This window comes from Lonchura striata, chromosome 35 (assembly GCF_046129695.1).
Source record: "Lonchura striata isolate bLonStr1 chromosome 35, bLonStr1.mat, whole genome shotgun sequence".
In the NCBI taxonomy this organism is placed as follows: Eukaryota; Metazoa; Chordata; class Aves; order Passeriformes; family Estrildidae; genus Lonchura; species Lonchura striata.
The window spans coordinates 4,046,188-4,171,118 of NC_134637.1; the positions used below are offsets into that span (position 1 = coordinate 4,046,188).

General features: G+C 47.3%; 2 protein-coding genes and 4 long non-coding RNA genes across 7 annotated transcripts; 3 read left to right on the forward strand and 3 right to left on the reverse strand.

The window, feature by feature from the left end:
- Window positions 1-23,392: 23,392 nt before the first annotated feature.
- LOC116183127 (uncharacterized) lies at window positions 23,393-26,688 on the reverse strand. Its single transcript, XM_077789588.1, has 2 exons — window positions 26,466-26,688; window positions 23,393-25,828 (listed from the first exon to the last, which is right to left on the reverse strand). The coding sequence occupies exons 1-2, from the start codon at window positions 26,633-26,635 to the stop codon at window positions 24,415-24,417; spliced, it is 1,584 nt and encodes a 527-aa protein (XP_077645714.1). The 5' UTR covers window positions 26,636-26,688; the 3' UTR covers window positions 23,393-24,414.
- A 16,547-nt stretch (window positions 26,689-43,235) lies between these two features.
- Window positions 43,236-43,808, forward strand: LOC116184724 (uncharacterized). The gene is made up of 2 exons (XR_004149439.2): window positions 43,236-43,357; window positions 43,589-43,808. It is a non-coding gene; the product is annotated as an uncharacterized LOC116184724 (long non-coding RNA).
- An 848-nt stretch (window positions 43,809-44,656) lies between these two features.
- LOC110482560 (uncharacterized) lies at window positions 44,657-96,491 on the reverse strand. Its single transcript, XM_077789589.1, is given in 6 exon segments — window positions 44,657-54,036; window positions 60,492-61,424; window positions 80,959-82,127; window positions 82,314-82,392; window positions 95,916-95,982; window positions 96,365-96,491. Coding segments are annotated over 6 exon segments (2,418 nt in total). The 5' UTR covers window positions 96,463-96,491; the 3' UTR covers window positions 44,657-53,964.
- Window positions 63,105-75,710, reverse strand: LOC144247902 (uncharacterized). The gene is made up of 3 exons (XR_013341366.1): window positions 75,628-75,710; window positions 75,179-75,245; window positions 63,105-63,216 (listed from the first exon to the last, which is right to left on the reverse strand). It is a non-coding gene; the product is annotated as an uncharacterized LOC144247902 (long non-coding RNA).
- On the forward strand, window positions 75,955-87,118 carry LOC144247901 (uncharacterized). 2 transcript variants are annotated; one of them, XR_013341365.1, is made up of 3 exons: window positions 75,955-76,053; window positions 79,064-79,158; window positions 83,233-87,118. It is a non-coding gene; the product is annotated as an uncharacterized LOC144247901 (long non-coding RNA). The 2 variants fall into 2 exon arrangements; XR_013341364.1 differs by lacking the exon at window positions 75,955-76,053 and having other exon boundaries at window positions 78,874-79,158.
- A 200-nt stretch (window positions 96,492-96,691) lies between the features above and the next one.
- Window positions 96,692-99,881, forward strand: LOC144247903 (uncharacterized). The gene is made up of 2 exons (XR_013341367.1): window positions 96,692-96,790; window positions 99,806-99,881. It is a non-coding gene; the product is annotated as an uncharacterized LOC144247903 (long non-coding RNA).
- The last annotated feature ends 25,050 nt before the right edge of the window (window positions 99,882-124,931 follow it).

Consider the following 124,931-nt stretch of genomic DNA (forward strand, 5'->3'; position numbering starts at 1 on the left):
CCATAACAGAGCCCTCAGTCCCCAAAGGTGCTGGCCCTGGTGTCCAGCCAGGGCAGGAGGTGCAGCCCTCCTGCCAGGGTAGGGCCTGACTCCAGCAGCATCTTTGGGCTTCAGCTCTGGTCCCTGGCTGCTACCACCAGCACTGGCAGAGCTGCTTGTCTGGGCACAGCCAGTGCTGAGCAGGCAGCAGCTGGGCTTCGGGCTACTGAGACCAGCAGCTACTGTGTTTAGTTTTCATTTTGCAAAATTTAGGAATATTTTTCATAGAAAATTCTCCAAATATTTTGTTCTTATTCCCACAGCAGTTCTATATTTTTCAATGTAGTTTTAGAATTCAGAAAAACTTGGAATATTTTTACACTTCTCGAATAAAAATTAAAATTGTGTTTAATTGCTAATCTATGCTCTTCTTGAAACTAAAACACCCTATGACTCACAGCCTGCTTCAGAGGCTCTTTTCCCACTGGACACTTGTGCCTGATCACAACTAACCTAAAAGCTTTTACCTGATGTTTTTTGGGATTCCTAACAAGCTCAACTCTCAGTCTTCAGAGGCAAACTTTGAGCACAGCAGGAATCTCTTCAAGTCACCATCTTTGTTTGCTTCTGCACAAAGTGCCTCAGTCACAGAGCAGGGGCTTTGCTCAGCTTCCTGCTGCCCCACTCCCCCCAAACCTGTCCTGAGCCCTCTCCTGCAGCTGCTGCTCTGCCATGGAGCTGCTGTAAAACACAACAGCTCTGCCACAGCCACTCAGCAGGACTGGAGAAGCTTTCTGGCCTTGCCTACATTAGGCTGGTGGCTTCTCTAGACACAAGCTGAGCTTTTGAATGCTATGTCTCACCTGGCACAGGAATTGATGCTGCCCTTCTCATGGAGGCTAAACTCCCATGGGCTTTAAAAGCTTTCTGGCCAGCATAAGGCCTGGAAAACCATTTAATGCAGCCATTTAGCATTGAAAATGTCCGAGTCTATGTATCCAAGTAGCTTGTTTAAATGCTGGAGCCCACCAGAGCATCCCACCAAGGGCATATCTGTTTCTCCTCAACCTCTGCCTCCATGACTGCCAAACTGCACCTTTGAGAGTTCTTTTCTCCAGAAGCCGAATGGCACCATTTTATTTGGGGGATGAAAAACAAAAGTAAATGCTCTATGGTACTATCATCATCATGACCACAATGAGCTGCAAATTAGTTAAATGACATCAACAACTCCGATTGTGGACTTACTTCTCAGAGTGCAGCATTGGCTTTACTATCCTTTGAAACTGCAGATGTGCTACAGTCTTTAAAGTCCATTCTATGCTTACCTAATTTGGAGTCAAGCACAGCTCTGTGAGAGCTTTAGGGATTGGGCCTACCCTGGCACTCTCGTGTGTCTGGAGTGACCTGCCCAAGGCATCTGCCACCTGAAGAGCAAAGCAGGGTACAGAAAAGCACAGGCTGCAGAACAGCTCAAACTGCAGGGAGCCCATTCCTGTCAGGAGTAACACGACCATCCCACCTTAGGACTGGGTTTTGTGAGAAACAACAGTGCACATAAAAATTTTGAAAACATTTATTAAACATTTACAAAAACATAAGAGAAGGACTAATAAGGAAGAACAGGCCTGGGAAGGCCCCCTGTCCCATGGCTGCCTGCCAGGTGGCTGCCTCATCTTCAAGATTGATGCTTCACCTTTCACACTCCTGGAGGGTGCATCAGCCACCCCTGGCCCCTCCCAAAGTCTGTCAGTCAACCCTTCTTTGCCCTTTATTGGTGGGATTTATTTATTGTAGCTGCATTTGAAGGTCAGGTGTTGTCATGCTGTGTCCCCACAGCAACAAGCTGTTCCATTCCTAACTCTCCCATGCAAGGGGTATATGTCAACACCTATTTTGGTGGGCCCCCACTGCAGGGAATGACGTGCATTGACTCCATGTTTGCAGAAGGCTGAGCAAAAGCTTTATTAAGCTGTCCTATATTACACGATACTAGAAACTATACTACTGCTGTACTGAAGAAAAACCCGTGACCTTTAGAGACAGTCCAACACAGAGTGGCTCCAGTTGGTCAAATTAAATCAAAACACCATCACCAGAGTCCAAGGAAGAAATCCCTCTTTGCTAAACAATCTCCATAATACATTCCACATGTGCCAAACAACAGATGCAGCAAATGAAGATAATTGGTTTTCTTCTTTCTCTGAGCTTGCTCACAGCCTTCCCCAGGATTTTCTTGGGAAAGTCTGTGTCTCTCACTGTTCAAAGGATATGTGAATACTACACACACCTTCTTTCTACCTGTCCTGTACAGCCCAGGCTGTCTGATGGGAACAGTAGGGAGTGGAGGGGGGGGGGGGGGCGGGGGGGGGGGGGCGGAAAGGGGAATGTGGGGAGAACAGAGAACATCTAAACAACAAATCACAATAACATAACTCTACATCAATAAAGCTTCTCTTAAGATTCACACAATATTCATCCCTTAATTGCAAGAGCAAATCATCTCATTATCTATCTATTACAGTTTGGATGGAGACCAGAACTAATACCTTGCAAAAGGAAAAGAGGGTACAAAGGTCCCTGCAGTCTCCTGGCCTGGTACCCCAGCCAGTGGGGAAAGGAAGGGGGCAGCATGTGGCCAGGAGTTTAAAAGGGGGCTGTGTCCTCCAAAACTTTGAGAGAGAAAACCCCAGCAGCAGATGTCCCCATGGACTCTCTCCCTTTATTCAAATAAAGATGCAGGGCTCCTCTGGCTCCCTTATGGACACTGCCTTTTCACAGCCTGGTTTGTATGCACACCCATTTCCTTGTATTAGAGTATCACCAGCCTGCAGGGACTCCCTGCCACTCTGGTCTGCAGGAGAAATGGAACTAATTTCCATTAAGGCCCTCCCAGAGGGGAGGAAGAATACACCCAGAGGAGACAAGCAACCCCTGCAGGCATCCAAACTTCAGCACCAGATGCCGAGGGAGTGGCAGAGGGGACGTAGTGGGTGCATTTCCCTCAGCCTTCTCCTGAGACTCAGCAGCCGGGAGCTTGCACTGCACTTGTGTGTTGGATAATATACCAACTTTATTTTTTTTTCATTTCTCTAGTCAGGCGTGTTATGGACAAATTCAATTGGGGATGCTAATCATAGATAAATCAATTAACATGAATTTATTAAGCAAGCATTATTAAGCAAAAGCACAGTGCTGGGCGGCCAGGCAGTCTCTGCTCTGCCACAGCGCACCTTCCCCCTGCGGTTGTCATGCTGGCATGGTAGCGTGGAGGAAGGTTTTAGAAAGGCCTTGGGAATGGTAAACTGAGGAAAAGGATACATTCATGTATGCCCCATTGTTTTAGAAAGGCCTTGGGAATGGTAAACTGAGGTAAAAGATACATTTATGTATGCTCCACTATTTCGAGAAAATCCCGCTTCAGCATTCCTCTGTAGACCCCCTTCTGCCCACCCCTGAGCAGTTCCTATTGGACCTGACCCCTGGGGTGGTTCTGATGTGCCTTAGCTGAACACTGTCTCTATTGTTTAAGACCTTATCACTTAATTTTGCTGTATAAAACTGTATCTGGGCAATAGCCCAAGGCCTTTGGTCCCTGCAATGCTTCAGGCAATAAAATCTCCCTGGACAACCATACCATTGGTCTCTCTTGGTCTCTTTATCTCGAATCCTAGCGGTGACTGAGGCAACGCCACAGCTCAGACCGTGCTAACCCAGACGCTGCCTGGTAAGCCCAGGGCAGTGGGACCGCGGAAAATCCCGGCCCCGGAAAGGGACAGCTAGCCGGAGGGTCCTGGGGGGCCAGGGAGGGCCAGGGGACAGCAGCAAGTGACCCCCGAGAGCAAAGTGGCGGTCGAAAGAGAAGCAACAATCGTGATGTCGCACTAACATCTCTGTGATGTCACATTGACTTTGTGAGGTCACACAGCTGTCTATGATGTCACTCGGACATCTCTGTGATGTCACAAAACCTCCTCTGACATCACAATGACATCTCTATGATGTCACACTGACACCTCTGTGACATCACACTTAGATGGCTGTGATGTCGCACAGACCATCTGAGGTCACAAATCTTTTTGTGTTGTCACAATGACATCTCTGTGATGTTACAGAGACCCTTCGAAGTCACACAGCTTTTTCTGATGTCACAAAGATATCTCTGTGACATCACACAGCTCTCTGTGATGCCACACTGACATCACTGTGATGTCACACAATTCTCTTTGATGTCACACTGACTCCTCTGTGATTGCACAGATCCTCCTTTGATGTTACAATGACATCTCTCTGATGCCACACTGACACATCTGTGACGTCACACAGATCACACTGATATCACATGGACATCTCTGTGATGTCACACAGCTCTTTGTGATGTCACATTGACATTTCTGTGAGGTCACAGGTCTTTTAGTGATGTGACACAGACATCTCTGTGATGTCACAGAACTTCCTGTGATGTCACAGAGCTACCTCAGTGACGTCACACTGACATCTCTGTGATGTCACATTGACCTTGTCAGGTCACACAGTTGTCTATGATGTCACATGGACATCTTTGTGATGTCACACAACCTCCTCTGATGCCACAATGACATCACTATGATGTCACACTGACACCTCTGTGACGTCACACTTAGATGGCTGTGATGTCGCACAGACCCTCTGAGGTCACAGATCTTTTTGTGATGTCACAATGACATCTATGTGATGTCACTCTGACACCTCTGTGATGTCACAGTGACCCTGTGAGGTCACACATCTTTTTGAGATGCCACACTGACATCTCTGTGATGTCACACAGCTCTCTGAGATGTCACATGGACATCCCTGTGATGTTGCACCAATATCTGTGATGTCACAGAGCTCTCTGTGATATCACACTGACTTCTCTGTCATGTCACACTGACACCTCCATAACGTCACACAGCTCTCTGTGATGCCAGACTGACATCACTTTGATGTCACACAATTCTCTTCGATGTCACACTGACTCCTCTGTGATTGCACAGATCCTCCTTTGATGTCACAATGACATCTCTCTGATGCCACGCTGACACATCTGTGACATCACACAGCTCACAGTGGTATCACATGGACATCTCTGTGATGTCACACAGCTTATTGTGATGTCGCATTGGCATTTCTGTGAGGTCACAGGGCTTTTAGTGATGTCGCACAGACATCTCTGTGATGTCACAGAACTTCCTGTGATATCATAGTCACAACTCTGTGACATCACACAGCTATCTGTGATCCGTTTGACATCACAGAGGGCTGTGTGACCTCACAAGGTCAATGTGATATCACAGAGATGTCAGTGTGACATCACAGAGATATCTATGTGACATCACAGGAGGTTGTATGACATCACAGAGGTGTCTGTGTGACTTCACAGAGAGATGTTTGATGTCACAGAGATGTCACTGTGACATCATAAAAAGCTTTGTGACCTCACAGTGCACTATGATGTCACAGATGTGTTAGAGTGATGTGGAGAGTTTTGTGGAGGAATGGCTTAATGCGAAAGGACATGACTACATGCAGTTAGTGAAGCAGTAGTTGAAAATTGCGTAGTGCAGCAATAGCAGATGTAGCAATAATATCTTATGTCCTTGGGTAAGCTGGTTCCCAAGAGTGGAATGGTCAGCGAAAAGAGAAATGTAAGGGAAAACAAAGCAAGCTTAGAAAGCTCCAAAGGTGAGGTTGACCTGTTTTTAATACACCAGTGATGAGCCTAAGTTTTGCAATATGCATGAGCTTCATTATAACGGGTATAACTGTACATGCGTGCTTGGAATAAACTGAGACTTGTTGACATTATAGAATGGACTTGTCTCCTGTCATGTATTCCACAAAATGGTGACCTGATCGACGTGATAGGCGCCACAGTGGAGTGATGAGAAAGGGTTCGCGTCCTGATGCAGCCAGGACGGCAAAAGTGCTGAATTGAAATAGAGTGCACCGTGCCCCAGGTGACTGCACAGGCAAGCCTGGCTGATATGTGCTGCCGACGACCTCGGAGGGCTGCAACAGCGCTGACAATATAGGTATGGAGAGGCAAGCAGCATATGATTTATTTACTGCATTCTTGCAGAGAAGGCAGATTAAAGGCATTGATTTGCAAAAAGATCTGCCAGGGTTATTAACATATGGGTATTCTAAGGGGCTCTTTGTAAATCCTCATACAGTACATGAGTTGTCTGAGTGGGGATAAACTGTGGGAGGAAGTTTTAGCTGATGATAAGACAGCTAAAAAGTTGGGAAAGTGGTGGAAGGTAGTTCAAAATGAATTATTACAACATCAGGCAGAAAAGAAAGCTGCTGCACAGAGAACTTCAGCACTAGAGAAAAATAGAGGTTATAGCGGGGAGGATTGGTTGCCTGGTGTTTCCATGCCACCTGCTGTATCTACAGTGGAGTTACCTCCATTGCGACCCGTGCCTGAGGACACGGAAACGGAGTCGCGTTGTGAGCCCACGGCTCCTCCAGCCCCCCCAGAACAGAGATCGCCAGTTTGTCGAGGTTTGTCTGTCAGTAAGCCGATCCCTAGGACAGAGTATGACCTCACGGAGGCTCTGGCCAGGGAATGGAGGGAAGTTTGGGTGACTCTGGCAAGAGAGGATCTGGACAAAGGAGATGGGCAGGCTTTGGAACTAGCAGCAGAACTGGCTTGTCCTGTAATTTTTCAGCAGCAGGCAGGCGGAGGGTTAACAGCTCAGATTACACTGTTAGATTGGAAGTTGTTGTCACAGTTGTGAGCTACAGTGAGTCAATTTGGAGTTACTAGTGAACCAGCTAGGCAGATATTGGATTATGTTTGGAGTACTAATATATTGCTACCAGGAGATTGTAGAAGTCTTGCTAAGCTTATTTTCTTGCCGCATCAGAGGCTTTTGTTTGGTGCACACTGGCAGACAGAGGTTAATGAAGCTGTAGCTATACAAAGGCAGCCTGGAGATCCTCTTCATGGAGTAACTGTAGATGAATTGATGGGCTTAGGACCATATTTTTGCACTGAGGCACAAGCTATGCTAGGACCTGAGAAGTGTCGAGAGGCAATGCGACTAGCTCAAAGGGCTATAGATAAGGTGAAAGACCCAGGAGGTTTGCCAGCGTATATGGGAATTAAACAAGGAAGGGATGAGACTTTTGGAGCGTTTATTGATAAGGCAGCGGCAGCAATAGAGAGAGGTGGAGTGCCTGAGTTTATGCGTGGATCATTGTTGAAGCAGTGTGCTTTGCAAAATTGTAATGCTTCTACAAGGAGTGTGCTAAACACATTAGGAGCTAATTGGACTATAGAAGATGCATTAGAGAGGATGGCTACTATACCAACGGGGCAGCAGGCATTTTTAGTTGAGGCTATTAAGAAGCTGGGGGAGGGTTTAAAAGAGCAGGCAAAAGCTTCACAGACACAGGTGTTAGCTGCTCTTGCACCCCTCCAAGCGTCAGTAGCAACCCAGGGAAGTCTTTACGGTGGCCGTATGAGATGTTTCCGATGTGGAGGGACAGGACACGTTCGGCGAGAATGCTCTGCTGCTGGAGTATGGTGTCCTAAGTGCAAATCGGATACTCATAACATTGCTGCCTGTAAGAGGAGACCGGGAAACGCCTGAAACAGCGGGAACAAGAGCAGCCGCGCTGCGACACAAATACCTGCTCCAGTTTGTCCAACAATGACACCTTGCGTCCAGCCACAAGAGAGAGCCTCGGGATGGACTTGGCAGCCGCAGTAGAAGTGACTTTAATGACACCACAGCCGCAGAAGGTCCCCACTGGAGTTAATGGACCTATTATAATAGAGGGCAGGACAATGGGAGCTTTGTTATTGGGAAGATCGTTGGCCTCTATGCTTGGATTATTTGTGCTGCTTGGTGTCATTGATGCAGACTATACTGGTGAAATCATGATTATGGTTCATACTCCATTTCCTCCTATTCGGATTAATAAAGGACAAAGGATTGCTCAATTAGTTCCTCTGGAGCAAGTTACTAAAGCTGTATCCTCACGGAAGGCTGTGAGCCGTGGGGGAGATGGATTTGGATCTACAGGAGGCCTGACTCTATTAACTTTGGATCTGAATGACAGGCCAAGAAAAGAGGTTTTGTTGGAGTATAAGGGATAAAAATGCATGCTTACAGGTTTGCTGGATACGGGGGCGGATTCAAGTATTATTGCACCACAGTGTTGGCCTGCACATTGGCCTTTACAGCCAGCTGCTACAGCAGTAACAGGAGTTGGAGGTTTAACTCTTGCAAGTCGCTCGCCACCTCTTACTGTCTCAATAGATGGTAAAGTCATAAAGGCAATATTTTCTGTTGTTCAATTGCCACCTACAGTGCAATGCCTAATTGGGCGAGACATTTTGGCACAGCTAGGGGTTGTCCTGACAAATGAGCACCCTTTGGGATAATAGCCATTGCTTGGACTTTCCCAATTCCCATAATTTGGAAAAGTGATGAGCCTATATGGGTAAAGCAATGGCCTTTGAAAAGGGAAAGTCTGCAACGTGCTCATGCCTTGGTCACTGAGCAATATCAACAAGGGCATCTGCAATTGTCTACAAGTCCTTGGAATACCCCTATCTTTGTGATAAAGAAAAAGTCAGGGAAATATCGCTTGCTACATGACTTGCGGGAGGTTAATAAACAGATGGAGCCAATGGGTGCACTACAGCCAGGTCTGCCTAATCCAGCAATGCTACCTGAAGGATGGCCTCTATTGATAATAGACCTCAAAGATTCCTTTTTTACAATAGCTTTGCATGACAGGGATACAAAGCGCTTTGCATTTACCTTGCCAGCTCTGAACAGAGAAGGTCCAGATCAACAATTTCAATGGACGGTTTTGCCTCAGGGTATGCGTAACAGCCCTACTTTATGTCAACTTTACGTAGATTCTGCATTACAACCATTGAGGCAACAGTGGCCACAAGCTATTATTTATCACTATATGGATGGTATTTTGATTGCTCAACCTAAGTCATTTACGAGTCAACAGGTTAAGCATGTACAAAATTTGCTGGGATGTTTTAAGCTTGTTGTGGCCCCAGAGAAAATACAGTTAACTCCTCCTTGGAAATACTTGAGATGGACATTGTCTCAAAGCTTGGTAACGCCTCAGAAATTAGAACTGAAAACAAAGTGTCTTGGTTTGACAAGACAGGAGTCTGTGAAGGAGGGGAAAAGCCTCCTGTGCAATGGAGAAGGTAAACACCCTCCCTCCGAATTACCAGGATTTTTAAATTAAAGGCTCTCAGGCAAAGATATGGGAATGGGAGTAACACTTCTTTACTAGGAGAAAACTAGATAAAAATTTTAAAAAAGCAAATGCAATCAGTACAAACAAAACTAGTGATAAAGTCCACAACCTGAGGATTCGGGTGTTGCTAGCAATCCGGTTGAAATGACAGCTGCTCCTCTTGCAGTGGCTGATGAATTTCAGCTGAAGTGGTGATCTTTAGAAAGGGTATAGTTTTCTCTGAAGATCTGGTGGCAGTTGGGCCGGTCTTCCTCTGCGCCGGGGTTGCCTCCGAGCTCCGCCGCCGCCGCCTCACCGCGCTCCAGCCGCTTCCCTGGGAATCCCACCGAAGGAGCTGCTTCTCAGGGAAATCTTGCAAAGAGAGAGCTGCTCTGTCCCCCAAAAGGTACTCCTTTTATCCAATAAAAGAGTGCTTGGCTTCCCCCTCTGGGTGGAGCATCTCACAATGGGATGGTATTACGTTACCAGCCCTGCATTGAATCAGTCAATGGCCCATTAACAAACCATTACCTCTTCGAAGCAAACCATTGTTCTTGGAAAAGATAACAACCTGCCCAACCTTCAACAGATGGCAAATAGAATATCTTACAAACCAGGACATTATCCACCCCTTATTCTATTTCCATCTGCACACCATGAAATCTTACACCCAGTTCTCACTTAAGACCAAGTTTCCCTGTGGTACACAGTGGGTCTCCCCATCTTTCTGCATTACCCACCAAGTGTAAACAGGTCCTTGAGCAAAGACAATCCCATGAATGGGTTGGTCTTTGCCTGAGGTGGGATTAATCTAAACAGTTTTTCCTAAAATACCTTTCATATGTACTACAGGGACCTTATCTCCATCTACTGTGTGTAAGGGTTCTGACTGGGCAGGGCCAGTTCGATTGACAGACCCTCGGGTGTTGACCATCCAGGTTGCTGTTGCCAGGTTAATTTCCCAGTTTCTAAATGTTCTCCCACCAAGTGCCTTTAGGGTAGTCTTAAGGAGTCCGTTGTACCGTTCAGCTTTGCCGGCAGCTGGAGCATGATAGGGAATATGATATATCCATTCGATACCATGTTCTATGGCCCAGGTGTTGATACGGCTGTTCTTGAAATGGGTGCCGTTGTCAGACTCAATTCTCTCAGGTGTGCCGTGTCTCCACAGGACTTGCTTTTCCAAGCCTAAGATGGTGTTCCGGGCAGTGGCATGAGGTACAGGGAAAGTCTCCAGCCATCCAGTGGTGGCTTCTACCATGGTCAGCACGTAGCGCTTGCCTTGGCGTGTCTGGGGCAGTGTGATGTACTCAATCTGCCAGGCCTCCCCATACTTGTACTTGGACCACCGCCCACCATACCATAGGGGTTTCACTCTCTTGGCCTGTTTGATGGCAGCACACGTCTCACAGTCATGGATAACCTGGGAAACACTGTCCATGGTTAGATCCACCCCTCGGTCTCGTGCCCACTTGTAGGTGGCATCTCTGTCCTGATGACCTGAGGCATCATGAGCCCATCGAGCCAGGAACAACTCCCCCTTATGGTGCCAATCTAAGTCTATCTTTGACACCTCTATTTTTGCTGCCTGATCTACCTGCTCGTTGTTTCGGTGCTCCTCATTAGCCTGACTTTTGGGGACATGGGCATCTACATGACGGACTTTCACCGTTAGCTTTTCCACTCGAGAGGCAATGTCTTTCCATATATCAGCAGCCCAGATTGGCTTTCCTCTACATTGCCAGTTGGCCTTCCTCCACCTTCCCAGCCAGCCCCACAGAGCATTGGCTACCATCCATGAATCAGTATAAAGGTAGAGCTTTGGCCACTTCTCCCTTTCAGCAATGTCCAGAGCCAGCTGAACGGCCTTGAGCTCAGCGAGTTGGCTTGATCCACCTTCTCCTTCTGTAGCTTGTGCAACTTGGCGTGTGGGGCTCCATACGGCTGCTTTCCACTTCCGGTTCATCCCTACAATGCGACAGGAGCCGTCAGTGAAAAGAGCGTAGCAGGTCTCCTCTGCTGGTAGTTGGTTGTATGGTGGAGCCTCTTCAGCCCTTGTCACTTGTACCTGCTCCTCATCATCAGTGAGACCAAAGTTTTCACCTTCTGGCCAGTTCGTAATTATCTCCAAAATCCCAGGGCGATTCAGGTTTCCAATACGGGCGCGTTGAGTGATGAGGGAAATCCATTTGCTCCATGTGGCGTCAGTGGCATGGTGGGTAGAGGGAACCTTTCCTTTAAACATCCACCCCAGCACCGGTAGTTGGGGTGCCAGAAGGAGTTGTGCTTCTGTGCCAATTACCTCCGAGGCGGCTTGAACTCCTTCAAAGGCAGCCAAGATTTCCTTCTCTGTGGGAGTGTAGTTGGCTTCAGACCCTCTGTAACTTTGGCTCCAGAATCCCAGTGGTCGGCCTCGAGTCTCCCCAGGCACTTTCTGCCAAAGGCTCCAGGACAACCCATGGTTCCCGGCTGCAGAGTAGAGCACATTCTTGACCTCTGGTCCCATCCTGACTGGGCCAAGGGCTACCGCATGAGCGATCTCCTGCTTGATCTGGGTGAAGGCTTGTTGCTGCTCAGGGCCCCAGTGGAAATCATTCTTCTTTCGGGTAACCAGATAAAGAGGGCTCACAATCTGGCTATACTCGGGAATGTGCATTCTCCAGAAACCTATGGCACCTAGGAAAGCTTGTGTTTCCTTTTTGCTGGTTGGTGGGGACATAGCTGTGATCTTGTTGATGACCTCAGTGGGAATCTGGCGCCGTCCATCCTGCCATTTCACTCCCAGGAACTGGATCTCTCAGGCAGGTCCCTTGACTTTGCTCTTCTTGATGGCGAAGCCAGCTTCTAGTAGTATCTGGATGATCCTCTCACCTTTCTCAAACACTTCTGCCACTGTGCTCCCCCACACAATGATGTCATCAATGTATTGCAGGTGTTCTGGAGCCTCACCTTTTTCTAGTGCAGTCTGGATCAGTCCATGGCAGATGGTGGGGCTTTGTTTCCACTCCTGGGGCAGTCGGTTCCAGGTGTACTGCACGCCCCTCCAGGTGAAAGCAAACTGAGGCCTGCATTCTGCTGACAGAGGAATGGAGAAAAACGCATTAGCAATATCAATGGTGGCATACCACTTTGCTGCCTTGGACTCCAGCTCGTACTGGAGTTCCAGCATGTCCGGTACAGCAGCGCTCAGCAGTGGAGTCACTTCATTTAAGCCACGATAGTCCACAGTCAATCTCCATTCTTTGTCAGATTTGCGCATAGGCCAGATGGGGCTGTTGAAGGGCAAGTGGGTTTTGCTGACCACCCCTTGGCTCTCCAGCTCCCGAATCATTTTGTGGATGGGGATCACGGCATCTTGATCTGTCTGATACTGCTGGCGGTGCACTGTTGAGGTTGCAATTGGCACGCGTTGTTCTTCCACCCTTAGGAGTCCTACTGCAGAGGGGTTTTCTGACAGTCCAGGCAAGGTGTTCAATTGCTTAATGTCTTCTGCTTCTACAGCGGCTATTCCAAAAGCCCACCTGAGTCCCTTTGGGTCTTTGTAATAGCCGTTCCGGAGGAAGTCTATGCCTAGGATACACGGAGCATCTGGGCCAGTCACTATAGGATGTTTCTTCCACTCCTTCCCAGTCAGGCTCACCTCGGCTTCCACCAGAGTCAATTGTTGTGATCCCCCTGTCACACCAGCAATGGAAACAGGCTCTGCCCCCACATGTCCCGATGGTATCAGAGTACACTGTGCACCAGTATCAACTAAAGCATCATATTTTTGTGGCTATGATGTGCCAGGCCATCGGATCCACACTGTCCAGAAGATCCGGTTTTCCCGTGCCTCTCCCTGGCTAGAGACAGGGCCCCTCTAACACTGGTTATCATTCCTTTCCTGGGCATACATACTAGAGGTCCCTTCAAGGGGGTCTGACAGATCGTACCCACAAGCTTGGTCACAGGAGGTTGAGGCTACCTTCACTTTGGTGGAACTCCCCCGGTTAGAGTTTCCCTCCTTGAGTTGATGGACCCATGCTGCCAGGACAGAAGTGGGTTTCCCATCCCACCTCCCCATGTCTTCCCCATGGTCACGCAGGAAGAACCACAGATTAGCCCTTGGGGTGTACCCTCTCTCTCTAGCTGGGGATTGTTGGGCGCTGATTCTGGGGCCTGTGACTCTCACGGGTGCTGTATTAACCTTCCTTATCTCCTCCCTCATCTCCCCTTTAAACTCCTTAATCACAGCTGAGATATGAGCCTGCATTGGGCCATTAATCATACTCTCATCATTCCTAAGTTTGTTGGCAACAGAGCCCACTGTCTCTCGGTGAGCATCAGCATTGATTGTTGCAATGAAAGTGGTGTATTGAGATGGCCCAAGATTTGCTACACTCCACAGCATTTGTCCTGTACACCTGACCTTGTCGGGAGTCATTATTGTGTCGTCCATCCCTCCCAAAGAGTACCTCCAATACTGCCACTTCCCTCAGCTGTTGGATCCCTTCCTCGAGGGTCTTCCAGCGCATTCTATGATGGTGCTCCTGCATTCTCTCTCTGTGGACAAACCTCTCCCTGATACTCATTAAGAGCCACTCCCAGAGAGAAAGGGACCCTGGTTCCCTTACAAAAGTCTGATTTATACCCAAGTCCTGGGTCAAGGGTCCCAAGTTCCTTGCCTCACCACCGTCCCGCTGCACGCCTGTACCCATAAGATCCCAAACCTGGAGTAACCAAGTAGTATAAGCCTCACGCCCTCGTCTCACAATGTCTTTATGCAGATTACGAAGACTTTCATACGTCAGGGACTTGGTGATGATAGCAATCTCTGGCTCCCCTGTGGGTTGTGAGTTTCCTCCATTCCTGTCCCTATCTGCAGGGTGCTCTGCTTTCATCTTAGACTTCCTTGTTTCTACCGGGGAAACTGCTGCTGGCCGTGACTGCCTTTGTGGTTCAGCTGGAACCTGGACAGTTGTAACATTTGTGGGTTCCACAGCTGTACTATTAGATTGTCCCTCCTCAAGGCAAAGGGCCGGTTTCTCACCAGCTGGGGAAATGCACTCCTTCAGCATCTCTCGTATCTCCTTAACCAGAACCCTCACCCAATCTGGGTGGTTCATTTCTGAGGTGGGCTGTGGGGTAGGGTCAGGCTCTGGAGCAGCAGCATCTCGAGTCTCTGGGGCAGTGTCAGGTTCTGCAGGAGCATACCTAGCCTCTGGTGTAGGTGTGAGGGTAGTTATTCAGGTTAATCTTCCCTTATCTCTGAGTGCTAAATATAACAGGACTATCAGCAACACCACCCATTGTATGGTATCATTAGCACTTAGAGAGGATCTTAACCCTTTGAGAACTGGTGGAGCAGACCCAAAAAGATAGATTTGGTTGGGGACTGAGGATTTAGGAAGGAACTGGGGCTGGAGTTGGGGCTGAGATTTGGATTAGAGCTGAGATTGGGGTTAAGGCTAGACATAGGATTGGCTTTAGGGCTGGGGTTAGGATTGGGTCTGGGCATAGACAAATCTGCCACTGGGATGAGATTAAACACAGAACTGTGAGTGTGTCCAAACATGGAGTGAGATTGAGACCAGGATGAGGGTCAGGTTTGGGACTGAGCACATGCAGAGTGGGATGGGGGAATGTCACTGCAGGATGTCCCTGCCAGTGTCCCAGCCCTCCTCAGGCACCTCTAAACATGGGGGCAGCTGGGTGCTCCAAGATCCAGGTGCTCTCACTCTGCCCCTCAATACCAGGAGAGCATTTGCTGAGGACAGCCTGGACTGTAATCCTTGGGAGTCAGGGATCAGCCTTCACATCCCTGTGGGAGCATCTACAGATGTGAGAAGAGATTTTTTTTCCCCCTCCTCTGTGGAAAGGTGAAGCCCAGCTGCCCTTTTCTTCTGGTGCCTCGTCCTCTCCTCAGCTGAGGATGTCAAACTCCCCAGGAGCAGGAGAATCCCCATTCCCTGTTTCCTTGTGGCTGCAGCCTGCAACATCCACTCAGAATGAAGAACTTTCTGACAGCCCTGCTGAATGACACCAGGAGGAGGTTTGTGAGAAAGGGAGGAAATTGTATTTTGATAGGAAATACAAGTTGCAAAATTATTTCTTTCCATCCCATTGATTTTCAGTCAGTTGTGGTTCTGATTTTCAGAGTGCCATCTTCTCAGCTGATTGTGTTTGTGTCCTCCTTTCTCTCCTGCCTCTCTTTGCCTGCTATATTTCTCTCTCCGTGTCTCCCTTGAGCCAGGGCAGCTGCCACAAAAGACCCACCCTGACTAAATACCCAGTGCAGGAGCTACAACAACCATGGGGGAAGTTAGGAAGGCTGGCAGTGAAATGTCACTGTAGGATCTTGCTGCACTTGGCTTTTGGCTCCTTCTCAAGAGCTTTGCCTTCATGGGCAGGAACATCTTTTCCTTGCTGGGAATTGGAATTCCAGCCCCTGTGAGTGTGTGCCATGGATCCCAGATGGGCATTTCTGCAGCTCCCAGGGTGCTGCTCCTGCCGTGCCTCCCAAGGAGCTGTGCAGGGCCAGACAAGGTCCAGCAGCTGTGTGGGTCCCAGAGCATGCAGCAAAGGTGGCTTTGCTGGACATTTTCCAGCACATTCCCAGCTGGAAGCAGAGAGAAGAAGGAAAGGGAAGTGTGCTGGTTTTGCACTGGAGCCACCCATGGAAGTGATTTTTCTGAGAGGAGCTGCTGAGAACTTCCTCTGTGCCTAACAAAACCAATTGCTGGCTAGCTTTGAGAATAGGCATGTTAATAAGCCAATTAAAAGCTAGATCTGCCTTTGTGAAATTCACATTTTAAAACTAAAAACTACAGGAATTCTCTCTTTTTCTTCTGGCCTTGAACAGGCAAGGAGACGTGGCCCAGGCCAGGCCCGCTCTGCCACGCCATCATGGTCTGGTGGGGAGTCTGGGGCGGGCAGTGGCTGCAGGGTGGTGAAGGGGAGGCCATTGGCTGCTGAGTCCTAGCCCGGCTGCTGAGATCCTGGCCCTCCACCCAGTGCGGCCACCAAAAGAAACCCTAAGGCGGCCCTGCAGTCTGTGAAGAAAACAGCCCCATGGTTGGAATTAAACACAGCAGGGCTGGAGACCAGCCATGCGGCCAGAGTGCCGCTGCTGTTCTAGCTGGGCCCCCTGAGATCCTGACACAGCCCCCAGTGTGGTCTGAAAAGCCACCATTGTGACTGCTTTGGCCACTGCCCAGCAGAGATCATGTGAACATCTGCAGGCCCCAGGCAAGATATTGACTCTTTCAGCACACAGATGAGACTTGCAGACCTTCAATGCTCCCTTGGGTGAGAGAAAAGGACAGAGTGAAGACACGTAGAAGAATAATAGGAACGCACCAAGGTCAGTAAAGAAACAATCAAGTCCCAGATGAAAGGGGAATGAGGAGATGCCTTAGGTTTTGGGTTGAAATCCTCTTGTAAAGCTATGGAGAAGATATAATTGATACATCAGACTCTTTTTCCCTGTAACTCATTGAAAAGTATGAAGTGTTCAAATTGTAGATATGAACAAACGCATCTATGTTAAAGCAAGCAGACATTGAAGTAGCTGTGATCACATGATAAGTTTGAACAGAGAGAAGAGAGATGGAGACCCTTTGCCCACAGGGAAAGAAGAAGACCTCTGTTCCAGAGATGATCTGAGAGACAGATAAAGGGAACTTTGCTCTTGAACAGCTCATCTTTAAAATAGTACCCCATAAGTTGACATGGCCCAAACACAGCTGTGGAAAGGCTATTAAAGATGGGAGGGACTTCATGAGTGCAGATTCCTGGGCAGCTGCTATTTGTGGAAATGAAAAGCCACTAGAGAACTGTTTTCTTGTGGAGACATCTCCATAAAACAAGGGGGACTCCTCTCCCTGTGTGAAATGAACAAAGACTTTGTGTGCAATTGTGGGCATGGTTATGCAAATGTTTTTAATGGGAATTTTGAAATCCTGTTGTCAGGGTTTGAAGATAGCCTGACAGAGGAATGGTTGAACGACAAGGGACATGATACTGTAAAATTAATCCAAATAGGGAGGGCTACGTGGCTGCTGCAAAGTTCGCATGGCCCTGAAGAGTAGATGGTGTGCAGAAAGCAGGATATTGAAACTGCTTGGTATGTAGAAGTAGATAGAGAAGAACAAAGGGGTACTAAGCTGTTCTAACTGCAAGGCCAGCTGGACAGGCATGTATCGATCATAAAGATACTTTTAAGATAATAGTACAAGTCACATAGCAACCAATCATGAGCTTGGCTTTTGCAATATGTATGAGCTAATTAACAAACATATATAAACTGTGTAATCTGTCACAATAAACTGAGACTTGATGATCATGATATCATGAGTCTTGTCTCCCGCAGCATTTCCCTCTAACAACTGGTGCCCGAAAGCAGGGACCTGATCCGAGCCTAAGGCGAGAGGGGTGCTGCGTTGGGGTTCGGGTCCTGCAGCTGGAAGGACGGCGAAAGAGCCGAAACGCGTTGCTCCGCGCCCTGAGTGACCGCAGCGGCGAGCTCAGCCGATACGTGCTGCCGAAGCCTGAAGGAGCCAGCAACGGTACCGACGTAATCACGGAAAGGCAAGCAGCATATGATTTATTTAGTGCTTCTCTTAGAAAAAGGCAGATTAGGGGGATTGACTTAGATAAGGATCTCCCTTCACTATTGCATCATGCTGAGTCTTACGGCTTTTTCATTAACCCCCATAGTGTTCATAAACTTTCAGAATGGAGAAGATATAGGGATAAATTGTGGGAATTAGTGTTAGATGAGGATAAACCGGACAAGAAAATGAGTAAACTTTGGAGAGTGGTTGATAACGAATTGCTAATGTGTCAGGCAGAAAAGAGGGCAGTGGAAGTGATACGGACAGCTCTGGAGAAAAATAAGGAATGTAAACCCTCGCTTCTCTCCAGTGAGCCAAACCCTCCGGTTCTCACAAATTTTCCCATTCCCATCTCTGCTTCTGAAATGCCTGTACCTCCCATAGACACTAGTAGCATTGAGGTGCTGGAAATTGAGATCCAAATTGCTTTATGGCAACGGGACTGGGATCCCAAATTCACTTTTTGTGAACGGGAATCAGGTAGAACGGAGCGGGCGCGGGGCCAGACAGAGCGGGGCCGGTCAGCACCGAGCCGGAGGCGAGCCCGGGGCGGAGCGGACATCAGCCGAGAGACGGAAGGCTCCTTGTTGCCGAGCAACAGCGCAAGGGGGGAGAGGGGCGTTCCTGGGGCTCAGCCGCGCTGGAGTCGGAGCAGGCGGGGCGCGGCCGTGGCGGTGGTGTCTCTTCTCCCATCCAGAAGGTGACACAACAAGGACGGGAGCGAGGCGGCGCCGCCCCTCATCTCCCCGCAGTGCCCAGCAATGGCGGCGGAGATGGCGGCACAGTCCTGGTTGCCATGGCAGCGACAACGCCGAGAGCAGCAGCGCCACCGATGGCGGGATCGCAACACTACAGCAAAAATTTCAACAGCATCTTCCCAATTTCTTACAAGAGTCAGAAGACGTAATGAAAAAGTACAGCAGTACCGAGTGTTTTCCAAGATACCAAGAAGGATGAACATTATGTAAATCAATGTTATTTCAAATATGATATAGATAAAAATCACTATATAAAGATAGAAATGTTAGTAATGATGTAATTACCAAAAATGTCTCTGAAAACAAAGAGTTGAGAAAATGTCATCTGATGGAATTTTAGTATTGAGTTTGTAATCTCTGTCTTTGGGTTTTTATAGATAATAATATAAGTAATAGTGATTTTTAAGTTTTATAGATAATACGATAAATAGTGATTGTTAAGTTTTTGTAAGTAATGATAAGTAGTGATTGTTACTAATGTTATATGAGTGCTTTAAAAGGATTGTCTTAAACTATTTTAAACATTTCTTGTTAATAGGTTGATCATAAAATGTGAGTTGTCTGATTTTTGTGATAAGAATTATTATTAAGGTATTAAGGTGTTGTTATAGTATTTACAGTCAGTTTTCATATGTTTTATTATCTCTTTAGGTGATTGATTACAAGATGTTTTTTCAGGATCCTGTGTTTTTGATTTTTTAACTACTCATGTGTTTTCTTTATCCAATCTTTTATGCAGCTGCAATTCATCTTCCTTTAAAAATTCATTATCCAAATTTTAGTTCAAGATTTCAGACTTCAAATTTTCAGATTTCTAAAGAAAAGGTTTGTTGCATTTAGAGAATTTTTATCTTAAAAGAGATTTTAGACCGGTTCAATTATTTGATAGTTTGATAAATTTTTAATAATAAGGTTTTTTACTTATAACTGTTATTTCTAGGACTTTTGTTTTATAATGTGTTAAAATATATCCTCCAATTAGAGTCTGAGCTCTGGCCAAGCTCTGGCTCTACGTGGATGGTGTGATTGACCCAGGTGTTTTCTGCATCAAAAAGTATTCAAGTCCTTTTGGCTTAACAATTTGACCATGTAAGGCAGCTGAGCCTCAAAAGGAGTTTTGGAGAAACATGATCCGGACATGTTTTATCCAGATCTCTGTTGTTTTAAGGTTTATCAGCTGCTGCAGACTCTGGGATGACAATTTGATAGTGTAGCACTTGGTAACTGTGATTTTATATGTAATATTAATTGTGTATTAACTGATTGATTTTTATTTGTTGTTAGTTTCTTTACTATATACATTGTTTTGTTCTTGATGTTTTTTCATGTTTATAACAAAGATGTTAATATTTCCATTTCTTCATGCAAATTTTAAGAAGCAGAATTGAGCTCCCTCCAGTCCCTGTGGGGAGTGTTGAGTTTGTTTGTGTTTTAGCAGGTGCAAAATCTAGATAGATTTCAGTGAAGAATGTTAAACTTATCAATTTCAAGAGAACACTAATCTCTCCACAAGTAAATCAGAGGATGCACAGCAAAAGTGGATTGTGCAAAGATTTGTGTTTCACCCACAGAAGATTGTAGACTTTGGGTTTTTTCATAAGTGTGTTTTTAATTATGTTATAGACTTTTTTACTAAGTTTTAATGAGTTTTAGTAATGCCTGTGATTTTTCTGTTCATTTTACCATTGCTTTTCAATGGCAAAAGAAAAAGAGGGACAATCAATTAGATAATCAAAAGCATAACATTAAGTTTATCATAAATATAGTTTGTATTTAGAATTAAGTTTGTTCCTTTCATGTTAAACAGAACAATCAAAAACATGAGAAATATGAAGTGGGGTGCACTTCTGTAATATAACCTCATTTTTCACCCCACGAGTTGCTTCAGTGCAAGCTCTCACACAATTGAAAATCCTAGCCTACTGGACAGAAAAAGTAAATTAGTATTCCATCTAAAATGTTGAGTGAGCTTGCCACAAATATAAGTAGTATCTGTCATGCAGTTCTGCAAAACAGAGCAGCTGCCACTAATTTACTTCTTCTAGCCCAAGGTCATAGTTGTGAAGAATTTAAAGGAATGTGCTGTATGAACTTATCTGATCATTCTACATCTATCCATAAGCAAATACGAAAATTGACCAAGCTAACTCAACAGTTGAAGGTAGAAGATAGATTAAGTTTAAAAAGATAGCGAAAAGGATTAGAGATCAGACCATAGTTAAGAGACATTATCAAATACAGCATAATAGTTCTAAGCATAATTGTGATACTTTTGCTTGTTTTGCCCTGTGTGTTTGCTTGCTTACAAGGCTTGATGCAGCAGCTTTTGCAAAAAATGTTGAATGCACACCTTCTTATACAAAAGGAAAACGGGGGAGATGAAGAGAGCCTGACAGAGGAATGGTTGAACGACAAGGGACATGACACTGTAAAATTAATCCAAATAGGGAGGGCTACGTGACTGCTGCAAAGGTCGCATGGCCCTGAAGAGTAGATGGTGTGCAGAAAGCAGGATATTGAAACTGCTTGGTATGTAGAAGTAGATAGAGAAGAACAAAGGGGTACTAAGCTGTTCTAACTGCAAGGCCAGCTGGACAGGCATGTATCGATCATAAAGATACTTTTAAGATAATAGTACAAGTCACATAGCAACCAATCATGAGCTTGGCTTTTGCAATATGTATGAGCTAATTAACAAACATATATAAACTGTGTAATCTGTCACAATAAACTGAGACTTGATGATCATGATATCATGAGTCTTGTCTCCCGCGGCATTCCCTCTAACAAGGGTTATGCAAATAAAATTCCATTCTATGCTGTGATTTATTGGAGGGGTGGGTGGGGTTATGAAAAAAACAAGGGGGACTCCTCTCCCTGTGTGAAATGAACAAAGACTTTGTGTGCAATTGTGGGCATGGTTATGCAAATGTTTTTAATGGGAATTTTGAAATCCTGTTGTCAGGGTTATGCAAATAAAATTCCATTCTATGCTGTGATTTATTGGAGGGGTGGGTGGGGTTATGAAAATAATAGAGTGGTTCTTGCACAGTGATTTTTGGGAAGCCCCTTGAACCGCCCATGGTTGGGCCGGGGGCTTGGGGACACCCCCCAGTTTTCAGATCTCCCCCAAAGCTTCAGGGAATTGCTCCAGGGATCAATTGCTCACCTGGCATTTGGAGACACCCCTGAAGTTTTGAGGACTCACCTGAAGGTTTGGGATCCCACCCCCAAAAACCCTCAGGACCCTTGAAATCCACCCAGGACCCCCTAGTTGACCTTTGCCAGGGGTCTCTAGGGACCCCAAACCTTCCCCTTTCCACCCTGAAAGGATCTCTGGGGATGCCAAATTCCCCTCCCTGGGGATGACTTCTGGATTGTGGGTGTGAGTGGAGACTCTTCCACAGGGTTCGGAACCATGGCATGGAGCCCAGGGCCTCAGGAGGCACATCCCAGGGCCATGGAAGGAGTCCTGGGGGGATCTCGGGGGTCTTCAGTGCTCAACACTGGAGCAGAAAGCCTGGGTCAGGGTTCCCTGGTGAGTCTGGGATCTGGTGTTGGTGCTTGGAGGGAAGCCCAAGGGATCTCCAGGAGGTCCGGGGTGGGGGTCCCAGGCACTTGGTGCCAGAGCTTAGAGCCCTTTCTCGGGGTCCTTGGTGGGTTCCTGGTGCTCAGTCACAGAACTTGGAGCCCGGTCCCGGGGGTTCCAATGCCTGGTGTCCAGTCCGGGAGCTCGCTCTGGCTGCTTGGGGAGGGGAAGATTTGATGTCCCCACAGTTCCCTGGAGTGGGGAAGGGGCAGATTTGGGATCCTCACATGAGGAGGGGGTGAAATTTAGGGTCCCCAAAATCCCCTGGAAATGTCAGGGGTGGAGGAATTTAGGATCCTCAGGTGAGGGGGGGGTCAAATTTTGGGGTCCCCAAAGTCCCCTGAGATGGGAAGGGGGGGCTTCCAGGTGAAGGGGAGGGGGATCAACCACATACTTTGTGCTGTCCCCAGGAATGCCCCCAACTTTCCACCACCTCCCCAGGCAGCTGAAGGTGGGTTCCCCCTTGTCCCCCCTGCTTTGGGGACATCCCAGGGTGTGCCCCCACTTTTTCCACCCCATCATGACCCCAGTCCCAGTGCTCCCAGTGCCATGTGAGTGCTGATCCCATTAAAAGCCTTTGCCCGAGAAGTGGAAGTGACACCATGGCCACCCCCTGGCCCACACTGCTCCTCAGGCATCAGCCTGGCCATGGCTGTGCAGCTTGCCAGGGACCCCCAGAAGCGATACCTCGGTGAGAGGGTGGGAGGGGACACGAAAAATACCAGGAGGAGAGGGGGGTGGGACATCCTGGGATTGTCCCCAACACAGGATTTTGGGATCCCTGATGTATTTTAGGGTTTTTGGGATCTTCAGTCCTGGCCACCAAGCAGGACCTGTCGCAGGGGATTCCCATGGGGTTTTTGGAATCTGTGATGAACTTTTGGGATCCCTAAAGAATTTCTGGGGTTGCAGTCATGGCCACCATGCAGGACCTGTCATGGCAGGGGCTACTGGAGGCAGCAGCTGGGGACACCCTCCAGATCCTGCAGCTTGATGCCACCAGAGACAGCTCTATGGCCAAGTGCCAGGGGGGCCTTGGGGCAGAGGAGGGGAAAAGGAGTGGGCATCATGGGTGAGGAATTTTGGGGTATTTTGGGTTGTTTGATGTGGGACTCAAAACAGGGTGAATGGACCCAAAATGGAGGGTGAGGGACTCAAAATGACAGGACAAAGAATGCTGTGGGATGTTGTGGTGTTGGTGTTCAGGAACACATATAATCACAGAATATGATTATATGCAGGTGCTTTTATTGAAGAGCTCTGGGAATCAGGGGTACAGACCCAAATCTAACTCTGACATGGCTTTCAAGCTGAACATATTTTATATTCTATCGTTATATAGCTTACATATTAATTATTAAACTTATATTGTTCTATTGTATACTTTGATATTATTCAAGCATGAATTTCCTGTGATCTTTCTTAGGCCCCTGACCACAGTTTTTCATGATTCTTCTTACGAATAAACAGTAATTATATTTAATTACTAAACAATCATCGCATCTAACAATTGTATCATTTATCATACTCTAGCTATGCAGGTGCAGTTCTAGCAAGTACAAGGCCTATACTTTCCCAGGGCCTACTAAGCCTAACTTTCCTTCTAACTCCCCAAATCCCCATTATTTTAAAACCCTTTTACTATCACAGGGACCCCCCAGGATATTTGGGCTGAGCTCCCCCTCCCTGGGCACCTGTGGGATGGGGGGCAATGGTCCTGGGGCTGCAGTGACTTCAGGCAGCGCCAGGGCCACGTGATTCCTGCTCTCCTCTTCTCCTGCAGAAAGTTTTATTTGCTATCAAATACATCCCACCCAGCCGGCCCCACAACATCCTCATCCCACCACTCCTAACTGGGATCCCACTTCTCCCAATCTCCTCCCATCCCCATCTCATCCAGCAACTGTGAAATCAAGTGAGTTTAGCATGGGATTGAGTTTTTTTGAGAGGGAACAAGCAATGTGAGGTGGGATTGAGCCCTTATGTTAAAAGTCATTTGTTTTCAGTGGGATTTGAGTGGTTTTAAACTGGCAGATTGATCCCTCTTGGCTTTTGGAGTGCAGAGGGATTGAGAAGAGAAAAAAATTAAGGTCAAACCAAATGGATAAGTAGCCAGGTGTCTTCCCAACATGGATCACAAGGAATGTGGGTCACCAGGGCTCTGCCCAATGTGGGTCCTCCAGTGGGGGATGGAATTGGAGCAGCGCACGAAGTTCTTCCCGCACTTGGGGCACTTGCAGGGCTTCCCTTACTGGTGACTCTGTTGGTGTTGGGTCAAGTGAGAGCTGCTGGAGAACCTCTTCCTGCACTGGGGACACTCATAGGGCTTCTCCCCAGTGTGGATGCGCCGGTGCCTGACAAGGGTGGAGTTGAACTTGAATCCCTTCCCACAGTCAGGGCAGCAGAAGGGCCTCTCATCCGTGTGACCCCGATAGTGAAGGATGAGATGGGAGCTGGTCCTAAACCCCTTCCCACACTCGGAACACTCATAGGGTGTCTCCCCAGTGTGGATCATTTGGTGTCTGATCAGGGTGGAATTGTGGCTGAAGCTCTTCCCACATTCTCCACACTCGTAGGGTCTCTCACCAGTGTGGGTCCTCTGGTGCTGGATTAGGCTGGAGCTCAGTTTGAAGCTCTTCCCACATTGCCCACATTGGTAGGGCCTCTCCTTAGTGTGAATCATCTGGTGGCTGACCAGGTGGGAGCTCCGTGTGAAGCTCTTCCCACATTCCCCACACTCGTAGGGCCTCTCCTTGGCGTGGATGCGCCGATGCTGGATGAGGATGGAGTTGTCTGTGAATCCCTTCCCGCAGTCGGGGCAGCAGAAGGGCCTCTCCTCTGTGTGAATCCGATAGTGCAGGAGGAGATTGGAGCTGGTCTTAAACCCCTTCCCACACTCGGAACACTGATAGGGCCTCTCTCCAGTGTGGATCATTTGGTGTTTGATCAGGGTGGAATTGTAGCTAAAGCTCTTCCCACATTCCCCACACTTGTAGGGTCTCTCACCAGTGTGGCTCCTCTGGTGCTGGTTCAGGTTGAAGGTCTGGCTGAAGCTTTTCCCACACTCCCCACACTCATAGGGCCTCTCCCCAGTGTGTGTCACCTGGTGCCTGATCAGGTTGGAGCGCCGTCTGAAGCTCATCCCACACTCCCCACACTCATAGGGCCTCTCCCCAGTGTGGATTCTCTCGTGCAGGGTCAGCGCGGAGCTCCACCGGAAGCTCTTCCCACACTCCCCACAGTTGTAGGGCCGCTCCCCAGTGTGGGTCCTTTGGTGGCTGATCAGGTGGGAGCTTGACCTGAAGCTCTTCCCACACTCCGAGCACTTGTGGGGCTTCTCCCCATCATGAGCCTGCTCATGGACTACCAGCTGTGAGCTCTGGCTTGATCTCTGGCTGCCTTCCCAGCCCAGGGTGGATGGTTCTTCCTCAGATCCCCGCAATCTGAGTTTGCAGCCCCTCCTCATGTGGGATCTCTGGGGTTTTTCCTCCCTTTTGGATTCCTGCACCGTGGAGCCGCTCAGAACGGCCTCTTCCACGAGGTTCTGCCAAGGGGATTTGTCCTCCATGCTCTCCATCCTCAGATCCTTCCCTGGGGGAGGAAGGACAAGGAGAGGCTCTTCCTCTTCCTCGCAGCCTCCCAGGGGCTGGGAAAGGGAAATGCTGGTTTTAGGGGAAAACAAGGGATGAGCACATTGAAGGTTCCTCTGTCCAAGCCCATCTCTAGAAGTCACCAGCCACCTGGACTCCATAAAAACCTCCCAAACACCAAGATTCAGCCCTGAAAATGCCTCCCAGGAGTTCTCCATCCCTGCTCCCTCCCCTTTGCTGTTCGGGGCTCCCCCCTGTCCCAGCTGCGGGGGTCACACTTGGATTGGGGGTCCCCCTTCTCCTCGCTGCCCGCCCTCCCCAGGCTGCCAGGAGTCCCAGCAATCCCAAAAGCTCTCCCCTCTTGGCTCTCCCCATTGAGGGCTGCCGGGGCTTTTGGGCTCCCGGGCTCCCTTCTCCCCTTCTTCTCTGCTCTGGGCTGCAGGGGCTCCAAGGAGTCCCCCGTGCCCCTCTCCAGGCTCTTGGGGGTCCCGCCAATGGCTCTTGGCTCCCCACTTTGGGCTCCTGGGAAACACAGGGCTCTGCTCCTCCAGGCTGCCTCTGCCGGCAGCCGCCACCGGGACCCCCCAGTGTCCCCCCGAGGGGCCTTTTCCGCTCAGCTTTGCAGTTCTTCCTTCTCCAAACATCCCCCCAAAAAACCCAACCCAGGGACCCCCTGGATATCTGGGCTGAGCTCCCGCTTCCAGCTCACCTGCGGGATAGGGGGGCGATGATCCCACAGGTGGGGGCTGCGAATTCACGGAGGACACGACTGCGCACTTCCTTCTCCTTTCCTTCATCCGCCTTTGTCCCTCCTCTTCCTCTTCCACTTCTTCCCTTCCCCCTCCTCCTCCTCTCTAAGCCTCTCTCTTCTGCTTCCATCCCTCCCCTTCCATCCCTCCTTCTCCTCCTCCACTCCTCCCCTTCTATCCGTCCTCCTCTTTCTCTTCCTCCGCCCTAACCCCACCTGCTTTTCCGCCTTCATCTCTCACCTCCCCTTCCCTCCCTCCTCCTCCTCCCTAAGCCCATCTCCCGCTCCTCCTTCATCCCTGCCCTTCCCTCCCTCCTCCTCCTCCCCCAGCAGCAGCGGCGCCCTCGGTTCCCGTTCCCGCAGCCCCGGCAGCCCGCGGCAGGAGCGGGGATGGAGCCGGGACAGGTCGGGATGGGCAGCGCGGGGCTCTCGGCTGCTCCCAGCCGCTGTTCCAGGGAGGAACCCGGCCCGGACCAAAGGAGAGGCAAACTGGGAAAACTGGGGGCTGCACATCCAAACTGGGGCTGGCTGGGGACCCTGCCTGGGCACTGCTGGCCCTTGGGGCTCCTCTGGGACAGCCAGGAGGGGGGAACACACAGAGGGCTGGGGGATGCCAGGAGTGGCAGCACTGGGAGGGACTGGGCTCTACTGGGATTACACTGGGTGTGAGTAGGAGCCTGCAGGGGGTAATTGAGACCATGTCAGCAGCAAATGGGATACACTGAGAGTGACTGGGATTATGCTGAGGGTGACTGGGAGCAGCTGTGAGAAACTGGGATCATGCCAGGACCAACTAGGAGGAGCTGGGTGTGACTGTCTGTATGCCAGGGTGATTGGAAACCACAGGGCTTTTACTGGGACGAACTGGGATCCTGCTGGGATCATACTGGCAATGAGTGCAAATACACTGAGGCTGACTGGGAATGGCTGTGAACAAATGCGATCATACTGGAAGGAACTGGGAGTGACTGGGAACATGCTGGAGGGAAATGGGGTACACTGGGAGATACTGGGAGTGACTGCAACAAAAGCGAGGGTGAAAGAGAGCAACTGGACACGTGGAGCACAACTGGTTCATACTGGCAATGACTGGGTGTTGGAGAAGATGAAATAGGAAAGTCTTATAAATATGATTGCCTGGCAAGAGATTTAGAAAATACAGAGATTGAGACGGTAACAAGTTTGAGAGACCAAACCTTAGTTACTGAACAACTAGAAAACAATAGTACAGCCAGTTGAAGGCAATCTCCCCTTCTGATTAAACAATGCCCCTTACCTACAGGTAGGTCCAAAGGTCAAATGGACTGTTCGATCTCACCCCAATGTATGGGTCATCCCACATCTGTAACTCTTCCCCTGAAGCATCAGGTGTCTGTGACCCCATTGGCCTAAGTCTTGTTCCAGCCCACCTTGAAGCTCCCTGATAAGGAGTGTCCAAGGGACCAGACACTCTCTTAGAACTTCCTCTTGGGACCCTCTCCTAGCACCCTCTACCCCTTGCCTCTCCCCGCCCCCACTCCCTAGGGCCTGCCACGAGTTGCACCTGGTAACTCCAAGCAGGGTACTTCACCCGTTGTAATAAGCCACATATGCTAAGACCAGACTTCAGAGATCTCGTCTCCGTCCATCCAAACTGTCCTGGAGTCCAGTGCTCCTCACAACTGGGAGCACACTGGGGTCATATTTGGGTCATACTGGGAGTGATTGCAGTAATACCAGGAGTATCTGAGGGCAACAGGGAATACACCCTGTACATCATCCCCCATGCTGGGGGTGACTGGGAGCAACTGGGAGCATGCTGGGAGCAAAACGTATTTACTGGGGCTGACTGGCTTGATCTGGGAAGCAACTGGAACCATACTGGAGGCAGTTGGGACCATACTGGGAGAGACTGGAAGTAACTGGGATTATACTGGCACCACACTGGGAGTGCTGGCATGTGTCTAGGATCAAACTGGAGCTTACTGGGATCATATTGGGGTTGAAAGGAAGCAACTGGGATCACACCTTGGGCTACTGGGAGCAACTGAGTGAAACTGGGATCATGCTGCAAGCAAATTGGAAGAACTGGGAAGGTATGGATGCATGCTGGAGGCAACTGGGATATACTGGGCATGACTAGGGGATCATAATGGGATAACTAATACCTTCCTGGTGTTAGAGGGAAATGCCGCGGGAGACAAGACTCATGATATCATGATCATCAAGTCTCAGTTTATTGTAACAGATTTCACAGTTTATATATGTTCGTTAGTTAGCTCATACATATTGCAAAAGCCAAGCTCATGATTGGTTGCTATGTGACTTGTACTATTATCTTAAAAGTATCTTTATGATCGATACATGCCTGTCCGGCTGGCCTTGCAGTTAGAACAGCTTAGTACCCCCTTTGTTCTTCTCTATCTACTTCTACATACTAAGCAATTTCAATATCCTGCTTTCTGCACATCATCTATTCTTCAGGGCCATGCGAACTTTGCAGCAGTCACGTAGCCCTCCCTATTTGGATTAATTTTACAGTATCATGTCCCTTGTCGTTCAACCATTCCTCTATCAGGCTCTCTTCATCCTGGGGCCACTGGCACTGTCTGGAAATGACTACAGACATGCTGGGGGCAACTGGGATATACTAGGACGGTCTGTAACTGTTGTGGTGTGCTAGTCTGTCATTTTATGGTATGTCCCAGTGTCCCTCAAATTATTTCAGCTGGTTTCTCCCTTCCTTCTAGATCTTTCCCTGCCTGTCAAAGCAACCCAGCCCCTTTGCCCTTGCTGTCAGCCCGGACCCTGCCTTTTGTTCCAGAATGTTCCCTGCCCCTCAACCTCAGAGCCAATCCTCAGCCAGAGCCTCTTTTTTCCCCTTGCTCTGATTTATTTTAGTCCCAAAAGCCACACCCTGGAAGTTACTCAGTGGTTGCATTGTTGTGTCCACCCCCTATTTAGCAAAACTTTAGAAACCCATTCACAGGGGTGCTCATGCTCTTTTTCTTTTGCACTCTTTGAGCATTCTTCTCCTGTGTACCCTTCCCTCATCTCTCCCAAAAAATTTGCTGGACTTTGCACCTCAGAAGAGCCTCCCCTGCCTCCTTACCCGGTCCTAAGCGACCCTCCAGGGGTCTCTGCTGCTTGGCATCTGGCTCAGAGGTTCTGGCTCAGGCAGAACCCCAGCCTGGCCAGTTCCCCACTCTTACCACTGGCCCCGGAACATTGCAGAGCTACTCAGGCCTCCAGAGGACTGTGGCATGTAACCATACTGGGGGGACTGGAACCACACTGGGAAAAACTGGGACCATGTTGGGGAGAACTGGGACCATGCTGGGGGCAACTGGGAGTGAGTGGGATCATACTGGGAGAGACTGGGATCATATGGGGAGTGTCTGGGACTATAGCAGGGGCAACTGGGTTCAACTGGGACCATACTGGGAGTGTCTGTAACCATAGTGGAGTTATGGAACCACACTGGGAACAGCAAAGCCCATGCTGGGAGCAACTGGGATCACTCTGAGGTGTCTCTGGGTCCCCACGTGGTTCTCCAGTGGATGGAGATTTCTCGGGGCAGAGACGGTGGAATAAAGAGGTCTCCAGCTGAAGGCGGGTTGACTCCGAAGTAGCTTTATTCTCTGAGGGCTAAGTGTCAGGGACTGAGTGAAGGGGTACAGGTAGACAGCCTCACAGAAAGGGAGCTTGCTTCAAGAGCCCCGCGCAGGGGGTGGGCTGAAACATATAACTGGTCCAGGGTAGGAGGGTCAGGGTATGAACTGTCCAATGGGGGAAGGGCTTGGGAGTGGGGTGGACGAAGGTAGACAGGGGGAACATCCAATGGGTGTAAGGGGAAGGAGTGGCAGCTGGGGAAAAACCAATGGGGTTACATAGAACAAAGAACTTTCCAGAACAAAAGGGGGATACAGATAATGATTGATACTGCGAAAAGGGGCGGTAACACATGACTGACAGTTTGGGGGGCAAGGACTTAAACTACTTCCCATGGCATTATTGGGGGGCTACTTTCCACACCCCCTCCCACACTGAGGGTGACTGGAATCCTCCTGGGATTGACTGGGAACACCTGGAATGGTGCTGAAAGCAACTGGGAAGAAGTGGGAGAGACAGGGAGTTACTGAGATCGTACTGGGACTACTGGAGTAATGTTGGCATTGACAGGGAGCAACTGGGATCACACTGGGGGCACTGGCATCAGACTGGGAGTGCCTGGGAGTAACTGAGATTATACTGCAAGTGACTGGGGTCCTACTGGGACTGGCTACAATCATACTGGGATTAGAGTGGGTGTGATTGAACACTAGCTGGGGGTTACTGGGAGCTACCAGGCCCATGCTGGGAGCCAATTGGGGACATAATCAGAGGAACTGGGAGCAACTGGTAGAAAACTGGGAGCAGGTGAACCATGCTGAGGTAACTGGGAGTGCCTGGCAATGACTGCCAGAATATCCAGGGCAATTGGGCACTCCACTGAAGAAAATAACATACTCCAGCATGGTGTTGATGAATGGAGGCAGAGATCTCTGAAGTTTGCTCTTGGGGAAAGAGGTTTATTAGGGGTGCAGGAAGGTCCTGCCTCGTGCTCTCAGGCGTAGCACGTGGCTGGGCCTGAGAGGGTGGGGGAGGGGAGAGACAAAAGGAGGGTTTAGGAGAGGGGAAGCTCCAAGGGAGGGGATGAGGTTCCAGGAGGGAAGGAAGTTCCAAGAGGGGGGAAAAGGTTCCAAGAGACCGCGTGGCCCCTTGAAGCCCCCTTATCAGGGGCTCCTAGGTGGGTTGGGATAAGGCTCGGGCCAATGGGGTTACAGACATTTGATGTTTGAAAGGAGGGATAGAGGTGTGGGGTGAACCATACATATTTTGGGGGGTGGGATGGAACAGTCCACTTGACCCCAGGATTCATCCGAAGGCAGGGGTGTCATCCGGCTAGCTGGGAGGACTGTTCTCATCCTAGCTGTATTATTTATGAACAATCATATTTATCTATAATCTGCAACACTCCACAATGAATGTGTCCCCAAATCCTAAATTTCCCCTCAAACACCTATGAAATGGTGGGACTTCAGATATTTTTGATCAATTTCATTCATTTAACCCTGTTTTGGTGTTTTTTAAGGGATAAAGATGAAGCAGAAGAAAAGTAGGGCCAAACCAGAAGGATAAGCAGCCAGGTGTCTTCCCAACAGGGATCACAGGGAATGTGGGTCACCAGGGCTCTGCCCAACGTGGGTCCTCCAGTGGGGGATGGAGCTGGAACAGTGCACAAAGCACTTCCCACACTTGGGGCACTTGCAGGGCTTCCCTTACCGGTGCCTCCGTTGGTGTCTGGTCAAGTGAGAGCTCTGGGTGAAGCTCTTCCCACACTGTGGACACTTGTAGGGCCTCTCCCCAGTGTGAAGCGCTGGTGCCTGACAAGATGGGAGTTGTGCCTGAATCCCTCCCCTCAGTCAGATCAGCAGAAGGGCCTCTCCTCTGTGTAAATCCAGTAGTGCAGGAGGAGATGGGAGGTCATGAGAAACCTCTTCCCACACTCAGAACTCATGGGGTCTCTGCCCAGTGTGAATGTTTTGGTGGATGATCAGGGTGGCAGGCCACCTGATGTCCTTCCCACATTCCCCACACTCGTAGGGCCTGTTAGCAGCATGGATCATCTGGTGGCTGATTAGGTAGGAGCTCCAGCTGAAGCTCTTCCCACATTCCAAGCACTTGTAGGGCTTCTCCCCATCATGAACCTGCTCATGGTCCACTAGCTCCGAGCTCTGGCTTGATCTCTGGCTGCCTTCCCAGCCCAGGGTGGGTCTTTCCTCCTCAGATCCCCCACAATCTATGTTTGTAGCCCCTTCTTGTGTGGGATCTCTGGGGGTCTTTCCTCCCCATTGGATCCCTGCACCTTGGAGCCACTCAAAACAGCCTTTTCCATGAGGTTCTGCCATGGGGATTTGTCCTCTCTAGTCTCCATCCTCAGCTCCTTCCCTGGGGGAGGAAGAGACAAGGAGAGGATGGGATTTGCCTCTGTGCTAGAGGGAAGGGGAAGGAGATCCCCCAGTGTGTCCCAGGCAGGAGGGCACCGGCAGCGGGGCTGTCCTGCAGCCGGGGGCCAGGCTGGGCTGGGAGATGGAGCAGGAGAGACGGGGAAAGGGGCACTGACTTCCTCCTCACCTGCCTGGGGGTCCCGGGACATCTTCACCTTTCTTGCAGCCTTCTCCTCCATCCGGCTGAGGGTTGGGAAAGGGAAATGCTGGTTTTCGGGAAAAACAAGAGATGAACACATTGAGTTTGAAGATTCCTCTGCCCAAGTCCATCTCTAGAAGTCACCGCCCACCTGGTCTCCATAAAAACCTCCCAAACACCAAGATTCAGCCCTGAAAATGCCTCCCAGGAGTTCTCCATCCCTGCTCCCTCCCCTTTGCTGTTCGGGGCTCCCCCCTGTTCCAGCTGCAGGGGTCACACTTGGATTGGGGGTCCCCCTTCTCCTCACTGCCCGCCCTCCCCAGGCTGCCGGGCGTCCCAGCAATCCCAAAGGCTCCCCTTTCTTGGCTCTCCCCATTGAGGGCTGCCGGGGCTTTTGGGCTCCTGGGCTCCCTTCTCCCCTTCTTCTCTGCTCTGGGCTGCAGGGGCTCCAAGGAGCCCCCCTGCCCCTCTCCAGGCTCTTGAGGGTCCCGCCAATGGTGGCACTCCCTCCTCTCTTGGGCTGTAAGTTTGGGCTCCTAGGGGACTGTCACAATCTGCTAGGGCAAGTGTGGTCGTGATGGTTCATTTACCAATCCCAAAAGTGCAAAAGACAAACAGCAGGACACCATCAGTTTAATCACAACAAATGCATCTTTTATTGAGTGCCCACAGAAATTGCAATAGAGGGAATCAGAAAGGAGATAAAGGATAGAGAGAGGGAGAGAAAGAGGGGAAAGGGGATATAGCTACTAGCGGAAACTAAATCCTCATGGTCCAACCAATAGATCCATTGCTATCTGTGGGGATTCACCGAAGTCTTGGTTAACTTAGGGGTCTTTTATAGTCCTCCATCGAGTGGGGGGACCAGGTAAAGGCAATGGAGAAATTAGTCTCTTGAAAAATGGGTACAGACAGTCCATGTTCCAAAGCAGGGTGTCTTGGTTTGACAAGACAGGAGTCTGTGAAGGAGGGGAAAAGCCTCCTGTGCAATGGAGAAGGTAAACACCCTCCCTCCGAATTACCAGGATTTTTAAATTAAAAGGCTCTTAGGCAAAGATATGGGAATGGGAGTAACAATTCTTTACTAGGAGAAAACTAGATAACAATTTAAAACGGCAAATGCAATTGGTACAAACAAAACTAGTGATAAAGTCCACAACCTGACACCCTGAGGAGTCAGGGTGTTGGTAACAGTCCGGTTGAAATGATAGCTGCTCCTCTTGCAGTGGCTGATGAATTGCAGCTGAAGTGGTGATCTTTAGAAGGGTATAGTTTTCTCTGAAGACCTGGTGGCAGTTGGACCGGTCTTCCTCTGCGCCGGGGCTGCCTCTGAGCTCCGCCCCCGCCACTGCCTCACTGCGCTCCGGCCGCTTCTCTCAGGAGTCCTGCCGAAGGAGCTGCTTCTCTGGGAAATCCCGCAAAGAGAGAGCTGCCGTGTCTCCCAAAAGGTACCCCTTTATACAATAAAAGAGTGCTTGGCTTCCCCCTCTAGGTGGAGCATCTCACAATGGGATGGTGTTACATTACCAGCCCTGCATTGAATCAGTCAATGGCCCATTAACAAACCATTACCTCTTCGGAGCAAACCATTGTTCTTGGAAGAGATAACAAACCTGCCCAACCTCCAACAGATGGCAAATAGAATACAAGCTTATCTTACAAACCAGGACATTATCCACCCCTTATTCTATTTCCATCTGCACACAACCAGGACACAGGGCAAGACAATTTCAGCAGTGAGTGAGAGCCATCGTTTTCTTGGTCCATTGAACACACCTGCAGGCAACACTTGTCAAATATCTCGCTTCAGTCAGGCCAGCACCCCTGTGTTAGGATTATAGGGGTCTCAGTCCTTGGGAGGGAGCTTCAGTCTCTGTCCATCACAGTTTTGAGGTAGATGAGGGATATTCTGTGGGAGATCACCAAAGTTATCTCAGAAAGTTCATTTGGCCAAGAGGCTTGAAAAATTCATGGGTTATTGTGATGAGTGGGTATCATGAAGCAGATGTAAGCGTATAGAACAACCTGCTCCTTGCCAGTCTCTGCCTGAAGCAGTGTACCATGGCGGGACAGCAAACACACCTGCAAATAATTACTTGGAAAGTGTCCACCTCAATCAGGCCAGAACTGCAATCGGGGTCTTCAGGATCTCAGTCTCTGCCATTGCGATGATCGTGAGGCAAAAATGAGGGGAACTTTGGACCATCTCTTACACATGGTTCCATCAGGCCCCACAGAGTCATAATGGTCTCTGGGTACCATGAAGCCCCACTGTGTCATTATGGTCCCTTGGTTCCATGGGGTCCAGTGGTGCCACAATGATGCCCTTGGTTTCATGAGGTCCCCACAGTGTCCCAGTGATCTCCATAGAGAGGAAAGAGCTGTAGTGTCATGCTACCAAGGCCCTTGGAGTGGTCAGGCACTCACAAGCCCAAAGCTCACTGCTACTTTTAGAAAGAAGACAGGATAGGCAGGATGGGACTTTGTATGATCTCCAGCAAACTGGGTTTATTGGTACTAGAACAGCTTACAGAGCTGAAGAGGGTCCAGGGACAGCATGCAAGCTGAGGGCACAGGGTTTTATACTGGGTAGTGAGGGTGGAGCTGAGGGTCAATGTGCAATGGATATGGTGACAAATGGTGCAAAGGAGAGGTTAAGGGTCAGGTCAGCCAATAGGGAAATGGGTGGAGAAATGCAGTATACTAGGGGCAATGGAGGGACAGAGAGAGGAAAACATTCTAGGGACTAACCAAACATGGGCAATAGGGGTTGAACTAGGGTAATATGGCCAACAGGCTAACGGGGTATCATAACTTTACATAAATCAGCATGTGCCTGCAAAGATCTATGGGAGAAGCAAGCTTCTCACCCTAACCTTAAAATCTATTCTTCTTAATGGGAACAGTCTTTCATGGCTAGGGGATTGAGACTCTGATAGTAGGCTGCTGGGCCTCCACAACTTCACCTTTTTGTTTTATTATGAAAGCTTCTGCCACAGACCTTTGCAGACACTTAATTAAACAAGAAAACATAACTAGTACAATAATAATAAATAAAATCAAAATGATAGTCTTAATCAAAAATGCAAGCTGGCCCTTGAGCCAAAAAGCTGGCCCAGCTTCCAAAAAGTTTGCTTAGCCAGTCATAGTCAGTTTCTTCTTTGATTTTTTGTCTTTTCAGGTACTGTATGCTTTGATGGATAGACTCACTGTGCAATGATAAATTTAAACAGCTCATGCCTTCAAATTCTTAGTAGCCATGTCCATGGGGGAGCAAAAAAAAAGTCTATAACTGCACAGTTTTGCATGTATGTGTGCCTAGTAGTTTCGAAATCAGGAGTAGGTTTCTTAAGGCAGCAGATGGCACAGTGGCCTGTTTGCCAAGCCAACACCCTAGGTGAGAAAGCTTACTGTGAGGGCTTTTGCAGCAGCTACCCATGGTAGAAATACAGACACTACAATTCTCTTCCCTTTGTTCCAATTGGAAATTCAATCATCACAATTTTCATTGAATTGAACATATGATCTCTTTTTGTGGGCCAATTCACTATTCTGTCTCCAATCCTGCATTAATGTGCAGTTTGGGGTGAGGGTGGCAAGCCGGCCAAGGGTATATGGACCTCCTTGGAAGTGTGATGGAATTCTGGACCACACTCAGTCTTCACAGATAAGAAACACTCCCCAGGGGAGTTGCTTGGGATGACATGAGGACAAAGACAGTGTGGCACTGGTGTAATGGCACCAATATACTCAATTGTAAGCTTTTGGGACAGGTGTTACATCTTTCCTATTAATACACTGAGTATAAGTAAATTCAGACCAAAGTTGATGTGCTTGTTTAGAAAAGAAGTAAATGCAGAATGTGGCTTTGGAAGACCCCAGTAAGTCTAATTCCTGAGGTTCCTGTGGTGCATGTGGTAAAGTCTTTGTCCATTCTTCCCAGCTATCCACCGGGACTGGGTCTCTTACCTGTGAAGGGGCAGTCATTCACTGTTAAGGGTATTCCTACTAGGCATGTCAACAGTGGGTTGTCCCCCTGTTCTTTTGAGAGTTTTAAAGTTCTTCTAAAAGTTTTTTATGCCTTCTGACATTTCCATATTTCTACTAGAACTTTCTCACATTGTTCATATAAACAATGATTGGTTGCATTCTTCTTTGTGGGTGGAAGAATTAATGGACTGTCAGTTTGACCAGTGGTTGGAGAGGTGGCAATTTCATCCTCCAATCCACTGTCACTTTTGATATTCTATATATAGTGGAGTCAGAAAATAAAATCTCACTTTTGGTTCTTTTCTTCCCTCTTTTACATAATATGTGTCTGTTAGTTATTTTGTGTCGTATTGTGACAGTGGGTTGTTTATGTTGCCCATGGACAGGCACATATTGTCTTGTTGTAAGATCTTGGTGACCCTACAACCTACAGGGTTGTGTGTCCTGGTTGTGGGATCACCCAGCCAAAGGCATGAGGCATGGTGAATATCATCCATAACATCAATTTGACAGTGATTAATGGCCTTCTCTTTGCAGGTGGCATCATCTTCTTGGGGGCTTGGGCTACCTGCAAATAAAACAAATAACATCTTTGATGCCTGTGTACCTTCATAATATTGTATCTTTTTTGGATGGTATTGAAACAACTAATAACACCTTCATATTTCATTAAGGCTGGTATATACTGTCAACAGTATAGAGCAACATCTCTGGTACAGTTTAACAAGTCACATAAACTCTTCGCAGGAGATTCTGGTAAGTATGTTCAAGTAGAATGCTATGTTGTCTAGATTGGGGGTTGTAGTGTTGTCAGAGAGACTTGTGTCTTTCATTTCCATGCTTCCTTGGTGTTTGTTGTTGGTGATCCTTGTTTGTCTTTTTGCTGTTTCTCAGGAGCCAGTTTCTTCACCTAGATGAAAAGCTTAATGTTTTTAGCTGGGATCCACCTTGGACCTGATCCTGTAGAAATACAAGCATACCCTCTCCCCTACATTATTAAGGAAAAGGGGTCCATAATCTGTTTTGTTTCAGGGATTTTGATCAACACTAGTTGTTTTTCTTTTAACTGAGCTTGGGTCGAATTAGAGAAGTGACGGAGGATCAGGGGAGTAGGCTCCATGAATGAGTTGTTCAAAAAATGGAAAACATCAAGGGCCTTTGCCAGTCTCTCAGCTGGAGATATAGTCTGGACTCCCCCTTTCTGTTGATAAAGGATCTGCTTAATGGAGTGATGTGCCCTCTTGATGATGGACTGTCTGGTGGGGTTATGGGATATGCTTGTGACTTGTTGTACACCCCATTGATCTAAGAATTGTTGAAATTGTTTGGAGGTGTACACAGGACCATTGTCTGTCTTTATTTCTTTTGGAACACCCAAGGTGGAAAAGGCTAACATACCATATTTGGTGACATCTTTGACTTTTTCACCTGAGTGTTCTGAGGCAAAGACTGCTCCTGAAAACATATCTATAGATATGTGAATGTACTTTTTGTTTACCAAAAGAAGCATAGTGTGTCATGTCTGTCTGCCAGAGCTAGAGATTCTGCAATCCTTAGGGGTTGACTCAACTTCTGATAGATGAAAGGGGCTTGGATTGACCATTGGGACAGGTGGTGACAATTGTCCTGGCTTGGTCTCAAGACTTTTTAAACATTTGAACTAGGGCAGGCACATTTTGATGGAAGAATCCATGACTTATTTTTGCTTGTTGAAAAATATTTGCAAGGTGTTCTGTGTTGCAGATGATAGATAGATATGATTGTTCTCTCAGCTAGCCGGATGTCACTTCTGCCCTTAGATGAGTCCTGGAGTGAAATGGACTGTTCCATCCCACCCCCCAAAAGATTGTATGGCTCATCCCACACCTCTGTACCTGCCCCTAAAACATCAATGTCTGTAACCCCATTGGCCCATGCCTTGTCCCGGCCCATCTAGGAGCCCCTGAAAAGGGAGCTCCGAGGGGCCATGCGGTCTCTTGGACTTCCTCCCTCTCTTAGAACCTCTCCCCCATCTTGGACTTCCTCCCCTCTTGGCCCTCTCCTCCCCTCTTGGGACTTCCTCCCCTCTTCCCCTCCTGGGGCTTCCCCTCTCCTACCGTTTGTCTCTCCCCTCCCCCGTCCTCTTAAGCCTGGCCTCGTGCTACAATAGCACGAGGCTCAGACCTTCCTACACCCCCAATAAACCTCTTTCCCCAAGAGCAAGCTTCAGAGATCTCTGCCTCCCTCCACCCCCACCGTGCAGGAGCATAATCTTCCCACAGTTCTGTGCTATCATTGCCAAAGAATCAGCTCACCTATTTCCCTCAGCTATAAAACCAGGGAGATTGGTGTGTGATCAAGTGTGCGTAACATAATAAGGACTACCTCGATGGAATAACATATAAACTAAGTGAGAAAGTACAGTTTGTGGTTGGAATCTTCTTTTAGAACTGAATTTTCTGCCCTCTGAACTACCCCAGCCATTCAACATCAAGGACAATCCCAGAACCCTGTAAGAACTCCAGGAACTTTGTGGGAGCATCAGCTGGGTTTGTTCTCTGCTGGGAATTATAACAGAAGACCTCACATTGCTGTTCCAGCTTCCGAAAGAGGCTTCAGAAGCTGCTGTTCCAGCTTCTAAAAGAGAGCTGCAGGGTGGCACATTGCTCAGTGGCCCCTACTGGAAAACCTGTGGTGACTTAAGGATTTCTAGATGAGTCCCCCACTGGGACAACAGATCCCGCCCCAAAGCGTGACAGGTGCCCCTTTCATGAAAGATCTGATGGTGGCAGTCCTACCTTCTGGGCCTGGAAACAGATGGTATCTCAACACCTGAAACTTCTTGTTGTTCCACCCATAGCTGAAATAACCCCTGAAACTAGAACCACAGGCCATTCTTCTGGCCACTTGGAGTGTGAAGTGATAGTAACCTCTGCCCCGGTATCCAATAGTCCTGATAGATGCTCCCTTAGGCGCACTCTACTACTAGTCTGTCATGGCCCATAAACCTATTCCACATTACAAGAGGACTGGATGGATTTTCCATCCCGATTTGAAGGAGGTGAGCTTGTGCAACCACCATTCCTTTTGGTATAAATATGGGAAGGTTTTTAACACATTACCTGTAATGATGTTACAGTTAAAACTTCAGGTATACTGGTCAGGCCTTCCATGCCCTCTCTAGTGCCCACTAAAATCAAAACGTCTCTGGGCACGTCTTGTGGCCCATACTTGCCCATCAGAATTTTGTGACTGTAGATGTCATCAATTTGAATGGAAAAAACACTTACCAATTGCCTTTGGGTCCCTGGCATGACACAGGCCAAGCTCCTCTGAGGAGATGGGCCAGTCCCAATAGACTGGACAAGCTCTACATGTTGATTTGCTATCACTGATGGAAATGTGGGACAGAACGACCTTGTATTTGGTGTCATTGCACAGGGTTGCTCTGTGCTCTGCTGGGAGTTTCCTGAGGACTGCTGGTGCTGCTGGCTTCAGCAACATTTCAGGCAATTGCTGTGCAATGAAGGCTTGGTGGAAAATGAGAATTGTTGTTATTCTTGTATTTACAGTCTGTTGCCACATGTCCAGCTTCCTGCAGTTAGAACAGTTTCCCCTGCCTTTATTATGTTCTGTATTGTGGGAAAGTGCTTTTGCTGCAAACAGTGCTTCCATTGCACCCCAGCTGGTGCCTTGACTCCTAGGCTGGAGTCACGGTCTGACACTGCTTGGTGGATGCAAGTGTCGACCATCTGAGCGATGGTCAGCTATGGTTCAAGGGGGGGGAGGGTATGCAGAACCTTTTTGCAGTCAATAATGGCATTAGAGAAAGCTAATTTGCGAATAAGTTCATCTCAGACCTTTTGATTGTTTAACTGTTTTTCCAGTGCTTTCATAAGGCAATCTACAAACTTTATATAGTTCTTATCCAGGCCCTGGCAAATGTTGGTGAATTCAATGTGGGGAGTAGAAGGGTCAGGTGTTTGGAGGAGGGTGGATCATGCAGTGGCTTTGAGATCTTCCAGTACTGACCAGGGGAGGACTTCAGCCTGATACTGTGGTCTGGTATAGTCTCCTTCCCCAGTAATGTGGTCCATTGCAAGATGTTGTTGCCCTTCCTCCTTAACATAACCTTTTAGTAACTCATCAAGTTTATTTATCCACAGTCCTTTCCACAAAATAAACTTGGCAGGTGACACTATAATTTTCATACACTGTTTTAAATCATATGGTACAATTGTGTGGGTGGTAAATGTTGCATCCAGCAAATTGTTCAAATAGGGTAAACTCCTCCCATAATCTAATTCCTTTACTAGTAAATCCTTTGTTTCCCTGTGGAGAATAGATTCCCATTTAGGTTTTGTCCCCCGCTTATAGTGCACAGGTGCTACCTGAATCTTGGATACCATCTCCCAGTCCTCCTCCTTTGCGTCTTCTCCACATCCTCTGCCTATAATCCCCAGGCTCATCCTCACTCTCACATAAGCTATCACTCTCTTCCTCAGTGGGTCAAGCAGGTCTACTGGCAGAGGTATGGGCCTTTCTGGCAACCGACAATGCCCGGTGTCAAAGGCCTTTGGTAGCCAAAATGTCTACTTCTGGTCGGTGCCACATTTGGTTCCACTGACATGGGAACTGGAAAAGCCTGGACTGGAGGAGGGACCCAGAAGAGGGAAGGCGAAGCTGGCGTTGGAGAAGAGTTTTCTGATGACAGAAGACAGACCCGACATAGGGGTGGAACTTGATATCAAGGTGGGACCTGTCACAGGGGAGACACCTGGAGTAAAGGCAGGAAATGGAGATGAAGGCAGGAGAGAATCTAAAATGGCGGTCTCTCTCACAGAAGTGCCACCATCTTGTGGTTTTTAGGAAGGGGGATTAGGACTAGGGGATGCAGGAACGTAAGCAAAGGAAGACCTCAGGGCAGCATGGCCACTACCACCCTGAGGAGAGGACAAAAAAGGAGGGGAGATGGCAGGCGGCAAATGGCTCATCTATGCCAAAGTGGAGGCTCCATCTCCCATCCTGTTCTTAGGGAATGTGGGTTTGGGAACGTGGAGGGCAGATTGAACAAACCAGTTCAAAGGGTTGGAAGCAGGAATTCATTAAATGATCCCATAAATTAAATTAAACAATAGACAAAATTTGCAAACTTTCAACATCCCTTCTGTGTGTAAAATATAAAGCTTTTCCCCAACAGCATCCAAAACTAACTGATACACAGAATCAACAGATAGCAGGAAAATACTTAAACAACAAGTGAACAAAACATTCTAAACTCCCCTCAGAAAACTAACTCCTCTCTAATTTTAAAACTTCCCAAATGAAATGAACAGGGTTTATGCCTTTATTAGTGTTCAGCTCTTTATTAAAAAGTCAGCTCGGCAGGGGAGTGTTGTAGCTTCTTCCGGTAGCCGAAGGGTGAGAAGGCTGCAGAGTCTATCTCTGGAGTCTCTGTGGCACGCTGGGAGCCAGAGGTGAAGAGGTGTCCAGTCTGCATCTGAAGTCCCCATCAGCAGACCATCCTCTTTCCCTTCCTCCTGGCACACTGGTAGCCGAAGGGTGGGGGGATGTGCAGAGCCTGATGCCAAAGTCCAGCAGCAGCTATCCCTCTCCTTCCTTCCTGGTAACACCAGGAAGAGTGTCTGATTTCCTTGCGCCTGCTTCCCACATCCCAGTCCAGTCTGTTCCTCAGCAGGTTATGGTGACAGGTCAAACACAGACTAGGGATGGGGTTCCCTTTTCCCCAACCAGCACACCCATCCAGCCCCCTCCACTGTGCCCCTCTTTTTCATTTTGGCGTGTTTTTCATCCCCAAAACCCCCTCCCATGATTCCACTGGCTTATTTTGCATCCCAGTCCTAGTTTGGGTGGGGGTGTAGGTGATTACCAGGAGCAATTATCTAATTAACATTTCAATGTCCGTACTTAGCTTGAGCTAAAGTGTCCCAGCCAGGCTGTTTTGTTCATAACACCAAAACTTAACAAAAACATTCTTTTCAGCTCGGGACTGAATATTTCCCATAGCTGGTCCCAATGGATGCCCGCCCACAGGAACAGAAAATCAAAAGCCCAAACCCCTGGCAGCTCTCTGCCACTCAGTCACTCACTCTCAGTCTCACGGCTGCAATCTTCAGCCAAGGTGATCTTGTGGGGCTGTCATTGAAGTTGGTCACAAAGCCCTTGTGCTGTGTCTGTGCTGCTGAGCTGGGCCGGACTCCTGACACAAAGAACTCCTGGCAAGGACAGCACTGCAGAGAGACAGCTCTGACCAGGAGCAGCTCCTGGGCACAGCCCAGCAGGGCTGGGGCACTGCCTGCAGCCAGCCCGGGCACAGCACAGATGGGTTAAACTAAGCCTGGGCTGGGAGCACACAGCAGAGCTCACTTGTCATAGGTTCATAAGTGAGTTTTCTCGAGAAGTTGTGGTCACACTAATCAGTCGTCAGTTTTGAATACTGACACTTAGTGTAACCACTGAAGACCTGGACACGCCTCTGAAAACACAGGGGGTTAAAAGCAGAGAATGCCCAGGGGAACACTCTCTCTTTTGTTGCAGTTAGTGAAGAGTCCAGACCTCCCCTGCCCAGCAACTGGCTGGGTGGGGGAAGGGAAGTGTCCTAGGGTGATGTTATGGTGATTGTATCCGCAATCATGTGTTCTGTTTATGCTTGATGTTATGTTCTGTGCCTTCAGGACTGGCTTCAAAAAGTGAAGGTTTGTTTTGTCTTGTTATCAGCAGGCTCACCTCCCCCTAAGGTCTGTGTCTAGGAGAGAGGATAGGGCTTGCTTACTTGCTTCCTGGCTTGCTTTTGCTTTGCTCTCACTCCTGCTTTTTTGCTTTTGCCCTTGCTTTGCTTATTAGTTTGTTTAGCTAGGCACTCCATTTTTTTTCCCCTGGGCTGTTTTTTCTTTCCCTTTCCTGAATACCATTTGAACCTGCTCCAGACTGGGACCTGAGAAACACTGAGAAGCACCAAGAACCTGTGTTTTGTGACCTGCAGCAGCCATCCCCAGCACCGGAGACCGAGAACTGGATGACCACTCCCAGGAGAGACTTTCTGAATTTGTCATCTCTTCAGAGTGGTGAAAGAGTTTTTGTCATCTGGTGTTGTTCTTGTGCCAGGGAGTGTTTCTGTCTGTTAAATAAACTGACACTTTTTTTCCACTTCTCTCTAAGTAAATTCTTTCTAGACCAGGTGGGGGAGAGGGGCCATGGGGGTTTGCTGTCTGGTGGGGCTCCTCCTGGAGGTTTTCTCCCAAATTTGCCCTAACCCAGGACAAATATTTTGTGTACAATGTGGGGCTTGAGAAAGTGGAAAAAACTCTGTTTTAATTGTATTTTGATTGCAATTATTTGGTGTTGGTATAGAGCAGTTAGTAGCTATGTTCTCTGAATTCATATTATCTCTTGGGTGGAGGCTTGCATGTGTTTCTGGTCCCTAGTGTTTTTTGAGGTCATCATACCTCTATGGTTCCTAGGTTTCTTTTCTTATCCAGAAATAGCTCTGGTATTGTCCCTAATACACAGTTTTTGCAGCAGAGGGGCACTGACCAGAATATCCATTGGGCTGGGCTTGGGTGTCATGGCTTGCAGGGGGTTTATAAAGGTGCTGGAGTCTGTTCCAGCAATGTATGGTTCATGGTTTTGGTTGTACAGCCAGTTTGTTAGAGGACAAGCAGGGGATGAGGTTTTTCAGCCTTTGCTTTCCTTCTTCTCCTCTGAATTTGTTACCTCCCTATTGGAGAATGTTGTGTTTCCCCTGACTGTTAAAGAAACCATCTTCCTGGTGTTTAATCTGGTAAGCTTTCTCTATACAGTCTGCAGTCTCTCTAGAATGAGGACTGAGATTTCTAGAGGGGCTGAAGAGACCTCTGACCCAGGAGTATACCTAGGTGTGAGAAATCCTGAGTGGTGTGGGAAATGGGAGGATATGGGCCAAATATTAAAGGAATTTTCTGACCCTATAGCCTGTGTTATAAATTGAGGCGAATAATTTGATTCAGCCTGTTAAGATCAGTTAATAATTTTATTAATTACAGCAAGCAATAGCAAGCAAAACAGTGCTGGGTTCAGCTGGGAGCCTGGCTCCGCCAAAAGCTGACAACCTTTCTTCTCTTCAGTCCCTTTTTATCCAGCACAAGTGGGGGTGATGGGTTTCCTTCCACTATGGTTATCAGTCCCAGCAGTAGTTTGTTTGACAAGTGGAGGCGATGGATCTCCTTCCACTGCGGTTATCAGTTCCAGCCAGTCCTGCAAGATCTTTCACAATCTTTGTTTGCGGTTACCAGCCTTGCCCAAGCCTGCAAATTCCATGCCCCAACCCCCCAACCCTTTTATCCTAATTTCATATTTTTGATGAACAAACAATTCAATGCAGTTTCTCACATTCCCCATTTCATCTTTTATCATTTTGTTCATCAAATCGTTTTATTTCTTGGTGGGCTAGAATCAAAGTATCTTCTACCTCAGGATCTCCAGGGAGAGTTTCATATTTGGCTTTGATTAGCATCAGGTGTGCTGCTTCTAATCTTCTTTTTACTATTCCAATTACCTTGTTGAATATACATGGGCCAAATGTTAATCCTAACACTAATAATATTAAAGGACCCGCAATTGTAGATAGCAAGGTAGTTAACCAAGGAGAGTGATTAAACCAGGTCTCATACCAGCTCTGCTGGGTCTCTCTTTCCCTTTTCTCAAGTCCTGCTTTCAGTTTTGTCATGGTGTCTCATAGCACCCCAGTGTGGTCTGCATAGACACAACATTCTTCCCGGAGGGCCACACACAGTCCTCCCTGTTGTAAGAATAACAGATCTAGTCCTCTTCTATTCTGCAGAACTACTTCCGATAAGGACCTTACTGATTTTTCTAATGCTGATATTGATTGTTCTATACGTTACAAATCTTTGTCTACAGCAATCCTCAGGGAATTAAACTCCTTTGTTTGTTTTACTAGGGAGGCTACTCCTGTACCGACACCTGCTCCCCCTGCAAGCATTAAAACTGCCACTGTAAGTGCAGTCAAAGGCTCTCGTTTTTGTATATGGTGTTTTGGGATGTTTTTTACATTATACATATTTTCGTTGGGGTGATAGATAATTTTTGGAATCACAGCTACCTGTATACAATAGTCAGAGGTTTCATTAAATATTTCTAAGGAAATGCAGGGGGTGAATCCTCCTTTTGAGCAGATCCACATGGTGTTTTTAGCGGGAACTAGCCATTTAGCTGGAATATCTTCCTGTTTAGCTTTAGTAACAATCTCACATAAATATTCCAGGTGTGTGGGTATTCTACATCATCCCCTTCCTGTTATTGAAGCCAAAGTCATTCCTTTACCCCGGGAATCTTTCCAATTACATTGCGGGGGATTGCTACCATTAAGACGTCTCGCTTTTTCAGATATCCCTACAGCTTCGTAAAATGGAGGCCTAATATCAAAGCAGAGCCAACAGTGTTCTGTTAATTCTGGCTGAGTAGCATTTAAGACTTTATATACTCCCTCAACTAACTTCCAGAGAGTGTTAAACCGGGAATCCCCACTTGGCGGTGTTGTAGGAGTTGTAGTTTGGCTATCCGTTATCAGGTTCCTAGCTGTTAAATCTCCAGCTATTACAGGATTAGAGCCCACAGCCTGTGTCTCTGCTGGTACAGGCCCCTTCTTTATGATAAATACGCTCCCTCTGTCTTTTCCAGGTTCCAAATATCGAAAGCCCCATGATCTTCCCAACATCTATCCTGGGTCTATGGGCTCAGTTATGTTTAAATGCACAAATTGGCAACTCCCTTTCCACCCGCCCAGGAAGGCACCACTAGAATCCTTTTGTGGAGGTGTACACCCATAGGGTCCCCATGATACTTTAAGAAATTTATCTCCTGCTGCCTGCCAGTCTGAGGCTATTGTTTCACACCCCCAGTACCCACAGAAATATTCTCCAGGGTAATTGCAATACCCCTTTCCTGGGTTCGATGCTGGACACATGTAAAATCCTGCGGTATTAAAACAGGGCTCTACAGGGGCTAGTTCACATATCTGTGGGGTAAAAATAGGGGGTCCAGATGTTATCTGACTCCGAATTACCCTGCCATCTATTCCAGTTAGCGTCCACTTAAAGGGCTGGTGCAGAGCCGGGGAACCCTCCCCTTTATGTATAATACAAAGCATTAAAATACTTATAATCTGCCAATAAGGGTGGGGTCCTGACCTTGTTTTTATGGCATAATATCCTGTTTTCCCTTTTTGGGTTTGTTGCCTTTTTGGTGTTTCAGAGGCAATCAGACGGGTTGTCCAGGGGAACCTAGTACTCGGTTGGCAATAGTTGGAGCATTTCAGCATTATTCCATTGCGGGGGGACCTGGCTTTTTCCCCTCTGCCTCGCTCGCCGACCCGGTTGCTTCAAGCCGCGAGGTGAACTATGGAGAGTTTTGTGGAAGAATGGCTTCGTGAGAAAGGACATGACTACATGCAGTTAGTGAAGTAGTAGCTGAAAATTGCACAGTGCAGCAATAGCAGATGTAGCAATAATATCTTATGTCCTTGGCTAAGCTGGTTCCCAACAGTAGAATGTTCAGCAAAAAGATAAATGTAAGGGAAAACAAAGCAAGCTTAGAAAGCTCCAAAGGCGGGGTTGACCTGTTTTTCATACACCAATGATGAGCTTAAATTTTGCAATATGCATGAGCTTCATTATAACGGGTATAACTATACATGTGTGCTTGAAATAAACTGAGACTTGTTGACATTATAGAATGGACTTGTCTCCCGTCATTTTTTCCACAGTGAACCATCTTCTCGGCAGCAGCGGTACTCGCCTGGGCGTCCCTTCCCCTGCTCCTGCCTAACTTCGCACTGTTCCCTATTTTTATCCTTGACTGGGGGTGGGTCACACGGGACCCCCTTTAGTTCCCTCCGACAACACCCTTTTATAATTTGGGCAACTTTTGTTTCCTGGATGCACTCCTTTTGTGTATATTTTCCACCAATCCTCAGACTCAAAACGAACCCACTGTTTTTCCAATTCCCCTAATTTTAACACAATTTTGGTTAACTTTCGTTCAGCCTTATAGCATTCCGTACAGACCCCAGTTGGCGGCCTCCCCTTTTGGCAATGGACCCACCACCGTTCTTGGCAAACTTTACACGCAAAGCACACAAAAGGATAACAATCACAATCTACCTTATTACAAATTATCAAATAATCACTAACAAGCAGGTAATCATATCCCTTTTGTTCCCCTTTGTGATCAACTTGAATGGTACACACAGAGTTCATCGGTTTTTCTTAATAGTAACCTTCAAATCCCCAGGCAGGCTGGTCACTTTCCACTGGTCATCTGTGGTGATCGGACCTTTAACTCGACTGGCATGTGTCCACCCCTTCTCGGCTGTCCATATCGCAGTTCCTGTGGTAAGCAGAACAACAAAGGGGCCTTCCCAACGTGGGGTTAAAGAATTTTCTTTCCAGGATTTAATAAGCACGTTGTCCCCTGGTTTGATTTTATGTATTGTAATGTCTAAAGGTGGCCTCTGTGTCAACATCCCTTTTTCCCTCAATTCCTGCCTTCGGCTCATAATTTGTATGATATAATGCTTAATCTGGGAATCCTTCAAGCACGGATGGTCTGTAGGGGCTTCCATATCATAAGGCATTCCAAATAGCATTTCAAATGGGGAGATTCCTACATCAGTTCGGGGTTGAGTTCGAATATTTAATAAAGCCTGAGGCAAACATTTGACCCATGACATCTTGGTTTCTAGCATCAATTTTGTCAGTTGTTTTTTTATCTCCCCGTTCATCCTTTCCACTCTCCCCGAGCTCTGTGGATGCCACGAGTGTGATATTTCCACTGGGTTCCTAAGGCCATTAAAACATCTTTTGCGACCTTAGAAGTGAAATGAGGTCCCCTATCTGAGTCTAAATATTCAATTAATCCACATCGGGGAATAATTTGTTCTAGTAACACTTTTACTACGGTGTTTGAGATGGCTCGGGCAGTAGGATAGGCTTCCACGTAATGGGTTAAATGGTCTACCAGTACCAATAGATATTTATATCTCCCCACTTTCGGCAATTCTGTAAAATCTACTTGTATGTGTGAGAAGGGTCTTTGTGCTAGTTCCCTGCCGCCCATTGGTCTTTCTCTCAGTTGTTGTTTATTCACTTTTTGACAAGTTAAACACTGTTGAGTTACCTGTTTTGCAAGGTTATAGACTCCTATACACATATATTTTATAGCAAATTGATCAACCAGAGCTTGTGTACCCCAGTGGGTTTTCTCATGGATTGCTTGTAGGACCCTCATTGCCATCCCTTTTGGGTGTACTTCCCGCCCGTCGGGCAATACCCATTTGCCTTCCTCTTTTTCTCTTATCCCCATCTGGCCTAATTTCTCCTTTTCTTGCACAGTGAAGGCTAGTATGTAATCAATAGGTCCATGACACCAGCAATGTTTCTTTCGAGGGGTATCACAGGCACATTTTATTGAGTCTATCCCATAGTATTTCCAGCAAACCCAACACGGTGGATCTTCTAAGTCAGCAATCCTCTCTCCTTGTGACAAGCCCTGTACATGGCTTTAAATTCATCAGGGCTGCTCGTTTCGCTTCCTGGTCTGCCAAATTGTTTCCTCGTATCAAATTTCCAATCCCTGCTTGATGTCCTTTTACATGGACAATGGCTATTTTCTCTGGCCTCCTCAAGGCTTGTAATACCTGCCAAATCAATTCTTTATGTACCAGCCTCTTTCCCTGTGAGTTAATAAGTCCCCTTTCTTCCCAGATTTTTCCAAAAGTATGAACTACTCCATAGGCATATTTAGAATCAGTGAAAATAGTCCCACTTTTCCCTTCCAATAATTTTAGAGCCCTAAACACCGCATATAATTCACATGCCTGGGCTGACCAGCTGGGGCTAAGGGGACCAGATTCTACTGTCTTAAATGTTTATTATAGCATACCCGGATTTCCTTTTCCCTTCCAGAACTCGAGAGGACCCATCTACATACAATCGAGTCCCTTCCTCTAGCTCTTCTTCCTCAAGATCCGGCCTTATTTTTGTTTGTTCCTCTATTTGTTGAAAGCAATCATGTGTTAGTTCTGTAATTGGTTCTCCATATAAAAACTGGGCTGGGTTTTGCAGGCTTGTTGTTTCTATACTTAACTTAGGAGAGGAGAGTAGGATGCCTTCATACTTTAGGAGTCTGGCAGCCGTTATCCATTTGTCAGCCTTCTGTTGCAAAACTCCACGAATGTTATGGGGAGATAAGACTTTTAGCTCACTTCCAAAGGTTATCTTCCCAGCTTCCTCTACCAGGAGAGCAGCAGCCACTATAGCCTGTAAGCATGTGGGCCACCCCCGACTAACGGGATCCAGGAGTTTGGAGAGATAAGCTACCGGTTTCTTTTTTCCAGCCCAATCCTGAGCTAACACACCATATGCTACTCCCTCATTTGCACAAATAAATAAGTAAAATGATCTCTTTAAATCTGGAATGCTAAGGACTGGGGCATTGACTAGTTCAGTTTTTAATGCTTCTAATTGATCTTCATCATTGGTGCTCCATTTCAATAACCCATCATTAGTTAATTTTTCATATAAAAATTTAACTTTTCCACTAAAATTTTCGATCCATTGTCGGCAATACCCGAAGAGTCCCAGTAACTGTCGGACTTGTCTTTTGTTCTGTGGGGCCTGTAGGGAAAGTATTCCTTGGATTCTATCAGTGTCCAATTTCTTGGTTCCCCTTGTCAACCAATGCCCGAGATATTTGACCTCTTCTTCTACAAACTGCAATTTTGACTTAGAGACTTTAAGTCCCTTAAGGCTTAAATAATTTAGGAGTTTTATACTTTCTTCCCTTACTTTTTTCTCCTCTTTCCCTGCAATTAATAAATCATCCACATATTGTAGTAACACCATCCCTTCCCCTAAAGAATAACCTTCTAGTACTTGTTCCAAAGCTTGTCCAAACAGATTTGGGGATTCTGTAAACCCCTGGGGAAGAACTGTCCACCTCAATTGTTGTTTTCTATGTGTATCTGGATCTTCCCATTCAAAAGCAAAATAATCTCTAGAAGTTTCCTTAAGGGGACAAGCCCAGAAGGCATCTTTGAGATCTATTACACTATACCACTGGTTTTCTGGGCCAAGTTGACTTAAAAGGGTATGTGGGTTAGCTACCATGGGGAACCTTTCAACGGTTCTTTTGTTAATTTCCCGTAAATCATGTACTAACCTATAACTACCATTGGGTTTCTTTACTGGTAAAATGGGGGTATTAAAAGGGGACATACATGGTTCTAAAAGTCCCTTTTCTAAAAGCCTTTCTATTTCTGGTTTCAGTCCTTGCCTCCACTCCTTAGATATAGGATATTGCCTAATTCTGACAGGTATCTCTGGGTTCCTAATAGTTACTTCAAAGGCTTCAATATTTAATTTTCCTACACTATCAGGGGTGTACCAAACCGCTGGATTAATCTTTTTCTCATCCTCAGCCCGGAGAGGACACAATTTTACTGTCAGTTCTCCCTTACTAATCTCTATACCTATCCCCAGTTCAATCATCAAATCCCTTCCCAGTAAATTATAATCTGCTTCTGGTACTAATAAAAATGACCCAATTCCTAATTTGGAGTTACTTTTAAGAGTACATCCTTGATTACAGGTACTCCAAAGGGTTCCCCTTTGGCTCCAATCACCTGTATTATTTCAGATGAAATCTTACACCCCTGGGGAAGGGTCTGGACGGTCGATCTTTCCACCCCTGAGTCCACAAGGAACTCATATTTTTGCTGCTGGGGACCTATTTTTAATTTTACCAGGGGCTCTGTTCTTTCTCTTGTCCCCAGCAGATAGAGCCCCTGACACCCCTAATCTTCCTTAAACTGCTTTCCATCAGCCATCCTTTGTCGGCATTCCCGCTTCATATGTCCCTTTTTCCCACAGTAAAAGCAAACAATCCTATCTCCTCCACCTTGTCTTCCTTCATGCACCTGTCAACCAGCTCCCCTCAAACCTGCTGGGTGACCACCACCCCTTCTTTGGGGAGATTGCCTTTGTCCTTCCCTTACAGCTGCTAACATAATCTTAGACTGCTTCTTGTAGTTCTCATCCTCCCTCCTAACATAAACCTTCTGAGCCCCCTACAGTAACTCATCCAGCCCCCTTGCTTGCCACCCTTCTAACTTTTCCAACTTCTTTCGAATATCCACCCACAAGTTTACCACAAAATGAACTTTCAAAATGAACTTTCAACAGTGTCTCTCCTTCAGGAGTGTTAGGGTCCACCCCTGAATATAACTGAAAAGCTTTTCTCAGCCTCTCCAACCACTCAGTTGGATCTTCATCCTTCTTTTGTTGTTCCTTGAATGCCTTTTGTACATTCTGTCCACGAGGGACAGCCTTCCTTATTCCCTGTATTATTATATTTCGCAAATCGCCCATATGGGTACGGTGTAACGGGTCTTGATTATTCCACTGGGGATTCTGTAGGGGCCATTTAGTATCTGCTAATGGTCCCTGCTGATATTCATCATCCCAGACTCTCATGCCAGTTTCTCTGATAATTCTCCTCTCTTCTGCAGAAAACAAAATCCCTAACATGGATTGCATCTCCTCCCAAGTATAAATATTAGGTCCCAAAAATTGATCCAACCGCTCCGCCACCCCTAAAGGATCTTCTAACAAATGTCCCACTTCCTTTTTAAATTCCCTAACATCCCCCGAGTTTAATGGGACGGATATGTACCCTATTCCTAGAATCTGGGCAGGCTGTCCTGGTTGTGCAGCATTTGGGTTAGGCACCATTCCCATTCCATGCTCTCTAAGGGGAAATATACCCAATTCTTGCTTTCCCTTTTGTTGGGTCTGGCTTCGGGTTACTCGCCGAGGACCCTCAGGGATATTTTCCTCCAACATTTCACCTTCCGGTCCCTCATTCTCCGATAATTCTTGGGTGGGTGCCAAGGGACCCGGGTGGTCGATTAGCGAAGGTTCCGGGAGGGGGCGTATAAAGGTTGTGGCGGTGGAGGTGGCAATGGAAGAGGTGGGGGTGGTGGCGGTATGTAGGGAGGGGGAATGCCTGGAGGTAATTCAATTTCTTTTGACCTCTTTTTCTTCCCCTCGATATTGAGAGCAAATAATTTTGCCCTTGTCTCTCCTCTTATCCAGAGGGCTGCCTATTCACTTTCTTCTAGATTAAAGGGTTCTTTTGAATTAACGTAAATATTTAAGGCCTGACAGATCCAATCCTCAAAAGACCCAAATACTGGCCAATGTAACTGATCCCCTCTTATTTGTTTCCCCCACCAGACTTCCATGCAGTAATGAGCCATTCTTACTTTATCTTTTCCCTTCCTAGAAGGAAAGGTATTCCAATATTTAATCATCAAGCCTAATGGACTATCCTCTGGAATATGGGGAAGTTTTACAGGGATTCCCCCACCCATGGGTTCAGCAGGCTTGCTTTTCCTCTGACCCATCTTCTGGAGTACCTTCTCTCACACACACACTTGCTTCCCTCAATTCATGGCCCAGTCCGTCGCCGGATATGGGAACCGCACTACTATGAGGTCCGCACTTGCTTGGGGAGTCCGAGCTGCTGGCTCCCTCTCATACACCATACTCGTCACACTCCAGGGTCCCCACCCCCGACCAGGCGGTCCCGTTCTCCCAGAACAGGCCTCCTCCGGACACCAGGTCCTTCGGAAAATACTTACACCATCCGGTATCTTCGCCCGGGGCTTCGTGCACAAAGATTAAGGGGGTAGCCGGCAGTTCCTTGCTTGCTATCGGATTTAGGTTTGTCGGTCGGAGTCTGGGGAGGAGTGTCCCCGTAAGGCCACTGTTAAAGCAAAGGCAGTGGGGCGCCTCCTCAGGAGACCTCCTCTCCAGGTGTTCTGATCTGAGTCACGGCACCAAATTTGTTATAAATTGAGGCAAATAATTTGATTCAGCCTTTTAAGATCAATTAATAATTTTGTTAATTACAGCAAGCAATAGCAAGCAAAACAGCGCTGGGTTCAGCTGGGAGCCTGGCTCCGCCAAAAGCTGACAACCTTTCTTCTCTTCAGTCCCTTTTTATCCAGCACAAGTGGGGGTGATGGATCTCCTTCCACTGCGGTTATCAGTCTCAGCAGTAGTTTGTTTGACAAGTGGAGGTGATGGATCTCCTTCCGCTGCGGTTATCAGTTCCAGCCAGTCCTGCAAGATCTTTCACAGTCTTTGTTTGCGGTTACCAGCCTTGCCCAAGCCTGCAAATTCCATGCCCCGACCCCCACCACCCTTTTATCCTAATTTCATATTTTTGATGAACAAACAATTCAATGCAGTTTCTCACAGCCTGGGACTTTCCATGTGAACAAATTCAGAACCCAGCTGAGGTGGCAAAGTACCTGAAAGAGAAGTGCCATGATAAGTCTAAGGAGGAAAAGATCATTGCAGTGGTCTGGGGCCCTGGCATGTGCTTATCGCACCCTGCTAGATACTATAGGGCAGCAGACAGAGGAAGGGGAGCAGGGAGATAAATCAGCAGCTATCCCAGTCACTCAGGCTGCAGCCAACAGCCCAGGCTCGAAGCCAGCAGCTAAACCAGACAGTGAGCCTAAGCCAGCAGCTAAACCAGACTGTAAGCCTCAACCAATGGCTGTTGCTACTAGCACGAGAAGTGGAAAGGGCACAGAAAAGACCAATTGACCAGTGGATGATGATGATGATTATGATGCAGGAGAAGGACCCTCAATGCCTCCTTACATAAAATCAGGAGTCAAAGCAACTGGCACAGATCAGAGGCCAATATTGAGTCCTTTTCCCTAGAGGACCTTCATGGCCTAAGAAAGGATTACACTTGACAACTTGATGAGTCTGTAATTAGTTGGTTGGTGTGTCTTTGGGATGCTGCAGGCAAAGCTATAATTCTGGATAGCACTGAAGCAAGACATTTGGGATCCCTGTCAAATGATCCTGTCATTGGCTAAGGAATGATGAGGGAGGCTAACCCTCACAGCCTCTGGGCACGGGTTCTGGAAAGTAGCACAAAGATACCTGTGTGCAGATGATCTTTATATGCAGCAGACTCAGTGGAAGACTATAGAACAAGGGATCCAATGTCTGAGAGAAACGGCAGTGGCAGAGATTATCTTCTCAGATGACATAACAACTAGGAATCCAGACTTGGTACCATGTATATCTTTGATGTGGTGAAAACTTGTATGGCTTGGGCCACATGAATATGCTTCTGCTCTAGCAATTATGAAGCGGGATGAGAGGGATGAGACCATGCTTGATATGGCAAAGAAGCTCCAAGCATATGCAGATGCTGTACATGGCCCAACACATGCCAGAATTGCAGCAGTGGAAACAAGTCTGCAGAAATTAGAAGACAAGATAAAGGAGCATCATAAGAGACTCAGGGAGGAGATTAAAGAGGACCTTCTCCAAATCTCGGCAGCATAAATTAGAGGCCCTGATATTCAACGCAGACGCCCAGACGGGGAGAGAAGGTACACCCCATGAGCTGAGCTGTGGTTCTTCCTGCATGATTGTGGAGAAGACATGAGGAGGTGGAACGGAAAATCTACTGCTGCTCTGGCACAACGGGTGTATGAATTGAAGGAAGGCAAGACTCAGAGAGGAAATTCCGGCAAAAGGGAAGCAGATCCAGTGGCCCGTAACTGAACTGCCATATATGATGATGATGATGATATTTTTGATTGCCTTGAAGGAACCACTAAGACACGTGCCTAAGGAAAGAATAACCAGGCTCAGAGGGGCCCTGCCTCTGGCCAGGTAGAGGTGAGGGAAAAACGTGGTTTTTGGGCTGTGTGGATTCATTGGTCTGCAACATATGAACCACAAAAATATAAAGATTTGGTTGATGCTGGTGCGCAGTGCACATTAATCCCATCAAGACATGGAGGGGCAGAATCTGTCTCTATCACTGGAGTGACAGGGGGATCACAGGATTTTACCTTGGTGGAAGCTGAAGTGAGCCTGACTGGAAATGAGTGGAAGAAACACTATTGCAACTGGCCCAGAGGCCCCGTGCATTTTGGGCATAGATTACCTCTGAAGCGGGTATTTTAAAGACCCAAAGATACTCAGGTGGGCATTTGGGATAGCTGCTGTAGAGACAGAGGGTGTCCAACAATTGAACACCTTGCCTGGACTATGAGAAAACCCATCTGCAGTAGGACTCTCGAAGGTGGAAGAGCAACGAGTACCAATTCCCACTTCGACAGTGCATTGCTGATAACTCGAGATGTTGTGGTTTCCATCCACAAAATTATCCATGAGCTGGAGAGCCAAGGGACGGTTAGCAAAACCCACTCACCCTTCAACAGCCCCACTTGGCCTGTGCGTAACTGTGGACTATCGTGCATTGAATTAAGTGACTCCACCATTAAGCGCATGCTGGAGCTCCAGTACGAGCTGGAGTCCAAGGCAGCAAAGTGGTATGCCACTATTGATATTGCCAATGTGCTTTTCTCCATTCCTCTGGCAGCAAAAGGCAGGCCTCAGTTTGCTTTCACCTGGAGGGGCGTGCAGTGCACCTGCAACCAACTACCCCAGGGTGGAAGCACAGCCCCACCATCTGCCATGGACTGATCCAAGCTGCACTGGAAAAGGGTGAAGCTCCAGAGCACCTGCAGTACATCGATGGCATCATTGTGTGGGGGAACACAGCAAGGAAAGTATTTGAGAAAGGAGAGAGGATCATCCAGATTCTGCTGGAAGCTGGCTTTGCCATTAAGAAAAGTCAAGGGAGAGAGAATTCCTAGGAATGAAGTGGCAAGATGGATGGTGTCAGATTTCCACAGATGTCATCAACAAGATGACAGCAATGTCTCCATCATCCAACAAGGAGACACAAGCTATTCTAGGCGCCATAGGTTTTTGTAGAATGCACATTCCTGAGTATAGCCAGATTATGAGTCCTCTCTACCTGGTCACCTGCAAGAAGAACACTTTCAACTGGGGCCCTGAACAGCAGCAAGTCTTTGCCCAGATTTAGCAGGAGATCGCTCATGCATTAGACCTTGGCCCAGTCAGGACAGGACCAGATGTGAATAACGTGCTCTGCTCTGCAGCCAGGAGCCATGGTCTGTCCTGGAGCCTTTGGCAGAAGGTGCCTGATGAAACTCGAGGCCAACCACTGGGATTCTGGAGTCAGAGCTACAGAGGGTCTGAAGCCAAATATACTCCAACAGAGAAGGAAATTTTAGCAGCCTATGAAGGAGTTCAAGATTCCTCAGAAGTGATTGGTACAGAAGCACAACTTCTCCTAGCACCTTGACTACCAGTGCTGGAGTGGATGTTCAGAGCAAATGTTCCCTCTACCCACCATACCATCAGTGCTACATGGAGCAAGAGGATTCTTCTCATCAAACAGCATGGCTGTATTGGAAACCTGAATCACCCCAGGATTTTGGAGATAATTACAAACTGGCCTGAAGGTGAAAACTTTGGTCTCACTGATGAAGAGGAACAAGAGACATGTGCTGAAGAAGCGCCACCATATGACCAACTACCAGGGGAAGAAACACATTACACTCTTTTTACTGATGGTTCTTGCTGCACTGTGGGAATGAAGCATGCCGCTGTGCTAATCTCAAGCCCCCTGGCTTCTGCTGCCCAGCAGAGGCATGGTCAACTGCAGGGGTTACTCCCCTGGATCTCGAGGAGAGTCGGGGAGCAGCTAAGGCAGAAAGTTACACTGTCTGCCTTGTTTAGAAGAGAGGTGGCATCTGAGAAGGTAATAAGGGAGTCTACTCAAGGCTGGGAAAACAGTTTCAGTTTTAATCCAGGCTCCGAGGAGCTCCGAATTACAGAGTATCCAGCAGCCAAAAGTGGCCTCGAGGCTTTTGCAACATCTTAAATACTGGGGCGGTAACAAGGGGAAGGGAACGCCCATTGACCAATGGGGGGATTTGGGGGGGGTGGAAGGCGAAAGAATAAACAGATACAAAAAACAATGGGGGAAACCTAAGGGAGGGACCCGGGCCCTCATCCAATTCCTCCATGCCCAGGGTAGAAGATTCGGGAAGAATGGGATGGGGAACTGAGTGGGTACCAGGGAGGGGAGGGCAAAGTGCCTAAGAATTTTCAGGGAGATTGGCACTGAGGGAATGTTGGGAAAACTCAGGGTGGAACCATTGGGAGAAAATGGGGGGTGGAGGAGCAAACCATTACAGAATTGTTACAGAAATAAAAACAATACAGCAGAAGCAGAAGTGGAAAGCAGCTGTATGGAGCCCCATATGACAGGTTACAGAAGCTACTGAAGGAGAGGGTGGATCAAGTCAACTCGCTGAACTCAAAGCCGTTCAACTGGCCCTGGACATTGCTGAAAGGGAGAAGTGGCTAAAGCTCTAGCTCTACACTAATTCATAGATAGTAGTCAATGCTCTGTGGGGGTGGCTGGAGAGATGGAAAGAGGCCAACAGGCAGTGTAGAGGAAAATCAGTTTGGACTGCTGATAAGTGGAAAGACATCGCTACCAGGGTAGGGATACTACCTGTGAAAGTCTGCCATGTAGATGCCCATGTCCCCAAGAGCAGAGCCAATGAGGAACACCAAAAGAATCAGCAGGTATATCAGGCTGCAAAGATAGGGTGTCAAAGATAGACCTAGATTGGGAACACAAGGGAGACTTATTCCTAGCTTGATGGGCCCATGATGCCTCAGGTCATCAGGGCAGAGATGCCACCTACAAGTGGGCACGAGATTGAGGGGTGGATCTAACCATGGACAGTATTTCTCTGGTTATTCATGACTGTGAGATATGTGCTGCCACCAAACAGCCCAAGTGAGTGAAGCCCCTGTGGTACAGTGGGCGACGGTCCAGTACAAGTATGGGGAGGCCTGGCAGGTTGACTACATCACACTGCCCCAGACACGCCAAGACAAGCACTGAGTGCTCACCATGGTAGAAGCCACTGGATGGTTGCCTCACGCTACTGCCTGAAACAGCATCCTGGGCGTGGAAAAGCAAGTCCTATGGAGACATGGAACCCCTGAGAGGATTGAGTTAGACAACAGGATTCATTTCAAGAATGGCCTTATCAACACCTGAGCTAGAGAATATGGCATTTAGTGGTTGTACTGAGACCAGTACTGAGAGCTCTCTGGGACCGAGACTGAGACCAAGGTCAGCACCAGGACTGGCATTGCTCCAAGATCTCTCCAAGACCGGCACGGGGACCTGTACCTGGATGGGTACAGGATGTACCTATGGGACCTCTGTGTTCACTCCAGAGAGCTTTGGCTGCACTGCAGGGTAGGATCGCCTTTTCGCATCATTTCAGTGCAGCCGTCCTAGTTCATATGATCCCAGTTTGTATGACAGTCTGTAGGGCCTTGATCCATATGGTCCGTCTGTGCAATCCCAGTCTGTAGGATTCCAGGCCATATGATCCCAGTCTGTATGGTCCTGCATGGCACACACTCCAAGCATCTGGAATTCCAGTTCCCAGCAAGGAAAAATGTTCCTGCCCTTGAAGGCAAAGCTCTTAAAAAGGGGCTGGAAGGCAAGTGCAGCAAGATCCTACAGTGACATTTCCATTGACAGCCTTCATAACTTCATCCATGGTTGTAGCTCCTGCATTGGGAATGAAATCAGGGCAGGGCCTTTGGTGGCAGCTGACCTGGCTTAAGGGAGACATGGAGAGAGAAACAGAGCAGGCGAAGAGAGGCGGGAGAGAAAGGAGGACACAAACACAATCAACTGAGAAGGTGGCACTCTGAAAACAGAACTGCAACTGACTGAAAATGAATGGGACAGAAATCACTAATTATGAAAGTTTTATTCACTACCAAATACATCCCACCCACTCAATTCCACACTATGGAGGCTGGTGATCCAGAAAGATAATAGCTTACTGCGCTCCCCTTGAGGACCAAGCCCTGAACTAGAAACTCTCTGGTTAGGGTGAGCCCCCAGAAGCCCTTGCAAGGTTGTTAATTCCTCACACCCCATTGGCCTGTCCCCTTTGTCCCACCCCTTGCTTTCCCCATATAAAACAATTTCTCCCAGGCTCCTCAGAGCTCTTGTCCCCGGTCTCCTTTGTAGAGTGCCCCGCTCTTAATCAAGACTTGCTCTCTACGAACTCCATACAAGTTCCCATCTTCATGTTACACATCACTCGCTGGGCTGAAGAATAGGACATGCCTCTGCCTCTGAGCTGTCTTTCCCTGGACTCTTCCTCAGGAAGGTCGCAGCACCCTCACCATCCAACACCACCCCAGCACCTCACAATCCTGATCCCACCACTCCAAATTTGGATCCTAATTCTCCCAATCTTCTTCCAACTCCTGCTCACCCTGGCAGCTGTGAAATCAAGTAAATTTCCCACTTCAAGTAAGTGGGATAGAGTGTTTTTGAGGTGGGAACAAGTGATTTAGAGATGGGATTGAGCCCTTAGGGGTTAAAATTCAGTTGCTTTCACTGAGATTGAGTTGTTTTGAGGAGACAGATCAATCCCTCTTGGCCTTTAGAGAAGAGGGAACAGTGCCTAAAATCCCCCCAGAACCCACAAATCCTCCAGAATCTGTCCCCAGACCTTCAATTCCCTCTCAAACACCTGTGAAATGGTGGGAATTTAGACATCTTTGTTCAATTTATTGCTTTTTAACCCTGTTTTGGCTCTTTTTATGGGATGAAGATGAATTACAAGAAAATTAAGGCCAAACGAAAGGATAAGCATCAGCATCCAGCTATCTTTCCAACATGGATCACAGAAAATTTGGGTCACCACATCTCTTCCCAATGTGGGTTCTCCAGTGGAGGATGGGGTTACAGCAGCATACAAAGCTCTTCCCGCAGTTGGGGCACTGATAGGATTTCCCTTACCGGTGGCTCCATTTGGTGTTGGGTCAAGTGAGAGCTGTTGGAAAAGCTCTTTCCACACTGAGAACACTCGTGGGGCCTCTCCCCAGAGTGAATGCGCCAGTGCCTGATGAGGTTGGAGTTGCACTTGAATCCCTTCCCGCAGTCGGGGCAGCGGAAGGGCTTCTCCTCCATGTGAATCTGCTGATGCTCAAGGAGATGGGAGGTAATCGGAAATCTCTTCCCACACTCACAACACTCTTAAGGTCTCTCCCCAGTGTGGATCTTTTGGTGGATGATCAACTTGGAACGCAGACTGAAGCTCTTCCCACATTCCCTACACTTGTTTGGCCGTTCCCCAGTGTGGGTCCTCTGGTGCTGGATCAGGATGGGCTTCCGACTGAAGCCCTTCCCACATTGCCCACACTTATAGGGCCGTTCCCCAGTGTGGATCAACTGGTGCCTGATCAGGGTGGAGCTCCGTGTGAAGCTCGTCCCACACTGCCCACACTTGTAGGGTTTCTCCCCAGTGTGGATTTTACGGTGCTGGATGAGGGTGGAGTTGTCCTTGAATCCCTTCCCGCAGTTGGGGCAGCAGAAAGGCCTCTCTTCTGCGTGAATCCGATAGTGCAGGAGGAGATTGGAGCGGGTCTGAAATCTCTTCTTGCATTTATCACACTCATAGGGCCTCTCTCCAGTGTGAATCTTTTGGTGGACGATCAGGGCACCCCGCTGCCTGAAGCCCTTCCCACATTCCACACACTCGTATGGCCTCTCCCCAGTGTGGATTGCCTTGTGGCTGATCAGGTGGGAGCTCCTCCTGAAGCTCTTCCCACATTCCCCACACTCGTAGGGCCGTTCCCCAGTGTGGGTCCTCTGGTGGCTGATCAGGTCAGAGCTCCTCTTGAAGCTCTTTCCACACTCCATACACTTGTGGGGTTTCTCCCCATCAGGAAGCTCATGCATCATTAGGTCCGAGGTCTGGCTTGATCTCCAGCCACCTTCCTGGCCCAGGGTGGGTCTTTCCTCCTCAGATCCCCGCAATCTGAATTTGCAGCCCCTCCTTGTGTGCAATTTCCAGGGCTTTTCCTCCCTTTTAGATTCCTGTGCCATGGATCCGCTCAAAATGGACTCTTCCATGAGGTTCTGCCATGGGGATTTGTCCTCTCTAGTCTCCATCCTCAGCTCCTTCCCTGGGGGAGGAAGAGACAAGGAGAGGATGGGATTTGCCTCTGTGCTAGAGGGAAGGGGAAGGAGATCCCCCAGTGTGTCCCAGGCAGGAGGGCACCGGCAGTGGGGCTGTCCTGCAGCCGGGGGCCAGGCTGGGCTGGGAGATGGAGCAGGAGAGACGGGGAAAGGGGCACTGACTTCTTCCTCACCTGCCTGGGGGTCCCGGGACATCTTCGCCTTTCTTGCAGCCTTCTCCTCCATCTGGCCGAGGGTTGGGAAGGGGAAATCCTAGTTTTAGGGGAAAACAAGGGATGAGCACATTGAGTTTGAAGGTTCCTCTGCCCAAGTCCATCTCTAGAAGTCACCGGCCACCTGGGCTCCATAAAAACCTCCCAAACACCAAGATTCAGCTCTGAAAATGCCTCCCAGGAGTTCCCCATCCCTGCTCCCTCCCCTCTGGTGTTCAAGATTTCCCCCTGTCCCAGCTGCTGGGGGTCATGGTTGTATTGGGGGTCCCCCTTCTCCTTGGTGTACGCCCTCCCCAGGCTGCTGGGAGTCCCAGCAATCCCAAAAGCTCCCCCCTTTTGGCTCTCCCCATTTAGGGATGCTGGGGGTTTTTGGGGTCCCGGGATCCCTTTTCCCCTTATTCTCTGCTTTGGGTGCAGGGGGTTCAAGGAGTCCCCTCCACCCCTCTCCAGGCTCTTGAGGGTCCCGCCAATGGTGGCACTCAACCCTCTTTTGTTGAGAGTTTTTTGCAAGACAATGGACATGCAACATATGCACAATCCAGCCAGCCTTTATAGAAACTGAGTAAGGTCACAATGCCCTTGAAGGATACGAAAGAACACGCTCAACTCCAGACACTTTAGGATGTAAAGGCAGACAAGCAAACTGCAGTGAGACACATGAAGAAAAAATAACTGAATTAACTAAAAGCTTAAAATGCATGCACAGAAGGAGTTAACCAATCATATATTAGCTTGAGGCATGTGAACAGTTAAGCCTAAGCAATTATGTATTAGTTTGAGGTGAGAGAATAGAACACAGTATAAATAGAGCTTAGTTTTTTCAATAAATCAGCTTCACTTGATCATCTTGATCATGGCGTGATGTCCCGTTTCTGATCCTCTGCATTTTTTAGCACCCGAACAGGGACCCAAATATGGCTATTTCACTGTTATGCAGAGGTTCAGCTACAGCCTTCAGGAAGCAGAGAAGCTACTTGAAAGTATCCTCGCTGCCCTGGCAAGAAGAAGATAGTTTGGAGCTACAAGTAAAGACAAACTGATGAAGACAAATTGATCTCACCTGGATCGGGTGAGTGGCCGGGGAGGAAATGTGGTCAGACCATGAGAGAGATGGGGTCCAAAAGCTTCTCCAGCATATCCTCTCTAAGAGATGGCAGAAATATAATGCTGCTACTCTGAATGGACTTATTTACTGGGCATGGGATCATAACACCATACCAGGGGTGCATGTCGCTTTTGAGGTATTGACATGGGAGGCTGTGGGCTGCATGATATGGGACTGTATTGCTTCGGGTGGAGGTGAAGCTAAAGAGGCATCTAAATATGCTACCCTGTGGAAAAACATCATAGACGTATTAAGAGTGATGAAAGCAGAAAAGAAAGCGGCTGCAGCAGCCTGTGCTGTGTTTGCCCCAAGCCCAGACTCTGTCACAGGCATTTCCTGCTAGCATGTTATTCTTGACTACATTAAACATTCCTTCATGTGGCCCCCAACCCTCCAGCCTGGTTCCAGTAACCGAAAAGGAACTCAAACCCTCAGACCAGAAACAAGAGTGAGGAAGCTACCTCCCTCAGAGGTTTGAGCTGCTGACCCAAGAATAAAGGTATTCAGGAAAAGGGAGCAGCCAGTGATGAAGTGTTAAAAGTAGTGCATTCATTATCTGAAGATGAGGCTGAAGAAGAAAAGATATATTCAGGATCTGCCTTGGTAGAAGAGGACTTAAAAGCTTTGGTAGACAATTTGTAAAAGTTAGTAATTCAACAAAGTGATCGAGTCACTTCCCAAAAGGACTATTCTTTTGCAAAGAGGGAGCTGCCAACTATTTTAAGCTTTTGAAAGAGTTCTCAACGAATGGAGAGGGAGGTGGATACCCCTCTCGACCACAGAGTATTGTGAGTTAGAGGTAGACCCTGATATAGAACCCACACAAAAAAGGAAGTGGAAAGGAGTTATAACTTAAGCAATAATAGAAGGGTCTTTTTCCCCCAGTACTATAGAAGCCTTCCCTGTGGTAACCTAAGCCACAGGGCAAGGATGGGAGCCATCTGATTGGAAGATATTAGAAAAATTGAAAAGCGCCCTTACACAATACGGCTTGAAGCCTCAATTAGCACAATCATTATTGCAATTCATTTTTACAGCAGATACTTTAATTCCAGCAGATGTTCAAACCTTGGTTATATTAATCATACCCCCGCACCAGCAAATTCAGTTTTAAAAGAATTGGGAATGGGCATGTAAAAAAGAGGAAGTAAGACTTCAGGCTCAAGGGGACCCATTGTTTGGAATCCCAGCACAGCAATTATTAGGAGAAGGCCCCTGGTCCACAGCAACTAGCCAAGCCCGAAGTATCAATGATGTTTTGCATCTAAACCAACAACTTGCATATAACTCGGTCCTTGCATTGCCAGACTGGCTGCATACTCAGGCTTTTACACGGATATGTCAATAAGAAAAAGAGGACTTTGTTAAATGAAGACTGCTCGCAGAGAGCCATCTACAATCACCCCAACCTAGATCTGGATACAAAGCAGAAGCTGTTTAAGATGCTTGCCTCTGACAACACTAATGACAAGACTTGGCAGATTTTCACCACGTTGCAGAAGGGAGCAGAAGTTGTTGACATGCTAGAATTAATGACCAGAACCACACAGAGACAGAAAGCACAGAGACAGAAAGCATCCTGTGGCTGCTGTGGTACAAGGTGCTGTAAAGCCACTACTTTGAAAATTAGAGAAAAAATCAGAAGGAAAAAATATCAAATGTTTTGGATGCGGAAAGATAGATATATACAGTCAATGTTGATCTGCCCCAATGAAGAAGTTTTGCTCCAATTGCAGGAAGGATAATCACAACACGAGTGCAAGTTCCAGCGAAACGGATCACAGAGCATGACCCCACACGCAAAGACACAAATTCAGGGAGCTGCTAGCTCAATCTCCTCTGGAGGACTTTACCCACTTCAATCAGTGCCAGAATGGACGTGGAAACTACAGTAGACTTTACCATCACTGACTCTGCAGTACATCTGATAGAGACTAATAAGGGACCTTTGTGGGATGGGCTTAGTGCTTTCCTGTTAGGGAGATCATCTGCTAGCAAAAGATTAGATGTAATTCCCGCGGTTAGTGATGTGGACTATCAAGGGGTTATCAAAATTATGGTTAGGACATTTTTCTCTCCTGTATCTATTCCTAAGGGATCACGAATTACTCAACTTGTTCCTTTTAAGCCTTGTGCCCCTGTACAGGATTAAAGGAGCAGGAAAACAGGCGGTTTTGGTTCCACAGGTAACCCAGAAGTGTATTGGGCCATGGATATCACGAGAGGTAAACCAGGTAACAGGTAACCTTGATTCATCCCAATGGTAATTCTATTGCTAAGAGGCTCACAATCAATACCGGAGCAGATGTAAAAATAATTTCAAACACTATATGGCCCAGGAACTGGCCAGTAGTCAATCCTGTTTTGGGAATTGCTGGAATTGGTGGAACCCAAGCAACTTGGTTAAGTAGGGAAATAATTATCTTTACTTTTCCAGATAAAGTAAGCATAACAACAAGACCCTATGTCATGCAGACTCCTGGTAATTTGTTAGGTTTAATTGGCAAGGATTTGTTAAGTCAACTAAAGGCCACAGTTGCTACATAACCTTTTTAACAGCAGCCATTGAGGGACCAGCCACGGTGAAATTAATGGGAAGAGGTTACATGTACTTACTTACAGATAAAGGAATTCGCTGGATTCTGGCTCAGTAGGTTAAACCTTACCTGAAGTCACACCTGCCAGCTAATACCCTGTCCAGAAGCAGAACATTGGCAACAACACCGACTTTAGACACAGCTGAACCCAATACTTCAGGCACCTGACGGTTGAACAACAATTGAACTTTTTTCCACAGCCATCAACAGATGTGGACCTGGGGTAATGGTAACCAGTAATGACAGCTTACCACTACTTCCAATACAGGTTTTAAACCAAATTGAACAAGCTTGTCTCATTCACGGCTATTCTTGCAAACCATGGATCAAGGTCCAGTGTGTTAAATGCAAACTGAAGTGGTGGCAACAAGTCTGTCAGGAAAATAACCTTTTTATAGCTCGCAGGAAAAAGAAAAAATTTAGCTCTACTAATTTAGCTTGCAATAGATGTTTTAGTATACCTAATACACTTAATGTTGAGCACACGTTAGCAATATTTTTAGGGCCTAATCATAGAAGACAACCTCCCCCTGCACCCTTTACAAGAATATTTTTACAACATTGGAATTTTAGCCAGGATTTATCCCTTATTGAAACACAGGATCAGCAAGTTTTGCTTTTGATTCAATTTCACTTGGCAAAACAAGCCGTAGCAAATCAAACTATATCATGAGTCAGATTACAGCTACAGAGTGTGGGAGAGGAATAGCAGTACCACAACAGCATCACGTTCCTGACTGTCAGTGGGATGAGGCCAAAGAATATTGGGCAAAGCATAGAGGTGCTCTGCAATGGTGACAATAATGCCAATTGTTCCACAAATAATATTGATGATTGTAGTAGATAGGGACAGGCGAACGGAAGATTTCGGGATGTGACGGAAAGAAAGACCCCTTCCCCCTCTCACCCTGCAACATGTTATCCATTTACCCCAAAGAATGTAACCACACCTAACCCAGTAGTTTTCCACTCCTGACTAACCCTAGAGACCCTACCAACCCCTCCTGACGTAGCAGAGTCCCCCAAGACTATTTAAACCCATGAGATAAGATAATAAATGCTTTCGACCGTCCACCACACTGGTGCCTGCGTGTGTCGTTGGCCCGAGTGGCCCAGGGGAGACTGGGCTGCCGTGCTGTTCCTTGAAACCAGGTCGCCTTGCCTTCCCCTGAAGGCAACAGATGATGATCATTGCAATAATAGAAAAAATGCAGGGATTGCTTAACATCGATCAGCTAACAAACATGCGGATTACATGGGCTAATCAAACAGGGAAGGAGTCAATTTGCTTATCATTAGCTACACCTTCTGATCCTTTTTGTACTTGTTTAATTGGAGTTCCATTAGCTTCTATGGAAGAATTAGGACCTTGGACTAAGGCCACAGTGCACAAAAATTTAAATGAGGCTTGGTCAAGTTGGTGCATGATTTAATGGTGGAATATCCAGAGGGGACCAACCTCTGCAAATTGATGCGACACTTTCGGGATTCCAATGAACACCTTGTCAGCACAAGCTTTTACAATTGCCCAGGGATTGAACATTACTAGCATGGAGCCACATGAGCTAGACAACCTGGGTTCTATGCCAGGCAATTACTGTCTATTGTTTTTGGATATTATTCTACAGGCTCAGATTTGTCTGGTATAAAAGAGGGATGACCAAAAAATGATAGCACTGGGATATCCCCTGGCTCCTCATGGTATTACAATATCGCAGATTATTGCAACAATTGGATAAGACCTTTACCACCAGAGCAAGGTATGGCTAAAATGCAACCTCCTGGGGTTTTCCTCATTTGTGGGGATAGAGCCTGGCCTGCAGTGCCCCAGAAAGCATTGGGAGGATCATTTTATTTTGGCAAACTAACATTATTTACCCTTAACATCCACCAGATGCTTAACATCAGTCACAAGTCCTAGTGCTTGAGACATAGTGTGCATCAGTTGGGCCCTGAATGTAGAGATGAGGTACAATGATGGGACCCACCATCAGTTATATTGGCATCATTTTTCATGCCAGGAGTAGCCTTGGCACAGGCCCTCACGCAATTGAGGCGACGAGCATGTTGGACAGGGAAACAAATTAACATCATGTCCACAGTGCTAGATGAACTCACCACTGATGCTGATAGCATACGCCATGCTGTGTTACAAAATAGGGGTGCCATAGATTTTTTATTGCTAGCAAAAGGACATGGTTGTAGATTTTAAAGGGATGTTTTGCATGAACCTTTCTGATCACTCTGAATCAATTCACAAAAAACTTTTGCAACTTAAAGAAAACATGAAGAAGCGTACAGATGTTGATAATCCTTTTGATGAGTAGTTAAAATCTTGGGGCATTACTGGTTGGCTTAAGGACTTATTACAGTGTGTACAGAGAATAACTGAACATGCCATTAATTCAGTCTGGCTTGTGCAAAAATAAGGGGGAATTGTTGAGAGTTTTTTGCAGGACAATGGACATATGCAACATATGCATAATCCAGCCAGCCTTCATAGAAACTGAGTGAGGTCACAATGCCCTTGAAGGACACGAAAGGAGAACACACTCAACTCCAGACAGCTTAGGATGTAAAGGCAGACAAGCAAACTGCAGCGAGACACATGAAGAAAAAATAACTGAATTATCTAAAAGCTTACAATGCATGCAAAGGAGTTAACCAATCATGTATTAGCTTGAGGCACGTGAACAGGCCTAAGCAACTATGTTTTAGCTTGAGGCGCATGAACAATCGAACACAGTATAAATAGAGCTTAGTTTTTGCAATAAATCAGTTTCACTTGATCATCTTGATCATGGAGTGATGTCCTGTTTCTGATCATCTGCACTCTCTGGGCTCCCCTCTTTGGGCTCCTGAGGGACACAGGGCTCTGCTCCTCCAGGCTGCCTCTGCTGGCAGCTGCCACCAGGGCCTCCCAATGTATCCCCAAAGGGCCTTTTTTGCTCAGCTTTGGAGTTCTTCATTCTCCAAACATCCCCACAAAAAAACCCAACCCAGGGACACCCACGGTATCTGGGCCACGCTCCCCCTCCTCAGATACCTGAGGGATAAGAGGCAATGATCCTACAGGTGTGGGGCTGCAAATTCATGGAGGGCACAACCTCACGGTCCCTTCCCCTTCTTTGATCCTCCTTTGTCCTTCCTCTTCCTCCTGCTCATCCTCTTCCTCACCTCCTTATCCTCCTTCCCTTCCATCCCTCCTTCACCCTAAGCTCACCTCTTTCTCCTACTTCCATCCCTTCTCGCTCCATTCATCCCTCCTCTTCCATTGCTACTCTTCCTCCCCCTGGAGCAGTCACACCCTTGGTGCCCCATTTCCTAAGCCCTCGCAGCCTGCGGGATGAGTGAGGAAGGAGCTGGGACAGGTCGGGATGGGCAGCGCAGGGCTCTCGGCTGTTCCCAGCCGCTGTTCCAGGGAGGAACCCGGCCTGGGCCAAAGGAGAGGCAAACTGGGAAAACTGGGGGCTGCACATCCAAACGGGCTGGCTGGGGACCCTGCCTGGGCACTGCTGGCCCTTGGGGCTCCTCTGGGACAGCCAGGAGGGGGGAACACACAGAGGGCTGGGGGATGCCAGGAGTGGCAGCACTGGGAGGGACTGGGCTCTACTGGGATCACACTGGGTGTGAGTAGGAGCCTGCAGGAGGTAATTGAGACCATGTCATCAGGAAATGGGATACACTGGGAGTGACTGGGATTATGCTGAGGGTGACTGGGAGCAGCTGTGAGAAACAGGGATCATGTCAGAAGCAACGGGGATGAGCTGGGTGTGACTGGCTGTATGCCAGGGTGATTGGAAACCACAGGGCTTTTACTGGGACGAACTGGGATCCTGCTGGGGGTGACTGGGATCATACTGGCAATGAGTGCAAATACACTGAGGCTGACTGGGAATGGCTGTGAACAAATGCGATCATACTGGAAGGAACTGGGAGTGACTGGGAACATGCTGGAGGGAAATGGGGTACACTGGGAGATACTGGGAGTGACTGCAACAAAAGCGAGGGTGAAAGAGAGCAACTGGACACATGTGGAGCACAACTGGTTCATACTGGCAGTGACTGGGAGCGCAGTGGGGTCATATTTGGATCATATTGGGAGTGACTCGACTAAAATGGGAGTATCTGAAAGCAACTGGGAACACACCCTGCACATCATCCCCCATAATGGGGGTAACTGGGAGCAAATGGAATCATACTGGGACTGACTGGCTTGATCTAGGAAGCAACTGGAACCATGCTGGAGGCAGTTGGGACCATACTGGGAGAGACTGGAAGTAACTGGGTGTCGTGGTTTGACACGGAAAGATAATTTTTTCCGGAAGGAAGAGGTCAATTTGGATATTGACCAATTGAAAGTAGACACGCCTCTGAGAACACAGAGGGGTTAAAAGCAGAATTCTCAGGGGAACTTGCTCTCTTTAGTTCCGGTCAGCGTGCAGTGCAGCCTCTCCCCTGCCCGGCCGTGGCTGGGTGGGGGAGGGGAAGTCTCATGGCCTGATGGAGGTAATTCCGAAGGGTGGAAGGACTGGAACCGGGCTGGCCCCTGCAGATAGAAGGGTGGAAGAAATCTAGGATGTTTCCGTTCCCCCCCCCCCCCCGCAGAGTTTCTCTCCCGAGACGGAGAGAGAAAGAGACAGCGGCAGTTCTGTCAGCAATTCTACTGTGAGGAAGGAGGAGCGGGGGGAGCTGCAAGGTGCCCAGTGCGTGGGAGTTGCTGGATGTCCGGGCATTGAGCCATCTTAGGAGTTTGGACTTTTAACCCTTCCTTGAGAAATGAAAGCTTTGTGAATTTTCCTTTCCCCTCCTCGGTTTGAAAGAGAGGAAGAGGGACACTTTAGACCCTGGGATGTTAAAAGGAGGAATTCTAGATGGGAGGGGGATAAGGAGTGACTTTTAGCTGGACTTTTCCGTGTTAGCCACAACCTGAACCAATCTTCTCCTCCAAGAGAGACTGTGTTTTGGGAGGATGCCAGTGAGTCAAGAGACTTCCTTCAGCTGGGAAAAGACAAGAGTATAGTGAACGGAGAAAAGGTTAGGGGGTTTGTGGTAGTGTCCCCCTGTCCTGGAAAAGAAAGATAAGAAAAGAAGATCTCTGTTCTTGAGCCCTCGGCCCCAGGAGAAAATAATAAAAAACTAAACTGTTGTTTTCTCTCCTCTTGGCAGGGCATCCTTGAAAGGAAAAATCTTAAAAGCAGTCTGTCCATCTATGCATTGGTAGCGAGAACACTGTGCATAGAAAGGAGAAGGGTCACTCACCATGGCAAACTTTTTCTCCGGGCGGTGCCATGTGTGACATGGAAACACAGGATGTGAAGCTGTGTTTTCTTGGGGGGGTCTGTGGCATAGGAGAAACTCTGTTCCCTCGATAGACTGAGTATTAATTGTCTAGAGGGTAGAAACCTGATTTGGGTCCAGATTGTGTCTCACTGTGGTTTGTTGGAGTTGAGTGGTGGGGGGAGGAATGCTTTGCAAGGTTTTCATTTGATCCTTGTGTAGTTTTTTTTTCCCTTCTTTAGTTTTCTCTTTTCTTTTGTAGTAGTAGCTTAATAAAGTTTTTTTCAGTTATTAAGCTTGAGCCTGCTTTGCTCTGTTCTAAATTCCACTTCACAGCATTCAAGGGAGGGATCACATTTTCATGGGGGCACTGGCATTGTGCCAGTGTCAAACCATGACACTGGGATTATACTGGCACCACACTGGGAGTGGCATGTGACTAGGCTCAAACTGGAACTTACTGGAATCATATTGGGGTTGAAAGGGAGTAACTGGGATCCCACTTTGGCTTACTGGGAGCAGCTGAGAGGAACTGGGATCATGCTGCAAGCAAATTGGAGGAACTGGGAAGGACTGGATGCAAGCTGGAGGCAACTGGGATATTCTGGGCATGAGTAGTGGATCATATGGGGATAACTAACACCTTCCTGGGACCATTGGCAGTGTCTGGAAAGGACCACAGACATGCTGGGGGGAACTGGGATATACTAGGAGGGCCTGTAACCATACTGGGGTGACTGGAACCACACTGGGAACTATGGAGACCATGCTGGGGAGAACAGGGACCATACTGGGGGCAATTGGGTTCAATTAGGACCACACTGGGAATGTCTGTAACCATAGTGGAGTGATGGAACCACACTTGGAACAGCTGGGCCCATGCTGGGAGCAACTGGAATTAGACTTCAAGTGACTGGGATCATACTGGTACTGGCTACACTCATACTGGTATTAGAGTGGGTGTGAATGGAACCTGACTGGGAGTTACTGGAAGCTATTGGGCCCGTGTTGGGAGGAAAATGTGGACACACTGGGAGCAACTGGGATCAGCTAGAAGGTACTGGAACCATGCTGAGAGGACTGAGACCACAACTGGGGCAACATCAATCATACTGGGAACAACTGGGACCACAATGTGGGCAAACGACAGAAACTGGGATCATGCTAGAGGTAACTGGGAAAGACTGGGATCATTCTGAGGTAACTAGAACCTTACCCAGGCAACTGAAATATACTGGGAGTGTCTGTAACCATACTGGGGGGACTGGAACCACACTGGGAAAAGCTGGCAGCAGGCTGGGGTCAATGCTTTGGGACAGTCAACCTATGCTGGGGGCAACTGGGCATGACTGGGACCCTGCTGAGAGGGACTGGGATGATTCAAGGGGCAACTGGGATCATATTGCGAGGAACTGGGAACAACTGGGACTATGCTTGGGGACAACTGGGATCATACTGGGATCACACTGGAAGCAGCTGGGTTCATGCTGGGTCAGACTGGGATCACATAGAGGGTGACAAGGATGATACTGGGATTGACTGGGACTGGCTGCGAGCAACTGGAATTGTGCTGAAAGCAACTGGGAGAAAGTGAGAGTGAGTGGGATAAACTGGGAGAGACAGAGAGACACTGGGATCATACTGGAGGCTACTGGGGTCATGTTAACATTGACAGGGAGCAACTGGGATCACACTGGGGGCCACTGGCATCAGACTGGGAGTGACTGGGAATGTACTGGGGAAACTGGGAACATGCTGGGGGCAAGTGGGAATGACTAGGGCCTTGCTGAGATAGACTGGGATCACCCTGGGAGTGACTAGGACTGGGAACACACTGGATGAAAGTGGGAAGAATCGGGAGCAACTAGGACCTTGCTGGGGTTAAATTGCATCATCTTAAGGGAATGACTGGGAGGGACTCGGTTCATACTGGGAACAACAGGGATACTGCAGGGAGTGAGGGGAAGTGACCAGGGTCATACTGGGAGCAACTGGGCTCATACTGGGAGTGACGAGGAAACTGGAAGCACATGGGGGCAAAAATTGGGCTCGTACTGGGAGTGCCAAGGAAAGTGGAAAAACATGGAGGGAGCAACTGGACTCATAGTGGGAGCAGTCACTCTCAGCCCTGGGACCTCCCAAAAACACCTCCCAGGTACCCCCAAGGTGACCCCAAGGGCCATCTGCAGCTCGGCTTTGGAGCCCTGCGAGCTCCAAACATTCCCCCCAAAAAACCCCAAACCCAGGCACCCCCGGGGATATTGGAGTCAAGCATCCGCTCCCTGAGCACTTGCGGGATGGGGGGCGATGGTCCCAGGGCTGTGGGGACTTCAGGGAGTGCCAGGGCCACAAGATTCCTTCTCTGCTCTTCTCTTGCTGCTCCCTGTGGCGGCTGTGCCTCTTCCTCCCCCTTCCCAAAGGCTGAACTGTGAGGGGAAAGGGGGCAAGGAAAGGGCGGAACCCTGAGGGGAAAGGAGTGTGGTCAAGGGGATGCACGGTCCTAAGAGGGCTTGGTTTGACCTAAACTCACCCAAAAGGGCCTCAGATACAGCCAAAATCCACCAGATTTGCCCTAAAATCAGCCAAAGGGGCCCTAAAATCCACCCTAAATCCACATGGTTTGGCCTAAAATCAGCCAAATGGGATTAAAATTATCCAAAGGGATCTAAAATCCAACCCAAATGGCCTAAAATTACCCCAAATGTTTTAAAAGCCACACAAAGTGTCTTAAAATCACCCGTAAATCTCTCAAATGCACCTAAAATCCACCCTGAAAGTACCTGGTTTTACCTACAATCACCCAAAGGTACCTAAAATCACCCAAAGGTACCTGAAACCAGCACAAGAAGGCCTAAAATCACCCTAAAAAGGAGTGGTTTCACATAAAATTCCCCAAAGAAGCCAAAAACCTACTCAAATAGGCCCAAAATCACAAAAATAAGGGACCTAAAATCACCCACACAGGACTAAGATATTCACCTATGTGGGCCCAGTTTGTCCTAAAATGACCCAAATGGGCCCAAACGCCCCCCACATGGGTCTAAAATCATCCAACGGGATCAAAAATCCCCCTTAAACCAGATTCAGCCTAAACTCAGCCAAAGGGGCCAAAAATCCACCTGAAAATGCTTGGAATGCCCGCAGGGGATCTGAAAGCCACCCTAAACCTGCCCAGTTTGTCCCAAAATCCCCCAGAGGGGCCAAGCCTGAGACCGAGCCAGGGATCGCCTCTGGGAGGGACCAGGGAGGGCTTGAGAGGGCTTGGGGCATTTGGGCCTCTTCTGGGCTTTAGGGAATTGTGTTGGGAGCTTAGGGGGAATTGTTGGGGATTTTTTAAAAGAATTATTAGGTTTTGGGGGAGTTGGGGAATTTTGGGGGTTTTTGTGGATCTTGGGGTGTTTTATTGGTGCTTTGGGAGGGGTGTTTTTCAGGGGATGTTGGGGGGCTAAGTGAAATTTTTTGCTTCTTTTTTTTTGATTTTGGAAGGTTTTACTGGGGTTTTGTGGATTTCTCTGAAATTTTGGAGGGTATTATTGGAATTTTTGGGGGATTTGGGGGGGATTTTATTCAAATTCTGGGGGTATTTAGTGGGATTCTTTGAGGATTTGGAACTTTTAGGAATTTTTTGTGAGTTTTTGGGATTTTTGTTTGGATTTGGGGAGTTTTGGGGTTTTTTTGGGTGTTGCCGGAATTTCTTTGGGTCTCTGGGTGATTTTGTGATACTTTGTGTGGGTTTGGGGACATTTTCGGGGGATTTGTGAGGTTTATTTGGGATTTTGGGGGGTTTGTTGATGTTTCAAGAGATTTTGTGGGCTTTTATTTGGATTCTAGGGTGTTCTAATGAGATTTTGTGAAATTTAATCGGGATTTCCTGGGTTTTATTAGGACTTTCTGGGTTTTACGGAGATTTTGGTTCCTCTCGGCCCTTCGCCACACCCAAGGACAACCCCAAAGCCCCCCATAACTCCAGTAAAACCTCCAAAAATTCAAATAAAACCCTCCAAAGCCCCAGAGAATCCCACAAAATCCCAGTCGAAATGCCTTCCAAAAACAAAAATGAAAAAAACCTCCCAAAAATGCCAATAAACACCCAAAAAAAACCCCAAAAAACCAACTTTTCCAAAACACGAATAAAATCCCCCAAAACCCAAAATCCCCCAAATACACAACACCACCCCTATAATTCTCTCCAAAACCCAATAATTTTCCCTAAATTAAAAAAAAAAAAAAAAATCCCCCGAATCTAAAAAAAAAAGCCCCCTCAATCCCTACAGACCTCCCAAACAGCTCTCCAGAACCCCCCAGACTCACTGAGGGCTGTCCTGGATCAGCGGGCACCGGCTGGTGGAACAGGAGCCACTTCAAGGGGCCCTCCGAGCTTTTTGGGGAGGGGGCACCATTACAGACCCCCCAAAAACAGGGAGACCCTGTTGTGCCCCCTCCCCCCAAAACCCCCAGACCGCAGTGCAGGCTGGGCCTGGGACTCCCCAGGACCCCAAATCTCCCCAGACCTCTCCCAGAAACCCCAACCCCCCCCCCCAGCCCCCCTCAAGGTTGGCCCAGGATCACCCTGGACCCCCAAACCCCCCCCCAGGAGCTCCAGATCCCCCCAGAACCCCTTGAGACCCCCCAGGACCCCCTTGAGAACTCCCAGATCCCAATCGGGCCCAGCCCAGGATGTCCCCTGAGACTCCCCAGACGCTTCCCAAGACCCCTCCCCCACGGTCCCCTCTTAGGACCCTCATCCCCCATTCCCCCACCTGTCCCGGCCCCTCCGCAGCTCCCGCAGCTCCGGCCTCTCCCAGCGCCTCCCGCAGGACCCGCCCGAGCCCGGGGCGCCCGGGGCCACCGGGCTCATGCCCGGCCCTGGGGTCAGGGGACGCCATTTCCGGCTCGCCTCTGATTGGCTGCAGCGGCGCAGGGGAGGCAGGTGTTGCTGAGGGGAGCCGCACGGTGATTGGTTAGTTTGGGAAGGTGCGGCGCGGTGATTGGTTGATTCGGGGCAGGGCACGCTACTATTGGCTGGGTGGGCTCACACACGCGGCAGGTTGTGGGGGCATTTCCGGTTTTTTTTGTGAGCGGGGGGAACATTCCCCATTCTTGGGGGAACTTTCCTGGGTTTCTGGGGTAACATTCCTGGATTGTTAGGGGAACATTTCTGGATTTTAGTTTGTGGCAACATTCCGGTACATTTTGTGGGAGGTTTCCGGATTTTTGGGGGAAAGTTCACTGGGTTTTGGGGCACATTCCCGAGTTTTTGGGGGAACATTTCCAGAGTTTTTGAGGGGAATGTCTCTGGATTGTTGGGTTACCGAGGGAACGGAACGCAGGGCTGGAGGGGGTTCAGGGGAGGGATCCGCGCCGGGGCTTAGTCCCCCAAGGCGCAGGCGGGGTCCGCTGCCGGAACCGGCCAAGGGGATCTTGGGTGGGGACCGGCAGCTCCCGGCAGCCGCGGCGGCGCCCAGCGCAGCCGGCGCGGGCCGGCAGCGGGGGACGGGACCGACGGGACCCCCGGTGCGGACAGCGCGGCGAGCCCAGGCCCCGCGGCAGGACGGACCCGGCACTGCCGGCGGAGCGGCCGCGGGCCAGGCGGCCGGGAGCGGGGCACACAAATTCACCGGCGGGGCCGGAGCCGGGATGGGGGGGGGGACCGGCGGGGCAGCCGCGGGGATGGGGGGGGCGAGTGGGACCGGAGGAGGCAACACTTGCAAAGGATCCCAGTCTCTTTGTTTCCTCCCTTCCTCCTGTTCCCAGCCCTCTCTCTTCTCCTTCCTCCCCCCTTCCCTTCCCCCCCCCCCCCGTTTTCCTCTCTTGTTTTGTCTCGGTGGTTTCTGATACTTTAAAGATTTTTTTTTTTATTCTTTCAAAATCTCCCGTCCAGCATATGGCATATTCTTTCTTCTGGATTGAACGGTTCTTTAGAATTGATAAATAAATTTTAGAGCCTAACAAATCTAAACTTCTACTTGGATACTTTGAAAGGGTCAGAGAGCTAACTCACAACCTCCTAATGTTGTTTTTCTCATCACCTTTTTATTTATCCTTTGGCAAGTTATATATCTTTCAGTCACTTGCCTTGTTACTCAAAAAAAAAATCCCAATGCATCCATATCTCCTTTGTGTGTTACATATTCCAGTGCTCATTTAGAGCATATAATTCACAAGTTTGAGTTTACCAGTTTAAGGTAAATTTCCCTTTTTAAATAGTTTGCATGTTTTTCTCATCAACTACGGCATACCCTATATTTTCTCTTTGTTCAGGGATTTGTATCTCTGTTAGCTAGCATAACCCCCTCCAAGGGCTGCCTTGGGGTATCTCGGCTGGTATCCTTTTACTCCCTTTTTCTTTTTTTACTGGTTTTCTGCCCCATTTTTCAAGATCTCATCTATTCATCTCATGCCTCTGTTTCCCACTTTCTTTAACAACCTGAATACCACATTGGTTTTTTTCAACTACACAAAAAGTCCTTTCTCTCACCATACCATCCAACACAATCCACCTCCCTCCAAGGAGGTAAAGCTCAAAATAAACAATCTGCATTACATATCTTCCACTCATTTGCATTTACTCAAATTTATTTTCCACTCACTCTCGCACACACTTTTACACCCTCAGGCCTGTTCATTCATACTTCTACATTTCCCTTTATTTTATTGCACAGAGTAAGGAAACATTAGCAAACCTCTTAGATTTACACAAAGGGATTTCTGTTGCCAGAGAAGCCTGGATCGTGTAAGCCCCCACCCTGACCCCTTCCACCTCCCTGAGGTTTGGCTATCCCTCTTCCCCAGAGATAGCCTCAGAGTCAGGGGTTCGGACCTCCATACCTTTCCCGGATCTGGACTCCCCGCTCCCCCCACTGGGAGAATGGGTAACACGAGTACCCTGCACAGCCACTGTGCTAAAAGGTCCTACGATACTGAGCCATCCTTGCTTTGGGGGGCAGCCTCTCTGGGCTCCGCCAGGCCTCCGGGAAGTGCCCTGAATTTGGTTGCCTCTGGTGCCAGTTCACCTTTGAGGCTGGCTGTGTGTGATTCACACTTTGCAGTTACAGCTTCCCTCTCACACCCAGGGGAACAAGGCTTGTTTTGCGGGTTTTGCCTCAGCCACCACTTGCAGTGGAAACGGCTTATTGGTGCGGGACCCACTCTCACATACCCAACAAGACAATAAGGTACCTTTCAATTCACCTAATTACACTTCAAGGTGTTACTGGCTAGTGCTGGTGTTCTTAGATATCCCTCAATCTAGCTGTGTTGTCCAAAGCAGAATTTTTAGGGGACCCTCCCACACATTTTACCTTTTTCTTTTTTTCTTTTTTTTTTTTTTTTTTTTTTTTCCCACCAATTGATTATGTCAGGAAAACCCTCTTTTTACCTTTTATTTTCCCCTCCACCCCAATGGATCCAACTCCGTCCCAGAGACCCAGTCCCAGTTTCCCCCGGGGGAATTCTCTCAGTCATTTTTATCATTCACTTCTTCTCTTTACTGGCCATTTTTCTCACGAAAAAGATGGAAACGCAGCATGGGAGACCACACTCTTGCTTGGCAAGTCTGGGATAACCAGCATTCTCTCGGGCACACGCATTCATATCCCCCCCTTATCCACCCCATCCCAACAAATACCTATCCTTTGTCCTTGGGTCTTTGTTCTTCTTGAACACTTTAGTCTTAGGGGCTAATTACCACTGTTTTAGGGAAGCCTTTCCCTTTTCTTTGTTTTATTGTCTCCTTTTGCCCATGGATCATAACCTGTGTCTGTGGGTCACACCAGGGGAACAAAGTGAGGCTGCCTGACAGGGCAGGACGCATCTTCCTCACCCTGACTTTCCTAAGGCACCGACAGAGAGGTGTTAGCAACCATCCTCTGCTACCATAATTGTGAAAAACACCAATCACTTGGTTTTTGAAATTTTTAAAGTTTAATAACAATAAAATGGGTATAAAAATAGTAATACAATTAGAGTAATAAAATTTAGAGTTAGGACAATTACAGGACAAAAAACAAAGAATTATGGACGTCCGGGTGCTCTCAGACACTAAGTCATGAAAAGCATGCCTTGTGAACAAAGGGATCACCCTTAAAACAATACATTGTTACATATTCATATATCCTTCATGGTTATGCATACATTCTGTTTAAAACGAGAAACTCTGTCTGTTGTATGTCAACTTTTTTCTTTTAATCCCCACAGCATCTTCGAGTCTGAGCAAGGCCTGAAGAAATTAGCTTCTTCTGATAAGAAAACAATAAATTCTTCTTCTCTGGAAGATTTGGGTGTTCCTTGAAGCAAGTATCTCATTCCTAAAAAACTCTTCATATACACAGTTGCTATTTTTAACATCATGTTGTAACCTAAAACTATATTTAACACTACTTAAGAGAATTTCTTTCTAACATTACACATATAATATTCATTGTAACATTTGCAAAAAGCCAATCATAAAATATGCATTTTTCACACTATTAAACTTTTAAAATTTTAACACAAGTGATTGGAGCTTTTCACAGGGAGGAAAAGAGATTTTGGGGTTGAAAAAAGGAGGATTTGGGATTAAAAAAGGAGGATTAAGGATGAAAAAGAAGGATTTGGGGTAAAATAAAAAGAGGATTTGGGCCAAGCTGAATTTACCTGGGGGAGTGTGACTGTGCAGGGGGTTTAGGGTAGGGTCAGGACCATTTTTGGGGCAGTTTTCTGGCATTTTGGGGTAGTTTTATGGAATTTGGGGGCAGTTCTATGGGATATGGGGAGATTTCTTATGAGATTTTGGGTGATTTGGAGGGGTTTGGAAGGATTTCAGGGTGTTTCTATGAGATTTTGGATTGGTTTGGAGGGATTTGGGGTGTTTTTGTGCAGTTTTTTGGTATTTAGGGGCACGTTTCATGTGTTTTTTCGGGACTTTGGGTTATTTTAGTCCCAGGTTGTTTTGTGGTTTAAGGGTATTTTGGTGGGGTTTGGGGTGTTTTGGGTCACTTTTTGGCAAAGGAGATCTCCATGGCATTGCTCTGGGTGATCCCTGAAATGAACAGGGTCTATACCTTTATTAGTGTTCAGCTCTTTATTAAAAAGTCAGCTCGGCAGGGGGCTGTTGTAGCTTTTCCAGTAGCCGAAGGGTGAGAAGGCGTGCAGAGTCTGTCCCTGGAGTCTCCATGGCACACTAAGGTGAAGAGGTGTCCAGTCTGTATCTGAAGTCCCCATCAGCAGACCATCCTCTCTCCTTTCCTCCTGGCACCCTGGTAGCCGAAGGGTGGGGGGATGTGCAGAGCCTGCTGCCGAGGTCCAGCAGCAGCTCTCCCCTCTCCTTCCCTCCTGGTAACACCAGGAAGAGTTGTTCCTTTGTTCCTGCTTCCCACAGCCCAGTCCAGTCTGGTCCTCTGCAGGTTATGGTTGTTGTAAATGAAAATTTGTCCAGCCAAATTAATATGAAAAAATAAAATATTTATTTTGCAATCAAATTTTATCAAGCCAGCCACAAGGAAAGAACAGTGCCACAAGGAGTCAGCCTCAGCAGAGGTTTTGGATCCTAATTCTCCCAATCTTCTTCCAACTCCTGCTCACCCTGGCAGCTGTGAAATCAAGTAAATTTCCCACTTCAAGTAAGTGGGATAGAGTGTTTTTGAGGTGGGAACAAGTGATTTAGAGATGGGATTGAGCCCTTAGGGGTTAAAATTCAGTTGCTTTCACTGAGATTGAGTTGTTTTGAGGAGACAGATCAATCCCTCTTGGCCTTTAGAGAAGAGGGAACAGTGCCTAAAATCCCCCCAGAACCCACAAATCCTCCAGAATCTGTCCCCAGACCTTCAATTCCCTCTCAAACACCTGTGAAATGGTGGGAATTTAGACATCTTTGTTCAATTTATTGCTTTTTAACCCTGTTTTGGCTCTTTTTATGGGATGAAGATGAATTACAAGAAAATTAAGGCCAAACGAAAGGATAAGCATCAGCATCCAGCTATCTTTCCAACATGGATCACAGAAAATTTGGGTCACCACGTCTCTTCCCAATGTGGGTTCTCCAGTGGAGGATGGGGTTACAGCAGCATACAAAGCTCTTCCCGCAGTTGGGGCACTGATAGGATTTCCCTTACCGGTGGCTCCATTTGGTGTTGGGTCAAGTGAGAGCTGTTGGAAAAGCTCTTTCCACACTGAGAACACTCGTGGGGCCTCTCCCCAGAGTGAATGCGCCAGTGCCTGATGAGGCTGGAGTTGCGCTTGAATCCCTTCCCGCAGTCGGGGCAGCGGAAGGGCTTCTCCTCCATGTGAATCTGCTGATGCTCAAGGAGATGGGAGGTAATCGGAAATCTCTTCCCACACTCACAACACTCTTAAGGTCTCTCCCCAGTGTGGATCTTTTGGTGGATGATCAACTTGGAACGCAGACTGAAGCTCTTCCCACATTCCCTACACTTGTTTGGCCGTTCCCCAGTGTGGGTCCTCTGGTGCTGGATCAGGATGGGCTTCCGACTGAAGCCCTTCCCACATTGCCCACACTTATAGGGCCGTTCCCCAGTGTGGATCAACTGGTGCCTGATCAGGGTGGAGCTCCGTGTGAAGCTCGTCCCACACTGCCCACACTTGTAGGGTTTCTCCCCAGTGTGGATTTTACGGTGCTGGATGAGGGTGGAGTTGTCCTTGAATCCCTTCCCGCAGTTGGGGCAGCAGAAAGGCCTCTCTTCTGCGTGAATCCGATAGTGCAGGAGGAGATTGGAGCGGGTCTGAAATCTCTTCTTGCATTTATCACACTCATAGGGCCTCTCTCCAGTGTGAATCTTTTGGTGGACGATCAGGGCATCCCGCTGCCTGAAGCCCTTCCCACATTCCACACACTCGTATGGCCTCTCCCCAGTGTGGATTGCCTTGTGCCTGATCAGGTGGGAGCTCCTCCTGAAGCTCTTCCCACATTCCCCACACTCGTAGGGCCGTTCCCCAGTGTGGGTCCTCTGGTGGCTGATCAGGTCAGAGCTCCTCTTGAAGCTCTTTCCACACTCCATACACTTGTGGGGTTTCTCCCCATCAGGAAGCTCATGCATCATTAGGTCCGAGGTCTGGCTTGATCTCCAGCCACCTTCCTGGCCCAGGGTGGGTCTTTCCTCCTCAGATCCCCGCAATCTGAATTTGCAGCCCCTCCTTGTGTGCAATTTCCAGGGCTTTTCCTCCCTTTTAGATTCCTGTGCCATGGATCCGCTCAAAATGGACTCTTCCATGAGGTTCTGCCATGGGGATTTGTCCTCTCTAGTCTCCATCCTCAGCTCCTTCCCTGGGGGAGGAAGAGACAAGGAGAGGATGGGATTTGCCTCTGTGCTAGAGGGAAGGGGAAGGAGATCCCCCAGTGTGTCCCAGGCAGGAGGGCACCGGCAGTGGGGCTGTCCTGCAGCCGGGGGCCAGGCTGGGCTGGGAGATGGAGCAGGAGAGACGGGGAAAGGGGCACTGACTTCTTCCTCACCTGCCTGGGGGTCCCGGGACATCTTCGCCTTTCTTGCAGCCTTCTCCTCCATCTGGCCGAGGGTTGGGAAGGGGAAATCCTAGTTTTAGGGGAAAACAAGGGATGAGCACATTGAGTTTGAAGGTTCCTCTGCCCAAGTCCATCTCTAGAAGTCACCAGCCACCTGGGCTCCATAAAAACCTCCCAAACACCAAGATTCAGCCCTGAAAATGCCTCCCAGGAGTTCCCCATCCCTGCTCCCTCCCCTCTGGTGTTCAAGATTTCCCCCTGTCCCAGCTGCTGGGGGTCATGGTTGTATTGGGGGTCCCCATTCTCCCCAGGCTGCTGGGAGTCCCAGCAATCCCAAAAGCTCCCCCCTTTTGGCTCTCCCCATTTAGGGATGCTGGGGGTTTTTGGGGTCCCGGGATCCCTTCTCCCCTTATTCTCTGCTTTGGGTGCAGGGGGTTCAAGGAGTCCCCTCCACCCCTCTCCAGGCTCTTGAGGGTCCCACCAATGGTGGCGCTCCCCCCTCTTTTGTTGAGAGTTTTTTGCAAGAGAATGGACATGCAACATATGCACAATCCAGCCAGCCTTTATAGAAACTGAGTAAGGTCACAATGCCCTTGAAGGATACGAAAGGAGAACACGCTCAGGTCCAGACAGCTTAGGATGTAAAGGCAGACAAGCAAACTGCAGCGAGACACATGAAGAAAAAATAACTGAATTAACTAAAAGCTTAAAATGCATGCACAGAAGGAGTTAACCAATCATATATTAGCTTGAGGCATGTGAACAGTTAAGCCTAAGCAATTATGTATTAGTTTGAGGTAAGAGAATAGAACACAGTATAAATAGAGCTTAGTTTTTTCAATAAATCAGCTTCACTTGATCATCTTGATCATGGCGTGATGTCCCGTTTCTGATCCTTTGCATTTTTTAGCACCCGAACAGGGACCCAAAGATGGCTATTTCACTGTTATGCAGAGGTTCAGCTACAGCCTTCAGGAAGCAGAGAAGCTACTTGAAAGTATCCTCGCTGCCCTGGCAAGAAGAAGATAGTTTGGAGCTACAAGTAAAGACAAACTGATGAAGACAAATTGATCTCACCTGGATCGGGTGAGTGGCCGGGGAGGAAATGTGGTCAGACCATGAGAGAGATGGGGTCCAAAAGCTTCTCCAGCATATCCTCTCTAAGAGATGGCAGAAATATAATGCTGCTACTCTGAATGGACTTATTTACTGGGCATGAGATCATAACACCATACCAGGGGTGCATGTCGCTTTTGAGGTATTGACATGGGAGGCTGTGGGCTGCATGATATGGGACTGTATTGCTTCGGGTGGAGGTGAAGCTAAAGAGGCATCTAAATATGCTACCCTGTGGAAAAACATCATAGACGTATTAAGAGTGATGAAAGCAGAAAAGAAAGCGGCTGCAGCAGCCTGTGCTGTGTTTGCCCCAAGCCCAGACTCTGTCACAGGCATTTCCTGCTAGCATGTTATTCTTGACTACATTAAACATTCCTTCATGTGGCCCCCAACCCTCCAGCCTGGTTCCAGTAACCGAAAAGGAACTCAAACCCTCAGACCAGAAACAAGAGTGAGGAAGCTACCTCCCTCAGAGGTTTGAGCTGCTGACCCAAGAATAAAGGTATTCAGGAAAAGGGAGCAGCCAGTGATGAAGTGTTAAAAGTAGTGCATTCATTATCTGAAGATGAGGCTGAAGAAGAAAAGATATATTCAGGATCTGCCTTGGTAGAAGAGGACTTAAAAGCTTTGGTAGACAATTTGTAAAAGTTAGTAATTCAACAAAGTGATCGAGTCACTTCCCAAAAGGACTATTCTTTTGCAAAGAGGGAGCTGCCAACTATTTTAAGCTTTTGAAAGAGTTCTCAACGAATGGAGAGGGAGGTGGATACCCCTCTCGACCACAGAGTATTGTGAGTTAGAGGTAGACCCTGATATAGAACCCACACAAAAAAGGAAGTGGAAAGGAGTTATAACTTAAGCAATAATAGAAGGGTCTTTTTCCCCCAGTACTATAGAAGCCTTCCCTGTGGTAACCTAAGCCACAGGGCAAGGATGGGAGCCATCTGATTGGAAGATATTAGAAAAATTGAAAAGCGCCCTTACACAATACGGCTTGAAGCCTCAATTAGCACAATCATTATTGCAATTCATTTTTACAGCAGATACTTTAATTCCAGCAGATGTTCAAACCTTGGTTATATTAATCATACCCCCGCACCAGCAAATTCAGTTTTAAAAGAATTGGGAATGGGCATGTAAAAAAGAGGAAGTAAGACTTCAGGCTCAAGGGGACCCATTGTTTGGAATCCCAGCACAGCAATTATTAGGAGAAGGCCCCTGGTCCACAGCAACTAGCCAAGCCCGAAGTATCAATGATGTTTTGCATCTAAACCAACAACTTGCATATAACTCGGTCCTTGCATTGCCAGACTGGCTGCATACTCAGGCTTTTACACGGATATGTCAATAAGAAAAAGAGGACTTTGTTAAATGAAGACTGCTCGCAGAGAGCCATCTACAATCACCCCAACCTAGATCTGGATACAAAGCAGAAGCTGTTTAAGATGCTTGCCTCTGACAACACTAATGACAAGACTTGGCAGATTTTCACCACGTTGCAGAAGGGAGCAGAAGTTGTTGACATGCTAGAATTAATGACCAGAACCACACAGAGACAGAAAGCACAGAGACAGAAAGCATCCTGTGGCTGCTGTGGTACAAGGTGCTGTAAAGCCACTACTTTGAAAATTAGAGAAAAAATCAGAAGGAAAAAATATCAAATGTTTTGGATGCGGAAAGATAGATATATACAGTCAATGTTGATCTGCCCCAATGAAGAAGTTTTGCTCCAATTGCAGGAAGGATAATCACAACACGAGTGCAAGTTCCAGCGAAATGGATCACAGAGCATGACCCCACACGCAAAGACACAAATTCAGGGAGCTGCTAGCTCAATCTCCTCTGGAGGACTTTACCCACTTCAATCAGTGCCAGAATGGACGTGGAAACTACAGTAGACTTTACCATCACTGACTCTGCAGTACATCTGATAGAGACTAATAAGGGACCTTTGTGGGATGGGCTTAGTGCTTTCCTGTTAGGGAGATCATCTGCTAGCAAAAGATTAGATGTAATTCCCGCGGTTAGTGATGTGGACTATCAAGGGGTTATCAAAATTATGGTTAGGACATTTTTCTCTCCTGTATCTATTCCTAAGGGATCACGAATTACTCAACTTGTTCCTTTTAAGCCTTGTGCCCCTGTACAGGATTAAAGGAGCAGGAAAACAGGCGGTTTTGGTTCCACAGGTAACCCAGAAGTGTATTGGGCCATGGATATCACGAGAGGTAAACCAGGTAACAGGTAACCTTGATTCATCCCAATGGTAATTCTATTGCTAAGAGGCTCACAATCAATACCGGAGCAGATGTAAAAATAATTTCAAACACTATATGGCCCAGGAACTGGCCAGTAGTCAATCCTGTTTTGGGAATTGCTGGAATTGGTGGAACCCAAGCAACTTGGTTAAGTAGGGAAATAATTATCTTTACTTTTCCAGATAAAGTAAGCATAACAACAAGACCCTATGTCATGCAGACTCCTGGTAATTTGTTAGGTTTAATTGGCAAGGATTTGTTAAGTCAACTAAAGGCCACAGTTGCTACATAACCTTTTTAACAGCAGCCATTGAGGGACCAGCCACGGTGAAATTAATGGGAAGAGGTTACATGTACTTACTTACAGATAAAGGAATTCGCTGGATTCTGGCTCAGTAGGTTAAACCTTACCTGAAGTCACACCTGCCAGCTAATACCCTGTCCAGAAGCAGAACATTGGCAACAACACCGACTTTAGACACAGCTGAACCCAATACTTCAGGCACCTGACGGTTGAACAACAATTGAACTTTTTTCCACAGCCATCAACAGATGTGGACCTGGGGTAATGGTAACCAGTAATGACAGCTTACCACTACTTCCAATACAGGTTTTAAACCAAATTGAACAAGCTTGTCTCATTCATGGCTATTCTTGCAAACCATGGATCAAGGTCCAGTGTGTTAAATGCAAACTGAAGTGGTGGCAACAAGTCTGTCAGGAAAATAACCTTTTTATAGCTCGCAGGAAAAAGAAAAAATTTAGCTCTACTAATTTAGCTTGCAATAGATGTTTTAGTATACCTAATACACTTAATGTTGAGCACACGTTAGCAATATTTTTAGGGCCTAATCATAGAAGACAACCTCCCCCTGCACCCTTTACAAGAATATTTTTACAACATTGGAATTTTAGCCAGGATTTATCCCTTATTGAAACACAGGATCAGCAAGTTTTGCTTTTGATTCAATTTCACTTGGCAAAACAAGCCGTAGCAAATCAAACTATATCATGAGTCAGATTACAGCTACAGAGTGTGGGAGAGGAATAGCAGTACCACAACAGCATCACGTTCCTGACTGTCAGTGGGATGAGGCCAAAGAATATTGGGCAAAGCATAGAGGTGCTCTGCAATGGTGACAATAATGCCAATTGTTCCACAAATAATATTGATGATTGTAGTAGATAGGGACAGGCGAACGGAAGATTTCGGGATGTGACGGAAAGAAAGACCCCTTCCCCCTCTCACCCTGCAACATGTTATCCATTTACCCCAAAGAATGTAACCACACCTAACCCAGTAGTTTTCCACTCCTGACTAACCCTAGAGACCCTACCAACCCCTCCTGACGTAGCAGAGTCCCCCAAGACTATTTAAACCCATGAGATAAGATAATAAATGCTTTCGACCGTCCACCACACTGGTGCCTGCGTGTGTCGTTGGCCCGAGTGGCCCAGGGGAGACTGGGCTGCCGTGCTGTTCCTTGAAACCAGGTCGCCTTGCCTTCCCCTGAAGGCAACAGATGATGATCATTGCAATAATAGAAAAAATGCAGGGATTGCTTAACATCGATCAGCTAACAAACATGCGGATTACATGGGCTAATCAAACAGGGAAGGAGTCAATTTGCTTATCATTAGCTACACCTTCTGATCCTTTTTGTACTTGTTTAATTGGAGTTCCATTAGCTTCTATGGAAGAATTAGGACCTTGGACTAAGGCCACAGTGCACAAAAATTTAAATGAGGCTTGGTCAAGTTGGTGCATGATTTAATGGTGGAATATCCAGAGGGGACCAACCTCTGCAAATTGATGCGACACTTTCGGGATTCCAATGAACACCTTGTCAGCACAAGCTTTTACAATTGCCCAGGGATTGAACATTACTAGCATGGAGCCACATGAGCTAGACAACCTGGGTTCTATGCCAGGCAATTACTGTCTATTGTTTTTGGATATTATTCTACAGGCTCAGATTTGTCTGGTATAAAAGAGGGATGACCAAAAAATGATAGCACTGGGATATCCCCTGGCTCCTCATGGTATTACAATATCGCAGATTATTGCAACAATTGGATAAGACCTTTACCACCAGAGCAAGGTATGGCTAAAATGCAACCTCCTGGGGTTTTCCTCATTTGTGGGGATAGAGCCTGGCCTGCAGTGCCCCAGAAAGCATTGGGAGGATCATTTTATTTTGGCAAACTAACATTATTTACCCTTAACATCCACCAGATGCTTAACATCAGTCACAAGTCCTAGTGCTTGAGACATAGTGTGCATCAGTTGGGCCCTGAATGTAGAGATGAGGTACAATGATGGGACCCACCATCAGTTATATTGGCATCATTTTTCATGCCAGGAGTAGCCTTGGCACAGGCCCTCACGCAATTGAGGCGACGAGCATGTTGGACAGGGAAACAAATTAACATCATGTCCACAGTGCTAGATGAACTCACCACTGATGCTGATAGCATACGCCATGCTGTGTTACAAAATAGGGGTGCCATAGATTTTTTATTGCTAGCAAAAGGACATGGTTGTAGATTTTAAAGGGATGTTTTGCATGAACCTTTCTGATCACTCTGAATCAATTCACAAAAAACTTTTGCAACTTAAAGAAAACATGAAGAAGCGTACAGATGTTGATAATCCTTTTGATGAGTAGTTAAAATCTTGGGGCATTACTGGTTGGCTTAAGGACTTATTACAGTGTGTACAGAGAATAACTGAACATGCCATTAATTCAGTCTGGCTTGTGCAAAAATAAGGGGGAATTGTTGAGAGTTTTTTGCAGGACAATGGACATATGCAACATATGCATAATCCAGCCAGCCTTCATAGAAACTGAGTGAGGTCACAATGCCCTTGAAGGACACGAAAGGAGAACACACTCAACTCCAGACAGCTTAGGATGTAAAGGCAGACAAGCAAACTGCAGCGAGACACATGAAGAAAAAATAACTGAATTATCTAAAAGCTTACAATGCATGCAAAGGAGTTAACCAATCATGTATTAGCTTGAGGCACGTGAACAGTTAGGCCTAAGCAACTATGTTTTAGCTTGAGGCGCATGAACAATCGAACACAGTATAAATAGAGCTTAGTTTTTGCAATAAATCAGTTTCACTTGATCATCTTGATCATGGAGTGATGTCCTGTTTCTGATCATCTGCACTCTCTGGGCTCCCCTCTTTGGGCTCCTGAGGGACACAGGGCTCTGCTCCTCCAGGCTGCCTCTGCTGGCAGCTGCCACCAGGGCCTCCCAATGTATCCCCAAAGGGCCTTTTTTGCTCAGCTTTGGAGTTCTTCATTCTCCAAACATCCCCACAAAAAAACCCAACCCAGGGACACCCACGGTATCTGGGCCACGCTCCCCCTCCTCAGATACCTGAGGGATAAGAGGCAATGATCCTACAGGTGTGGGGCTGCAAATTCATGGAGGGCACAACCTCACGGTCCCTTCCCCTTCTTTGATCCTCCTTTGTCCTTCCTCTTCCTCCTGCTCATCCTCTTCCTCACCTCCTTATCCTCCTTCCCTTCCATCCCTCCTTCACCCTAAGCTCACCTCTTTCTCCTACTTCCATCCCTTCTCGCTCCATTCATCCCTCCTCTTCCATTGCTACTCTTCCTCCCCCTGGAGCAGTCACACCCTTGGTGCCCCATTTCCTAAGCCCTCGCAGCCTGCGGGATGAGTGAGGAAGGAGCTGGGACAGGTCGAGATGGGCAGCGCAGGGCTCTCGGCTGCTCCCAGCCGCTGTTCCAGGGAGGAACCCGGCCTGGGCCAAAGGAGAGGCAAACTGGGAAAACTGGGGGCTGCACATCCAAACGGGCTGGCTGGGGACCCTGCCTGGGCACTGCTGGCCCTTGGGGCTCCTCTGGGACAGCCAGGAGGGGGGAACACACAGAGGGCTGGGGGATGCCAGGAGTGGCAGCACTGGGAGGGACTGGGCTCTACTGGGATCACACTGGGTGTGAGTAGGAGCCTGCAGGAGGTAATTGAGACCATGTCATCAGGAAATGGGATACACTGGGAGTGACTGGGATTATGCTGAGGGTGACTGGGAGCAGCTGTGAGAAACAGGGATCATGTCAGAAGCAACGGGGATGAGCTGGGTGTGACTGGCTGTATGCCAGGGTGATTGGAAACCACAGGGCTTTTACTGGGACGAACTGGGATCCTGCTGGGGGTGACTGGGATCATACTGGCAATGAGTGCAAATACACTGAGGCTGACTGGGAATGGCTGTGAACAAATGCGATCATACTGGAAGGAACTGGGAGTGACTGGGAACATGCTGGAGGGAAATGGGGTACACTGGGAGATACTGGGAGTGACTGCAACAAAAGCGAGGGTGAAAGAGAGCAACTGGACACGTGGAGCACAACTGGTTCATACTGGCAGTGACTGGGAGCGCAGTGGGGTCATATTTGGATCATATTGGGAGTGACTCGACTAAAATGGGAGTATCTGAAAGCAACTGGGAACACACCCTGCACATCATCCCCCATAATGGGGGTAACTGGGAGCAAATGGAATCATACTGGGACTGACTGGCTTGATCTAGGAAGCAACTGGAACCATGCTGGAGGCAGTTGGGACCATACTGGGAGAGACTGGAAGTAACTGGGTGTCGTGGTTTGACACGGAAAGATAATTTTTTCCGGAAGGAAGAGGTCAATTTGGATATTGACCAATTGAAAGTAGACACGCCTCTGAGAACACAGAGGGGTTAAAAGCAGAATTCTCAGGGGAACTTGCTCTCTTTAGTTCCGGTCAGCGTGCAGTGCAGCCTCTCCCCTGCCCGGCCGTGGCTGGGTGGGGGAGGGGAAGTCTCATGGCCTGATGGAGGTAACTCCGAAGGGTGGAAGGACTGGAACCGGGCTGGCCCCTGCAGATAGAAGGGTGGAAGAAATCTAGGATGTTTCCGTTCCCCCCCCCCCACCCCCCCCGCAGAGTTTCTCTCCCGAGACGGAGAGAGAAAGAGACAGCGGCAGTTCTGTCAGCAATTCTACTGTGAGGAAGGAGGAGCGGGGGGAGCTGCAAGGTGCCCAGTGCGTGGGAGTTGCTGGATGTCCGGGCATTGAGCCATCTTAGGAGTTTGGACTTTTAACCCTTCCTTGAGAAATGAAAGCTTTGTGAATTTTCCTTTCCCCTCCTCGGTTTGAAAGAGAGGAAGAGGGACACTTTAGACCCTGGGATGTTAAAAGGAGGAATTCTAGATGGGAGGGGGATAAGGAGTGACTTTTAGCTGGACTTTTCCGTGTTAGCCACAACCTGAACCAATCTTCTCCTCCAAGAGAGACTGTGTTTTGGGAGGATGCCAGTGAGTCAAGAGACTTCCTTCAGCTGGGAAAAGACAAGAGTATAGTGAATGGAGAAAAGGTTAGGGGGTTTGTGGTAGTGTCCCCCTGTCCTGGAAAAGAAAGATAAGAAAAGAAGATCTCTGTTCTTGAGCCCTCGGCCCCAGGAGAAAATAATAAAAAACTAAACTGTTGTTTTCTCTCCTCTTGGCAGGGCATCCTTGAAAGGAAAAATCTTAAAAGCAGTCTGTCCATCTATGCATTGGTAGCGAGAACACTGTGCATAGAAAGGAGAAGGGTCACTCACCATGGCAAACTTTTTCTCCGGGCGGTGCCATGTGTGACATGGAAACACAGGATGTGAAGCTGTGTTTTCTTGGGGGGGTCTGTGGCATAGGAGAAACTCTGTTCCCTCGATAGACTGAGTATTAATTGTCTAGAGGGTAGAAACCTGATCTGGGTCCAGATTGTGTCTCACTGTGGTTTGTTGGAGTTGAGTGGTGGGGGGAGGAATGCTTTGCAAGGTTTTCATTTGATCCTTGTGTAGTTTTTTTTTCCCTTCTTTAGTTTTCTCTTTTCTTTTGTAGTAGTAGCTTAATAAAGTTTTTTTCAGTTATTAAGCTTGAGCCTGCTTTGCTCTGTTCTAAATTCCACTTCACAGCATTCAAGGGAGGGATCACATTTTCATGGGGGCACTGGCATTGTGCCAGTGTCAAACCATGACACTGGGATTATACTGGCACCACACTGGGAGTGGCATGTGACTAGGCTCAAACTGGAACTTACTGGAATCATATTGGGGTTGAAAGGGAGTAACTGGGATCCCACTTTGGCTTACTGGGAGCAGCTGAGAGGAACTGGGATCATGCTGCAAGCAAATTGGAGGAACTGGGAAGGACTGGATGCAAGCTGGAGGCAACTGGGATATTCTGGGCATGAGTAGTGGATCATATGGGGATAACTAACACCTTCCTGGGACCATTGGCAGTGTCTGGAAAGGACCACAGACATGCTGGGGGGAACTGGGATATACTAGGAGGGCCTGTAACCATACTGGGGTGACTGGAACCACACTGGGAACTATGGAGACCATGCTGGGGAGAACAGGGACCATACTGGGGGCAATTGGGTTCAATTAGGACCACACTGGGAATGTCTGTAACCATAGTGGAGTGATGGAACCACACTTGGAACAGCTGGGCCCATGCTGGGAGCAACTGGAATTAGACTTCAAGTGACTGGGATCATACTGGTACTGGCTACACTCATACTGGTATTAGAGTGGGTGTGAATGGAACCTGACTGGGAGTTACTGGAAGCTATTGGGCCCGTGTTGGGAGGAAAATGTGGACACACTGGGAGCAACTGGGATCAGCTAGAAGGTACTGGAACCATGCTGAGAGGACTGAGACCACAACTGGGGCAACATCAATCATACTGGGAACAACTGGGACCACAATGTGGGCAAACGACAGAAACTGGGATCATGCTAGAGGTAACTGGGAAAGACTGGGATCATTCTGAGGTAACTAGAACCTTACCCAGGCAACTGAAATATACTGGGAGTGTCTGTAACCATACTGGGGGGACTGGAACCACACTGGGAAAAGCTGGCAGCAGGCTGGGGTCAATGCTTTGGGACAGTCAACCTATGCTGGGGGCAACTGGGCATGACTGGGACCCTGCTGAGAGGGACTGGGATGATTCAAGGGGCAACTGGGATCATATTGCGAGGAACTGGGAACAACTGGGACTATGCTTGGGGACAACTGGGATCATACTGGGATCACACTGGAAGCAGCTGGGTTCATGCTGGGTCAGACTGGGATCACATAGAGGGTGACAAGGATGATACTGGGATTGACTGGGACTGGCTGCGAGCAACTGGAATTGTGCTGAAAGCAACTGGGAGAAAGTGAGAGTGAGTGGGATAAACTGGGAGAGACAGAGAGACACTGGGATCATACTGGAGGCTACTGGGGTCATGTTAACATTGACAGGGAGCAACTGGGATCACACTGGGGGCCACTGGCATCAGACTGGGAGTGACTGGGGTCATACTGAGAGTGGCTACAATCATACTGGGATTAGAGTGAGTGTCATTGGACCATGACTGGGGGTTACTGGGAGCTACCAGGCCCATGCTGGGAGCCAGCTGGGGACATAATTAAAGGAACTGAGATCAGCTGGGATAAAACTGGGGGCAACTGAACTGCGCTGAGGTACTGGGAGTGCCTGGCAATGACTGAGAATGTTCAGGGCAACTGGGATCTACTGGGAGTGTCTCAGAACGCATGGGTGGTGACTGGGACCAGACTGGGAGTGACTGGGAATGTACTGGGGAAACTGGGAACATGCTGGGGGCAAGTGGGAATGACTAGGGCCTTGCTGAGATAGACTGGGATCACCCTGGGAGTGACTAGGACTGGGAACACACTGGATGAAAGTGGGAAGAATCGGGAGCAACTAGGACCTTGCTGGGGTTAAATTGCATCATCTTAAGGGAATGACTGGGAGGGACTCGGTTCATACTGGGAACAACAGGGATACTGCAGGGAGTGAGGGGAAGTGACCAGGGTCATACTGGGAGCAACTGGGCTCATACTGGGAGTGACGAGGAAACTGGAAGCACATGGGGGCAAAAATTGGGCTCGTACTGGGAGTGCCAAGGAAAGTGGAAAAACATGGAGGGAGCAACTGGACTCATAGTGGGAGCAGTCACTCTCAGCCCTGGGACCTCCCAAAAACACCTCCCAGGTACCCCCAAGGTGACCCCAAGGGCCATCTGCAGCTCGGCTTTGGAGCCCTGCGAGCTCCAAACATTCCCCCCAAAAAACCCCAAACCCAGGCACCCCCGGGGATATTGGAGTCAAGCATCCGCTCCCTGAGCACTTGCGGGATGGGGGGCGATGGTCCCAGGGCTGTGGGGACTTCAGGGAGTGCCAGGGCCACAAGATTCCTTCTCTGCTCTTCTCTTGCTGCTCCCTGTGGCGGCTGTGCCTCTTCCTCCCCCTTCCCAAAGGCTGAACTGTGAGGGGAAAGGGGGCAAGGAAAGGGCGGAACCCTGAGGGGAAAGGAGTGTGGTCAAGGGGATGCACGGTCCTAAGAGGGCTTGGTTTGACCTAAACTCACCCAAAAGGGCCTCAGATACAGCCAAAATCCACCAGATTTGCCCTAAAATCAGCCAAAGGGGCCCTAAAATCCACCCTAAATCCACATGGTTTGGCCTAAAATCAGCCAAATGGGATTAAAATTATCCAAAGGGATCTAAAATCCAACCCAAATGGCCTAAAATTACCCCAAATGTTTTAAAAGCCACACAAAGTGTCTTAAAATCACCCGTAAATCTCTCAAATGCACCTAAAATCCACCCTGAAAGTACCTGGTTTTACCTACAATCACCCAAAGGTACCTAAAATCACCCAAAGGTACCTGAAACCAGCACAAGAAGGCCTAAAATCACCCTAAAAAGGAGTGGTTTCACATAAAATTCCCCAAAGAAGCCAAAAACCTACTCAAATAGGCCCAAAATCACAAAAATAAGGGACCTAAAATCACCCACACAGGACTAAGATATTCACCTATGTGGGCCCAGTTTGTCCTAAAATGACCCAAATGGGCCCAAACGCCCCCCACATGGGTCTAAAATCATCCAACGGGATCAAAAATCCCCCTTAAACCAGATTCAGCCTAAACTCAGCCAAAGGGGCCAAAAATCCACCTGAAAATGCTTGGAATGCCCGCAGGGGATCTGAAAGCCACCCTAAACCTGCCCAGTTTGTCCCAAAATCCCCCAGAGGGGCCAAGCCTGAGACCGAGCCAGGGATCGCCTCTGGGAGGGACCAGGGAGGGCTTGAGAGGGCTTGGGGCATTTGGGCCTCTTCTGGGCTTTAGGGAATTGTGTTGGGAGCTTAGGGGGAATTGTTGGGGATTTTTTAAAAGAATTATTAGGTTTTGGGGGAGTTGGGGAATTTTGGGGGTTTTTGTGGATCTTGGGGTGTTTTATTGGTGCTTTGGGAGGGGTGTTTTTCAGGGGATGTTGGGGGGCTAAGTGAAATTTTTTGCTTCTTTTTTTTTGATTTTGGAAGGTTTTACTGGGGTTTTGTGGATTTCTCTGAAATTTTGGAGGGTATTATTGGAATTTTTGGGGGATTTGGGGGGGATTTTATTCAAATTCTGGGGGTATTTAGTGGGATTCTTTGAGGATTTGGAACTTTTAGGAATTTTTTGTGAGTTTTTGGGATTTTTGTTTGGATTTGGGGAGTTTTGGGGTTTTTTTGGGTGTTGCCGGAATTTCTTTGGGTCTCTGGGTGATTTTGTGATACTTTGTGTGGGTTTGGGGACATTTTCGGGGGATTTGTGAGGTTTATTTGGGATTTTGGGGGGTTTGTTGATGTTTCAAGAGATTTTGTGGGCTTTTATTTGGATTCTAGGGTGTTCTAATGAGATTTTGTGAAATTTAATCGGGATTTCCTGGGTTTTATTAGGACTTTCTGGGTTTTACGGAGATTTTGGTTCCTCTCGGCCCTTCGCCACACCCAAGGACAACCCCAAAGCCCCCCATAACTCCAGTAAAACCTCCAAAAATTCAAATAAAACCCTCCAAAGCCCCAGAGAATCCCACAAAATCCCAGTCGAAATGCCTTCCAAAAACAAAAATGAAAAAAACCTCCCAAAAATGCCAATAAACACCCAAAAAAAACCCCAAAAAACCAACTTTTCCAAAACACGAATAAAATCCCCCAAAACCCAAAATCCCCCAAATACACAACACCACCCCTATAATTCTCTCCAAAACCCAATAATTTTCCCTAAATTAAAAAAAAAAAAAAATCCCCCGAATCTAAAAAAAAAAGCCCCCTCAATCCCTACAGACCTCCCAAACAGCTCTCCAGAACCCCCCAGACTCACTGAGGGCTGTCCTGGATCAGCGGGCACCGGCTGGTGGAACAGGAGCCACTTCAAGGGGCCCTCCGAGCTTTTTGGGGAGGGGGCACCATTACAGACCCCCCAAAAACAGGGAGACCCTGTTGTGCCCCCTCCCCCCAAAACCCCCAGACCGCAGTGCAGGCTGGGCCTGGGACTCCCCAGGACCCCAAATCTCCCCAGACCTCTCCCAGAAACCCCAACCCCCCCCCCCAGCCCCCCTCAAGGTTGGCCCAGGATCACCCTGGACCCCCAAACCCCCCCCCAGGAGCTCCAGATCCCCCCAGAACCCCTTGAGACCCCCCAGGACCCCCTTGAGAACTCCCAGATCCCAATCGGGCCCAGCCCAGGATGTCCCCTGAGACTCCCCAGACGCTTCCCAAGACCCCTCCCCCACGGTCCCCTCTTAGGACCCTCATCCCCCATTCCCCCACCTGTCCCGGCCCCTCCGCAGCTCCCGCAGCTCCGGCCTCTCCCAGCGCCTCCCGCAGGACCCGCCCGAGCCCGGGGCGCCCGGGGCCACCGGGCTCATGCCCGGCCCTGGGGTCAGGGGACGCCATTTCCGGCTCGCCTCTGATTGGCTGCAGCGGCGCAGGGGAGGCAGGTGTTGCTGAGGGGAGCCGCACGGTGATTGGTTAGTTTGGGAAGGTGCGGCGCGGTGATTGGTTGATTCGGGGCAGGGCACGCTACTATTGGCTGGGTGGGCTCACACACGCGGCAGGTTGTGGGGGCATTTCCGGTTTTTTTTGTGAGCGGGGGGAACATTCCCCATTCTTGGGGGAACTTTCCTGGGTTTCTGGGGTAACATTCCTGGATTGTTAGGGGAACATTTCTGGATTTTAGTTTGTGGCAACATTCCGGTACATTTTGTGGGAGGTTTCCGGATTTTTGGGGGAAAGTTCACTGGGTTTTGGGGCACATTCCCGAGTTTTTGGGGGAACATTTCCAGAGTTTTTGAGGGGAATGTCTCTGGATTGTTGGGTTACCGAGGGAACGGAACGCAGGGCTGGAGGGGGTTCAGGGGAGGGATCCGCGCCGGGGCTTAGTCCCCCAAGGCGCAGGCGGGGTCCGCTGCCGGAACCGGCCAAGGGGATCTTGGGTGGGGACCGGCAGCTCCCGGCAGCCGCGGCGGCGCCCAGCGCAGCCGGCGCGGGCCGGCAGCGGGGGACGGGACCGACGGGACCCCCGGTGCGGACAGCGCGGCGAGCCCAGGCCCCGCGGCAGGACGGACCCGGCACTGCCGGCGGAGCGGCCGCGGGCCAGGCGGCCGGGAGCGGGGCACACAAATTCACCGGCGGGGCCGGAGCCGGGATGGGGGGGGGGACCGGCGGGGCAGCCGCGGGGATGGGGGGGGCGAGTGGGACCGGAGGAGGCAACACTTGCAAAGGATCCCAGTCTCTTTGTTTCCTCCCTTCCTCCTGTTCCCAGCCCTCTCTCTTCTCCTTCCTCCCCCCTTCCCTTCCCCCCCCCCCCCCCCCCCGTTTTCCTCTCTTGTTTTGTCTCGGTGGTTTCTGATACTTTAAAGATTTTTTTTTTTATTCTTTCAAAATCTCCCGTCCAGCATATGGCATATTCTTTCTTCTGGATTGAACGGTTCTTTAGAATTGATAAATAAATTTTAGAGCCTAACAAATCTAAACTTCTACTTGGATACTTTGAAAGGGTCAGAGAGCTAACTCACAACCTCCTAATGTTGTTTTTCTCATCACCTTTTTATTTATCCTTTGGCAAGTTATATATCTTTCAGTCACTTGCCTTGTTACTCAAAAAAAAATCCCAATGCATCCATATCTCCTTTGTGTGTTACATATTCCAGTGCTCATTTAGAGCATATAATTCACAAGTTTGAGTTTACCAGTTTAAGGTAAATTTCCCTTTTTAAATAGTTTGCATGTTTTTCTCATCAACTACGGCATACCCTATATTTTCTCTTTGTTCAGGGATTTGTATCTCTGTTAGCTAGCATAACCCCCTCCAAGGGCTGCCTTGGGGTATCTCGGCTGGTATCCTTTTACTCCCTTTTTCTTTTTTTACTGGTTTTCTGCCCCATTTTTCAAGATCTCATCTATTCATCTCATGCCTCTGTTTCCCACTTTCTTTAACAACCTGAATACCACATTGGTTTTTTTCAACTACACAAAAAGTCCTTTCTCTCACCATACCATCCAACACAATCCACCTCCCTCCAAGGAGGTAAAGCTCAAAATAAACAATCTGCATTACATATCTTCCACTCATTTGCATTTACTCAAATTTATTTTCCACTCACTCTCGCACACACTTTTACACCCTCAGGCCTGTTCATTCATACTTCTACATTTCCCTTTATTTTATTGCACAGAGTAAGGAAACATTAGCAAACCTCTTAGATTTACACAAAGGGATTTCTGTTGCCAGAGAAGCCTGGATCGTGTAAGCCCCCACCCTGACCCCTTCCACCTCCCTGAGGTTTGGCTATCCCTCTTCCCCAGAGATAGCCTCAGAGTCAGGGGTTCGGACCTCCATACCTTTCCCGGATCTGGACTCCCCGCTCCCCCCACTGGGAGAATGGGTAACACGAGTACCCTGCACAGCCACTGTGCTAAAAGGTCCTACGATACTGAGCCATCCTTGCTTTGGGGGGCAGCCTCTCTGGGCTCCGCCAGGCCTCCGGGAAGTGCCCTGAATTTGGTTGCCTCTGGTGCCAGTTCACCTTTGAGGCTGGCTGTGTGTGATTCACACTTTGCAGTTACAGCTTCCCTCTCACACCCAGGGGAACAAGGCTTGTTTTGCGGGTTTTGCCTCAGCCACCACTTGCAGTGGAAACGGCTTATTGGTGCGGGACCCACTCTCACATACCCAACAAGACAATAAGGTACCTTTCAATTCACCTAATTACACTTCAAGGTGTTACTGGCTAGTGCTGGTGTTCTTAGATATCCCTCAATCTAGCTGTGTTGTCCAAAGCAGAATTTTTAGGGGACCCTCCCACACATTTTACCTTTTTCTTTTTTTCTTTTTTTTTTTTTTTTTTTTTTTTCCCACCAATTGATTATGTCAGGAAAACCCTCTTTTTACCTTTTATTTTCCCCTCCACCCCAATGGATCCAACTCCGTCCCAGAGACCCAGTCCCAGTTTCCCCCGGGGGAATTCTCTCAGTCATTTTTATCATTCACTTCTTCTCTTTACTGGCCATTTTTCTCACGAAAAAGATGGAAACGCAGCATGGGAGACCACACTCTTGCTTGGCAAGTCTGGGATAACCAGCATTCTCTCGGGCACACGCATTCATATCCCCCCCTTATCCACCCCATCCCAACAAATACCTATCCTTTGTCCTTGGGTCTTTGTTCTTCTTGAACACTTTAGTCTTAGGGGCTAATTACCACTGTTTTAGGGAAGCCTTTCCCTTTTCTTTGTTTTATTGTCTCCTTTTGCCCATGGATCATAACCTGTGTCTGTGGGTCACACCAGGGGAACAAAGTGAGGCTGCCTGACAGGGCAGGACGCATCTTCCTCACCCTGACTTTCCTAAGGCACCGACAGAGAGGTGTTAGCAACCATCCTCTGCTACCATAATTGTGAAAAACACCAATCACTTGGTTTTTGAAATTTTTAAAGTTTAATAACAATAAAATGGGTATAAAAATAGTAATACAATTAGAGTAATAAAATTTAGAGTTAGGACAATTACAGGACAAAAAACAAAGAATTATGGACGTCCGGGTGCTCTCAGACACTAAGTCATGAAAAGCATGCCTTGTGAACAAAGGGATCACCCTTAAAACAATACATTGTTACATATTCATATATCCTTCATGGTTATGCATACATTCTGTTTAAAACGAGAAACTCTGTCTGTTGTATGTCAACTTTTTTCTTTTAATCCCCACAGCATCTTCGAGTCTGAGCAAGGCCTGAAGAAATTAGCTTCTTCTGATAAGAAAACAATAAATTCTTCTTCTCTGGAAGATTTGGGTGTTCCTTGAAGCAAGTATCTCATTCCTAAAAAACTCTTCATATACACAGTTGCTATTTTTAACATCATGTTGTAACCTAAAACTATATTTAACACTACTTAAGAGAATTTCTTTCTAACATTACACATATAATATTCATTGTAACATTTGCAAAAAGCCAATCATAAAATATGCATTTTTCACACTATTAAACTTTTAAAATTTTAACACAAGTGATTGGAGCTTTTCACAGGGAGGAAAAGAGATTTTGGGGTTGAAAAAAGGAGGATTTGGGATTAAAAAAGGAGGATTAAGGATGAAAAAGAAGGATTTGGGGTAAAATAAAAAGAGGATTTGGGCCAAGCTGAATTTACCTGGGGGAGTGTGACTGTGCAGGGGGTTTAGGGTAGGGTCAGGACCATTTTTGGGGCAGTTTTCTGGCATTTTGGGGTAGTTTTATGGAATTTGGGGGCAGTTCTATGGGATATGGGGAGATTTCTTATGAGATTTTGGGTGATTTGGAGGGGTTTGGAAGGATTTCAGGGTGTTTCTATGAGATTTTGGATTGGTTTGGAGGGATTTGGGGTGTTTTTGTGCAGTTTTTTGGTATTTAGGGGCACGTTTCATGTGTTTTTTCGGGACTTTGGGTTATTTTAGTCCCAGGTTGTTTTGTGGTTTAAGGATATTTTGGTGGGGTTTGGGGTGTTTTGGGTCACTTTTTGGCAAAGGAGATCTCCATGGCATTGCTCTGGGTGATCCCTGAAATGAACAGGGTCTATACCTTTATTAGTGTTCAGCTCTTTATTAAAAAGTCAGCTCGGCAGGGGGCTGTTGTAGCTTTTCCAGTAGCCGAAGGGTGAGAAGGCGTGCAGAGTCTGTCCCTGGAGTCTCCATGGCACACTAAGGTGAAGAGGTGTCCAGTCTGTATCTGAAGTCCCCATCAGCAGACCATCCTCTCTCCTTTCCTCCTGGCACCCTGGTAGCCGAAGGGTGGGGGGATGTGCAGAGCCTGCTGCCGAGGTCCAGCAGCAGCTCTCCCCTCTCCTTCCCTCCTGGTAACACCAGGAAGAGTTGTTCCTTTGTTCCTGCTTCCCACAGCCCAGTCCAGTCTGGTCCTCTGCAGGTTATGGTTGTTGTAAATGAAAATTTGTCCAGCCAAATTAATATGAAAAAATAAAATATTTATTTTGCAATCAAATTTTATCAAGCCAGCCACAAGGAAAGAACAGAGCCGAGCCTAGGGTTGACCCTGGGTGTGCCACAAGGAGTCAGCCTCAGCAGAGGTTTTCCTCTGTGCCCACACACCTCCATCCTGGCACAGGCGGTTTTTATAGGGAAAATTCTGCCTGAGGCCAAGGTTTTAGCAATCAGTCCTTTCTTCTATTTGGAGTCCATATGTTAATAAGGATTTCTTTTTGGTGATGAGGAGAAAAAATTCAATGTTGAGCGTTTACGGGAAGGCTTCATTCACATGGATCTGTCTGAGTATTTCCATGATATCCATCTTGGACGATCAGCACAGACGATCAGCACAGACAATGGCCCATCTCCCGGCCGAGCCACATCCTTTTACTTGTAAATCAGTTTCTAATATACATCCAGTCTCGCTTGTAAAGGGGGGGGTGGGGGGGGGAGGGGGGGGAACTAATACGACGGGCATGATTTAACAAATATCCAATATTACATATTTCATACAAGGAATGGCGTGAATTATATTTATTATACATAACAGTGATGAAGAGAAATAATTCAGTGTCCAGAGTAGGTGAATTCCTGATGAGATTTTACGGGAAGGCTGCATTCACATGGATCTGTCTGAGAATTTCCATTATACCAATCTGGGCCATTTACAGGATGATCAGCAGCCGATGATCAACACCTGGGATCCCAATGGTCAGCACCTGGAGTCCAGACATAGCCCATCTCCTGGCCTAGCCACATCCTTTTACTTGTAAATCAGTTTCCAATATACATCCAGTCTCGCCTGCAAGTGGAGGGAGGTACTAATACAATGGTCATAATCTAACAACTATCCAATATTACATATTTCATACAAGGAATGGTGTGAATTATATTACTACACATAACAATCCCCCACCTTCTATATTAACCATTAATTCGCGCCCTAATTTCTACCTCTATGGACTCTCAAGGTAGTGTATTGACTACCCTGAGACTGGCTTCTAGTCTACATCTGGAATATCTTGGTAAATTTTTGTAGTTTTGTTCTTTTCCCTTTATTCACCCTTCAAATTTTGCTAGAGCCTCAGCCGCCCTGCTGTGAGGAATTTCTTCTCCCAGTGTCATTATTTTTGGTACCTGATTTGTTTTTCCAAGGGCATCTTCTGGGTCTGTGGGTAACGCTGCTATTTGCAACCCCTGTACCACCAAATGGATGAGTCTTATAAAACAGGGGATGAGACCGGGTAGTAATATGACTCCTGCTATTGAACATAAAATGAAGAAAATTATTTTCTTCCAACAAGCCCCATCAAATAAATTATCCCACCACGATGCCTGGAGAAGTGAGTTCCACTTTTGTACTGGAACATGGGCTACCCGTTTAATTTCTGTGGCCAGATTTCTAATGGTTTCTTCATAATCATCTATTTCTACACAGCATTGAGATTCGTTAAATTTTCCACACACACCTCCTTCTCCAGCTAGTAAGTAATTAAGGGCTATCCTATTTTGATATGCAAAAGCCCTCATTTGAGAGTGTTGCTGGGATAATAATTCAAGAGCACCTGAAGTGTGATTGGATACAATCTCCACTACAGCCTGCAACCTTATTAAGTGATTCAGTAAATAGATGGGGGTTCGGTATCCCCATGACCCATTCTGACCCCATGTGGCAGAACCATCATATTCAATGATCTTTTCAGCAGGCCATTCATCTTCACCCCACGTTTGTTTCCCTCCAATGAGAGGGAATTTTTCCTTTAAGCTCCTTTTTCCTTGGTTCAGGGATTCATACAAGGGGGCTCCTAGTGAACTACTCTCTGACCTATTTCATTTTATTTTCTGGATCTACCCCTTTTTTATCCTTGGTGAAACAAAACATTTTCTCATACTGCAGACAGACTCTGTCATCCTGGTCCCCTAAGAGGTCCAGAATGATTGGCTCAGTTTCTAGAGTTATCTTATTTTCATATTTCAGATTATTCCCCACCCAGTAGGTTTTTCCCCCCATTACACACATACTAATTTTATTCGGATGGTAACACACTGGGTTAGCTTGGAAATAAGCAACAAAGATAGACTCCTGCCTTCCCCCGACCCATACGGTACGGTTACATTCATTACAAACCGGAATTGAGATTTCCCCTGTGCTCCTTCGATGCAGTCGATGAGCTGACTATCCGTTTTCATGGTATGTTTTTGATTTCCCCTTTAATTTGCATACCCCCTGTTGAGTGTTTGTTTCAAGACACAGTTTATTAGGCTTACCCCTGCTGCAGTTCCATGAGGTGAGGGATAACTTCTCTGGGTATCTTCCCCTAAGTTCCCCCTTGTGGCTAGGCTCAGGCTCACCAGGATTACTCCCACTGCTAGGATCCCTCTGCCGTTCCCAGCGCCCACTGGGGTGCTTCCAGTGGCGGGGCAAACCATCTTCTTGGCAGCAGGAATCTTCGTCTGTGGTTTCATGCTCAGGCTGAGCTGCATACCTGTTTAAAAAAATGCCTCCCTGGTGTAGTTCAGCAGAGCCTGCACGTTGTTCAACCTATGACACTCAACAATAATAATTTTAGTTTTGCAAGTAATTTCTCCCTTAATCTGTTCTAATATGGGAAAATACCAGATTATTGAATCTAATTGAAACAATCTCAGCCTTGTGGCTATTACCAGAAAACTGTTAGTCAGGTCTAACTCCTGCTCAAAGCATTCCCACACAACCCACTTAGTTTGAGCAGTCTAAACTTTACAACAGTATTCATAGGGGAAACATACAAAAGGATAATAGTTACACTCTGGCTCAGAAAGTTTGATTGAGATGTTTTCAGTCATTTACTTTGCTGGTGCAGGGTTATCTTCATATCTCCAGGGCAGGAGGTGATTTTCCACTCTGGTGCCTGATCCTGGAGTTTGACTTTCTTTATCCTTGATGCGTGTGTCCACCCCTTTTCTGCAGTTCCTATAGCAGTATTTGTGGTCAAAAGAACAATGAATGGTCCCTCCCAATGAGGCGTTAATGGAGATTCCCTCCATGCTTTTACAAGCACTTTGTCCCCAGGTTTTATTTTATGTATCAAGAAGCTAAGAGGACTGTGCTGCATGATCAATTTTTTTAAGATTCTTATTTAATGCTATTAGGTATGGTTGTATTTGTCTATCCTCTAATCTCAGATGCCCTACAGGCATACCCTGGGTATAAGGCATCCCATATAACATTTCAAAAGGTGAAAGTCCTGTTTCAGAGTGAGGCATAGTCCTTATATTTAATAAGGCCAACGGGAGGCATTTTGTCCATGACATTCTTGTTTCTAACATCAATTTGGCTAATTGGGCTTTTAATGTTTGATTCATCCTCTCAACTTGCCTTGAGCTCTGGGGGTGCCATGGGGTGTGGTATTCCCACTGAATGCCTAAAGCATCTGCCAATTGCTTAATAATTTTTGATGTGAAATGTGTTCCCTGGTCTGAATCAATGTACCTTACTAACCCATATCGTGGTATAATTTCTTCTAATAAAATTCTTGACACTGTTTGGGCTGTAGCCCGAGAGCTTGGGAAGGCCTCTACTCAGTGGTTTAGTTTGTCCACTATGACTAATAGGAATTTGTATCTCCCGACCTTAGGTAGATCAGTGAAATCTACCTGGACCCTTTCAAAAGGCCGGTAAGCTGCTGGGCGACTCCCCATTTTTAACCTTTGGGAGTTTGCTTGATTTATTTTTCTGCAAATTATACACCCCTGTACCTCTTCTTTAGCCAATTCCTATATACCTCTGCAGCCAAAGAATCTCAGGAATTGTTCTGCCAGAGCTTGGGCTTCCCAGTGTGTTTGTTGATGTAATCTTTTTAAAATTTTCCTGGTGTATTCCTTTGATGACAATCCCCGCCCATCTGATAACTTCCACTTACCTTCCTCTAACCATCCCCCGATCTCTTGATAAGCCTTTATCTCTTTTTCAGAGGGGTGGTGGGGGAATTCCTGAGCTTTTCCTTTCTCAAGTTCTGGGGTACTTAACAAAGCAGGACTTTTTGCCTCTTTGTCGGCTAAATTGTTTCCCCCAAGTCCTGAACTGCATCCCAGTTTGGTGTCCCTTTACATGGATCACAGCAATAGCTTCTGGTCCCCTAATAGCTTTAGGATTTGTCTAATTATTTCTTCATGAATGAGCCCTTTTCCCCGTGTGTTTAGCCGACCCCTTTCATCCTATGTTTTTCTAAAGGTGTGCACTACCCCAAATGTATATTTGGAGTTAGTGAAAATTGCTCCCTTTTTCCCTTCAAGTCCCAGCAGAGCCCTGTATACTACATACAGCCCACAGGCCGGAGCCGACCACCCTGCACTCAGGGGCCCGGATTCTACCACCCTTCCCGTCTTCCTGTCTATGACTGCATATCCTGACTTTCTTTTACTGTTGTGGCGCGGCATGCGCTCCTCTCGCCGCGGCACTCCGAGCCGTGCTGGGCTGGGCGGTGAGGGAAGAGAACGGGCGGCCGCTTCCCCCTGCAAGCTCTGCAGTCTCAGTTCGTGGCGCGCGGGGACAGACGAAGGCGACACGGGACTTGGGGGTGAACAGGATGGTTTTATTCAGCGAGCCCCAAGACCCCCTTGAGAGGGGGGGCAAAGGTTTTATACAAGAACTCAGGAGGACGGGTGTAGGAACAGTAACCAATAAGGGAATAGCAGGGGAGGAGTTTAGGGCAGAACTAACATATCACAAACCTATCAGGGGAAACAGGGGAGTGGAATAGTACAAATGGATCAATAGAGTGTTGAGCCTCACTAAATAGACAGGGAATGGTCTGGAAGCTGAGGAGGGGGCTAGGATGAATGACAGGGAAGGTTTCCAGGGAAAGGGGCAGGGAAAGGGAGGATTGGGAACTTGGAGATGAGGGGGTTAGGGGAGAGCTAGGGAAGACTGACACTGGGGAGAGGAGGTGATTAGGGATGGGGGGGGGGAAACAGATATTAAACAAATATCAAATTAAAGACACACCACCGCATTTTACATTCCACAATTTTTGCAGAACCATCCACAAACCATTTTTCCCCTTCTTTGAGTTCTTCTTCTTCCAAATCTGGTCGTATTTTGGTCTGTAATTCTACTATCTCAGCACAGTTATGGAGGGGGTCCCCTGGGACTGCCCCAAAAAGGAATTGGGCAGGATTTGTTGCTGGGGTAGTCTTTAGCTCCAGGTCCTGGGATTGGATTAGAATGGCTTCATATTTCAGAAGCCTGGCGTCTGTCAGCCACTTGTCAGCTTTTTGCTGCAAGATGCTTCTTACATTATGGGGGGAGTAGATGGTTAATGAAGCCCCGAATGTTACCTTTTTGTCTTCTTCCACTAATATTGCTACCGCCACAATTGCTTGTAAGCAGGTGGGCCAGCCCCTGCTGACAGGGTCCAGAAGCTTGGATAGATATCCGACTGGTTTCTTGGCCTCTGCCCAGTCCTGGGTCAGAACCCCGTGGGTAGTGTGGTTACTAACATCCACAAAGAGCTGAAAGGGCCTTTTTATGTTAGGGAGTATTGGAGATGCTATGAGGGTTTCTTTTAATCTTTGGTAACTCTCTTTGTCTTTTTTATTAGTCCACTTAAGTCTGTCTGTGGTAAGTTTGTCATATAAAAACCTTACCTTTTCACTGTATCCTTCGATCCATTGTCTGCAAAAGCCCAAAAGTCCCAGCAATTGCCTGATTTCTCTTTTTGTCTTAGGGGAGGGCAATGCAATTATTCCTGCCACCCGGTCTGGATCTAGTTTCTTTTTCTCTTTTGTCAGCCAGTGCCCCAAATATTTTACTTCAGGTTCAGTGAATTGTAATTTAGACTTTGAAACTTTCAACCCTTGTCCTCCCAGGAAGTTTAAGAAAGCTATGGTTCCAGCCCTGACTTCTTCCTCCTTAGAGCTAGCTACCAATAAGTCATCTACATATAGTAATAGTTTGGTCCCAGGTACTGGCACAAATTCACTGAGCACCCTTTCAAGGGCCTGACTGAAAAGATTTGGTGAGTCTACAAACCCTTGAGGGAGAGAGGTTTATCTTAATTGTTGTTTATTTTGTGTCTCTAGGTCTTCCCACTGGAAGGCAAAGTAGTCCCGACTTTCCTCAGCTAGAGGACAAGTCCAAAAGGCATCCTTTAGGTCAATTACACTATAATAGATTATAAGGATTAGAGACTGTGGGTAGCTGCTATCAGATTTTGTATTGCCAGTATAGGTGTGTTATGTCTGGACATGCAGGATTCTAAGGTGCCCCTTTTATTAATTCTTTGATTATTGGTTTCAATCCCTTCTTTCCCTCTAGAGGGATGGGATACTGCTTTACCCTTATGGGGTCTTCTGGTCTTTTAATTTTAATGTGAATTGGTTTTATGTCTAATTTTCTAGCTTCTCCGAGTGTGCCAGACCCTGGGATTAATTTTCTTTTCATTCTCAGTAGTTAGGTTATATAAACTTACCATGAGTTGTGAGTCCTTTGCAATTATACTTATTTCTAATATTACTATCAAATCCTTCCCTAATAAATTGTATTCTGTTTATTTTACTAATAAAACATTCTTAGCACAGATTTTATTATTAGATTCTGTTTCTATATAGCCCCAATAACAGTCATAAAATTCTTACTTTTGATACATCCATTGGACTGTGGTTCTTGAATAAACTAAAAAGATTTATAGTAAGAGCATTTAGGAGCACTTACCTGTTTTGTCCTTTGTCCCAGCTTCCCTGGGGGCTTTTGAGTTTGCGGTTTTACATTCCCTGTATGGTAATGTTTACAAACCTGATGACTCTGGGAGCGGCTGGGACTCCCTTAAAGGGTATAGATTAGGTTTGTTCTTTTCTTTATCGCTACTGTTATGTATAGTAAATATAATTCGCACCATTCCTTGTATGAAATATGTAATATCGGATGCTTGTTAAATCATGCCCGTTGTATTAGTTCCCCCCCGCCCCCCCCCCGCCCTTTTTTCAGGCGAGACTGAGTGTATATTAGAAACTGATTTACAAGTAAAAGGATGTGGCTCGGCCGGGAGATGGGCCATTGTCTGTGCTGATCGTCCAAGATGGATATCATGGAAATACTCAGACAGATCCATGTGAATGAAGCCTTCCCGTAAACGCTCAACATTGAATTTTTTCTCCTCATCACCAAAAAAGAAAATCTTATTAACATATGGACTCTGAATAGAAGAAAGGACTGATTGCTAAAATCCTGGCCGCAGGCGGAATTTTCCCTATAAAAACCGCCTGTGCCAGGATGGAGGTGTGTGGGCATAGAAGAAAACCTCTGCTGAGGCTGACTCCTTGTTGCACACCCAGGGTCGATTCCCAGGCTCGGCTCTGTCCTTTCTGTGTGGCTGGCTAGATAGAATTTGACTGCAAATAAAATTATTTTTATTTTTAATCTGGCTAAATCAATTCTCATTTATAACAGCTACCCTCTGTGTTTTTTCTCCTCATCTTACACTGAGTTCTACTGGCGGGAGGAGATGTGTTTTTCCCCAGTGAGAAGTGTGTATGTGTGTGTGTGTGTGTGTGTGTGTGTGTCCCCGTGTTGTGTGAGATGAGGGGGGAAGGTTGAGAAGGTCTCAGTGTGTCTGCAGCTGATATTTGTGCATTAGGGGCGATGCAGACTGATCTGGGCGGGGGGGGGGGGGGGGGGGGGGGACGGGGGACTGCCGAGACCTGTGCTTGTGATGGAGGAACTTGGTATGGGGGTGACAGCTTCCCCATACTTACCTTGCAGCCAGTTGTCTTAATACAGAACAGCCGCATGCTGGCATATTCCTATAGCCTGGCATAATCCAGCTCCTCATTGTCCCTGTTATGTATAGTAAATATAATTCGCGCCATTCCTTGTATGAAATATGTAATATTGGATGCTTGTTAAATCATGCCTGTTGTATTAGTTCCTCCCCCCCTCCTCCCCCTTTTTGTAGGTAAGACTTGAGTGTATACTGGAAACTGATTTACAAGTAAATAGATGTGGCTCGGCCGGGAGATGGGCCATTGTCTGCTGATCGTCTGTGCTGATCGTCCACAAGATGGATATCATGGAAATACTCAGACAGATCCATGTGAATGAAGCCTTCCCGTAAACACCCAACATTGAATTTTTCTACTCATCACCAAAAAGAAATCTTATTAACATATGGACTCCAAATAGAAGAAAGGACTGATTGCTAAAACCTTGGCCTCAGGCGGAATTTTCCCTATAAAAACCGCCTGTGCCAGGATGGAGGTGTGTGGTGTTATAAATTGTGACACGGCAATTTGAAGTGTCTTAATCCAATAAAGCAATTTTATTGAAAATAGCAAGCGAGTAAGGCAGGCAAAGCACAGCGCTGGGCGGCCGGGGAGTCTCCTGCTCCACCAACGGCGCGCAAAAATGTTCTGTCCTAACCTTCCTTTTATCCCCCCCCTTCTCCTTGCAGGCGTGACTCTCCAGATGTAGTCTGAGTCTGGTCGTTGTGATAGCTTCTAAGTCTCTTCTTTTGAGATACAGCAAGCAGACCAGATACACACACCCAGGACTCTAATCTCAACCTCCTTATCACCTTGTAAGCAAATAAGCATTTCAAAGACACACCAGTACATTCTTATGCAAACCAAGGTAATCGAGCATATCACAGTGAACAAATGATCTTCCACTTATCTCAATTCCCCCCTTTTTCTTGTTCATCTTTATTTTGTTCACTGAATCTTTGTAACTCTTGGTGACTTAGTATTAGGGTCTCATCTACATCGTGTATGGGTTCATATTTTGCCCTAATGAACATTAAATGTGCTGCCTCTAAGCGTCCCTTCACTATTTTTATTGCCTTATTGAAGATGCATGGCCCAAAGGTCAGTCCCAATATTATCAGTATCAGAGGTCCTGCAAGGGTGGATAACAAGGTAGTTAACCAAGGAGATTGAGTGAACCATAATTCATACCAACTTTGCTGTGCCTCTCTTTCCCTCTTTCTCTGCTCTAATCTTCTCCTTAATTCTGCCATGGTGTCTGTAACAACTCCAGTATGATCAGCGTATGCACAGCATTCCTCCTTCAGGGCTACACACAATCCCCCTTGTTGTAATAATAGCAAGTCTAAACCCCTTCTGTTCTGCAACACCACCTCAGATAGGGACCTTAATGATTTTACCAATCCATCGATGGCCTGCTCAATTTTACTCAGATCTTCATCTACTGAAATTCTTAATGCTTTAAATTCCTTTTGTTGATTTACTAGGGATGCCACCCCAGTTCCAGCTCCTTATAACTGGTGAATCCTCCCATCTTCCTAAAGTCCACTTGAAAGGTTCATGAGTTGTTACTTACGCAGTATTACAAGATATACAAAGGAAAATCACAAGCAGTAAGCAAATGGCATGTGGGGTCTGGTTTCTCACACTGCAACAATTATACCCTTGTGACTTCTTTCCCTCTATTAGCTGGTTATCACCAAAATACCCTTGAGCCCAAAAACTATTTCTGCCTTTGTTACTCCCAGTCCCGGGGTAGTTCCGCAAATATTGCTTGCGTATTCCATCCTGAGGGCTCCTTCCTCCACAGCTGTTTACTCCTCTGCCTCGCCCGTCGACTCGGGTGCTTCGAGCCACAGGGTGTACCATCTTCTCAGCAGCAAGAGTATTCTTCAGGAGGGGATTTATGCCCTCTAGTGCCTTGCCGCATGCAATAAGAATGCCAATTTTGATCTTTTACTTCTGGTGCGGTACAACTGACCCCTTTTAGGTCTTTCCTACAAAGGCCTTCTATGATCTCTGCCACAAATGGGCTCGGCTCGTTTGTATGGTAGCAGTAATAGTCTGGGTGAATGCCCTTTGAGAAAATTTCCCACCACTCTTTAGATTCCAATCGGATTTCCCCTCTAGTCACTTTACAGGTCAGTACCCAAGCTGTAATCTCTCTTTGTACGTTCCAACAGGAATTGCAAGTTCCTCATGGAGGATACCCTCTGTTGCAATGTGACCACCACCGTTCCCCACACACCTTACAGATATAGCATACAAAAGGATAGCAATTACAATTTTGATTTTTACACTTTACTCTAACACTTGAATTACTAATTAGTCCACTATCTAAGTAATATAAGTCTGATGTGTATTCAATCTGATAAGAGTCCATTAGTTTCTCTGTAACTTCAATTTCAGGTTCCCGGGAGGACTGGTTACTTGCCACACAGTGTTGTTAACTGGTCCTTTTACTCGACTGGCATGTGTCCATCCTCTTTCTGCAGTCCGAATTGCAGTTTCTGTAGTGAGTAACACAAGATAAGGACCTTCCCATTGTGGGGTTAGTGTAGATTCTTTCCAGGATTTTATTAACACATAGTCTCCTGGGTATATTTTATGTATTTTTAAATCTAAAGGGGGTCTTTGCGTAATGATTCCTTTTTCCCAAAGTTCATTGCGGCGTTTCATTAAGGCAATAATATATGAGGTTATTTTATAGTCCTTCAACTGGGGGTGGTCTCGGGGTTCCTCCAAATCATATGGCATGTGGGGTCCCCTATCAGAATCTATTGTTTTTACTATCCCATATCTAGGGATTATTTCTTCTAATAATATTCTGACCACTGTCTGAGCAGTAGTCCGAGTAGTGGGGTAAGCCTCTACAAAATGGGTGAGATGATCTACTATTACTAACAAATATTTATATCTACCCACTTTAGGCAATTCAGTGAAGTCTATTTTTATTTTGGCAAAAGGCCTGTGAGCTAATTCCCTTCCTCCCATGGGCCTTTCCCTAAGATGTTTTCTGTTTACTTTTTGACACATCAGACAATCTCCCACTACTCTTTTAGCCAAATCATAGATTCCAATACTCATATATTTAGTGGCAAATTGATCTACTAATGCCTGAGTTCCCCAATGAGTCTGGTCATGCAATCTTTGCAAAATTTCTGAGGCCTTGCTTTTAGGTAAAACAGTTCTCCCATCTGGGAGCTTCCATTGCCCTTCAGACCCCTCCTCAATTCCCATCTTTTGTAATTTTTCCTTTTCTTGAGTGGTAAAACTATATATTTGCCATTTTTCTTTGGGGGAGTCCACAGATACAGTGTCGCTCTGCCCCATGTCCCCCCGAGTTTGTAGGGCTGCTTTCTTAGCTTCTTGGTCAGCTAAATTATTTCCCCTGTTTCTAAAGTCCAATCCTTTCTGGTGTCCCCTTAAGTGGACCACAGCAATTTGAGCCGGGCCCCTTAAGGCATTTAAAACTTGGACAATTAGCTCTTGATGAATTAGATCTTTTCCCTGTGAGTTTATAAGTCCCCTCTCTTCCCAAATTTTCCAAATGTGTGCACTATCCCATATGCATATTTAGAGTCTGTGTATATTGTTCCAATTTTTCCTTTTAATAACCTTAAAGCCCTGAGTACTGCATATAATTCACAAGCTTGTGCAGACCAGGAGTTACTTAGTGGTCCGGATTCAATTACCTTTAAATCTTTTTATGGATTTGCAACTACTGGAAACCGGGCCAAAGTCCTCTTATTTATTTCTCTTAAATCGTGCACCAATCTGTAGGACCCATCTGACTTTTTTACAGGCAGGATGGGAGTATTGAAGGGAGACATACAGGGCTCTAAAAGCCCTTTTTCCAATAACCTATCTATTTCAGGTTTTAGTCTTAATTTTTCCTCCCTAGGGATAGGGTATTGTTTTATTCTTACGGGTTTGCCAGGATTACCTATTTCCACTGAGAAAGGCTTAATCTGCAATTTCCCCACCGTTTCTGGGGTATACCACACCTCAGGATTAATTTTCTTTTCATCCTCCACCCTTAAAGGGCAGAGCTTTATCTGTAATTCTTTATTTACAACTTCTAAATTAATACCCAATTCTATTATCAGATCTCTCCCTAATAAATTTTAATCTGCTTCAGGTACCAGTAGTAAAGAACCTATACCAAATTTGGAATCAGTTTCTACCATCACATCCTTGATAACAGATACCTCAAAGGGCTCTCCTTTTGCCCCAATTACATGTACAGTGTCAGATGACTTTTTACATCCAAGCGGCAAGGCTTGCACCGTGGATCTTTCAGCCCCGGTATCCACTAAAAATTCCATCTCTTGTTGTTGGGGTCCCACTTTAAGCTTTACCAAGGGCTCCTTATGATGTTTCTTCCCCAACAAATAGAGCCCTTGACACCCCTAATCTTCCTTAAAGGCCTTCTCATCCGCTATCCGTTGTCTGCATCCCCTCTTCATATGTCCCTTCTTTCCACAGTAGAAGCAGACAATTTCACGACCTCTTTCTTTTCCTTCCCTAGAAATATAACTCTGCTCCCGATTCTCCCTTTGTTCTACATTCCTTGCACGGAAATTAGGGTTAGGCCCTTCCCGCACAACTACAGCCATAATCCTCGCCTGTCTCTTGAAATTCTCATCCTCCCTTCTCACAAAAACCTTCTGCGCTTCCCTCAAGAGCTCCTCTAATCCTCTAGTCTGCCATCCGTCCAACTTTTCTAGTTTCCTCCTAATATCTACCCATGCATTTGCCACAAACTGCATTTTCAACACCGCTTCTCCCTCCTGGGTATCAGGGTCTATCCCAGAATACAAGCGGAAGGCTTTCCTTAAGCGCTCTAACCATTCCGTGGGATCCTCATCTTTTTTTTGTTGTAATCCAAAAGCCTTCTTCACATTCTGCCCCCGCGGAACTGATTGTTTTATTCCCTGAATGATGATGTTTCGCAAATCACCCATGTGAGTGCGATGCAAGGGATCCTGGTTATTCCACTGGGGATTTTGTAGGGGCCACTTTATATCTGCTAAGGGTCCTTGGTGGTGTTCATCATCCCATATCCTCATACCCGTTTCCCTTATCATCCTCCTTTCCTCTGCCGTGAACAAAATCCTTAGTATTGACTGTAACTCCTCCCATGTGTACACATTGGGCCCCAAAAATTGGTCCAACCGTTCTGCCACTCCTAGAGGATCGTCCAACAAATGTCCCATTTCCTTCTTAAAGTCCCTGACTTGCCCAGAGTCTAAAGGCACAGTTACATAGGCAACCCCTGCTATTTGGGGTGGCTGACCTTCCTGTCCCGCTTGGGGATTCGGGATCATACCAATGCTTTGTTCTCTTAGGGGAAACATCCCCAATTCCTGTTCCTTTTTCCTAGTCTGACTTCTAGTTACCCTACGATTGTTTTCCCTTGTTCCTCCACTCTCTGCCTCATCATCAGAGTCTGAAGGAGCCGTGGGGACCCCGGGGCCAACCGGGTCCGCAGGCAGCTGGGGATATATATTTTGACTAGCAGGGGGTGGGAGTGGAGGAATATATGGAGGAGGAGCGTAGGGGGACATATTATCTTCCTCCTTGTTTTTCTTGTTCTTTTCCCTGGCTGATAAGACAAATAGTTTTGTCCTTGTCTCCCCAACTGTCCACAGGGAAGCATATTCGCTCTCTTCTGAATCAAAGGCTTCCTTTGAGTTAACATATATATTTAGAGCCTGACAAATCCAATCCTCAAAGGACCCGAATACCGACCAATACAAATGGTCTCCCCTAATTTGTTTCCCCCCACACACTTCCATACAATAATGTATCATTTTAACTTTGTCTTTACCTTTTCTAGATGGGAAAGCATCCCAATTAATTATCATCAAACCCAAGGGGCTTGGGAATCTGGGGAAGCTTAGCATGGGTCCCCTCTCCCATGGGACCAGAGGGCTTGCTTTTCCTCTGTCCCATCTTCCGGAGTGCACTCAATTTCTCACACACGTGCTCCCCTGGTTCGTGGCCCAGCCCCTCGCGGGGAATGGAAAACGCACTAATACAGAGTCCGCACTCACTTGGTCTCCACGAGACCTCTCACACACAGCACTCCGGGAAAACCACCCCAAACCAAGTGGGAAACCGGCCTATACTCACGCGTCCTGCGTCTTCGCTGGTTCTTCATGCACAAAGATTACAGGGGTAACCGGTTCTCCTTTGCCCGTTACTCAATTTAGGTTCGTCGGTGGAGAGTGATCAGAAAGCCTGGGGCAGCCGGGCCGCCATAACGGCGGGGCGCCTCCCGATCGTCCCGTAGCGACTGATCTACTTCTCCATCCGAGTCACGGCATCAAATTGTTATAAATTGTGACATGGCAATTTGAAGTGTCTTAATGCAATAAAGCAATTTTATTGAAAATAGCAAGCGAGTAAGGCAGGCAAAGCACAGCGCTGGGCGGCCGGGGAGTCTCCTGCTCCACCAACGGCGCGCAAAAATGTTCTGTCCCAACCTTCCTTTTATCCCCCCCCTTCTCCTTGCAGGCGTGACTCTCCAGATGTAGTCTGAGTCTGGTCGTTGTGATAGCTTCTAAGTCTCTTCTTTTGAGATACAGCAAGCAGACCAGATACACACACCCAGGACTCTAATCTCAACCTCCTTATCACCTTGTAAGCAAATAAGCATTTCAAAGACACACCAGTACATTCTTATGCAAACCAAGGTAATCGAGCATATCACAGTGAACAAATGATCTTCCACTTATCTCATGTGGGCATAGGGGAAAACCTCTGCTGAGGCTGACTCCTTGTTGCACACCCAGGGTCGACCCCGGGCTCAGCTCTGTCCTTTCTGTGTGGCTGGCTAGATAGAATTTGACCGCTAATAAAATTATTTTTATTTTTTAATCTGGCTAAAATAAACTCTCTTTTATAACAATCTTGGTGACCCCAACGTCATCTGGTTTGGGGGTATCCAGGGGGTTCCCCTATCCTTGATCCAGGCGGCGCCCCGCTGATTCTAGCGGCTGGACAGGACTGAGAAACTCCACGGAACCAACCAGATTCCGAAAACAGCCAAAAAGCCACGTTAAGGAAAGGATATAAACGGGCCCAGAGCTCTCGGAACTCGGAGCTAAATCTCCGAGGCTGCAGTAGCAAACTTTCACTCGTAAAATCAACGTGCACGAAGAATCCACGCGGGAAAAGGAGCCGTGAGTATTGCGTGGTTGAGTGGGGCGTGAGTGGGTGTGTGTGTGAGACGTGACATAGTCACAGCGCGAGTTCGGACCCCAATGAACCGCAGTTCCACTAGCCCGAGAGGGAGGTGGTCGGTCACGGGGGAAGCGAAAGGATTCCGGTATACTCACAACACGCATACGACCTGAAACTCGGGGAGTTACGGGGATCCACTCATGGACGGGTCGGGGGAGGGAAGGTACGTTCTCGTGGATTCGAGAAACTGGTAAACCTCACTGGCTCCGGGCTCGGGGAGCCTGACAAAAAGGTAAAAGAGAGCTCACTGTTCTTCCAACTAAAAACCCACGGACCGGTTCACCGTGAGGTAACTAGGTTGGCAAGGTTCGGTCAGGAACAGACCTGTTTAAACACTTGGTAAGACTCGGTCCGGGACAGGACCAAAATACACATTTTAGCACGCGGGTTGCTGACTTCTTGGAACGGCTGGCAGACACTGACTTGGAATACGGTAAGGAAAACTTTAATATGGGACAAAAAAACAGTAAGGTGCGGGGGGGACCAAAAGGAAAAAATCCTAAACCAGGTAAGGGTAAACACCTGACAGCAAGAAAAGGGTAAGCTCAGAAAAAACCTGGGAACCCCTAGAAAACCTGCCCCCCCCATACCAGGTTCCCCCAGCTCAAGCACGGGTCCCGGCAGCTCCCCCATCAGCGCCCCCGGCTCAGCCTGCACCGCCACCTAATGTACAAGTCCCTGATGCAGGTGCTCCGGGACCTTCTCAGCCCCCAAGCCTCCCTTCCACACAGCACGGGGACACACACACACACACACGCACACACACACGCACACCACACCGGGGAAAACACATCTCCTCCTGCCAGTAGAACCCGGCAGAAAACGAGGAGAGAAAACACGGGAGATAGCGATAATGAAAGGGACAGACCTAATCTATACTCTTTAAGGAAAGTCCCCACAGCTCCCGGAATCATCGGGTTTGTAAATGTTCCCATCAACACCAGGGATGTAAGGGCTTTCAAAAAGGAAATGGGGAAATTAATGGATGACCCTTTGGGTGTGGCGGAGAGGTTGGATGAATTTTTGGGAAATAGTATATATTCATATGATGATATCTCGGCTATATTAAGATCTTTGTTTAATGCTGAAGAACGAGATATGATAAGGCAGGCTGCCATAAAGGATTGGGAATTCAGAAACCCCCAGGGCGAGAGCGGGGTGGAAAAGTGGCCAGAACAAAGACCATCATGGAACGCTCAGGCGGAGGCAGACCGAGCAAAAATTATCGGATTAAGGAACATGGTAATACAAGGTATTCGGGGAGCAGTCCCCAAGGGACAAAACATTAGCAAGGCATTGGGGGAATGCCAGGGGAAGGATGAAACTCCTACTGAGTGGCTGGAGAGGCTCAGGAAAAGCCTTCAAATGTAATCTGGTACGGACCCTGAATCCCCCGTGGGGGCGGTCCTTTTAAAAACACAATTTGTGGCTAAATCATGGGAAGACATTCGGAGGAAGTTAGAAAAAATAGATAATTGGCAAGAAAGAAGTTTACAAGAACTATTGAGTGAAGCACAAAAGGTATATATGAGGAGGGATGAGGAAAAACAAAGGACACAAGCCAGGGTGTTGGTGGCAGCAGTAAGGGAAGCACAAGCACAAACGGCTGGGACATCAGCTCCAGCCCGGGGGCACCAGGGAAAGCCGGTGCACACACAAAGGACAAAGAAACAGGTAAGTGCTCCTGAATGTTTTTACTGTAAAAAGAAAGGACACCTCAAGAGGGATTCTAAGAAACGAATAAAGGATGAAATAGTCTTTCAAGAGGAATAGAGGTGTCAGGGGCTTTACAATCTGGGGTCAAGGACATCTAGAGAGCCCTTGATAAAATTAAAGGTTGGACCCCAAAAACAAGAACTAATCTTTTTAGTTGACTCTGGAGCATAAAAAACCACAGTCAATGCCTTATACCCACGGTATGCCTGTAGGGCATCCGAGATTAGAGGATAGACAAATACAACCATACTTAATAGCATTAAATAAGAATCTTGAAGAATTGCGAAAGCAGGAGGTGATCATGCAGCACAGTCCTCTTGGCTTCTCCATACATAAAATAGAACCTGGGGACAAAGTACTTGTAAAAGCATGGAGGGAATCTCCATTAACGCCTCATTGGGAGGGACCCTTCATTGTTCTTTTGACCACAGATACTGCTATAGGAACTGCAGAAAAGGGGTGGACACACGCATCAAGGATAAAGAAAGTCAAACTCCAGGATCAGGCACCAGAGTGGAAAATCACCTCCCGCCCTGGAAATATGAAGATTACCCTGCATCGGCAAAGTAACTGACTGAAAACATCTCAATCAAACTTTCTGGGCCAGAGTGTAACTATTATCCTTTTTGTATGCTTCCCCTATGAATACTGTTAGACTGCTCCAACTAAGTGGGTTATGTGGGAGTGCTTTGAGCAGGAGTTAGAGCTGACTATCCGTTTTCTGGTAATAGCCACAAGGCTGAGATTGTTTCAAATTAAAATTCAATAATCTGATGTTTTCCCATATTAGAACGGATTAAGGGAAAAATTACTTGGAAAATTAAAATTATTATTGTTGAGTGTCATAGGTTGAACAACGCGCAGGCTCTGCTGAACTACACCAGGGAGGCATTTTTAAACAGGTATGCAGCTCAGCCTGAGCATGAAACCACAGACGAAGATTCCTGCTGCCAAGAAGATGGTTTGCCCCGCCGCTGGAAGCACCCCAGTGGGCGCTGGGAACGGCAGAGGGATCCTAGCAGTGGGAGTAATCCTGGTGAGCCTGAGCCTAGCCACAAGGGGGAACTTAGGGGAAGATACCCAGAGAAGTTATCCCTCACCTCATGGAACTGCAGCAGGGGTAAGCCTGATAAACCGTGTCTCGAGACAAACACTCAACAAGGGGTATACAAATTAAAGAGAAAATCAAAAACATGTAGTGAAAACGGACAGTCAGCTCATCAACTGCAATGAAGGAGCACAGGGGAAATCTCAATTCCGGTTTGTAATGAATGTAACCATACCGTATGGGTCGGGGGAAGACAGGAGTCTATCTTTGTTGCTTATTTCCAAGCTAACCCAGTGTGTTACAATCCGAATAAAATTAGTATGTGTATAATGGGGGGAAAGACATACTGGGTGGGGAATAATCTGAAATATGAAAATAAGATACCTCTAAAAACTGAGCCAATCATTCTGGACCTCTTAGGGGACCAGGATGACAGAATCTGTCTGCAGTATGACAAAACGTTTTGTTTCACCAAGGATAAAGAAGGGGTAGACCCAGAAAATAAAATAAAACTGGTAATGCAAGAGGTAAAAAGACAAGAAGCTGAAATGAGGAAAAAGAGAGTAGAACAAGAAAGGCTAAAATCCCTAAGCGAACAATTTGATCAATTAGAAAAACAATATGCAAAATGGGGATTGCCTACCTCGGATCAGAATCTCTTTGTAGATCTAATGCAGGAAATTTCCACAGAGCTGAGGTTGTCTAATTGCTGGATCTGTGGGGGGCTAAAATCCACAGAGAAATGGCCTTGGAGGGGTGAGGGTTTGACTCCTGAGCAACTACTAAAATGGGAAACTGGTGAGACCCCCAAAATAATTCAGAGGCCAGAGGGGTGGGTACTAGACCAACGAGTAATTGGAACATTCTGCCTTAGCAGAGAGGGAGGATTATATTCAGAAATCGTAGGATACACTCCATGTGTTTCCACCCTATCTATAAATTCCACCAGCCACATCAAAGTCTGGCAGCCTGAAAGCCCTACTGGGTACTGGAGCCAGGAGAAAAAAGGTAACTGTGAATGGAGTGACAAAATTGGGCTCTGCTGGTACAAAAACCCCGGAGCTAACCCCTATCGGTCAATCAGTGAACTAAAAAAGTATTGGGAAGAGCCTGAGAGCATAACAATCAGATGGAAAGCGCCTAATGGATTACACTGGATCTGTGGAAAGAAAGCCTACAGTGAATTACCTCCACGCTGGAAGGGATCCTGCACAGTAAGACTAATCAGACCTGTTTTCTTCACCCTACCCAGGTCAGAGAGTAGCTCACTAGGAGCCCCCTTGTATGAATCCCTGAACCGAGAAAAAAGGGGCTTAAAGGAAAAATTCCCTCTCATTGGAGGGAAACAAACGTGGGGAGAGGATGAATGGCCTGCTGAAAGGATCATTGAATATTATGGTCCTGCCACATGGGGTCAGAATGGGTCGTGGGGATACCGAACCCCCATCTATTTACTGAATCACTTAATAAGGTTGCAGGCTGTAGTGGAGATTGTCTCCAATCACACCTCAGATGCTCTTGAATTATTATCCCAGCAACACTCTCAAATGAGGGCTTTTGTATATCAAAATAGGATAGCCCTTGATTACTTACTAGCTGGAGAAGGAGGTGTGTGTGGAAAATTTAATGAATCTCAGTGCTGTGTAGAAATAGATGATTATGGAGAAACCATTAGAAATCTGGCCACAGAAATTAAACGGGTAGCCCATGTTCCAGTACAAAAGTGGAACTCACTTCTCCAAGCATCTTGGTGGGATCATTTGTTAGATGGGGCTTGTTGGAAGAAAATAATTTTCTTCATTTTATGTTCAATAGCAGGAGTCATATTCCTACCCTGACTCATCCCCTGTTTTATAAGACTCATCCATTCAGTAGTACAGGGGATGCAAATAGCAGCTTTACCCACAGACCCAGAAGCTGCCCTTGGAAAAACAAATCAAATATCAAAAATAATGACACTAGGAGAAGAAATTCCTCACAGCAGGGCGGCTGAGGCTTTAGCAAAATTTGAAATGCGAATAAAGGGAAAAGAACAAAACTACAAAAATTACCAAGATATCCCAAATGTAGACTAAAAGCCAGTCTCAAGAATGAATAGAGGTAGAAATTAGGGCGCAAATTAATTAATCAATATAAAAGGTGGGGGATTGTTATGTATAGTAAATATAATTCGCGCCATTCCTTGTATGAAATATGTAATATTGGATGCTTGTTAAATCATGCCCGTTGTATTAGTTCCTCCCCCCCTCCTCCCCCTTTTTGTAGGTAAGACTTGAGTGTATACTGGAAACTGATTTACAAGTAAACAGATGTGGCTCGGCCGGGAGATGGGCCATTGTCTGCTGATCGTCTGTGCTGATCCTCCAAGATGGATATCATGGAAATACTCAGACAGATCCATGTGAATGAAGCCTTCCCGTAAACACCCAACATTGAATTTTTCTACTCATCACCAAAAAGAAATCCTTATTAACATATGGACTCCAAATAGAAGAAAGGACTGATTGCTAAAATCTTGGCCTCAGGCAGAATTTTTCCTATAAAAACCGCCTGTGCCCGGATGGAGGTGTGTGGGCACAGAGGAAAACCTCTGCTGAGGCTGACTCCTTGTTGCACACCCAGGGTCGACCCCGGGCTCGGCTCTGTCCTTTCTGTGTGGCTGACTAGATAGAATTTGACCGCTAATAAAATTATTTTTATTTTTTAATCTGGCTAAAATAAACTCTCGTTTATAACATCCCGTTCCCATTTTAGGCGTAAAATGCACGACACAACTTTATACTGACTAGCAACAAAACAAATTCACTACTGATTTCTAAAAACTGCGGTTGAGAAGTGAAAAGTACTTAGATTCCCACCCTGCAGAGCAGCAGCAGCTTGTGCTGCTTTTAAAACTGCCACTTGCAGGAACGGGGACTTCCCACGCCACATGGCCGAGCAGTGCTCCCCCGCCGCCCGTGCGTGTCACGGAAGCCTGAGCCGGGTTCCCCCTGCTGCCCGCGCTCCCCGCCACCTCCGGGAGCCGCTGCCGCTATCGGGGTAGGTCGGAGCCCTCTCCCCCTCCTGCTGCAGGGAAACCAAAGCCGCTCCGCACTGCTGCGAAGGGCAGGGGCAGGCAGAGCCCCCCGCTCCCTCTGAGCCGGCACCGCCACGTCTGCCGCTGCTGCGCGGGTTCTAAAAACTGCAGAGCCACGCTGCCTGCGGCTGCACGGGGCTGCGCAGCCTTTTTAAAACATTAACTTAAGGGGCATTTTACTGCTCCCCTGTCCCATATTTAAAAGTTTTCCTTACCGTATTCTAAGTCAGTGTCTGTAAGCCGTTCCAAGAAGTCAGCAACCCGCGTGCTAAAATGTGTATTTCAGTCCTGTCCCGGACTGAGTCTTACCAAGTGTTTAAACCGGTCTATTCCCGACCGAAACTTGCCAACCTAGTTACCTCACGGCGAACCGGTCCGTGGGTTTTTAGTTGGAAGAACAGTGAGCTCTCTTTTACCTTTTTGTCGGGCTCCCCGAGCCCGGAGCCAGTGAAGTTTACCAGTTTCTTGAATCCACGAGAACGTACCTTCCCTCCCCCAACCCGTCCGTGGGTGGATCCCCGTAACTCCCCGAGTTTCAGGTCGTATGCGTGTTATAAGTTGAGGCGAATAATTTTATTCAGCCTGTTAAGATCAATTAATAATTTTATTAATTACAGCAAGCGATAGCAAGCAAAACAGCGCTGGGTTCAGCTGGGAGCCTGGCTCCGCCAAAAGCTGACAACCTTTCCTTCTCTTCAGTCCCTTTTTATCTTGCATGAGTGGGGGTGATGAGTCTCCTTCCACCGTGGTTATCAGTCCCAAAAACAATGGATTTCACAAGTGGGGTGGTGTGTCTCCTTCCACTGCGGTTTATCAGTTTTCAGCAACAATGGGTTTCCACTGTGGTTATCAGTTCCAGCCAGTCCTGCAAGATCTTTCACAATCTTTGTTTGTGGTTACCAGTCAAGCCTGCAAATTCCATGTCCCGACTTCCCCCCCTTTTATCCTAATTTCATACTTTTGATGAACAAACAAGTCAATGCAGTTTCTCACAGTCCCCCATTTCATATTTTATCATTTTGTTCATCAAATCGTTTTATTTCTTGGTGGGCTAGAATCAAAGTCTCTTCTACTTCAGGATCTCTAGGGAGAGTTTCATATTTGGCTTTGATTAGCATCAAGTGTGCTGCTTCCAATCTTCTTTTTACTATTTCAATTACCTTGTTGAATATACATGGGCCAAATGTTAATCCTAACACTAATAATATTAAAGGACCCGCAATTGTAGATAGCAAGGTAGTTAACCAAGGAGAGTGATTAAACCAGGTCTCATACCAGCTCTGCTGGGCCTCCCTTTCCCTTTTCCTTTTCTCAAGTCCTGCTTTCAGTTTTGTCATGGTGTCCCGTACCACCCCAGTGTGATCTGCATACACACAACATTCTTCCCGGAGAGCCGCACACAGTCCTCCCTATTGTAAGAATAGCAGATCTAGTCCTCTTCTATTCTGCAGAACTACTTCCGATAAGGACCTTACTGACTTTTCCAATGCTGATATTGATTGTTCTATATGTTCCAAATCTTCGTCTACAGCAATCCTCAGGGAATTAAACTCCTTTGTTTGTTTTACTAGAGAGGCTACTCCCGTACCGATACCTGCTCCCCCTGCAAGCATTAAAACTGCCACTGTAAGTGCGGTCAAAGGCTCTCGTTTTTGTATGTGGTGTTCTGGGATGTTTTGTACATTATACATATATTCATTGGGGTGATAGATAATTTTGGGAATCACAGCCACCTGTATACAATAGTCAGAGGTTTCGTCAAATATTTCTAAGGAAATACAGGGGGTGAATCCTCCTTTTGAGCAGATCCACTTGGTGTTTTTAGCGGGAACTAGCCATTTAGCTGGAGTATCTTTCCATTTAGCTTTAGTAACAGTCTCACATAAATATTCCAGGTGTGTGGGTACTCTGCCAATACATCGTCCCCTTCCTGTTATTGAAGCCAAAGTCATTCCTTTACCCTGGGAATCTTTCCAATTACATTGCGGGGGATTGCTACCATTAAGACGTCTCGCTTTTTCAGATATCCCTACAGCTTCGTAAAATGGAGGCCTAATATCAAAGCAGAGCCAACAGTGTTCTGTTAATTCTGGCTGAGTAGCATTTAAGACTTTATATACTCCCTCAACTAACTTCCAGAGAGTGTTAAACCGGGAATCCCCACTTGGCGGTGTTGTAGGAGTTGTAGTTTGGTTATCCGTTATCAGGTTCCTAGCTGTTAAATCCCCAACTATTACAGGATTAGGGCCCACTGCCTGTGTGTCTGCTGGTACAGGCCCTTTCTTTATGGTAAATACGCTCCCTCTGTCTTTTCCAGGTTCCCAATACCGAAAGCCCCATGATCTTCCCACCATCCATCCTGGGTCTGTGGGCTCAGTTATGTTTAAATGCACAAATTGGCAACTCCCTTTCCACCCACCCAAGAAGGCGCCACTAGAATCCTTTTGTGGAGGGGTACACCCATAGGGTCCCCATGATACTTTAAGAAATTTATCTCCTGCTGCCTGCCAGTCTGAGGCTATTGTTTCACACCCCCAGTACCCACAGAAATATTCTCCAGGGTAATTGCAATACCCCTTTCCTGGGTTTGATGCTGGACACATGTAAAATCCTGCGGTATTAAAACAGGGTTCTACAGGGGCTAGTTCACATAACTGTGGGGTAAAAATAGGGAGTCCTGATGTTATCTGACTCCGAATTACCCTGCCATCTATTCCGGTTAGCATCCACTTAAAGGGCTGGTGCAGAGCCGGGGAACCCTCCCCTTTATGTATGATACAAAGCATTAAAATACTTATAATCTGCCAATAAGGGTGGGGTCCTGACCTTGTTTTTACTGCATAATATCCTGTTTTCCCTTTTTGGGTTTGTTGCCTTTTTGGTGTTTCAGAGGCAATCAGACGGGTTGTCCAGGGGAACCTAGTACTCGGTTGGCAATAGTTGGAGCATTTCAGCATTATTCCATTGCGGGGGGACCTGGCTTTTTCCCCTTTGCCTCGCTCGCCGACCCGGTTTCTTCGAGCCGCGAGGTGAACCATCTTCTCGGCAG

Bases quoted from the DNA above. Each gene is read 5' to 3' on its own strand.
- LOC116183127 (XM_077789588.1), bottom strand. From the start codon at position 26,635: ATGGAAGCAGAAGAGAGAGGCTTAGAGAGGAGGAGGAGGGGGAAGGGA. The intron at 25,829-26,465 runs GTGAGCTGGAAG...CCCTAAAACCAG, and splicing joins ATCGCCCCCCTATCCCGCAG to CATTTCCCTTTCCCAGCCCC.